The 143,863-nt window shown below is 41.0% G+C and overlaps 11 protein-coding genes and 1 long non-coding RNA gene across 12 annotated transcripts; 10 read left to right on the top strand and 2 right to left on the bottom strand.

Moving 5' to 3' along the window:
* The first annotated feature begins 4,875 nt into the window (after positions 1-4,875).
* LOC115412478 (trace amine-associated receptor 13c-like) lies at positions 4,876-6,300 on the top strand. The gene is made up of 2 exons (XM_030125004.1): positions 4,876-5,048; positions 5,484-6,300. The coding sequence occupies exons 1-2, from the start codon at positions 4,876-4,878 to the stop codon at positions 6,298-6,300; spliced, it is 990 nt and encodes a 329-aa protein (XP_029980864.1).
* A 5,663-nt stretch (positions 6,301-11,963) lies between these two features.
* Positions 11,964-13,553, top strand: LOC115412013 (trace amine-associated receptor 13c-like). Its single transcript, XM_030124313.1, has 5 exons — positions 11,964-12,092; positions 12,210-12,319; positions 12,737-12,986; positions 13,098-13,394; positions 13,500-13,553. The coding sequence occupies exons 1-5, from the start codon at positions 11,964-11,966 to the stop codon at positions 13,551-13,553; spliced, it is 840 nt and encodes a 279-aa protein (XP_029980173.1).
* A 7,065-nt stretch (positions 13,554-20,618) lies between these two features.
* Positions 20,619-22,047, top strand: LOC115412927 (trace amine-associated receptor 13c-like). The gene is made up of 2 exons (XM_030125604.1): positions 20,619-20,791; positions 21,231-22,047. The coding sequence occupies exons 1-2, from the start codon at positions 20,619-20,621 to the stop codon at positions 22,045-22,047; spliced, it is 990 nt and encodes a 329-aa protein (XP_029981464.1).
* Positions 22,048-24,372: 2,325 nt separating this feature from the next.
* LOC115412012 (trace amine-associated receptor 13c-like) lies at positions 24,373-26,105 on the top strand. Its single transcript, XM_030124312.1, has 2 exons — positions 24,373-24,545; positions 25,295-26,105. The coding sequence occupies exons 1-2, from the start codon at positions 24,373-24,375 to the stop codon at positions 26,103-26,105; spliced, it is 984 nt and encodes a 327-aa protein (XP_029980172.1).
* A 13,108-nt stretch (positions 26,106-39,213) lies between these two features.
* LOC115412011 (trace amine-associated receptor 1-like) lies at positions 39,214-41,729 on the top strand. Its single transcript, XM_030124311.1, has 5 exons — positions 39,214-39,307; positions 39,774-39,868; positions 39,983-40,092; positions 40,916-41,159; positions 41,400-41,729. The coding sequence occupies exons 1-5, from the start codon at positions 39,214-39,216 to the stop codon at positions 41,727-41,729; spliced, it is 873 nt and encodes a 290-aa protein (XP_029980171.1).
* A 1,820-nt stretch (positions 41,730-43,549) lies between these two features.
* LOC115413087 (uncharacterized) lies at positions 43,550-58,686 on the bottom strand. The gene is made up of 3 exons (XR_003934426.1): positions 58,558-58,686; positions 55,900-55,902; positions 43,550-43,562 (listed from the first exon to the last, which is right to left on the bottom strand). It is a non-coding gene; the product is annotated as an uncharacterized LOC115413087 (long non-coding RNA).
* Positions 58,687-59,369: 683 nt separating this feature from the next.
* On the top strand, positions 59,370-61,212 carry LOC115412010 (trace amine-associated receptor 13c-like; the record flags this gene model as incomplete). Its single annotated transcript, XM_030124310.1, has 2 exons — positions 59,370-59,548; positions 60,399-61,212. Coding segments are annotated over 2 exons (993 nt in total), but the record flags the coding sequence as incomplete, so codon positions are not given.
* Positions 61,213-78,728: 17,516 nt separating this feature from the next.
* Positions 78,729-80,071, bottom strand: LOC115412009 (tigger transposable element-derived protein 1-like). Its single transcript, XM_030124309.1, has one exon. It carries the CDS (start codon positions 80,037-80,039, stop codon positions 78,729-78,731), a length of 1,311 nt encoding a protein of 436 aa, XP_029980169.1. The 5' UTR covers positions 80,040-80,071.
* A 14,024-nt stretch (positions 80,072-94,095) lies between these two features.
* On the top strand, positions 94,096-99,546 carry LOC115412008 (trace amine-associated receptor 13c-like). Its single transcript, XM_030124308.1, has 5 exons — positions 94,096-94,266; positions 95,526-95,585; positions 97,367-97,411; positions 97,501-97,679; positions 98,733-99,546. Exons 1-5 carry the CDS (start codon positions 94,096-94,098, stop codon positions 99,544-99,546), a joined length of 1,269 nt encoding a protein of 422 aa, XP_029980168.1.
* A 7,298-nt stretch (positions 99,547-106,844) lies between these two features.
* On the top strand, positions 106,845-108,651 carry LOC115412007 (trace amine-associated receptor 1-like). The gene is made up of 3 exons (XM_030124307.1): positions 106,845-107,017; positions 107,838-108,118; positions 108,269-108,651. Exons 1-3 carry the CDS (start codon positions 106,845-106,847, stop codon positions 108,649-108,651), a joined length of 837 nt encoding a protein of 278 aa, XP_029980167.1.
* A 15,788-nt stretch (positions 108,652-124,439) lies between these two features.
* Positions 124,440-126,268, top strand: LOC115412006 (trace amine-associated receptor 1-like). Its single transcript, XM_030124306.1, has 3 exons — positions 124,440-124,627; positions 125,455-125,735; positions 125,886-126,268. Exons 1-3 carry the CDS (start codon positions 124,440-124,442, stop codon positions 126,266-126,268), a joined length of 852 nt encoding a protein of 283 aa, XP_029980166.1.
* Positions 126,269-134,331: 8,063 nt separating this feature from the next.
* Positions 134,332-138,482, top strand: LOC115412005 (trace amine-associated receptor 1-like). The gene is made up of 4 exons (XM_030124305.1): positions 134,332-134,382; positions 136,729-136,823; positions 137,669-137,912; positions 138,153-138,482. Exons 1-4 carry the CDS (start codon positions 134,332-134,334, stop codon positions 138,480-138,482), a joined length of 720 nt encoding a protein of 239 aa, XP_029980165.1.
* Positions 138,483-143,863: the final 5,381 nt, after the last annotated feature.

Below are 143,863 nucleotides of genomic sequence, written 5' to 3'. Positions count from 1 at the left end.
GGGTCCGTGCGGGAGCCCGCTATCTTTGAATCTCTGGAGCTCTGTCCATACAGGTGCCTTCAGCCAGGTTTTCAGAGGCCAAACATTACAAACTGGGCACACACGCCTGGAGTGCTGCTGCTTCTCCAGAAAATGAACGTACCATGAGTTTTCTAAGTGCGGTAATCAAACACGATTATTATAATAATTAGAATTTAAATGGTAATACTAACCGTCGGAAATTTTACAGCAGTTTATCATTATACCGGTAATCGTTACACCCCTAGTTTGGATACATACATGTGTCTCTCCTTGTGTCTCCAAAAGCTTTCCTCTCACTTTGCATCTACAGAAACTTCACTTCTCCCCTCGTAGAAGATGCTGTAGGTAGAGAAATAAAGATTAATTTAAAAAAAGGAAATTGAGAAACCGATATTAGAAGTGTTCCTCAGTGAAACTATACCAAGCAATTAATTATGTACAAATTTTAGCATACTAAAATATAACATACATGGATGTAAATGAGTGGACTGTCAAATTACATAGTGACTCACCAGTGTCCAAACTAAGACTGTTTAAAATATATGAGGATTGCTTTTAATGGTTGGGTAAAAGACAAGTATTAAAATTTTGACTTTTTAAAGGGGTCATGTTCTGCTTTTTTTTTTTTTTTTTTAATAGAATTATGCATTTTCAAACATTTCCCTGTGGTCTGCATAAACTGTAAATGCTATGCTTGGGTCTGAATAGGCCCTTTCCCACAGCAGGAACTTTTGCAGGAACTCTCTGTATTACCCTGAACTTTCAAAGTTCCTGGTGCATTTCCACCGAAAATTACCCCGGTAACTGACCTGGCCCCAAATTTACCCCGAAGAAGTTCCTGGCACAGAGGTAGTACTTTCCAGATTACCAGGAACTTTAAGGGGCGGGGCTGTGTGCTGCAGAAGGCTGAGTGGTGGACTAGACTGGCAGCATTTCCGCATTCTGTTCACCGCCAATATTTAACTCATTTAATTTCCACAAGCTTTGTATTTTGATAATTTGGAAAATGGACCAAAAGAGAAGCTACAACAAGTGGACAGACGACGAGGAAATTCAGACGAACTTCGAATTGCTGACACGAAACAAGCGAGTAAAATCTGTCGGAGCCAAATATAAGACACAAGCCTAAAGAAATACGAGGAAAGAAGAAGAAATTTATGTAGGATTAAAAGAAACTAAAGGAACACAACGGTCGCAGTGGATCCGACTGTCGAACAAACCAATGGTCTGTATATGACAGAAATATTCACTTTTTAGTTCATTCCATGCTGTAACAGTAGTCAGCAGCACATCAGCTGTTTAGACAACAGTGAAGTCCAGTTAACCTAATGCTAACACTAATTAGTCAACAGTCTGACACTAAACCTAAAGAACTGGATGTATTTCTGTTGTTGCTGTGAGCTGAACACTGATTTATTCTGTATGTTTTGTGGTTTCCACCTGAAATGGAGTGGATGGACTCATCTTTTTTTCTGAACCTGCAGCTCATTTGTGTCCTCGTCCATCGTCTACTGCTGTTTACAACAGCCCAGGTAAGAGATTGGACATGTCACATCACACTGGTAGGAATCTGTCATTATGTGTTCTGTTATTCATTTTAGCATTTTTATTACTTTTCCTGTAGGAAAGCAAAAAAGGGACCGGAACCATGGAGTTCCAGACCGGCTGTCCTGGACCAGCTGGACCAGACCCTGGTCCAAAAGCCTGAACCTTTCACATGTGTTTATTGCCCTTTGAATCTCAAGGCAACTTTTGTTTTGTTTCAATTTTTAATTAAAAAAAAAAAAAACCTAACCTAATACTGTCTGTTCATTTACAAGGCATCAAAATATGAGTATAAGTACTTTTATCAGTAATATGCAGTTGAATTAAATGCAGGTATTTGAGTAAATCTGTCTGACTTTAGGGTTGAACCTGGACTATATCTGTAAAACAATAGAAATGAAACAGAACCATCCATCACACTGAAAGTTAGATGTGATTTAGTTTAAGGAATGAGAAGCTGAAAATACATGTTCTACCATTTTTAAATACAAATTAAGGATATAAATGATGGTTAACTTAATTTAAAATGTATTCCAGACAGATTAAGTGATTCAACAACCAGTAAAATGTTAAACCCAAACTGTCCACTTAAGTACTGTGTCATTTCATTGAACTAGAGGTTAGTTTGTGAATGGACATGAACTGGACAACAGCTTCTGTTACTGCTCCCTCATACATCATCAACCTGATTTGAATAAATTACCCTGAACTTTCGAGTGCGGTGGAAATGCAGTTACCAGGAACCTTTTTTTACCCCAAAAAGTTCCTGGTAATAAAGTTCCTGGGCCTTTTGGTGGGAAAGGGCCTAATGCTTCATTAATTCAACTCCACAGGTCCATCTTCAACCCTATTTCTGAGTAATGACAAAAGAAAGGTCGTTTTGAGCGCTGGCCCTTTAAATGCAAATAAGCCACTTCACATGCCCCCCCCCCCCCCCTACCAGTTGTCGACCGTGCTGCTCTGTCCCATATCTCCATAGGTGGAAAAATGTTCATTGAAAGTCTTGACCTTATGTGTGCAAATGTCGTGATGTTGTAACAGTTTGCTTATTTTCTAAAGCGCCTCCGCTACAACGCGTTTAAGGACACGGGTGGATTTAACCGTCAGCAGGAGAAAATAAGATAAAGACAAAAAATGCGTTCAGCTCTGTACTGGCCTTTTAATTTCCACAGATGAAACCCCAACCCATACACACTCACACACACCACACTCGTGCGCATCCACAGTTAACCCGAAATACCACAAAATACACCACAAAGCAATCATATACAGTTTTTTTTCCAACCCACCACATTTAACAAAACTCAAATTACTATAATGCATTCAACCTAAGACAGTTAACCCCCCCAACACCTTTCCCCCTTAGTTCCTAAAAGTCCACGCACACAAACAGTAGCAGTGAAGCAGTAGCAGCGTCGCTGCAGGCTCCACTCACGGCTCCGTGCAACACCACCACTCATTCAGCCTGTGAAGGTTCCAGCTGCTCCTTGAAAGTCAATAATCCATGTGGAAAGGGGGAAAAAAGTTTAACCCAAAAAAAGGTTAAATCCACAGATTCAGTTCCACAGGGTCACCGGCTTTGGCACACTTCCAACCCGGCGTGTGACGTCCCACTCCTCCGAGTGCCCGTGCGTGTGTCATATCCACGCCTTTTTATATTGTGAATGTGCATAATTCATGATTAAATATTTTACTGAATACAACAAATATTAAACCATCCATGTGACCAAGTTGTTCACATCAAGGTTTAACCAATAAGTTATTTTGCCCCTGCTGGAGTCTTAAACATGACACATATTCGAATGATGTCAAATATGGGAAATGGCCTGTGGGTCTTTACAACTCACACCCCTCTACTTCCGCACCCTCAGCCTCTCAGCCCTCCCCCTTAGTCTCTCTCTCTCTAACTCCGCCCATCATCAGTCACAACCACCTGAACCAAAACAGTGCAACTAAACAGCAGAACACAATGAACATAAATAACCCATATTGGTTAATTAGGACAGATTATCACAATATAAAGATAGCTTTGCAGCACCTGGAGGGTTCAAATTCAAACTTTTTGAACTATTAGGGTGCAAATACACAAATAATGCACCAAAGACTAATAGAAGTGGGTTTGGCAAAAGATGACCCCTTTAATACTGACCTGAAGTTACTGACCAGACTTCAGGTCAATAACTGCCTGAAGTTTGGAACTCATGGACATCCCCTAACGCTGAGTTTCCTCCTGGACATACTTTGTCAGTCCTTTATTACAGATGCCTCCAGTTGCTACTAGTTTGTGGGTCTTTCTGTCCTCAGTTTAGTCTTCGATAACTGAAAAGCTGCTCTGTTGGGTTGAGATCAGGTGACTGAGCTGGCCACTGAAGAACATCCAATTACATTAACTCATCCACAAACTTAGGTCAAACACTGTAATTATCTAAAAATAGGTAAAAATTAATAGGGATTTTGAAGTCAGATACAATGAAATTGTTCTGCAGGAGGACCCCTAAACCACAACCCTTGAAACAGACACAGGGAAATCCCTACTGTGGCCCTGTGCGTGAAACCTTGTATTTGTGTGGGTCTGGACTCTGAGTTCAACCTGTAACTAATGCTGCGTTTCCACTACGTGGTACCCGCTCAGTTCGACTCGGACTTTTTGTGTTTCCATATTAAAAAGGACCTGGAATCTGGTACCCGGTACTACTTTTTTGGTATCACCTCTGCCGAGGTTCCAGGACAGGGGACCAGATACTAAAATGTGACATGTGCACACTGCAGACCACTGATTGGTCAGAAAGTCGTCTCTGTGACCCGCCATTTTACAAAAATCGGATGTGGAAGTTTACAGTAAATATACCGGTAGGTTAATCCACATGATGACAGCCCGCAAACTACATCATAGTTGGTCAAGATTCAGTCCTTGGTGGCCGATGTAAAAATTCAGCATGAGCTTGACGAGACAACACGCAACAAGCGAGTTTATCAGCAACTGTCTGAGCAGACGACACGGAAGTAATGTGCTGCATGGCTATGACGTCCAGGTACTGTAAAGTCTGTAGTGTCCTGTAATGGAAATGGTCTACAGGAATAGGACCTGGTACCTGAGTTGAGTCGAGCCGGTTCCACATAGTGGAAATGCGGCATAATCGTACCCTCCCCAGATGCAGACCCAGGGGAGGACCAGAGAGGAAGGAGAGAGGAGGAACAACACTGTCCATTAGAGGTGGAGAGAAAAGAGGGATGACCAAGGACACAGATAAACAGGCAATAAGCTCTAAGAGCTGATACTTCTCTTTGCATTGTGTCTCTGTTTCACTGATGGAAACACATGAAGAAGCAGAGTTCTGTTTTCCAGAACTCCTCAATACCTCCTGCCTGAAGCCAGTGGTTTCTCAGACTAATGCTGTGGTCTATCACATCCTGCTGTTCACCTTCTCTCCGCTCACTGTGGCTCTCAACCTGATGGTCATCATCTCAGTCGCCCATTTCAGGCAGATATTTTTTTGTCAATGAAGGTTTTTTTTTTTTTTTTAATGTTAATCTGTTCATATAAACACTGACCTACATGCAGTGGTGGAAATAGACCTTCATTCAAGCAAAAACAGTAGTACACTGAAAACACTCTGATTTAACTAAAACTTCCACATTTAAAATCTCCAACTTTACTGCAGCTTTAATGTACGTGATGTGTTTATTGCTTATGTTTTATTTTTGTTTTATTTTGTTTTTAGCTCTGAGATGTAATGGAGTGAAAATATGAAGCTGAATAAAATTAAAACACTCCATTACCGTAGTGCAGATAAATTAAATTTCATTGAAATACAGGACTTGAGAAAACATATTTAGTTCCCGTCCATCACTGGCTACATGTAGTAGATTTTACATTTCCCATGTTTTAATATTTAATCATTTTTCTCTTCCTTCAGACAGCTCCACACACCCACCAACCTCCTCCTCCTCTCTCTGGCTGTGTCTGATCTCTTTGTAGGCCTCGTGATGATGCCGGCAGAAATCCTCCTGAACATGACCTGTTGGTTTCTTGGTGACTCCATGTGTTCTTTGTATACATTTCTGGCTTGGTTGTCTGTTTCTGCATCAGTAGGAGACATGGTGCTCATCTCAGTCGACCGCTATGTTGCTATCTGTGACCCTCTGCATTACACTCATAAGGTCACTGTGAAAAGAGTTAAAGTTTGCATTTGTCTCTGTTGGTTTTGTTCTGGTTGTTTTTGTTTTGGTATTTTAAATGATAACCTGACTCATCCAGGCAAGTATCATATTTGTCAGGGAGAGTGTGTCATTTCCATAAGTCATGTTGCAGATGTTGTTGATCTAGTTTCAACATTTATTCTTCCAATTTGTGCCATTATTGCTCTGTACATGAGTGTGTTTGTGGTGGCTGTGTCTCAGGCTCGTGTCATGCGTTCTCACATCACATCCATCACAGCCCAGCGTTCAGGGAAGGCAGTCGCCAACAAATCTGAGCTGAAAGCAGCCCGGAGTCTTGGTGTTCTTGTTGTTGTCTTCTTAATTTGTTTCTGCCCTTATTATTGTGTTTTTCTTTCAGCAAATGCCTCAGTTATTGCTTCAACTGCCTTTTATCTGAACTTTCTTATGTATATCAACTCCTGTTTAAACCCTTTGATCTATTCCTTATTCTATCCGTGGTTCCGAAAATCTGTAAAACAAATTTTCACCATGCAGATACTGCAGCCTGACTCCCGAAATATCAACATTCTGTAGGACTAATTGAAATGTGATGTTCTCATTATAACAAAATTATTGAACTTTTTTTTTTTTTTAATCTTGTTATATTGTTCACAACTACAGATTTAAAAATGTTTCTCCCTCAAGAAAGTCAAGTTATATAAAAACACGTAAAATCACAGTAAATCATGTTATGTTTTTTTTTTTGTGTGTGTAACTTTGTTGCTTTCTTTTCTGACTCATAACCTGTTCCATAGATACTTATTTGTATTGTGGAGTTCACTGATATTGATGACCAGTACACTGGTCAGTGCTTTAGGTCATCTTAGTTTTATAAATTAGGCAGGTAGACAGGTAACTGTACTGTAAGGTAATGAGGACCACTTTCATCAAAAGAATCTCTAATGTGTAGTGCTCTGTGCATTTTACAAGGTATCACTGACAACCTCTGATTTCCTCATAAGTGGTGTGATGATTGACCATGTGGAGGAGGAAACACACCAGGAGGCTGGAATAATCTTCACCACAGTATGATTTATTTACAATGTTTGCCCAGGTGACATCGCCGATTTAGCTGTGTTAATGAAAAAAAAAAACTAAAAAAAAACTAAAAACAGAAAAAAACTCAACTAATTGATGAAAAACAGCGTGACAAAACATAAGGAAAATCAGTCTTAAACCACAGAAAATAAAGCTCAGCCCATGGCTAAGGGCAGCCAGCTTCAGTGACCTGCTTCAGTCAAGCAGAGTCACACTTCTCCTCGAAGAGCTTCTACTCCAGGCTTTTTATACCCGTTGCCCCTCCCACATGAACAAACCAATCCCCAATGTTCAGTTTACCTTTCAATTAACATTTACCAGAATATTACTGATATCTTGACCTATACCTCATTTCACTACTTTTATTTAATACTTCCCCAAAAAGTCTCTAACAGTTTAAACCTGGTTTAGAGCATTTTTAAGGTTAACTACTGGCCAACTCACAAAACTCCCCTCTGATGGCTGCCACCCTAGGTAAGTTCCTGATGCCCTCTACTATAAAAGGTTTGGGAACCTCTCACTTCCTGTTTGTCTGTCAGGCCTGGGATCTGGTGATGGGATGGAGAGAGCATGGAGTGAGCACCAAACAGTTCGGTAACAAAAGGAACAAAAGAACCAGACTTAAGCTATGCAAAATGTGTTTTGATCTGTGGGCCCATTATGTAGCTATTTCTAAGGATGCAAAAATAATAAATATGAAATGAAAATATGATTAATAGAAACAAACAAAACTAGACCAGCTAAGCTAGCAGGCCCAAACCCATGCTCCCCCTGTCCCTCCAACCCAGAACCAGGCCCTAAGCCTGAGAACAAAGGACACAGGTTCAACCCACTCACAGGGCATGGGCTGCCACCATGACAAGTGGTCTGTTGGTGAACTTTGCTAAGGGTCCCCATTTGATTAACTGTAGTTTGCCAGTCTCTCTGCTCCAACTTTAATCCTCCTTCCAAACAGCCTTTTCTCCGGTCAGTTCCTTAAGATTCCTCTCAAAAAGTAGTCAGTGCTCAGATGTGAATCCCAAGGACTTTAGAAGTTCAGACCTTCTCAACACACTGACACTGTTGATGTAGAAAGATGTAGAGTCAGCTATTTGTTTTAGACCCTTCCATTTTAATGTGTGTTGCTGATTGACAGATGGTGCACCACCTTCACTCTTGGCCTGTGTGAAGCCTCTCCTCAGGTTTGCTTTAGCTGTAACTGTATGGAGCCTTGTCACCTGACCTGAAGGCAGGTACATGTCTTTAACTTTGCTTGTTGTCATCATGGGATCCAGTTTGGATTAGTGATGTAACGATATGAAAATTTCATATCACGGTTATTGTGAAAAAAATTATCGCAGTTTTAATAATTATCACGGTATTGTTGAAATGTGCTCAAAATGTTCAAAAAGTACTTATACACACACTGAAATAATATAACCAAGCTGTATTTTGAAAAAATAATAATAGTAAAGTAACCCACACAATGTACTTTCTGTTGCAGAAACATTCAAATAATAACAACAAACATACAAATCAGCATTAAAGCTGGCACCTTATGGACACAAGAGATATCTGCACCAGGGGTGGAACTAATAGGATTTGATCAATATCAATGCCATTATCAGTTCTGTTTATCAATCCAGTTCCTTATCAGTTCTCCTATTGATTCCTGAGTGGGTTTTGAGTGTGAAAAAAAGTAGCTGGACAGGTCAGAGTGGAGTTTGACCATTTTCCAGATCAAATCATTCACAATGTCACACATATACACCATTGTACACACAAACTGAAAGTGAAACACAATCATATTTTCCTGAACGGTTTAATGAACAAATGTAAATATTCTGAAAGAATGAGGATTTTAGAACATGTTAGGCTGATCTGATCCAGACTGGTCTGTGGTTCACTCCTGGTGAGAGACAGACCGACCACAGCAGTGTCATATGGTCCAGTTCCTCTGGAGGTCAGTGACTGGATTTACTGTTGAAGTTCCTTCAGTTCATAAAACCTCCTCTCCTTTGGTTTTTACACACATCACGTGTCTTTGTGCAGTTGAAGGTCACTCAGTTGGGCCCATTTGAACTGACATGAGTTTGTCCTGAGAATCTATATTGAGACAGTTTCTCTGTTGGGTGAGGATGTGAATCACTGGGGGCCAGGGAGAGATTAACACTAGCACGGATCGGATCTGTGCGCTCGCGAGTCCGTCCGAGTGCATGTTAGGACCGACCCAAACTCTGATGGACCGAGTCCGTGCGGGAGCCTGCTATCTTCGAATCTCTGGAGCTCTGTCCATACAGGTGCCTTCAGCCATGTTTTCAGAGGCCAAACATTACAAACTGCGCACACACGCCTGGAGTACCGCTGCTTCTCCAGAAAATGAACATACCATGAGTTTTCTAAGTGCGGTAATCAAACACGATTATCATAATAATTAGAATTTAAATGGTAATACTAACTATCGGAAATTTTACAGCGGTTTATCATTATACCGGTAATCGTTACACCCCTAGTTTGGATACATACATGTGTCTCTCCTTGTGTCTCCAAAAGCTTTCCTCTCACTTTGCATCTACAGAAACTTCACTTCTCCCCTCGTAGAAGATGCTGTAGGTAGAGAAATAAAGATTAATTTAAAAAAAGGAAATTGAGAAACCGATATTAGAAGTGTTCCTCAGTGAAACTATACCAAGCAATTAATTATGTACAAATTTTAGCATACTAAAATATAACATACATGGATGTAAATGAGTGGACTGTCAAATTACATAGTGACTCACCAGTGTCCAAACTAAGGGTGTTTAAAATATGTGAGGATTGTTTTTAAAGGTTGGGTGAAAGACTAGTATTAAAATTTTGACTTTTTAAAGGGGTCATGTTCTGCTTTTTTAACAATAGAATTATACATTTTCAAACATTTTCCTGTGGTCTACATAAACTGTAAATGCTATGCTTGGGTCTGAATGCTTCATTAATTCAACTCCACAAGTCCATCTTCAACCCTATTTCTGAGTAATGACAAAAGAAAGGTCGTTTTGAGCGCTGGCCCTTTAAATGCAAAGGAGCCACTTCACATACACCCCCCCACACCAGTTGTCGACCGTGCTGCTCTGTCCCATATCTCCATAGGTGGAAAAATGTTCATTGAAAGTCTTGACCTTATGTGTGCAAATGTCGTGACGTTCTAACAGTTTGCTTATTTTCTAAAGCGCCTCCGCTACAACGCATTTAAGGACAAGGGTGGGTTAACCGTCAGCAGGAGAAAATAAGATAAAGACAAAAAATGCGTTCAGCTCTGTACTGGCCTTTTAATTTCCACAGATGAAACCCCAACCCATACACACTCACACACACCACACTCGTACTCATCCACAGTTAACCCGAAGTACCACAAACTACACCACAAAGCAATCATATACAGTTTTTTTTCCAACCCACCACATTTAACAAAACTCAAATTACTATAATGCATTCAACCTAAGACAGTTAACCCCCCCCACCCCACACACACACCTTTCCCCTTTAGTTCCTAAAAGTCCACGCACACAAACAGTATCAGCGAAGCAGTAGCAGCGTCGTCGCAGGCTCCACTCACGGCTCCGCGCAACACCACCACTCATCCAGCCCGTGAAGGTTCCAGCTGCTCCTTGAAAGTCAATAATCCATGTGGAAAGGGGGAAAAAAGTTTAACCCAAAAAAAGGTTAAATCCACAGATTCAGTTCCACAGGGTCACCGGCTTTGGCACACTTCCAACCTGGTGTGTGACGTCCCACTCCTCCGAGTGCCCGTGCGTGTGTCATATCCACGCCTTTTTATATTGTGAATGTGCATAATTCATGATTAAATATTTTACTAAATACAACAAATATTAAACCATCCATGTGACCAAGTTGTTCACATCAATGTTTAACCAATAAGTTATTTTGCCCCTGCTGGAGGTCTTAAACATGACACATATTCGAATGATGTCAAATATGGGAAATGGCCTGTGGGTCTTTACAACGTAACTAGTTACAGAGGGAACAAATTACGAAGTAATTAAAACAGGAAATTCACTTGATTTTTGCCAAAATGAATATAAAGATAGCTTTGCAGCACCTGGAGGGTTCAAATTCAAACTTTTTGAACTATTAGGGTGCAAATACACAAATAATGCACCAAAGACTAATAGAAATGGGTTTGGCAAAAGATGACCCCTTTAATACTGACCTGAAGTTACTGACCAGACTTCAGGTCAATAACTGCCTGAAGTTTGGAACTCATGGACATCCCCTAACGCTGAGTTTCCTCCTGGACATAGTTTGTCAGTCCTTTACTACAGATGCCTCCAGTTGCTACTAGTTTGTGGGTCTTTCTGTCTTCAGTTTAGTCTTCGATAACTGAAAAGCTGCTCTGTTGGGTTGAGATCAGGTGACTGAGCTGGCCACTGAAGAACATCACATTACATTAACTCTTCCACAAACTTAGGTCAAACACTGTAATTATCTAAAAATAGGTAAAAATTAATAGGGATTTTGAAGTCAGATACAATGAAATTGTTCTGCAGGAGGACCCCTAAACCACAACCCTTGAAACAGACACAGGGAAATCCCTACTGTGGCCCTGTGCGTGAAACCTTGTATTTGTGTGGGTCTGGACTCTGAGTTCAACCTGTAACTAATGCTGTGTTTCCACTACGTGGTACCCACTCAGCTCGACTCGGCCTTTTTGCGTTTCCATATTAAAAAGGACCTGGAATCTGGTACCCGGTACTAGTTTTTTCGTATCACCTCTGCCGAGGTTCCAGGACAGGGGACCAGATACTAAAATGTGACATGTGCCCACTGCAGACCACTGATTGGTCAGAAAGTCGTCTCTGTGACCCGCCATTTTAAAAAAATCGGATGTGGAAGTTTACAGTAAATATACCGGTAGGTTAATCCACATGATGACAGCCCGCAAACTACACCATAGTTGGTCGAGATTCAGTCCTTGGTGGCCGATGTAAAAATTCAGCATGAGCTTGACGAGACAACACGCAACAAGCGAGTTTATCAGCAACTGTCTGAGCAGACGACACGGAAGTAATGTGCTGCATGGCTATGACGTCCAGGTACTGTAAAGTCTGTAGTGTCCTGTAATGGAAATGGTCTATAGGAATGGTACCTGAGTTGAGTCGAGCCGGTTCCACGTAGTGGAAATGCGGCATAAGCGTACCCTCCCCAGATGCAGACCCAGGGGAGGACCAGAGAGGAAGGAGAGAGGAGGAACAACACTGTCCATTAGAGGTGGAGAGAAAAGAGGGATGACCAAGGACACAGATAAACAGGCAATAAGCTCTAAGAGCTGATACTTCTCTTTGCATTGTGTCTCTGTTTCACTGATGGAAACACATGAAGAAGCAGAGTTCTGTTTTCCAGAACTCCTCAATACCTCCTGCCTGAAGCCAGTGGTTTCTCAGACTAATGCTGTGGTCTATCACATCCTGCTGTTCACCTTCTCTCCACTCATTGTGGCTCTCAACCTGATGGTCATCATCTCAGTCGCCCATTTCAGGCAGATATTTTTTGTCAACAAAGGTTTTTTTTTATCTTAATTAGTTAATATAAATGCTGAACTACATGCAGTGGTGGAAAAAGCTTCATTCAGGCAAAAACAGTAGTACACTGAAAACACTCTGATTTAACTTAAACTTCTACATTTAAAATCTCAAACTTTACTGCAGCTTTAATGTACGCGGTGTGTTTATTGCTTAAGTTTTATTTTTGTTTTTTTTTGTTGTTTGCTCTGAGATGTAATGGAGTTAAAATATGAAGTTGAATAAAATTAAAACACTCCGTTACCGTAGTGCAGATAAATCAAATTTCATTGAAATACAGGACTTGAGAAAACATATTTAGTTCCCGTCCACCACATGTAGTAGATTTTACATTTCCCATGTTTTAATATTTAATCATTTTTCTCTTCCTTCAGACAGCTCCACACACCCACCAACCTCCTCCTCCTCTCTCTGGCTGTGTCTGACCTCTTTGTAGGCCTCGTGATGATACCGGGAGAAATCCTCCGAAACATGACCTGTTGGTTTCTTGGTGACTCCATGTGTTCTTTCTATTCATTTTTTGCTTGGTTGTCTGTTTCTGCATCAGTAGGAGACATGGTGCTCATCTCAGTCGACCGCTATGTTGCTATCTGTGACCCTCTGCATTACACTAATAAGGTCACTGTGAAAAGAGTTAAAGTTTGCATTTGTCTCTGTTGGTTTTGTTCTGGTTGTTTTTGTTTTGGTATTTTAAATGATAACCTGACTCATCCGGGCAAGTATCATATTTGTCAGGGAGAGTGTGTGATTTCCTTAACTGTTGTTGCAGAAGTTGTTGATCTAGTTTCAACATTTATTCTTCCAATTTGTGCCATTATTGCTCTGTACATGAGTGTGTTTGTGGTGGCTGTGTCTCAGGCTCGTGCCATGCGTTCTCACATCACATCCATCACAGCCCAGCGTTCAGGGAAGGCAGTCGCCAACAAATCTGAGCTGAAAGCAGCCCGGAGTCTTGGTGTTCTTGTTGTTGTCTTCTTAATATGTTTCTGCCCTTATTATTGTGTTTATCTTGCAGCAGATACCTCAGTTACTGTTACAGTTTACTTTTATCTGAACTTTCTTATGTTTTTCAACTCCTGTTTAAACCCTTTGATCTATTCCTTATTCTACCCGTGGTTCCGAAAATCTGTAAAACAGATTTTCACCATGCAGATACTGCAGCCTGACTCCCGAAATATCAACATTCTGTAGGACTAATTGAAATGTGATGTTCTCATTATAACAAAATTATTGAACTTTTTTTTTTTTTTTAATCTTGTCATATTGTTCACAACTACAGATTTAAAAATGTTTCTCCCTCAAGAAAGTCAAGTTATATAAAAACACGTAAAATCACAGTAAATCATGTTATGTTTTTTTTTTGTGTGTGTAACTTTGTTCTTTACTTTTCTGACTCATAACCTTTTCCATAGATATTTATTTGTATTGTGGAGTTCACTGATATTGATGACCAGGACACTGGTCAGTGCCTTAGGTCATCTGAGTTTTATAAATTAGGCAGGTAGACAGGTAACTGTACTGTAAGGTAATGAGGACCACTTTCATCAAAAGAATCTGTAATGCATAGTAAACTGTGCGTTTCACAAGGTATCAGTGATAACTGCTGATTTCCTCATAAGTGGTCTGTTGGTGAACTTTGCTAAGGGTCCCCATTTGATTAACTGTAGTTTGTCAGTCTCTCTGCTCCAGCTTTAATCCTCCTTCCAAACAGCCTTTTCTCCGATCAGTCCATTAAAATTACTCTCTAAAATTGAGTCAGTGCTCAGATGTGAATCCCAAGGAATTTAGAAGTTCGGACCTTCTCAACACACTGACACTGTTGATGTAGAAAGATGTAGAGTCAGCTATTTGTTTTAGACCCTTCCATTTTAATGAGTGTTGCTGATTGACAGATGGTGCTCCACCTTCACTCTTGGCCTGGGTGAAGCCTCTCCTCAGGTTTGCTTTAGCTGTAACTGTATGGAACCTTGTCACCTGACCTGAAGGCAGGTACATGTCTTTAACTTTGCTTATTGTCATCATGGGTTCCAGTTTGGATACATACATGTGTCTCTCATTGTGTCTCCAAAAGCTTTCCTCTCACTTTGCATCAACAGAAACTTCACTTCTCCCCTCATAGAAGATGCTGTAGGTAGAGAAAAAAAGATTAATTAAGAAAATAATTTTTAAAAAGATATTGAGAAACTGATATTAGAATTCTTCCTCAGTGAAACTATCCCAAGCAATTAATTATGTACAAGTCCTAGAAAACTAAAATATAATATGCATAGATGTAAATGAGTGGACTGCCAAATTACATAGTGACTCACTAGTGTCCAAACTAAGATAGTTTAAAATGGTTAGGTGAAAGACAAGTATTAAAATCTTGACTTTTTAAAGGGGTCATATTTTGCTTTTTTTTTTTTTTTTCTTTAAATAGAATCACGCATTTTAGAACATTTCCCTGTGGTCTACAAACTATAAATGCTAGGCTAATAAACTCACCAAATAGTACTAAATCACATGAGCTAGGCCACGCCCATTTCCGCCTTGACTTTTTTCCCCACAAAACCGCGAAAACTCGAAAACCTTCTTTTTCGAAGTCCAACTTAGGAGTTTGTCTGATCTGCGTGAATTTTGGCACATACACTCTTCTCATGGATCTGATCTAAAGTTATTACAAGAATTTTGTTCAGTCGAAAAATGCGCAAATTATAAATGAACAAATTTCTGTAGCTCGCTAAAAAAATGCTAAGTGTTACATATCTTGGTCAAAGTAAAATATATCAACACCAAATCTTAGATCCTTGGTTCTCATCTGATTGTGAGGGTATGAGCCGAATTTGGTGAATGCTGGCCACTAGGGGGCGCTGCAAATATAGAAAATTTTTATCTCTTAAACGGCTGCACCAATTTCTACGAAATTTTGTGGGTATGATGGAGGGCCCTTCCTGAGGCCATATCTTCAAGGTGGGTGTGGCTGAACAATGTGGGCGTGGCTTATTACAAGTTAAACAACAAACACTTCCTACAGCTGAACTGTTCTTCTGAGGGCTGTGAAATTTCTATGGGCCCTATAGAATAGGACACAGATCTACCAGAGCAAAAATTGTGGATGTACTCCACTAGGTGGTGCTAGAACAGACAAATACACATTTTTGCCTCTAACTTCCACATTTTAACCCTTTCATGCATAGTGGTCAGGACAGTGGACAGCTATTCTACAGCTGTTCTCTTGTATATTCATGGATTTTGTTGTTCTTTTCTTTTTTTTTCTTTTTTTTTTTTTTTTACACATATCTTTGTTAAAGTTTTAAGACACTACATATCTTTTCTGACATGAATTGGTAACATTATGTAGATCTCTCCTGATCATAAACCCCCAGAATTACAAGCCCTCCCCAGAGTTTTCACACAATTTATCAGTAAATACATGTTTCTGTGTGTCAAAAATGAAACGTGTGGTGTCCAGCTAAGTGGACATTTTTGCAACTTCATGAAAAATAGGTTAATATGATTTTTTTTTTTTTTCATTATTATTTTTTAATTTTTGTTTTTTTTTTTTTGTTTTAATTTTTTTTCAATTATTTTTACTTTATTTATTTGTATTTTTTTTTTTTTTCAGAAGAAAATTTTCAATTGCATTGTTTTTTTTCATGCCTAAAGAGGAATAAAAACACTCAGGAAAAAATTTTGATAAAGGTTCTCATAATTCGTGCATGAAAGGGTTAAATGACACATTCATAAACTTTACAACTTTATATTCCTTGGATTGAGATGAGTAATTTGACATAGGCCTCGCCCACTTCCGCTGCATATTTTACTTTGTAAGTCGCTACAAATTGAAAACATACTTTTTCGAACTCCTACTAGGGTTTAAGCCCCATTGGTTTCAAATTTTGCACAGACAATCTCCAGAGGCTTCTGATCTAAAGTTATCACAATCAGTTTGCTGCTGTAAAAAATGTGCCAGTTATAAATGAACACATTTTTTTGCTAGCTAAAAATCACATATTGTTGCATTTCTTTGTCAAAGTAAATACTATCAACACCAAACTCAATACACTTGTTTTAGAGGTCAACCAGAGGCTCTGTACCAAATTTGGTACAAATCAGACAACAGGGGGCGCTATAAAATGAGAAATATGAAGTCACAAAAAAGTTCATCCGATTCACACGAAATTTGGTGGGTATGATGTGGGTTCAGTCCTGAGACCAGCTGTAAAGTTTGGTAATGATTGGTCAATGTGGACATAATTTATTACAACAAATCCCAGTTCCACACATTCCTCCTTCCACTCTACTGGTGCATTTGTCCCATTCCAGTGAATACAGCAGCTCAGACGGTGGAATACTAACTACAACTGTAAACCCTTATGAACTGGGCCCAGCCTCCACCAGCTCAGCCCCAGACCGTCGTCCTTCAGAGTCGACTTCTGTGGGCTCCGTGGGGCCTGGGGTCCGAGTGGGCGGGGAGGCTTGGCCCCCGTTCATAAGTGCTTGCAGTTCTAGTTCTTTTTTTTTTTTTAGGCCCGAGCCCAGACATACATGTCGGCGAGGGCCTATTAAAATCGTATGGTTCCGTTTTTATTATTATTATTTTACTTTTGCCGCTTTGAACGCAAATTTGACCCCCTGAATATTAACGAAAAGTCAATTTTATTTGACCAAAAATTCAAGCCTGGTGAAAAATTATTTTATTTGAAGTCGCCAAGAAAAAATAGCGCAAAATGACTCGGTAGCGCCCCCTCAAAAATCAAAATACATTACGCGGATGGGAGCCCTCCCCAAATTTTTTTCATCGTACAACCATGAAACTTGGTCCAGACATAGCCCATGGTAGGACAAGTAAAAAATTACATTATGGCCCCGCCCTAAACCCAACAGGAAGGCGGCCATATTGGGTGGAAGTGTGGACCTGTAACATCCCACCCCTCATACTTTCATCATCTCCTCCTAGGGTTTACATCCAGTTTGGACCAAACTGGGTGAAAATCACCTACACACACGTTTGATCAAAAGTTACCATTTACATTTTTGATCAAATGTTGGGCGTGGCTGTAATGACCTCACAACTAAGCGGCCATTTTTAGAAGTATAAAAGTGTGTATATCTCGCACAGACAGTGTCAGATTGAGTTGGACCCATGAAATATTTTTGCGGAATGACAACCTGAACATGATGATATGTCACTCGTATGTTTGGATCGTAAAATGGCTCTCTCACACCCCCTACAGTTTTTGAATGGGAGTGAAAAAATTTTTTTGACATAGGCAAAAAAAAATTGACACACACATCTGTCATGTCAAACTGAACCAAAAAGTCAATGAGGTCACACCCCTATTTACAATTGTGTTGCCATGATGACACCAAAACTGTACCATTCAAATGAATGGGGTTTTGCCACAAGGACACTATTGCTGCAAAACTCTTTGTGTTCCACTAATGGTACACAGACTGAAAATTACACTGTGGAAAAGTAGAATTTTCCAGCAAGAAGAATTTTAGAAATATTGAAAAATGACTTGGCCACGCCCCCTCAAAATATGAAAATACATGACACGAATGGGAATCCACCCAAAAAAAATTTCAACATAGAAATATGAAAATTGGTCCACACATAGCCCATGGTAGGACAAGTAAAAAATTACATTATGGCCCCGCCCTAAACCCAACAGGAAGTCGGACATATTGGATGGAATTTTGGGCCTCTAAAATCCCACCCCTCATACTTTCATCATCTCCTCCTAGGGTTTACATCCAATTTGGACCAAACTGGGTGAAGATCACCTACACACGTGTGATCAAAAGTTATCACCTACATTGTTGATCAAATGTTGGGCGTGGCTGTGATGAGCTTGAGATTGAGCAGTTGTTGTCAGAAGTATAAAACTGTGCTTATCTCACAGAATGCAGGATCTAGCCCATGATATCGTGTCCTCTCGCTGTTGGTGGCCTCAGCGGTTGCGTGGGGAGGTGGTCGCATGGGAGGGCGAGGGCCTTAACACCGCTTGCTGTTTTAATTTTTAATTATTTTTCTTTCGCCAATTTGAGCGCAAATGTGACCCCCTGAACGTTAATGAAAAGTCAATTTTATTTGACCAAAAATTCAAGCCCAGTGAAAAATTATTTTATTTGAAGTCGCCAAGAAAAAATATTGCAAAATGACTCGGTAGCGCCCTCTCAAAAATCAAAATACATTATGCGGATGGGAGCCCTCCCTAAATTTTTTTCATCGTACAAACATGAAACTTGGTACAGACATAGCCCATGGTAGGACAAGTAAAAAATTACATTATGGCCCCGCCCTAAACCCAACAGGAAGTCAGCCATATTGGGTGGAAGTGTGGACATATAAAATCCCACCCCTCATACTTTCATCATCTCCTCCTAGGGTTTACATCCAATTTAGACCAAACTGGGTGAAAACCACCTACACACACGTGTGATCAAAAGTTACCATTTACATTTTTGATCAAATGTTGGGGGTGCCTGTGATGACCTCACAACATAGCAGCCATTTTTAGAAGTATAAAAGTGTGTATATCTCACACACAGAGTGTCAGATTGAGTTGGACCCAATGTAACATTTGTGTGGAATGACAACCAGAATGCAATGATATGTAACTAGTATAGCTGGATCGTAAATGGCTCTGTGACGCCCCTTACAGTTTTTGAATGGGAGTGAAAAAAATGTTTTGACATAGGCAAAAAAAAATTGACACACACATCCCTCATGCCAAACTCAACCAAAAAGCCAATGAGGACACACCCCTATTTACAATTGTGTTGCCATGACGACATCAAAACAGTGCCATTCAAATTAATGAGGTTTTGGCGCAACGACGCTATTGCTGGAAAAACTCTTTGAGTTCCACTAATGGTACACAGACTGAAAATTACAGTGTGAAAAAGTAGAATTTTCCAGCAAGAACAATTTTCAGAATTTTGAAAAATGACTTGGCCACACCCCCTCAAAATATGAAAATACATTGCGCGGATGGGAACCCTCCCAAAAAAAATTTCAACATAGAAAGATGAAACTTGGTACAGACATAGCCCATGGTAGGACAAGTAAAAAATTACATTATGGCCCCACCCTAAACCCAACAGGAAGTCGGCCATATTGGATGAGAGTGTGGACCTGTAAAATCCCACCCCTCATACTTTCATCATCTCCTCCTAGGGTTTACATCCAATTTGGAACAAATTGGGTGAAAACCACACACACGTGGGATCAAAAGTTACCACGTACATTTTTGATCAAATGTTGGGCGTGGCTGTGACGAGCTTGTGATGAAGTGTTAATTTTCAGAGGTATAAAACTCTGCTTATCTCGCAGAACGTCAGATTGAGCCCACGATACAGTGTCCTCTCGCTGTCGGTGGCCTTGGCGGTTGCGCAGGAGGGCGAGGGCCTTAACACCGCTTGCGGTTTTAATATTCTTTTTGTTATTGTGGTCTGGGACCCGTAACAGAGGCAACAAATTACAAAGGAATTAAAACAGGAAATTCACTTAATTTTTGCCAAAATGAATGTAAAGATAGCTTTGCAGCACCTGGAGAGTTCAAATTAAAATTTTTTAAACTCTTAGGGTCCCCAAATACACAAATAAATGTACCAAAGACTAATAAAAGTGGGTTTAGCAAAATATGACTCCTTTAACACTCACCTGAAGTTATTGACCAGACTTCAGGTCAATAACTGCCTGAAGTTTGGAACTCATGGATATCCCCTAATGCTGAGTTTCCACCTGGAGATACTTTATCGGGCCTTTACAACAAATGCCTCCAGTTGCTACTAGTTTGTGAGTCTTTCTGTCCTCAGTTTAGTCTTCGATAACTGAAAAGCTGCTCTGTTGGGTTGAGATCAGGTGACTGAGCTGGCCACTGAAGAACATCCAATTACATTAACTCTTCCAAAAACTTAGGTCAAACATTGTAATGAAAAGGAGGTCAAAATTAATTGGGATTTTGAAGTCATATAAAATTAAATTGTCCTGCAGGAGGACCCCTAAACCACAGCCCTTGAAACAAACACAGGGAAATCCCTACTGTGGCCTGTGAGTGAAACCTTGTATTTGCGTGGGCCTGGGCTCTGAGTTCAACCTGTAACTAAGCGTACCCTCCCCAGATGCAGACCCAGGGGAGGACCAGAGAGGAGGGACAACACTGTCCATCAGAGGTGGAGAAAAAGGAGGGATGACCAAGAACACAGATAAAGTTAATGAGTTGTAAGAGTTGATACTTCTCTTTGCATTGTGTCTCTGTTTCACTGATGGAAACACATGAAGAAGCAGAGCTCTGTTTTCCAGAACTCCTCAATACCTCCTGCCTGAAGCCAGTGGTTTCTCAGACTGAAGTCCTGGTCTATCACATCCTGCTGTTCACCTTGTCTCCAATCACTGTGGCTCTCAACCTGATGGTCATCATTTCAGTCTCCCATTTCAGGCAGATATTTTTTGTCAACAAAGGTTTTTTTGTTTTGTTTTGTTTTTTAATGTTAATCAGTTAATATAAACGCTGAACTACATGCAGTGGTGGAAAAAAAAAAATCTTCATTCAGGCAAAAACAATAGTACACTGAAAACACTGATATAACTTAAATTTCTACATTTAAAACCTCAAACTTCACTGCAGCTTTAATGTATGTGGTGTGTTTATTGCAAATATGTTTCATTTTTGTTTTTTGTTTTTTAGCTCTGAGATGTAATGGAGTTGAAATATGAAGCTGAATAAAATTAAAACACTCAGTGCAGATAAATCAAATTTTATTGAAATACAGGACTTGAGAAAACATATTTAGTTACCATCCATCACTGGCTACATGTAGTAGGTTTCACATTTTCCATGTTTTAATGTTTGTTTCATGATTTTTCTCTTCCTTCAGACAGCTCCACACACCCACCAACCTCCTCCTCCTCTCTCTGGCTGTGTCTGACCTCTTTGTAGGCCTCGTGATGATGCCGGCAGAAATCCTCCTAAAAATGACCTGTTGGTTTCTTGGTGACTCCATGTGTTCTTTGTATACATTTTTTGCTTGGTGGTCTGTTTCTGCATCAGTAGGAGACATGGTGCTCATCTCAGTCGACCGCTATGTTGCTATCTGTGACCCTCTGCATTACACTCATAAGGTCACAATGAAAAGAGTTAAAGTTTGCATTTTTCTGTGTTGGTTTTGTTCTGGTTGTTTTTGTTTTGGTATTTTAAATGATAACCTGACTCATCCAGGCAAGTATCATATTTGTCAGGGGGAGTGTATGATTTCCATAAGTCATGTCGCTGATGCTATTGACATTGTTGCAACATTTATTCTTCCAATTTCTGCCATTATTGCTCTGTACATGAGTGTGTTTGTGGTGGCTGTGTCTCAGGCTCGTGCCATGCGTTCTCACATCACATCCATCACAGCCCAGCGTTCAGGGAAGGCAGTCGCCAACAAATCTGAGCTGAAAGCAGCCCGGAGTCTTGGTGTTCTTGTTATTGTCTTCTTAATATGTTTCTGCCCTTATTATTGTCTTTTTCTTGCAGCAGATGCCTCAGTTACTGCTTCAGCTGCCTTTTATGTGAACATTCTTATGTATATAAACCCCTGTTTAAACCCTTTGATCTATTCCTTATTCTATCCGTGGTTCAGAAAATCTGTAAAACAAATTGTCACCATGCAGATACTGCAGCCTGACTCCCGAAATATCAGCATTCTGTAGGACTAATTGAAATGTGATGTTCTCATTATGACACAATTATTAAACTTTTTTTTTTTTTTTTAATCTTGTCAAATTGTTCACAACTACAGATTTAAAATATGTTTCTCCCTCAAGAAAGTCAAGTTTATTTATTTACTTCTTTCTTTATTTATTTATTTATACACACACACAAAAAAGTCACAATAAATCATGTTTGTTTGTTTTTTTGGTCTGTGATAACCTGTTCCATAGATATTGAACTGTATTGTGGAGTTCACTGATACTGATGACCAGTACACTGGTCAGTGCCTTAGGTCATCTGAGTTTTATAAGTTAGGCAGGTAGACAGGTAACTGTACTGTAAGCCAATCAAGACCACTTTCATCAAAAGAATCTGTAATGCATAGTAAATTGTGCATTTCACAAGGTATCAGTGATAACCTCTGATTTCCTCATAAGTGGTCTGTTGGTGAACTTTGCTAAGGGTCCCCATTTGATTAACTGTAGTTTGTCAGTCTCTCTGCTCCAGCTTTAATCCTCCTTCCAAACAGCCTTTTCTCTGGTCAGTCCATTAAAATTACTCTCAAAAATTGAGTCAGTGCTCAGATGTGAATCCCAAGGAATTTAGAACTTCAGACCTTCTCAACACACTGACACTGTTGATGTAGAACGATGTAGAGTCAGCTATTTGTTTTAGACCCTTCCATTTTAATGTGTGTTGTTGATTGACAGATGGTGCTCCACCTTCACTCTTGACCTGTGTGAAGCCTCTCCTCAGGTTTGCTCTAGCTGTAACTGTATGGAACCTTGTCACCTGACCTGAAGGCAGGTACATGTCTTTAACTTTGCTTGTTGTCATCATGGGGTCCAGTTTGGATACATACATGTGTCTCTCCTTGTGTCTCCAAAAGCTTTCCTCTCACTTTGCGTCAACAGAAACTTCACTTCTCCCCTCGTAGAAGTTGCCGTAGGTAGAGAAATAAAGATTAATTTAAAAAAATATATTGAGAAACTGATATTAGAATTGTTCTTTAATGAAACTATACCAAGAGATTAATTATATACAAATCTTAGAATACTAAAATATAACACACATAGATGTAAATGAGTGGACTGTCAAATTATACAGAGGCTGACTAGTGTCCACATTACAATTGTTTAAAATATATGAGGATTGTTTTTAATGGTTGGGTGATAGACAAGCATTAAAAACTTGACTTGTTAAAGGGGTTAAGTTGTGCTTTTTTAAATAGAATAATGTATTTTAAAACATTTCCCTGTGGTCTACATAAACTATAAATGCTATGCTTGGGTCTGAATTCTTCATTAATTCAACTCCACAGGTCCATCTTCAGCCCTATTTCTGAGTAATGACACCAGAAAGGTCTTTTTAAGTGCTGGCCCTTTAGATGCAAATGAGCCACTTTACATCCCACCCCCACCAGCTGTCAACTGTTCTACTCTGTCTCATTTCTCTATAGGCAGAAAAATGTTTATCGGAAGTGTTGACCTTATATGTGCAAATGTCATGACGTCACTAGTTATAGAGGCAACACGTGAAGGAATTAAAACAGGAAATCCACTTGATTTTTGCCAAAATAAATATAAAGATAGCTTTGCATTACCTGGAGGGTTCAAATTCAAACTTTTTTACTATTAGGGTCCCCAAATACACAAATAAATGTACCAAAGACAAATAAAAGTGGGTTTAGCAAAATGTGACCCCCTTAACACTCACCTGAAGTTATTGACCAGACTTAAGGTCAATAACTGCCTAATGTTTGGAACTCATGGCTATCCCCCAACACTTTTTCCTCCTGGTGATGCTTTGTCAGCCCTTTACTACAGATGCATCCAGTTGCTGCTGGTTTGTGGGTCTTTCTCCTCTCAGTTTACTCTTTGGTAACTGAAAAGCTGATCTGCTGGGCTGAGATCAGGTGACTGAGCCAGCCACTTAAGAACATCCCATTACAATAACTCTTCCACAAACAGGTCAAGCACTGTAATTGTGTAAAAATAGGTCAGAATTAATAGGGATTTTGAAGTCAAATACAATTAAATTGTCCTGCAGGAGGACCCCTAAACCACAACCTTTGAAACAAACACAGGGAAATCTCTACTGTGGCCCTGTGAGTAAAACCTTGTATTTGCGTGGGCCTGGGCTCTGAGTTCAACCTGTAACTAAGCGTACCCTCCCCAGATGCAGACCCAGGGGAGGACCAGAGAGGAGGAACAACACTGTCCATCAGAGGTGGAGAGAAAGGAGGGATGACTAATGACACAGATGAACAGTTAATAAGCTCCAAGAGCTGATACTTCTCTTTGCATTGTGTCTCTGTTTCACTGATGGAAACACATGAAGAAGCAGAGCTCTGTTTTCCAGAACTCTTCAATGCCTCCTGCCTGAAGCCAATGGTTTCTCAGACTGATGCCGCGGTCTATCACATCCTGCTGTTCACCTTCTCTCCGCTCACTTCGGCTCTCAACCTGATGGTCATCATCTCAGTCGCCCATTTCAGGCAGATATTTTTTGTCAACAAAGCTTTATTTTATGTTAGTTAATATAAACACTGAACTACATGCAGTGGTGAAAAAAGAGAATCTATATATATGCAAGAACAAAAGTAGTACACTGAAAACACTCTAAAGTTTATACATTTAAAACCTTATCGTTTACTGTACCTTTAATGTACATGTTGTGTTTATTGATGCAGATGTTTGAGGCTGAGCTCATAGTAACAGGTTTAATCAACAGCAGTGTGTCATATTAAATCATATGTAGATGATCAGGTTTGTGGTATTGATGTCCTGTGAAAACCACTTGTGTCTAAAAAGACAAATTTTCTGTTTCAGAAACAGGCCTGTTTTCAGCTCTGTGATAATGTACTGTAATCATCTGTTTATCCAAAGGGTTTTTAAGTAATCCAAGAAAACAACAGCATCAGTTCAATTTAAAAATCAAAATACCTTTATTGTCACTGCATACTTATTTTTGAGTATCAGTATCATAGACATTGATGTTTGAAATGTTCACGTCTGTTGAGATTTGGACATAAAATGGTTTTCACTGGACACAAAGATGAAAAAGTGTAATCTAAAAAGGAGCTAAAGCTCTCTGTCAGAGTAAAAAGCATCCCTTTAATCCAACTTTGTTGAAAAACAGGACTTGAAAATAAGTATTTAGTTACCATCCACCACTGGCTATATGTAGTAGATTTTACATTTCCCATGTCTTAATATTTGTTTAATGGTTTTTCTCTTCCCTCAGACAGCTCCACACACCCACCAACCTCCTCCTCCTCTCTCTGGCTGTGTCTGACCTCCTTGTAGGCCTGGTGCTGATGCCAGCAGAAATCCTCCTAAAAATGACCTGTTGGTTTCTTGGTGACTCCATGTGTTCTTTGTATACGTTTTTAGCTTGGTGGTCTGTTTCTGCATCAGTAGGAGACATGGTGCTCATCTCAGTCGACCGCTATGTTGCTATCTGTGACCCTCTGCATTACACGAATAAGGTCACTGTGAAAAGAGTTAAAGTTTGCATTTGTCTCTGTTGGTTTTGTTCTGGTTGTTTTTGTTTTGGTATTTTAAATGATGGCCTGACTCATTTGGGCAAGTATCGTATTTGTCAGGGAGAGTGTGTGATTTTTATTAACTTTGTCGCTGGTGCTATTGACCTTGTTGCAACTTTTATTCTTCCAATTTCTGCCATTATTGCTTTGTACATGAGTGTGTTTGTGGTGGCTGTGTCTCAGGCTCGTGCCATGCGTTCTCACATCACATCCATCACAGCCCAGCGTTCGGGGAAGGCAGTCGCCAACAAATCTGAGCTGAAAGCAGCCGGGAGTCTCGGTGTTCTTGTTGTTGTCTTCTTATCATGTTTCTGCCCTTTTTATATTTTGTCCCTAACAGACAACTCACTTATAGCTTCATTACCATATATGACTTTTGTTATGTATTTAAATTCATGTTTAAATCCTCTGATTTATTCCTTATTCTATCCTTGGTTCAGAAAAGCTGTTAGACTAATATTCACTTTGCAGATACTGCAGTCTGACTCTTGTGATTCCACCATGGTCTAGGAGTCAATGAAATGATGAGTCCTCACTGTGACAGAATGATTGAAGTTTAAAATGTGTTTTTTCCTTATGAGATTCAAATTATTTATGAAGAAAAAGATAGAAAAAAATATTTATGGGGATTTTCTTTTTGTAAGTTTTTCACTCTCAACCTCTTCTATATCAGTTTACGTTTATTGTGCAGTGCATTGATTATAAAAATCAGTATGCTGGTCAGGGGTATAAGGTCATTTATTAGGCAGGTAGGTAGATTGGAAGCTCTACTGTAGGTCAATAAGGATCATTTTCAGCAAAAAAAACAAAAACTGCTGCCCCCGCGACCTGGCCCCGGATAAGCCGAAGAAAATGGATGGATGGATGCCCACAACCTTAAAAGTTTTATTTCACCATACAGAGTGACATAAAGAGAGAAGGGATTTATTTCACTCATAACACACTTCACCACTGATAAACAACAACAGAGAAATACCTATTCACCCCTCGGTCTGGAAAAAGAACAACTTCATATTTATGAATGCTGGGATATCCCAGAGCAATTTTTACAGCGCACTGTCTCCATGACAACCAGTAGTGCACACAAAATCCTCATTTAATTAGGGCGGTCTCCAAGACTTTATGCCTGTTGTCATTTGCGCAGGCAATCTTAGTTGATCACCCGTGACACGCAAATCAATAGCATACACATTTTTTAGTGCGAGTAAGCACATTTGCACCCATTATTTGTGATCTTAGTAAATCAGGCCCTTTGACTCCTAAAGAAGTGTCTTCTGACCAGTTTTCTTGTCTTTGACATTCTTCAAATCCTAATTACCAAGCACACATGCACGGATGTTCATACGTGCGCACGCATGCAAACAGACACATGTACAAATGTAAATGACACCACTTATATTAAAATCTGCTTAGCTGACATGACCCAGGCAGAACAAATGCAAACATACTGACAACTTATGCTAAGCGATCCAACTGTCCAAGTAGCAGGTTCATTTTACAAGTAGATGGAGTGACAGCGGGGACGACCAATCACATGTTCATTAGCAAAACTGCAGAGCCAATCAGAGAGTGACATTTAGGTTAGAGGCAGGACTTGTAGCAGAGATCGACTGTTAACTCTTTGTGTGCCATAATCATTGACTAAACACTACGGACAGTGGTTGTATTGATAATGACTGTACAGTAGCGGCTGGATATTGGTAGGGGCGTGTCCCTAGCGTCCCTATGCAATTCTACGTCCCTGGTCATAGCTGTTTTCGTTCAGGTTCCACATTCAACCCAATTGTGATCTCAAGTAAAATAATAGCATAATAACCTATAAATAATGACTCCAAATTTAAATCAAAATTTCACTGTAAAAAGTCCTTATCGGATTGATAATTAACTCTTTCCCCGCCAGAGCATTTTCCAGTGAGTTGGTAGCCAGCGCCAGCCGTTTTGGTCATTTTCACTAATCTTTGGAGGCTGACTGAAAATGTTGTGTTAGGAGTATGTGAACACTGAATACATCAAAAGAAAGAACAGAACTTCAACTTTTAAACACAAAAAACGATTTTATTCTATCTTTATTCGTTCGTGAGATATAAACATTTGAATATTGGTCATTTTCAGGAAAAAACTGCATTTTGAGCAAAAAGCTGAGAAAATTGCATTTTTTTCAAAGATGTTGATTTTCAAGATAAAACTGATTTCCTATTTACATTTTTGACTCTTTCTTATTTACCAACAGTAACACTGTCTTCAAAATCACAAAATAAAATAATAATAACAGCAATAATAGTAACAAACAGATCTAAGATATCCCATCATTCCACAAAATGTTAGGGGAATCCACACCAAACTTTAGACCAAACATCTTCTAAAGCACCAGGTTCCTTATAAACTTTACACATTTACATACACCAATTATGAGTTTTCCACATATTCGTTTAGCTTTTTGATATAAACACTTCAATATTCCTCATTTTCAAGAAAAAAAGAAACAAATGCTCTAAATCCTGTAGATTTCTGGCCTTTGCTTGGCTGCACCAGGTCCTCCTGTTGGACCACCTGCTGTGTTTGATCTGTAAATAATTATATGGACATCTAGTTATTTATCTCTGTATGAATATATGAATTTACTTATTTCATACACAAGCCAAATCAAACAGTGTCTTACCTGTGTTCCTGCTGACATACAGCTGAATCTGTTGTGTGTCCTCAGTCTGAATCTGAACTCACTCTAACAGATGAACACTAGCTGTCCTTTGTCTTGTCCCATGTCTGTGTGTCTGTCTTCTCCTTGAATGTCCTCTATAAATGTCTCTTTTCTCTTCCTCCTGTCTGTCATTTTCTCTGTGTCATTCCGTGCCCCCCGCACCTCCGTCTCGGACCCGAGCCGATCCGTGTTCTGTGTCCATCTCCCTCACCTTCTATTTCTCCGTTCCTGTCTCTAAATGGTTCTTCTGTAGCTCCATCATATATTGAATTGTCAGACTCTGTCTCCATAATCATCTTTAAGGCTTTTGAAACTGTGCGCGGTTGCAGCAGAGTTTGCATTTCCTCATTCAGTGACTGGCGCTGGATGCGTTGCCATGGGATACGGTGACTCCAGTGCAAAAACATTAAACCCGGTCCTTCATTTTTCCGAAAAAGCTGCTTAATTGTTTGTTTTGGACAAAGGAAAGTAATTCACATGATCCGCAACACCTCCAACTACAGTATAACAGTGAAAACACGGATTGACGGAAAATCTCGTCATTGGCGGGGAAGCGTTGGGAAGGAATTGACGGAATATCTCGTCAATGGCGGGGAAAGAGTTAATTGGTATGAGCAAAACTAATCCCCCCCAAAAAAAAAATTGGATCGGAAGTAAAAAAATCCAGTTCAGGACATCACTAGCACAGAGGTTTCCACGTTCAGAGATTTCCACATCCACCGATCCACGTCTGGCAATCCACATCAAGTGTGTTCCCAAGGCCAGCATGTTCCCAAGGCTGGTGCGTCCTCCTAGGCTAGCATGTCCTTCCAGGCTGACATGGTCCCCATTGCCGGCGTCCCTCCACTGCCTGCGTCTCTCCAGTGCTGGTGTTTCAAAGGCCGGTGTCTCCTGTGTTCCAGCCCCAGTGTTTCGAGATGCCCCATTTCCAGATGCCCATGGGAGCACTGGACCTTGTCACCCCAACTCCCACCCACCCGGGGGGGGGGGGGGGTTAATTGTGTCATGGTCCGCTCCTGCATAGCCGCTGACCCCTACCTCAGACTCATTAGCAGACTCACCTGCTGTGTGCTGCACAGCTGCAGCACCTGCCCATCAGGAGCTCATATAAGGGGCTCCCCTGCAACTGTGCAGCATCAGATCATTTCATCTTATTTCACCTCATACCTCATGACTGTATCACCACCTGTTGAACTCTGGCGTTCATCTACCCTCAGGTTCTCAGTTGGTTCCTCAGTTTTGTTTTTCTGTTAAATAAACACTTTCTCCTTTCAACACCGTGCATGAGGTCATTCATTCTCTCCCACCTGAAAGGGTGTCCTGTGGGAGGTGCTATGGTTGTATGGGGTCTATGGCTCACTGCTACGGGCTATTAGATGCTTCCACGACCAGAGCCAGAACTTGGATTACTTCGCTGGTAGTACGTGTTCCCAGTGCGGATGGGACTCCACTAGGGCTGCCCGTTGTCACCAATTCTGTACATTATCTTTATGGACAGAATGTTTTGGCACAGCCAGGGGCAGAGGGGATACAGTTTTGGGGCCTCAGGGTCATATCTCTGCTTTTTGCAGATGATGGGGTCTTGCTGGTTTCATCAAAGTGTGACCTCCACCTTGCACTGGGACGGTTTGCAGCCAAGTGTGAAGCAGCCAGGATGAGGATTAGCACCTCCAAGTTTGAGGCCATGATCCTTAGCCGGAAAAGGCAGGATTATCTCCTCTGAGTTGGGGAAGACTTGCTACCCAATGTGAAGGAGTTTAAGTATCTTGAGGTCTTTTTCTAGAGTGAGGGAGCAATGGAATGTGAGACTGACTGGTGGATCAGGGTAATGCAAATGCTGTAACAGTCTGTTGTGGTGAGGGAGCTGAGCCTAAAGACAAACCTCTTGATTTGCCGTCGATCTATGTTCCGATCCTCACTTATGGTCATGAGCTGTGGGTAGTGGGGATGGCAAGATTATCCGATAAGCATCGATGCGCTGACACGTGCGTGCACGATCCGAGTGCACCAGTAGAGAAGCTGCGAGTGAATGAAAAGTTTGGAATGATATCGCGATGCATTGGTTATTGAATGTTTGTATCGATAAAATTCGATCCATTCAATAGAATATATTTTTACTTGCATTTAAAAGTGTTACTATTTATTTGGGTAAAGTTTTTCTTTCCTTCAGACCTACGTTAACGTGTGCCGCGGATTTGCAGATGTGCACACTGCACACTAACAGTCTGAGCTCCGTGGATGGACTGTGGCACAAGCGCCGCGGATGAATACTGTAATGTCTGTGTGTGAATCTGACAGACATAGAGGGAGGTGACCACATGAGTACGGTGGCCCAGAGGTGCAACAGGCCAAAAAATTATCCACTAGACGAAAAAAATTATCTACTACAAGAAAAAAAAAAGAGAACAGCCTAAAAAAATTATCCATGAGATGAAAAAAAATTATCTACTACAAGAAAAAAAAGAGAACAGCCCAAAAAAATTATCCAGTATAAGAAAAAAAAAAGAGAACAGCCTAAAAAAAATTATCCACTAGATGAAAAAAATTATCTACTACAAGAAAAAAAAGAGAACAGCCCAAAAAAAAAATTATCCACTATAAGAAAAAAAAAGAGAACAGCCTAAAAAAATTATCCACTAGATGAAAAAAATTATCTACTACAAGAAAAAAAACGAGAACAGCCTAAAAAAATTATCCACTAGATAAAAAAATTATCTACTTCAAGAAAAAAAAGAGAACAGCCTAAAAAAATTATCCACTATAAGAAAAAAAAGAGAACAGCCTAAAAAAAATGATCCACTACATGAAAAAAATTATCTACTACAAGGAAAAAAAAAAGAGAACAGCCTAAAAAAAATTATCCACTAGATGAAAAAAATTATCTACTACAAGAAAAAAAAGAGAACAGCCCAAAAAAAAAATTATCCACTATAAGAAAAAAAAGAGAACAGCCTAAAAAAATTATCCACTAGATGAAAAAAATTATCTACTACAAGAAAAAAAAACGAGAACAGCCTAAAAAAATTATCCACTAGATAAAAAAATTATCTACTTCAAGAAAAAAAAGAGAACAGCCTAAAAAAATTATCCACTATAAGAAAAAAAAGAGAACAGCCTAAAAAAAATTATCCACTACATGAAAAAAATTATCTACTACAAGGAAAAAAAAAAGAGAACAGCCTAAAAAAATTATCCACTAGATGAAAAAAATTATCTACTTCAAGAAAAAAAAGAGAACAGCCCCCAAAAAATTATCCACTGTAAGAAAAAAAAAGAGAACAGCCTAAAATAAATGATCCACTAGATGAAAAAAAATATCCCCTATAAGAAAGAAAAGAGACCAGCCAAAAAAATTATCCACTAAAAGAAAAAAAAAGAGAACAGGCAAAAAAAATTATCTACTAGCCCAAAAAATTATTCACTATAAGAAAAAAACAAAAGAACAGGTGAAAAAAATTATCTAGTATGAGAAAAAAAAGAGAGCAGCCCAAAAAAATATCCACTATAAGAAAAAAAAAAAACATCATTCACCTTTTCAATTACGGGGGCGCTGTTTACCCGAAAGGTGCCTTGCTTTAAAATTAAGGCCACCACAAAAAATAAAAGGATAGGCTGAAAAATTTTAAGGCTTTCGGCTAATGTGGCTAATGCTAAGGAAGTACCCCACCGGAAGTGGAGGTCGTGCACTAAAAAATAAAGTTATTTTAAAATATAGATATTTACATTAATATAGTTTGCAAAGCAGTTAAATGATTAAATACGGTTCCAGTGTCTGCTCAAGGTTAGGCATGGGCGTTAAATGGTTAAGGTTAGGGTTAGGGTATGGTTGGGGTTAGTTTTCAGTGGTAAATGGCCCTTGTGTGCACTGTGTGAAGGTTCGTTGCTAAGCTAATGCTAATGCGAAAAGTTGACGGCAACTTTGTGTTATTTTATTTTGAGAGGAGGAGAAGAGGAGCTTCCTGTGGAGCTCCACTATCATGGCATCGCCCATTTGTTTGCAGGTAGACCTCTCCTCCTCAACTCAAACGGAGTGTCTTTACTAACACTAGATCAAGAAGGACATTTTGTGGAGATAAAGATGTGTGCCGTGGTACCGCAGTGCCTCGGCACCTGGCAACGAACTGAGCTGTGGTACCGAGCCATGGTACGCGGTGCCGTGCTGGGGTACCTGGCACCGAGCCGTGGTACCGCGGTACGTCGCGGCACCAGCCGAGGTGCCACGGCACCTCGCGGCATCAACCGTGGTGCTGCACCAGCCGAGGTGCCACGGTACCTTGCGGGATCAGCCGAGGTGCCACGGCACCAGGTGTCGGTGCCGCAATATGCACTTGCTGTCTCTCAACAAATGGGCGATGCCATGACAGTGGAGCTCCACAGGAAGCTCCTCTTCTCCTCCTCTCAAAATAAAATAATTTTAGAACTTCTTGTAGCGAATATTCATCAAAAATGATATTGAATGTCAGGCAGTTGAACAATTCAACACCGTAATCACACAATTGTTTACTCGCACTGGTAGTTCACAAAGTTGCCGTCAACTTTTCGCGTTAGCATTAGCTTAGCAACGAACCTTCACACAGTGCACACAAGGGCTATTTACCACTGAAAACTAACCCCAACCATACCCTAACCCTAACCTTAACCATTTAACGCCCATGCCTAACCTTGAGCAGACACTGGAACCGTATTTAATCATTTAACTGCTTTGCAAACTATATTAATGTAAATATCTATATTTTAAAATAACTTTATTTTTTAGCGCACGACCTCCACTTCCGGTGGGGTACTTCCTTAGCATTAGCCACATTAGCCGAAAGCCTTAAAATTTTTCAGCCTATCCTTTTATTTTTTGTGGTGGCCTTAATTTTAAAGCAAGGCACTTTTCGGGTAAACAGCGCCCCCGTAATTGAAAAGGTGGATGATGTTTTTTTTTTTCTTATAGTGGATATTTTTTTGGGCTGCTCTCTTTTTTTTTCTCATAGTAGATAATTTTTTTCACCTGTTCTTTTTTTTTTTTCTTATAGTGAATAATTTTTTGGGCTAGTAGATAATTTTTTTTTTGCCTGTTCTCTTTTTTTTTTCTTTTAGTGGATAATTTTTTTGGCTGGTCTCTTTTCTTTCTTATAGGGGATATTTTTTTTTCATCTAGTGGATAATTTTTTTTGGGCTGTTCTCTTTTTTTTTTTCTTATAGTGGATAATTTTTTTAGGCTGTTCTCTTTTTTTCTTGCAGTAGATAATTTTTTTGTCTAGTGGATAATTTTTTTAGGCTGTTCTCTCTTTTTTTTTTCCTTATAGTGGATAATTTTTTTGGGCTGTTTTTCTCTTTTTTTTCTTGTAGTAGATAATTTTTTTCATCTCGTGGATAATTTTTTTAGGCTGTTCTCTTTTTTTTTTTTCTTGTAGTAGATAATTTTTTTCATCTTGTGGATAATTTTTTTAGGCTGTTCTCTTTTTTTTCTTGTAGTAGATAATTTTTTTCATTTAGTGGATAATTTTTTTAGGCTGTTCTCTTTTTTTTTTCTTGTAGTAGATAATTTTTTTCATCTAGTGGATAATTTTTTGGCCTGTTGCACCTCTGGGCCACCGTACATGAGGTTTCTGAACGTGTACTTCTTACTATATCAGCTGTGTTGAATACTGCTGTACATACCAGAGATACTTCCTTAAACAGTGTCATACAGATCCAACAGCCCATCCCAGAATACCTTGCACAGGTGTCTCTTAAAGTGACAGAACCTTTTTCTGTTTTACCTTCATTACAAATACATTACATTACAAACTGATTTGGTGAGGGAGCAAGAAGTTGAGTATTTGAAACATGCAGAGAAACGACTTTGGAAACAAAGTGCTGACTTTTTCATCTGACTGAATGTGTGGCACGTGTTCTGAAACTGAACTAAAGCCACTTTGTAAAAAGTCATGGTCTTATTTGATAAATAAATAATCATGCTCATTGAATTGCACTGCATTTTTTTTTTTTACCAGAATGAATGTGTTCAATCAGAATGTGCTTAATTACTCTGTATCGTGATTTGGGTGTGAATCGTATCGCATCTTGAGATGCCATACACGTATCTTTAATATATTGGATTGGAGATGCTGTATCGAGATGTATATCGTATCGGCCTTACAACTAAGATTCCCAACTCTAGTGGGTAGTGATCCAAGGACAAGATCAAGGATTGAACCAACCAATGGAAATGGGTTTCCTCTGCAGGGTGGCTGGATTTTCCCCAGTAAGAAGAACCCAGGTAAGGTGAGGAGTTTGACCATCCAGAAGGAGCTCAGAGTAGAGCCGCTGCCCCTCCACATCAAAAGAAGCCAGTTGAGGTGGTTCAGGCATCTGGTCAGGATACCTCTGTGGCGCCTCCCTGGTGAGGTGTTCTGGGCATATAAAACGGGAAGGAGACCTGGAGGCAGACCCAGGACACACTGAAGGGATTACAATGGGGGGAAAACGTATTAAACACATCAACAGTTTGTCCTGACAAAATGTTGATGTGTTTACTGGAAGTAAATGTATTTTCGATGAGCGTATTAAAGTGAAATTTTCACCAGACTTTGGTATTAACTCAAAAAATCCAGGCAAAATAATCTAATCATTAAAGTCGATATATCAATAAAGTTATGTGCAATAAAGTGGAATGAAACAGGAAAATGTCATATCAGCTCCCAGACGTTAATCTGGTTTTGTCTGTCTTGTCTGTCATTTCCTGTTTCATTTTGTTAAGTCCTCCTCATGTGTCATGTCTGGTGTCTTTGCTTCCTGTTCCTAATTTTCCCCACCTGCGTGATTACCTTTCCCCGTCCTGATTTGTTACACCTGTGTCTCGTTTTCTTCCCTCCCTCTTGTGTATTTAAGCCCTGTGTTTTCCTTTGTCCAGTGCCAGTTCATATTCTCCTCGTGTGATACTTACCAGCGTTTTTGGATCCTGTTTGCCTGTTTTTAACCGGGATTGCCTTTTCTGACTCCTGCCTTTTTGCCCAACCCTAGTCTGTGCCTCTGCCTCCAATGATTCTACGTGTGTTCGACCTTTTGCCTGATTTACTGGTACGTGAGCCTGCCTGTTCCTTATGTCCTGTTGCCTTTCCGTTTGCCTCTCTGTGTATGACCTGGTTCGAATACTGACTGTCCTCTGCTTTCCCCTAGTCAGGTTACCGACGCGTGTTACCGGCCCGGGCTGTGCGGTCCAATCTCCGGTCCTGTCTCCGGATCCTGTGAAGAGTCTGGGACTCTGTGTTTTCAAGGATCTGCTTATTAATATTATCAGTGACTTGTCAGTTGATATTGTGTTGAATAAACACTGAACTTTTGCATCTGTCTCCAGGTCTTGCAACTGGGTTCAGTTTCTGTACTCTGACCATTACAGAAAAAAGAATTGAACACACTAAGAAAAAGCAGTACAACACAGCAAGGAAAAGTAAGGAACCAGATGAAAATTGTAAGTAATTAGGAGGCAATTCTACCTTCAATCTGTGCTAATTAATGTCAGTTGGGTTAAAATATATTGATGAGCTTTCAAAGTGTTTTTACCGTTGGCCCTCACCACAGGGTATTGTGATCAGTTTGTCATCTGTCTGTCTGTCCATCCGTATGTGCAACAACTTTGGACTGAAGGCCTAGGGTTTTCAACTGCAGGCACATTATGGTTTTTGTTACCAAGGTGCTGGGTTAAAGGAAAGAGCTCCCTCAAGTACTTCACAACCAGATTGTTGCAAAAAATGAAAATGAAATTGGATACAGACATATTTCACAACTTCTAAATCTTCCAATATGCACCACTAGGGGCATGAACCAGTAAGTGGAAGCAGCATCACTTCACCATCAACCAGCCACGCACAGGAGCTCCTCACAAGATCTCTGATCAGGGAGTCAGAAGGATAATTAGAATAATAGCAATTGATCCAAGGACCACCAGGAAAGAGCTCCAGAAAGACTTGGAGGCAGCAGGTACAACTGTGACTGAGAAGACAATTGGCAATGCACTGCACTACCATAGCCTCTGGGCACGGTCAGACCGCAAGAAAAAAACACGCTTAGTTTGTCAAACAATATTTGGAGAAGTCAGTGAACTACTGGGAGCACGTGCTCTGGTCAGATGAGACCAAAATTGAACTTTTTGGCTGTCACACAACACAAAATGTTTGGAGGACAAATGGCACTGCACATCGCCCAAATAACACTATACCAACATTGAAGTTTGGAGGTGGAAGTACCATGTTCTGGGGCTGTTTCTCCTCTCATTGTACTGGCAGACTTCCTTCATATCATTGAAGAAACAATGAATGGAGCCATATACAGAGAGATTCTTGAAATAATAATAATGGATTAGATTTATATAGTGCTTTTCTATGAACGCATACTCAAAGCGCACACAGTGGATCCATTATTCATTCACTCTTACATCCTCCCTCTGGTGGTGATAAACTACATATGTAGCCATAGTTGCCCTGGGGCAGACTGACGATAGCGTGGCTGCCAGTCTGCGCCTCTGACCACCACCGAACATTCACACACATTCATACACCAGTGTGAGTAGCAGCACTGGAGGCAAGGGGGGTGAAGTGTCTTGCCCAAGAACACAACAGCACATGGACAGAGCGGGATTCGAACCGCCAACCCTTCGGTTATTGGACGACCCGCTCTACCATCTGAGCCATGGCCTGTTGTCATCCTTTAGGAGGCTGAGAATGAGATGAGGGTGGATATTCCAGCAGGATAACAATCTAAAGCATACGACAAAGGAAACCTACAACTGGTTTCAGAGAAAGCAAATCAACTTCCTGGAATGGCCCAGTTAATCACCTGACTTAAACCCAACTGAACATTTGTGAAAGCATCTGAAAATCCACATTCACAAGAGGGCCCCTTGCAATTTTCCAGATTTAAAGAGAATCTGTGTACATGAAGGGGAGAAAATCACACCTAAATACTCCAGGAGATTAGTTACTTCTTACAAAAAGTGCCCTGAAGCTGTCATTACAAACAAAGGTTTCTCCACTAAGTATTGAATTTATTAGTTAGTGTGTTCAATCATTATTTCCTGTTTCATTCCACTTTATTACACATAACTTTATTTACATATGGACATATGTAATGTTTAGATTCTTTGTCTGGGTTTCTTGAGTTACTACCAAACTCTGGTGGAACTACTTTTACCGGGCAAAATGTTGATGTGTTCAATAATTCCCCCCATTGTATATCTCTTGGCTGGTTTTGGAATGCTTTGGAATCCTCCAGGAGAAGCAGTAGGAGGTAGCTGGGGAGAGGGAAGTCTGAGCTTCTCTGCTTGAGCTGATGACCTCATGACCTTGACCTGGATAAGGAGAAGATGGATGGATGGATGGATGGATGGATGGATGGAATAAACACATCAGGTGAATCAAATATAGGTTTCTTGGAAATGTCAAAAAATGTGAATAAAACCAGAACTGGTGAGAGGTTATTCACATGTGGAGATGCAGAGGTAACCTCCAGACAAATTGTTCATGTTCGAAGGTCTGTAGAACACTAGCTGGGAGTTGGATATCCTACCTATATTGACTCATCTCTCAAGGTGATATACCTCCACATTATGTTCTTCATAGCACAAAAAGACAGACCTGAACTTCACACATATACATGTAGCCACACAGAAATGTATTTTGACATCATCACAGTAGATTTGAAATGAAATATGAACTGAAGAGTGGACTTGCATCTTAATTCAAGAAATTTTTTAACAATATTAGTATTAACTCTTTAGGATTTACAATGTTAAACTTTGTCCCTCCATACAGAGACTCAGAATTAATTGGACAAAGTAAGATTGTTATAAATATGAGAATTGTTTTTAATACTTTGGTGAAAGTCAAGTATTAAAAACTTGCAGCTTTGCAGGACCTGGGGGGTTCAAATTCAAACTTTTTGAACTAGTAGGGTCCAAATACACAAATAAATATACCAAAGACTAATAAAAGTGGGTTTAGCAAAATATGACCCCTTTAATATTGACCTGAAGTTATTGACCAGACTTCAGGTCAATAACTGCCTGAAGTTTGGAAGTCCTGGATATCCCCTAACGCTGAGTTTCCTCCTGGAGATACTTTGTTGGGCCTTTCCTACAGATGCCTCTAGTTCAGGGGTCACCAACCCTGGTCCTCGAGGGCTACTATCCTGCATGTTTTAGATGTATCCCTCTTCCAACACACCTGATTCAAATGATAAGCCTATTATCAAGCTCTGCAGAAGCCTGATAACAACCGTCAGGTGTGCTGGAAGAGGGAAACATTTAAAACATGCAGGATAGTAGCCCTCGAGGACCAGGATTGGTGACCCCTGCTCTAGTTGCTGCTGATTTGTGGGTCTTTCTGCCCTCAGTTTCGTCTTCAGTAACTGAGAGGCTGCTCTGTTGGGTTGAGATCAGGTGACTGAGCTGGCCACTGAAGAACATCCCATTTCAGTAACTCTTCCACAAACAGGTCAAACACTGTATCTGTCTAAAAATAGGTCAAAATTAATAGGGATTTTGAAGTCAAATAAAATGAAATTGTCCTGCAGGAGGACCCCTAAACCACAGCCCTTGAAACAAATGTCACAGGTGGAAATGTTTCACTTTATTTGCATGGTATGATTTTTATGTGTTTTTCTTGATTTATTTGCACGCTTTAAATTATGATTTTGACAGTGTTCCAGTTCTGTTGCTGTGGTGTTTTTTGCTCGGACTTTGTTTTGTGTTATATTCTACCATTCCCCCATCAAGTGAAACTGAAACATTGATGAGAGACACCTGTGACCAACTGTAATGACTTGGGATTGGTGGACAGGGCACACACTGCCAATTTTGAACTGATATGAAAAAGGTGTGAGTAGAGAGGACACAGAAAAAAAGAAGCAACGGAGGACACACAGGAACAGAACAGGACAGGGAAGAGACAAGGAATGGCGGAGCAAGTGGAGTGTGTTTTGGACGGGGCGGTGTTCAGAAGTGAAACCAGTCCGTGGAGGAGCGGTGTGACTGAGGACAGCAAGAGACGTAAACAAACAATAAGTAAAGGAAAGTGAGCTGAGTCAAAAGTACAGAGTGTGTGAGCTGACTAGTGTTGGACGCCCCGAGTCTGAGAGCAGGGTATGCTTTGTGTGTCCTGCAGCATGTGTTGACGGAGGATCGAGCAGCAGGGCCAAGACGGAGCAGCCAATGGCCACAGGGCCTCGTCCCCTTTCATTTTAAAAGACTGGACTTTTTTATATCTAAATTTTTTAAATTCAATACTGTTTTTAATGTTTTTTAAAGCATTGTTTTTCCCAGTAAAACCATTTTATGACTTGTATATCTGCCCTGTGGCTTTTCTCAACAATATCATTTGCTCATATATTTGAATCTCACACTACAGTGTGACATAAACATAGGGGAATCCCTACTGTGGCCCTGTGAGTAAAACCTTGTATTTGCATGGACCTGGGCTCTGAGTTCAACCCGTAACTAAGCGTACCCTCCCCAGAGGCAGACCCAGGGGAGGACCAGAGAGGAGGGACAACACTGTCCATTAGAGGTGGAGAGAAAGGAGGGATGACCAAGAACACAGATAAACGATTAGTAACCTCTGAGAGCTGATACTTCCTTCTGCATTGCGTCTCGGTTTCACTGATGGAAACACATAAAGAAGCAGAGCTCTGTTATCCAGAACTCCTCAATACCTCTTGTGTGAAGCCAGTGGTTTCTCAGACTGAAGTCCTGCTCTATCACATCCTGCTGTTCATCTTCTCTCCGCTCACTGTGGCTCTCAACCTGATGGTCATCATCTCAGTCTCCCATTTCAGGCAGATATATATATATTTTTTTGTCAACAAAGTTTATTTATGTTAATCAGCTAATATATACACTGAACTACATGCAGTGGTGGAAAAAGAAAATCTTTAAGCAAAAAAAAAAAAAAAAAAAAAAGTACACTGAAAACACTCTAATTTGACTAAAGTTCATACATTCACAGACCTTATCGTTTACTGCAGCTGTAATGTTCATGTTGTGTTTATTGATGCAGATGTTTGAGGCTGAGCTCATAGTAACAGGTTTAATCAACAGCGGTGTGTCATATTAAATCATATGTAGATGATCAGGTTTGTGGTATTGATGTCCTGTGAAAACCACTTGTGTCTAAAAAGACAAATTTTCTGTTTCAGAAACAGGCCTGTTTTCAGCTTCGTGATAATGTACTGTAATCTTCTTTTTATCCGAAGGGTTTTTAAGTAATCCAAGAAAACAACAGCATCACTTCACTCTAAAAATCTAAATACCTTCATTGTCATTGCATGCATGTTTTTGAGTATCAGTATCGTGGACACTGATGATTGAAGTGTTCAAGTTTGTGGAGATTTGGACATAAAATGGTTTACACTGGACACAAGTGTAGTCTAAAAAGGAGCTAAAGCTCTCTGAAGAATGTCAGAGTAAAAAGTATCCTTTTTACCTCTGAGATGTAGTGGAGTTGAAAAATGAAGTTCAATAACAGTATAAATGCATCCAATTTTAATGAAACACAGGACTTGAGAAAACATTTAGTTACCGTCCACCACTGGCTACATGTAGTAGATTTTACATTTCCCATGTTTTAATATTTGTTTCATGATTTTTCTCTTCCCTCAGACAGCTCCACACACCCACCAACCTCCTCCTCCTCTCTCTGGCTGTGTCTGACCTCCTTGCAGGCCTTGTGATGATGCCGGGAGAAATCCAAGTAAAACTGTCCTGTTGGTTTCTTGGTGACTACATGTGTTCTTTGTATACATTTTTAGCTTGGTTGTCTGTTTCTGTGTCAGTAGGAGACATGGTGCTCATCTCAGTCGACCGCTATGTTGCTATCTGTGACCCTCTGCATTACACTAATAAGGTCACTGTGAAAAGAGCTAAAGTTTGTGTTTGTCTCTGTTGGTTTTGTTCTGGTTGTTATTGTTTTGGTATTTTGAATGATAACCTGATTGATCCAGGCAAGTATCATCTTTGTCAGGGAGAATGTGTGATTTTTCCTAACTCCGTCGCCAGGGCTATTGACCTCTTTGCAACATTTATTCTTCCAATTTCTGCCATTATTGCTCTGTACATGAGTGTGTTTGTGGTGGCTGTGTCTCAGGCTCGTGCCATGCGTTCTCACATCACATCCATCACAGCCCAGCATTCAGGGAAGGCAGTCGCCAACAAATCTGAGCTGAAAGCAGCCCGGAGTCTTGGTGTTCTTGTTGGCACCTTCTTAATATGTTTCTGCCCTTATTATATTGTGACTCTAACAGACAACAGAAGTGTTCCTTCATTACCCTTTTATCTGACTTTTATTTTGTATTTAAATTCATGTTTAAATCCTCTGATTTATTCCTTATTCTATCCTTGGTTCAGAAAAGCTGTTAGACTAATATTCACTTTGCAGATACTGCAGTCTGACTCTTGTGATTCCACCATGGTCTAGGAGTCAATGAAATGATAAGTCCTCAGTGTGATAGAATGATTGAAGTTTAAAATGTTGTTGTTTTTTTTCCTTATGAGATTCTAATTATTTAAGAAGAAAATACTTTAAAAAATAAAATATATACAGGGTGGGGAAGGAAAATTTACAAAATTTTAGGCAGGGATTGAAAGACAGTGTATGACCAATTAGTTTATTGAAAGTCATGAGAATTTATTTGCCACAAGAAAATTTACATAATAGAAAATGTTTTTATTCTGTGTCCTCCTTCTTTCTCAATAACTGCCTTCACACGCTTCCTGAAACTTGCGCAAGTGTTCCTCAAATATTTGGGTGACATCTTTTCCCATTCTTCTTTAATAGTATCTTCCAGACTGTCTCGTAATAGTTTTGCTCATAGTCATTCTCTTCTTTCCATTATAAACAGTCTTTATGGACACTCCAACTATTTTTGAAATCTCCTTTGGTGTGACGAGTGCATTCAGCAAATCACACACTCTTTGACGTTTGCTTTCCTGATTACTCATATGGGCAAAAGTTTCTGAAAAGGTATGGATAATAGTGTTAGGTATGATTATGACATCAATATATGTTTGGTTTCAAAACAGTTGACGTAGTGCCTGCTGAGAAAAAAACAACTAAATGTTCATTGTAAATTTTGCTTCCCCACTGTGTGTATGTATATATATATATATATATATATATATATATATATATATATATATATATATGTATATGTATATATATAATTTTTTTTATTTATTTTTTTAAGGTTTATGGAGATTTTTTTTCTGCGAGTTTTTCACTCTCACCCTCTTCTATATCAGTTTAAGTTTATTGTGCAGTGCATTGATAAAGGTAAAATAAAAATGAAAAAATGCTGGTCAGGGGTATGAGGTCATTTATTAGGCAGGTAGGTAGATTGGAAGCTCTACTTTAGGCTACTAAGGGCCATTTTCAGCAAAAACAGTAATCCGCTAACTATGTATAGTGTCAGTTCAGAGTCTCTTAGTACTGTGTTTTCCAACAAACCTCATTCAAGGCCCATATTAGATTTCTTTTTCTTCCTACTCTTTGTTTTCCAGCTGCAATCCGCTTTTGCAACCCACCTCAACCAAATATACATCTGACTATGTCATGTCTTTATTTAACCAGGAAGTCCCATTGAGATTAGAAATCTCTTTTGCAAGGGAGACCTGGCCAAGGTAGCACTCAAGCAAAGTCCAAACAACATAAAACACATACATGATACACAATTAACAATAAAACACAATAACAACTCTTCACTGTTATAATGGGAAAATTTTTCAAAGTTGCACCAAATCCAGAATCAGATCCAGAACAAATTAATTTCAATACCTTGTGTTGACATCATCATACAGAAGCTGTATACCAAGTTTGAAGTCAATCTGAACTGTAGTTTTGGAGAAAAAGACAATTGAAATTTTTTCCCCATAAGAGCCCATATTAAATTTTCCGTCAGTTCCCGGATCCGGAGGAAGATCCTGATCAGCATGTGGCCATTATGTTTTGGTCATCTCCCCATCAGGGCTGGACTGTAGAAATTTACACTTGATATAATTTATGTTTACTGAGTTATTGCATCAATCCACGTCCTATCTCTTATAATGGGGACATTTTTCAAAGTCGCACCAAATCCAGAATCAGATCCAAATAATTTCACTAACTTTTGTTGACATCATAAAGTAGCTGTATACCAAGTTTGAAGTCAATCGGAATTGTAGTTTCGGAGAAGAAGACTATTGAAATTTTTGTAATGGACGACAAACGACAACGACGGACGCCACATGATGACAATAGCTTACGGCCTGTCAGCTGGTAAGCTAAAAAACAGTGACATTCCTCCATCACTGCATTCTCCATGACACTTTTAAAATCATTAATAGAAATTAATGCATTTGTTTTTTTTTTTTATTTTAGTTTTGCTTTATCACTGATACGTGCTCTGTTATGTTATGTTCACTCTGTACTGTGGTCCTATACCTATGTATTACCTGTATAGTAGAATAGACAAGTATCATTTGGCCTGAAGTCCTTGTGTAAAACACAAATTTGGAGGAGTCTAAATAGAGGCATTATGGGCTGAACAGGGCGAAACTTCATTAACTGTAACCAGGGCTGGCTCTAGTCATTTAGGAATGTTTCTTTCCTTTTTTTTGTTTTTAAGACAGAACATGAGAAATTATCACATTACCAGTAGTATTACTTCGTTATTTACAGTTATTATTGCAATTTTCTTTTCTTTTTTGGGCTATCAGCAGCGCCTCCTACAGCAGTTGGCCCCCTAGGTAACTGCCTATTAAGTCACATGACTTTTTTTGTTGTTGCCGCCTGTGACGTAGGCTGGCAATTTAGCGGTCGGAGACAAGTGAAAGGAGGAAGGAGTCGAGGCAGAGGCAGGAGATGGCGTGGTCCACAATTTTTAAAATATTTTCAATAATCCTTTTTCCCAAACAAAGTGCAAGTGCATATGGAGGTCAGAGCAGCAGTGTCTTCTCCAGCAGCAGAAGCCCACCTGATGGAAATGGGCGCCTTTTATAGTGTTCAGCCAACTGGATAAAACCACTACAACTCCACAGGGGATTTACAAATCTACATATATTGTTAAAACTAACCTAAAACCTCCATAACTAAAACCCACAACCATAACCTATATAAAACCCAAGCTATATACCTAAAAACTCTAAACCCAAACACCTAAGATAAATAAAAACCCATAAACCAATAAAATACAACTGGCTCCCCCACACATTTCCCTCCCTTGGTCCAGGCTGGAACCTTCTTAAGGTTGGTTGTTCATGCAGGGACTCTTTTCAGTGACAGACATGGACACAAGGATAGGGTAAGTACAAACACACTAACACCATTCACTAAACACTTGAAAATTCACTAACACAGACACTAAACAAAGTTAAACTTAAATATTGCACATTTATATTGCACTACCTCTGTTTGTGACCTAATTTATGTCTCCCTTTTTCTCCAGGGCCAAGAAGTCATCAATTAAAATACTAGCGCCACTGGATGTAAAAACTGAAAAGGAAAGACAATAAAATCATTTAACTCCTTTTAAAACCAGTCATGTGCAATTACGTTTGTATGTGCAAATACGTTTGTTTAAAGTGCTGCGCTATCAAAAACTACGTGTGCAAATTAAAGTGCTCAAGTGAAACAAGGTGCCTGTATTTATACTGAACAGTAACAAACAGCTGTTTGTCACACCGCCATCTTTACAGCCACCGAGGGGAATGGCTTGTCAGATGCAAGTCTTTTATCTCTCTGCTGATGAACAGCAGCAGTGTGAGCTTGGCATGACCATTTATGTGTCTGTCACACTTGGTTGGATATCACTCCAATCAGTTTACCCTGGGACGCTTTAGATTGGCAAAGTTAGGTGTCAATCAAAAGGTAACAAGTTGGTCTGTCAGTCTCAGCAGAAAAAGTAAATTATGGAGGATTTCTTCGAGGAAAATTGAAAAAAAAATCACCAACAATGATCTCAGGTTGGACAAATATCCATGCATGCATATCCAAGCATCTGAAAATCCACATTCACAAGAGGGTCCCTTGCAATCTTCAATATTTAAAGACAATCTGTGTAGATGAATGGGAGAAAGTCACACCTAAATACTCCAGGCGATTAGTTACTTCTTACAAAAAGTGCCCTGAAGCTGTCATTACAAACAAAGGGTTCTCCACTAAGTATTGAATTAATTAGTTATAGTGTGTTAAATCATTTTCTCCTGTTTCATTCCACTTTATTACAGATAACTTTATTTACATATGGACTTAAATGTTTGAATTCTTTGTCTGGGTTTTTTGAGTTACTACCAAACTCTCATGGAAATAGATTTACTGGGGAAAATGTTGATGTGAGCAGAAGTAGGCATGTAAAAACCAGAGGGGGGGTTGATCCCCCCACACACCCCCAAGAAATCGCACCCTGCATGTACAGTCACACAGATATGTATTTTGACATCACCACAGTAGATTTCAAATGAAGTATGAACTGAAGAGTGGACTTGCATCTTAATTCAAGAAATTTTAACAATATTAGCATTATGTGAGTTAACTAGAACATCCCATTACATTCACTCTTCCACAAACTTAGGTCAAACATTGTAATTATCTGAAAATAGCTCAAAATTAACCGGGATTTTGAAGTGAAATAAAATGAAATTGTCCTGCAGGAGGACCCCTAAACCACAACCATTGAAACAAACACAGGGAAATCCCTACTGTGGCCCTGTGAGTAAAACCTCTTATTTGCGTGGACCTGGGCTCTGAGTTCAACCTGTAAATAAGCGTACCCTCCCCAGATGCAGACCCAGGGGAGGACCAGAGAGGAGGGAGAGAGGAGGAACAACACTGTCCATCAGAGGTGGAGAGAAAGGAGGGATGACCAAGAACACAGATAAACAGTTAATAAGCTCCAAGAGCTGATACTTCTCTTTTCATTGTGTCTCTGTTTCACTGATGGAAACACATGAAGAAGCAGAGCTCTGTTTTCCAGAACTCCTCAATACCTCCTGCCTGAAGCCAGTGGTTTCTCAGACTGATGCAGTGGTCTATCACATCCTGCTGTTTACCTTCTCTCCGCTCACTGTGGCTCTCAACTTGATGGTCATCATCTCAGTTGCCCATTTCAGGCAGATATTTTTTTGTCAACAAAGCTTTATTTTATGTTAATTAGTTAATATATACACTGAACTACATACAGTGGTGGAAAAAGAAAATCTTTATTTAAGCAAAAACAAAAGTAGTACACCTAAAACACTCTTTTTTGACTAAAGTTTATTTACCTAATCGTTTACTGCAGCTGTAATGTACATGTTGTGTTTACTGATGCAGATGTTTGAGGCTGAGCTCATAGTAACAGGTTTAATCAACAGCAGTGTGTCATATTAAATCATATGTAGATGATCAGGTTTGTAGTATTGATGTCCTGTGAAAACCACTAGTGTCTGAAAAGTCAAAATTTCATAGTTTCAGAAAAACAGGCCTGTTTTTAGCTTTGTGATAATGTACTGTAATCTTCTTTTTATCCAAAGGGTTTTTAAGTAATCCAAGAAAACAACACGGTCAATTGGTTCTAAAAATCTAAATACATTCATTGTCATTGCATACATGTTTTTGAGTATCAGTATCATGGACATTCACGTTTGAAATGTTCAAGTCTGTGGAGATTTGGACATAAAATGGTTTTCACAGGACACAAAGATGATGAAAAAGTGTAATCTAAAAAGGAGCTAAAGCTCTCTGAAGAATGTAAATGAGTAAAAAGTATGTATGATGTAGTGGAGTTTAAAAATGAAATTGAATAACTGTGCAAGTGCATCCAATTTTATTGAAAAAGAGGACTTGAGAAAACATATTTAGTTCCCCTCCACCACTGGCTACATGTAGTAGATTTTACATTTCCCATGTTTTAATATTTGTTTCATGATTTTTCTCTTCCTTCAGACAGCTCCACACACCCACCAACCTCCTCCTCCTCTCTCTGGCTGTGTCTGACCTCCTTGTAGGCCTCGTGATGATACCGGGAGAAATCCTCAGAAAAATGTCCTGTTGGTTTCTTGTTGACTCCGTGTGTTCTTTGTATATATTTTTAGCTTGGTTGTCTGTTTCTGCATCAGTAGGAGACATGGTGCTCATCTCAGTCGACCGCTATGTTGCTATCTGTGACCCTCTGCATTACACTAATAAGGTCACTGTGAAAAGAGTTAAAGTTTGCATTTGTCTCTGTTGGTTTTGTTCTGGTTGTTATTGTTTTGGTATTTTAAATGATAACCTGACTCATCCAGGCAAGCATCGTATGTGTCAGGGAGAGTGTGAGAGTTATGTTTACTTTTTCACCAGTGCAGTTGACCTTGTTGCAACATTTATTCTTCCAGTTTCTGCCATTATTGCTCTGTACATGAGTGTGTTTGTGGTGGCTGTGTCTCAGGCTCGTGCCATGCGTTCTCACATCACATCCATCACAGCCCAGCGTTCAGGGAAGGCAGTCGCCAACAAATCTGAGCTGAAAGCAGCCCGGAGTCTTGGTGTTCTTGTTGTTGTCTTCTTAATATGTTTCTGCCCTTTTTATATTGTGACTCTAACAGACACCTCATTTATTCCTTCATTAGTCTTTTACATGACTTTTGTTATGTATTTAAATTCATGTGTAAATCCCCTGATTTATGCCTTATTCTATCCTTGGTTCAGAAAAGCTGTTAGACTAATATTCACTTTGCAGATACTGCAGTCTGACTCTTGTGATTCCACCATGGTCTAGGAGTCAATGAAATGATGAGTCCTCACTGTGATAGAATGATTGAAGTTTAAAATGTGTCTTTTTGTCCTTATGAAATTCTAATTATTTATGAAGAAAAAAAAAATGTTCACTGGGATTGTTTTCTGTAAGTTTTTCACTCTCAACCTCTTCTATATCAGTTTATGTTTATTGCGCAGTCCATTGATAATAAAGGTCAGTATGCCGGTCAGGGGTAAGGTCATTTATTAGGCAGATAGGTAGATTGGAAGGTCTACTGTACATCAATAACAACCATTTTCAGCAAAAAAAAAACAAACAAAAAAAACCTGTAACTGTATAGTGTCAGTTCAGTTTTCCAACAAACCTCATTCAAGGCCCATATGAAATTTCTCTTGCTTCCTACTCTTTCTTTTCCAGCTGCAATCTGCTTTTGCAACCCACCTCAACCAAATATACATCTGACTATGTCATGTCTTTATCACTGATACCTGCTCTGTTATGTTATGTTATGTTCACTCTGTACTGTGGTCTTATACCTATGCACTACCTGTATAGTAGAATAGACAAATATCATTTGGCCTGAAGTCCTTGTGTAAAACACAGATGAGGAGGAGTCTGAATGGAGGCATTGTGGGCTGAACAGGGTGAAACTTCATGACCTGTAACCAGGACCGGCTCTAGCCATTTTGGTGCCCTAGGCGAGATACGAATTTTGCTCCCCACACACACACACACACACACACACACACACACACGAGTGCATTAACAGGAAAGCCAGTTTGTCAACACATCAACATCTGTGGCAAAAGTTGACTTTACTTTAGCGAAGTCGAGAAGTTATGTGTTATTCTCTTTCTCCCACCCCTCATCCGACAGTGTGTGAGCCTTAATTTAGCGCATGTTGATACTCTCATCTTTATACAACAGCAGGTTGAAAAAAAAAACAAAACAAAACACCTACACATCACTAGCGTATGCATAATCAGGAGAATCTGAATATCGGACTACAACATCTAATAGTTAAGTTAAGAGTATAAAAGAAGCTAGTTATGGGATTGGTACTACTTATGCAGACTAACATCAAAATTGGTTAAATGAGCAAAACTGGAACTCAAGTTAAGTAAGTAGCATCTTTAATACACCTGGGAAGTTGCGGGTGCACATCGTACTATTTTCAGAAGGAGTTGTGTACTGTTTGTTTTTGCGCTATGTTTTTTTTTTTTTTTTGGCACAGTTGTTGTGAATTACAGGAGGGACAGAGCTGAAGGTGTAGGCTTTAAAGTATCATGAATAGGTTAAACCTTGTTTTTTACAGTGTGCATGGTTTAAACCATCCCATTAAGAGGAAGAAAATACTGAATCAGTTGAAGAAATTACAATGTGCAATTGCACCTATACAAGAAACTCACCTGAGTGAGAATGAACATAAAAACTGAAAAAGGAAATTGGTAAACCAAGTATTATATGCGTCTTATGGCAAGAAAAGGGGGGTGTCCATACTAATCAATAGTGAGTGGACTAATATCTGATCAAAAGTGATTAAAGATGATATGGGAAGTGGGTACATTTGGAGATATGACTGTTTCACTATTAAACATCTACGCCCCAAATGAGGAGAATGAAGCTTTCTTTAAAAACATAGCTATTATAATTACTAAAGACAGAAGAGGGATGATTATCCTGTGGTGGTGGTGGGGGGGTTTGATACCATACAGAATGGAAAATTGGTCAGGTTGCCACCAGAACAGGGACCGACTACAAAAAAATCCAGGGTATTAAATAATGTTATTAAAGAATTAGGCCTTATTGATCCGTGGAGATATAACAACCCTAAAGGAAGGGATTTTACTTTCTACTCTAACCCTCATGGTAGTTATTTGAGAATATACTTTTTTTTTGTGTGTGTTGAAACAGATACACAAAGTCAGTAGTTGCAATATAGAGATCATAACTATAAGTGACAATGCCCCTGTCACATTATCTCTTTGTGCTGGGTAAGGAATCCTTCTTTAAGTACAGGAGATATAATGTGTCAATCCTTTCAGATGAGATGGTGGGCCAAGAACTAAAGCAAAACTTAAAGGAAACACATATAAACCAGTTCAGCAGCAGTAAACCAGATGCCTTAGCAGATATCACACGGCATAATCATCTACAGTAGCATTATTAGCCAAATTTGCTTCGTTTCAATTCAGCTAGCTGTTGCTAGTAACATCACATTCACATTCACCATAGATGGATGGCAGCTACTGACTGTTTGCCACTTCTCTGCTGCCGCTTCGCTTCTCTGCCTCTCGGTAAATCTCTGCTTAAAGCCACCATTCGATGTTCTCCATTAAGTAAAAACTTACCGCCTTTACCGACTGCACTGCATGTCAGCTTGTTGCCTGCTGACGACGTCTCTAATAGTGAATGCGGGACAAAACCTGCATGTCATAGCTGCCTCTGAACACCGAGGCAGTCTTTAGCAATGGCTACTTCCAAAGCCCTGGAGTCTGGGACTAGTTGCTCCTGGGACTGCTACATGGTGCGACTTTTTAGCGTCAGCCACCCTGCCACTGGACGTCTTTCACCGCACCATCTTTAAACGTTGACTATCACACCAGCAGCCACCAACTTCCAGCCTGGTAGCCGATAGCTGGCAGCTAACAGCTAGCACCGGTGCCCTGCCTCATAGCGACCATGCTGCTCTACTCTGCCTGGCAGCTCCAGCGCCTCATGCGAGGTGCTGTTCCAAAAGACCTCTCCTCCATCGTCCAGAACGGACTCCTGCGTCAACCTCGCTACATCCACCGAGGGTCCCGGCGTCGGTTTGTCGTGTGGACACACAGCAGCACCGGCACTGTCATCCCATTGCTCTGGTCGGCTGCTCGTCCCGTCACACAACTGACGCGTCCTTGGCTACGTCATCAGAGCACCGCCTCCATGGACACTAATAGAGGTGAGCTCTCCCACAGCCAGCGAGTCAGAAATCCCGCAGTGGATTACAGCGTTCTTCGGACACTAATTACACCTCAGCCTGTGCACCCTATCACCCTACAACAGCTCAACATACAATCACTGAACAATAAAGCTGGATTTATACACCAACACTGTGCATCTCTGATGTGCCCATCAATCGGAGGAATGACCTTTTTCACATTATTAACAGTTTCCCAGTGTCACCTCTAAGTGTCGCCAAAGGTTCCAAAGCACTAGAATCAGGCGTACGCCAGCTATGGACTTGGCATGGAGGACCGCACATTTCCACGGTCGTTTCACTCTTTATACATCTGAACCTGAGCATGGAAAAGGGCGTACTCCAGGTTTTTGTGCATACGAGCGCTTTATACATGAGGCCCCTAGTCATCACAAACAACACTGCAATAACTGACCCCCATGTTCATCACATTGGAGCAGGACCGGACTGAGACTCATTTTCAGCCCTGGAGTTTCATACCTCAGACCGGCCCACTTTAGATCACGACCGATTATTATTAAAATCATGTAATTATAACCTTACATGTTATCTTCATCTGTCTCATTTCTGACTAGTGGTTCAGGGTTCTGCTGCTGAGCTGCTCCCTCTGTCATCAGTCCCTGAGTCGACTCTGCTCTCCACTTCCATGAGTTTCCCTAGACTCGCCTGCACCTGTATCACAATAAAAAAAAATATCTACAGACATTTTGACTTACTTAACCAATTAAGATATTTACATTGGCAAAATATGCAGGCTTATTTAATATTACTTTATGCTGTTGCCTTTCAATTGTGGGCTTTGTGTACTTACTAGCTGACTTTTAATGATAAAAAATAAAATAGGTCCAGACTATCGTTTGGGTATAGAAAGTGGTTTTACTGGAACTAATGCTTACTTGTTCCAAGGTTATAATGGTTTTGAATTTTTAATTATAGTTTAGTTTTAATAAGTTTTGACTTTTATCTCTAATTCAGTTAGTTTTAATTAGTTTTTAGAGTAGGTTTGTTAGTTTTTATTAGTAAACTTTTTTTTCTGAATGCTTAGTTTTAGTTGAGTTTAGTTTAGTTTTAATATTAGTTTTAGTTATTTCATATATTTTATCTTCCTCACCATCCTATTCAAAGAAATTAGTGAGGTGTGAATCAGCAGGTTACTCTGGACACTTTATTTAGGGGTCAGGTTGGGGCGGCTCATTGACTGAGTAGAGACACAAACACATGTACAGTACTATGTATAAATTCACTATAGCAGGTTGGGGAGGGTGCGATCCATACACAACGTCACTTACGTGAAAACAGTGCGAAGATGTGCAAATCGTGAGAGGAGATGCACAAAGCAGCCAGCAGTAAACCAGATAGAAACATATATAAACCAGCTAACCAGCAGTAAACTGCACAGAAACATATATAAACCAGCTAACCAGCTAACCTCACATTCACCCATTCACACACACACTCATACACCAGTGGGCAACTGCTGTCATGCAAGGCGCTGCCTGGCCCTACTGGGAGCAATTTAGGGTTCAGTGTCTTGCCCAAGGACACTTTGACATGTGGACAGTCGGAGCCAGGATTTGAACCGCCGACCCTTTGGTCATTGGACGACCCACTCTACCAACTGAGCCACAGCCGCCCATAGTAGTAGTAAACCGCACAGAAACATATATAAACCAGCTAACCAGCAGTAAACTGCATACAAACATATATAAACCAGCTAACCAGCAGTTAAACCAAATAGAAACATATATAAATCAGCTAACCAGCAGTAAACCACACAGAAACATATATAAACCATATAGAAATGTATATTAACCACTTATAAACATATATAACCCAGTTCAGCAGCAGGAAACCACACACCTTAGCAGATATCTCATATCTTAATCATCTACAGTTCCATTATTAGCCAACTTTGCTTCATTTTAATTCAGCTAGCTGTTGCTAGTAACATTAAACATTTTTTTAGCATTATAACAGGTTCTATACCTCTGTAAATGGATTACTTTTCATCCTACTCTGTTCTCCTCTTCTAAACTGTGCAGTTAAGGCCTTGGAAGGCCTTTTCATGATGATAAACTCTCCAGTCTTTACCTGGATGCTTACACCTTTCTGACTCTGTCATTTAGCTCTGCTCTGTTGCTGTCACTCAGGCACACATGGTGCGCAAAAAAAACCCCCAAAAAACGACCCCACGCATCACTAAAGTAAGTCCCATGCAGGACTCTTCTGCTTTGTCCCAGCTTTAGTTTGTATGTTCCAGGTAGAGTGGGGACCAGAAGACGACTGGAAACCACAAGTAACCAGACATGACAGACTGTGAATTGCCGTTTGGTGCCGCTAGCTAAAATTGCTGGAGCGAAATAAATCAATTTGATAGCAATCCGACATTGACAAAGATGAAAACGAAGGGAATTTTATCCATAATTTTTATACGCTTTAGTTAGTTTTGTAAGCTCACAATACAGTTTCGGTTAGTTATTGTTTTTTTCTTTTAATTAGAGTTTTTATTTATTTCAGTTAACGAAAATGTTTTTCCAATTTTAGTTTTCGTCATTTCATTCGTTTTCGTTAACGATTATAACCTTGGCTTGTTCACACAATCTGTTCCAACAGCTCACCTTTTCCTTCCATCCTGACAGGAACAATCCCCTCATCACTACTGGCTCCTGGCTCTGCTTCTGACACTAAAGCACATTTTAAAAATGGTCATAATTCTCAGCACAAATCTTCTATTTTGCAAAGCCTTCGTGTCAGTTTCATTCATGCAGTGCTGAATCATCTAGTATCTCAGAGCACCTTTCATATTGAACAGGCCTACACCATACTCTTCATTGTAGTCTATTTATTCTAATAATATTCACTCTATGAGCAGTCCTACCTGCCCGCTCTGGACTTGTGGGCTCATGGCTGGTGTCTGCTGCTGGATCTGCTTTCTGACTCTGAGGAGCTACAAGACAAAGTCCGGGCCTGCATCGGAGTATCAGACCACCATGCCATCACCATCAAAACAGCCCTACAAACCCCCATACCTAAGTCACAGTTTCACATCACTTTCAGAAACATAAAGAACATCAACGCTGTCTCTCTCAGCCAGCACCTCCAGCACCTCTCCCCGCCTCCACATTCATCAGTCATCAGCCTCACAGACTTTTATAACAACAGCCTCACCTGCTTTCTGGACCATCATGCCCCTCCAAAAACCCGGACTGTCTGCTTTAGGCGCCCTGCCCCCTGGTACACAGATGAACTCGGGCAGATGAAAAGGTCGGGGTGCGTCCTGAAACGGGCTTTTATCCACTCTAGCCTGACGGTGGACAGATTGGCCTACCGGGAACACCAAAAAACATACGCTAAAGCATTCTCTACAGCCAGATCAGACCACTATTCTAAACTCATTAAAAATAATCCTGGAAATTCCAAACAACTTTTTTCAACCATCAAACATTTGTTAAATCCACAGACTCACACACACAACAACAATACAGAAGAACACTGCAATAGATTTATGGACTACTTCACATCAAAAATAGAAAACATTCGCTCATCTCTTCCATACACAAACAGCATCCTTAAACATTAGCTCTACTGCAACCACAACACAGCACCTCCCTTACTTTTCCCCCACCACGCAACAGGAGGTCGAGAAAATCATCATGAAATCAAAACCAACCACATGCACACTTGACCCCATCCCAACCTCTCTGTTAAAAGCTCACAGTCAGTTTATCAGTCCGTTAATATCCAAAATCATAAACCTGTCCCTCCAAACTGGTCACGTCCCACCGTCTCTAAAAACAGCTCTTATCAGGCCCCTTCTCAAAATACCACCTTAGATCCCTCAGTCCTGTCAAACTACAGGCCCATCTCCAACCTTCCATTCATATCCAAAATATTAGAAAGAGTAGTCTCTGCCCAACTCCACAATCACCTCAAAACTCACCAACTGTATGAAAAATTCCAATCTGGTTTTCGTCCCTCCCACAGCACAGAAACAGCCCTCATCAGAGTCACCAGTGACCTCCTGATGACTTCTGACTCTGGTTCCTCATCCCTCCTCGTCCTTCTCGACCTCTCTGCTGCATTTGATACGGTAGACCACCACATTCTCCTCCACCGTCTTCAGCACTTCATTGGACTCTCGGACACTGCCCTCCACTGGTTTCACTCCTACCTCACGGGAAGGACAGAGTGCGTGGCTCTGGCAGATGCTAAATCCCGCCTCCATACTATCAGCTGCGGAGTCCCCCAGGGCTCAGTACTCGGTCCAACCCTTTTCACCATATATATGCTCCCCCTTGGTCATATCATCAACAGACACAATATAACATTCCATAGCTACGCTGACGATACACAAATATATATCAAGGTCACCCCCTCCTCTAACTCCACCCCCGCTGCCAGTGTAACACACCTGACCACCTGCCTGGAGGAGATAAAGACCTGGATGAGCCAAAACTTCCTGCAGCTAAATAGTACTAAAACTGAACTCATTCAGATCGGCACCACTCATCAGCTCCACTCCTCCCCCATCTCTTCCATAACATTCTCCGGCCACAACATCCCCCTCTGTCACACCGTCACTAATCTGGGAGTCGTATTCGACCCCCAGCTTACGTTTAACAAACACATTTAGCCATATCTGCAAAAATTCCTTTTTCCACCTCCACAACATCGCCAAACTCCGCCCCTCCCTCTCCCTCCCTGCTGCAGAGAAGCTTGTCCACGCCTTTGTCTCCTCCAGGTTGGACTACTGTAATGCACTTTTCATCAGGATCCCTGGCAGGAGCCTCTAGAGGCTCCAGCACATCCAGAACAGCGCTGCCAGGATCCTGATGAGGGTGCGTAAACACGAGCACATCACTCCTGCCCTTCACTCACTACACTGGCTCCCTGTTCACCTCCGCATCGAATATAAGATCCTCCTTCACACCTGTCACTGTCTCCACGGTGAAGCCCCCACTTACCTCACCGAACTCCTCACCCCCCACACCACCTCCAGAACCCGATCAGGCCAGTTGCACCGTCTGTGCCCCCCCAGGACAAAACTTAAAACTATGGGTGACAGGGCTTTTGCTGCTGCTGCTCCCCATCTATGGAATGCCCTGCCTGATCACCTCCAGGCCCCACAGACTGAGGACACTTTTAAAAAAGGTCTGAAGACCTTTTTATTCAGGAAAGCATTTCCTTGATCTGTTAACATCTGTGCATGCTTCTCCTGTTTTGTCTTCATTTTTAACTGTTTTTATTTTTAAACTGTTTTATCTGGCTTACTTATTTTCTATTTTTATTCTCTTTTATTTATTGCCTGTAGCACTGAGATTTTTAGATAAAAATGTAAAGTGCATTACAAATGAAATTTATAATTATTATCAAACATTTTTCAACATTATAAAAGATTTTATGTCTGTATAATTGGAATTCTTTTCTCCACTTTGAAATTGTGCAGCTGAGAGCTTGGATGGCCTTTTCATAGTGATAAATTCTGCAACCTGGAGCTGGATGATGTACATGACACCTGACGGCTGTCATTCAGATCTGCTCTGTCTCTATCTCTCTCTCGTGCAAACACACACACACACACACACCTACACACACACACACACCTACACACACACACACACACACACGTCACATGACTGAGCAGTGAGCACCGGGTCAGGGAGAGCTCACCTGAGAAATTACAGGATGGGGTTGTGGTTTTGTTTTTGTGTTTCTCATTTCTTTATTTTTAAGACAGAACATGAGAAATTATCATGTTACCAGTACTATTATTTCTTTATTTATTATTATTAATATTTTTTATTTATTTATAGCCAACCAGTGGCGCACCCTCTAACAGTTGTCGTCTTATGTAACTGCCTATGTGGTCTATGCCAGGAGCTGGCCCTGACTGGACCAGCTCTGTACCCACTACAGCAGGGGTGGGCTATTAATTTTCTTATGGGGCCACATGACAAACATTCACAGTTGTTAAGGGCCGGACCAATACACCTGCAGCTCTGCTCAGTATATATCTCTATAAAAACATTAAATGAAACAATACAGTGATACAATGAAAATGTGGAGCTCAGAATACAGCTACTCCACATGAAAAACAATAAATGCATCCAGTTTTGTTTGTATATCTCAGTTTTTTTTTTTCCCTTTACCTCTGATTTCAGTGAAGAAACACATAGAAGTCCATGTCTTGTTAAAAGCTCTGCTTTCTGAATCAATCTTTCATTTTTTGGTGTTAGCTGACATCTTTATAGGCTGAAAGTGAACAACAGACCAATCAGTGCATAAGCCTTATGCTAAGTATGGAAAGTACGTGTGAAAAAACATAAATTTAGCAAATCCCTCAAAATGAAAGCAGTACTCATGGGGGCCAGTCAGGGTCAGCTATAGGGCTGCATGTTGCCCACAGGCCATACAATGAACAGATCTGCACTACAGGGTCCTAGAGGGTTCATGGGAGTTTCCCCATTTGATCCACATGTGGTTTAAACCACATGTGGATCAAATTTGTAGATTTGGAGAAGGCATTTGACCATGCCCCTTGGGGTGTGTCATGGTCCTGCATGGCTACTGACCCCTCTCTCACACTCATCCTCAATTAGACTCACCTGCTGTGTGCTGCACAGTTGCAACACCTGACCATCAGGAGCTCTTTCTGCCCTCAGTTTAGTCTTCTATAACTGAAAAGCTGCTCTGTTAGGTTCAGATCACGGGCCTCAAATAAAAAGACTTGAGTGGATTTCATACTGAAACCTGGTGTATGCCCAAATCCAGAAAAGTCTGTACGCACAAAAAAGTCCCGATGAACAAAACTGTGAATGCACCCAAATCCAAGCACATTTCCTTTGTGTATCCCAATCATTGTGGAATTGACCGCATATGTTGGAGTACCAGACTCCTACCTCTCCACGCCCACATTTAAATATGCAAGTCAATATAAACAGGGTCTGCAGGTGGGATTCCCTTTGGGATTCCCCGCTCTGCATGATCAGGTGACATCAAGGTGAACGTGAAGCAGAAGATGAAACAGGCGGAACATGAAACAGGCGGAAGGAAAGAAGAACTCAGATGAACTCAGCCCGTTTGAGCAGAGAGTCGCCGCTATTATGAGTGATGCTGCCCTCACAGGGGTCACTCAGATCACCCCAAAGGTAAAAATAGATTTTGTATTTTTGTAACTCACAGGAAATCATAGACTTTAACTTATGTTTAATCAGTGAATTTATTATTTCCCAAAAGACAATGAGACAGAAGGCAGTGAGACGCAGTCACAGCCTCATGTCACAGACCGTGGGATTTCTCCAGTCCAACAGCCAGCTGCTGATGCCCGTCCTCGGCTGTGTCCTCACCTGTGCTCACCCGAGTCACAGAGGACAACGTGAGGTCCATCGGCGGCATCAATGAGCACCTGGACCGACTTATAAATGTTCCCACAGACATTAATATTACATTAAATGCATTTATCAATAAGTGAATTCTGTGTCCTTGTCCCTTTATGTGTAAAAATCACATCCTGTTCAGAAGGCAGGATTGGAATTGATGGGACCAGGGTTTGATTCTTATGGGGGGATGTGTTGCCCTGGCAGAAAATTGCGTACGTTAATTGTTCATCTGTGTATCTCTGATGTCCACATCACTTAGAGGAATGACCTTTTCACATTATTAACAGTTTTCCAATATCACCTCTAAGTGTCATCAATGGTTAAAAGCACTAGAAACATGCATACGCCAGCTATTATGTCTGTGTGGACTAAATTACGCCTCTTAAAGGCACAGGAACATTACTTAATGCAACTTAACTTCATGAACCAGAGTATAAACTATAACTCTATATGTATGTAACCATATCTCAGACATCACACCAGCCATGGATTTGGTGTGGAGCACCGCACATTTCCACAGTCATTTCACTCTTTGTACATCTGAATGTGAGCATGGAAAAGGGTGTACGCCACATTTTTGTGCGTACACAACCTTTGTACATGAGGCCCCAGGTGACTGAGCTGGCCAATGAAGAACAGCCCATTACATTCACTCTTCCACCAACTTAGGTCAAACACTGTAATTATATGAAAATAGCTCAAAATTAACTGGGATTTTGAAGTCAAATATAATGAAATTATCCTGCAGGAGGACCCCTAAACCACAACCCTTGAAACAGACATAGGGAAATCCCCACTATGGCTTTGTGAGTAAAAATTTGCATTTGTGTGGGCCTGGGCTCTGAGTTCAACCTGTAACTAAGCATACCCTCCCCAGATGCAGACCCAGGGGAGGACCAGAGAGGAGGGAGAGAGGAGGAACAACACTGTCCATCAGAGGTGGAGAAAAAGGAGGGATGACCAAGAACACAGATAAACAGTTAATGAGCTCCAAGAGCTGATACTTCTCTTTTCATTGTGTCTCTGTTTCACTGATGGAAACACATGAAGAAGCAGAGCTCTGTTTTCCAGAACTCCTCAATACCTCCTGCCTGAAGCCAGTGGTTTCTCAGACTGAAGCCCTGGTCTATCACATCCTGCTGTTTACCTTCTCTCCACTCACTGTGGTTCTCAACCTGATGGTCATCATCTCAGTCGCCCATTTCAGGCAGATATTTTTTTGTCAACAAAGCTTTATTTATGTTAATTAGTTAATATATACACTGAACTACATGCAGTGGTGGAAAAAGAAAATCTTTATTCAAGCAAAAACCAAAGTAGTACACCTAAAACACTCTAATTTGACTAGAGTTTATGCATTCACAAACCTTATCGTTTACTGCAGGTTTAAAGTTCATGTTGTGTTTACTGATGCAGATGTTTGAGGCTGAGCTCATAGTAACAGGTTTAATCAACAGCAGTGTGTCATATTAAATCATATGTAGATGATCAGGTTTGTGGTATTGATGTCCTGTGAAAACCACTTGTGTCTGAAGTCAGTTTTTCATAGTTTCAGAAAAACAGGCCTGTTTTCAGCTTTGTGATAATGTACTGTAGTTTTCTGTTTATCCAAAAGGTTTTTAAGTAATCCAGGAAAACAACAGGGTCAAGTCCTTCTAAAAATCTAAATACCTTCATTGTCATTGCATACATGTTTATGAGTATCAGTATCATGGACATTTACATTTGAAATGTTCAAGTCTGTGGAGTTTTGGACATAAAATGTTTTCACTGGACACAAAGAAGATGAAAAAGTGTAATCTAAAAAGGAACTAAAGCTCTCTGAAGAATGTAAATGAGTAGGAAGTAACCCTTTTACCTCTGAGATGTAGCAAAGGGGAAATATGAAGTTGAATAAAATTTAATGCTCTAGTACAATAGTGCAAGTGCATCCAATTTTACTGAAATAAAGGACTTGGAAAATAATTATTTAGTTCCCATCCACCACTGGCTACATGTAGTAGATTTTACATTTCCCATGTTTTAATATTTGTTTCATGATTTTTCTCTTCCTTCAGACAGCTCCACACACCCACCAACCTCCTCCTCCTCTCTCTGGCTGTGTCTGACCTCCTTGTAGGCCTCGTGCTGATGCCGGTAGAAATCCTCCGAAAAATAACCTGTTGGTTTCTTGTTGACTCCATGTGTTCTTTGTATTTATTTTTAGCTTGGTTCTCTGTTTCTACATCAGTAGGAGACATGGTGCTCATCTCAGTCGACCGCTATGTTGCTATCTGTGACCCTCTGCATTACACTAATAAGGTCACTGTGAAAAGAGTTAAAGTTTGCATTTGTCTCTGTTGGTTTTGTTCTGGTTGTTATTGTTTTGTTATTTTAAATGATAACCTGACTCATCCGGGAAAGCATCGTACTTGTCAGGGAGAGTGTGTGAGTCATATGTACTTTTTCTCCGGTATTATTGACCTTGTTGCAACATTTATTCTTCCAGTTTCTGCCATTTTTGCTCTGTACATGAGTGTGTTTGTGGTGGCTGTGTCTCAGGCTCGTGCCATGCGTTCTCACATCACATCCATCACAGCCCAGCGTTCAGGGAAGGCCGTCGCCAACAAATCTGAGCTGAAAGCAGCCCGGAGTCTTGGTGTTCTTGTTGTTGTCTTCTTAATATGTTTCTGCCCTTTTTATATTGTGTCCCTAACAGGCAACTCATTTATTCCTTTATTAGCCTTTTGCATGACTTTTGTTATGTATTTAAATTCATGTGTAAATCCTCTGATTTATTCCTTATTCTATCCTTGGTTCAGAAAAGCTGTTAGACTAATATTCACTTTGCAGATACTGCAGTCTGACTCTTGTGATTACACCATGGTCTAGGAGTCAATGAAATGAGAAGTCCTCACTGTGATAGAACAGTTTAAGTTTAAAATGTTTTTTCCTTATGAGATACTAATTACTTATAAAGAAAAACAAACACAAAGGATTTTTATGGAGATTTTTTCTATAAATTTTTCACTCTTAACCTCTTCTATATCAGTTTATGCTTATTGTGCAGTGCATTGATAATAAAGGTCAGTATGCTGGTCAAGGGTATAAGGTCATTTATTAGGCAGGTAGGTAGATTGGAAACTCTACAGTAGGTTAATAAGGACCATTTTTGGAAAAAAAAAAAACAAAAAACAACTGTAACTATGTATAGTGTCACTTCAGAGTCTCCTAGTACTCTGTTTTTTGACAAACTTCATTCAAGGCCCATGTTAAATTTCTTTTGCTTCCTATTCTTTGTTTTCCAGCTGCAATCTGCTTTTGCAACCCACCTCAAGTAAATATACATCTGACTATGTCATGTCTTTATCACTGATTCCTGCTCTTTTATGTTGTTCTGTTCACTCTGTACTGTGGTCCTATACCTGTGTTTTACCTGTACAGTAGAATAGACAAATATCATTTGACCTGAAGTCCTTGTGTAAAACACAGATGTGGAGGAGTCTGAATGGAGGCATTATGGGCTGAAGAGGGCGAAACTTCATTACCTGTAACCAGGGCCAGCTCTAGTCATTTAGGAGCCCTAGGCGAGATATGAGTTTGCCCTACCCCCCAACCACACACACACACACACACGTACGTCATGTGACTGAGCAGTGAGCACTGAGTCAGGGAGAACTCACCTGAGAAATTGTGGGGGTGGGGGGTGTTATGGTTTTGTTTATTATGTTCCTCATTTCTTTATTTTTAAGACAGAACATCAGGAATTATCAAGTTACCAGTACTTTCTTTGTTTACTATTATTATTATAATTTTTTTTTTTTTTATTATTATTATTTATTTATATTTTTTGGCCTACCAGCAGCACCCCCTCCAGCGGTTGGTGCCCTAGGCAAGCGTCTGTAAGGCCTATGACAGGTGCTGGCCCTGACTGGACCAGTTCTGTACCCACTACAGGGTCCTAGAGGGTTCATGGGAGTTTCCCCATTTCATCCACATGTGGTTTGTAGATTTGGAGAAGGCATTTGACCATGTCTGTTGGGGTGTGTCATGGTCCGCTCCTGTGTGGCTGCTGACCCCTAACTCAGATTCATCAGTAATTAGACTAACCTGCTTCGTGCTGCACAGCTGCAACACCTGACCATCAGGGGCTCATATAAGGGGTTCCTCTTCAACTGTGCAGCACCAGGTCATTTCATCCCATTTCACCTCATACCTCATGACTGTATCACCACCCAGTGGACTCTGGCGTTCATCTACCCTCAGGTTCTCATTTGGTTACTCAGTTTTGTTTTTCTGTTAAATAAACACTGTTTCTCCTTTCACCATCATGCACATGAGTCCATTCATTCTCTCTCACCACACAAAGTGTCCTGTGGGAGGTGTGGGAGGTCTACGGCCCACTGATACAGGCTATTAGATGCTTGCATGACCAGAGTCACAGTTTGATTTTCATCGCTGGTAGTAAGTGTTCCCAGTGCAGGTTGGACTATGCTAGGGCTGCCCTTTGTCACCAATTCTGTTCATGATCTTTATGAACAGAATGTCTAGACACAGCTAGGGGGCAGAAGGGGTCCAGTTTGGGGGCCTCAGGGTTGTATCTCTGCTTTTTGCAGATGATGGGGTCTTACTGGCTTCATCAAAATATGACCTCCACCTTGCACTGAGACAGTGTGTAGCCAAATGTGAAGCAGCCAGGATGAGGATTAGCACCTCCAAGTCTGAGGCCATGGTCCTTAGTCAGAAAAGGAAGGATTATTTTCTCCGAGTTGGGGAAAAGTTGCTGCCTAATGTGAAGGGGTTTAAGTATCTTCAGGTCTTTTTTTTAAGAGTAATGATGTATTTGTCATATCAGTCCCCGGACTTTTACTTGTTTTGTCCGTCTTGTGTGTTGTTTCCTGTTTTATTTTGTTAAGTTTCCCTCATGTGTCATGTCTGGTGTCTTTACTTCCCTTCCCTGATTGTGTCCACCTGTGCTGATTACCTGACTCGTCCCTGATTTTCTCCACCTGTGTCCAATTGTCTTCCCGCCCTCTTGTGTATTTAATCCCTGTGTTTTCCCCTGTTCGTTGCCAGTTCGTTTTCCTCCTTTTGGTGTGATTACTTACCAGCGTTTTTGGACCCTTCCTGTCTGTCTTCCTGTTGTGACCCGTTTTGCCCTTCGACCACCGACTCTGCCTGTTCCTCGTCTGCCTGCTCGTCTGATCTCGACCTGGTTTGTCCTCCACACCTGAGAATTCGCCTGACCCCTGTCTGTTCATCCGCCATTGTGCTCTATCCTGGTTTCGACCCCTGCCTGGACTATCGGTACATGAGCCTGCCTATCCCTATGTACGTTTGCTTGTCTGATTGTCCACCCGTGTATGACCTGGTCTGTTCCCTGACTCTCCTTTGCTCTTTCCTAGTCGGGCTCCCCTCGTGTGCTCCCGACCTGGGCTGTAAGGTGGTTCACTTGGAATCAGAAGCCGAGACAATTCCCCAACACAGTCCCACTGAAGAATTATCCATTACTTTCCTGTGTGAACCATTTACTCTGACTGTATTCAATAAATCCCCTTTAATTGTATTCCTGTCTGAGGGTCTTGCATCTGGGTTCAGTTCACGTACCGTCAGCCTTAACAGTATTCACACCTACCACGTTTGGTCCGTTTAAAACAGACCAGAGTTCGTTTCCCCAGAAAGTACGGACTTTTTTTTAGGTGTGAATACAAACATGCGAACTCTGATTTGAACGAAACAAACCTAGAAGAGGTGGTCTCGGTCCGCTTCCAAATGGACTCTGGGCCGGTTCACTTCTGGTGCGAATATAACCGCCCTCGAACCGAACCAAACCAAGGAATCTTGAGCCTTTTTGTGCTTGACGAGCCACCGTAGCCGCTGGAAGTAGCCGAGGTTTACGGGTGGTCAGAGCTAATAGCAGCAGCCATGAGCTGTGGACAGATGTGGAGCAATGAGGAAATTGAATGTGCCATTGACACTTGGTCAGATGCCCGTATTATGAAACTGGCTCCATCTGAGGTTTTCTTGAGTGTTAACATTATTTTTGTAAATTTGTGTCTTTAAAAATACTCTGAAAATGATAACTGTATGTAGGAGCACCACGTCTATTTTCATCAACACCAGCCGTCTCCGATTCACACCGCCCCTGACTTTTCTGTCCAATGCCAGTGCAGTTCATCACATGCGTGCTTCTGTTCACGCATTTTGGTCCACTAGCAAAAAGTGCAATGTGAATGCGAACCGACCCAAATGAAAAAAATAAAGTCCGCATTTGATCCGAATCAAATAAGCGGACCAAAGGACTTTTCAGGTGTGAATACACCCTAAGAGAAGGATGGAATGTGAGATCAACAGGTGGATCGGGGTAATGCAGATGCTGTAACAGTCTGTTGTGGTGAATGAGCCCAGCCAAAAGCCAAAGCTCTTGATTGACTGTCGATCTATGTTCTTCCCCTCACTTATGGTCATGAGTTGTGGGTAGTGACCCAAAGACAAGATCAAGGATTCAATCAATGGAAATGGGTTTCCTCCACAGGGTGGCTGGGTGTCCCCTTATAGGGAGAACCCAGATAGGGTGAGGAGTTTGGCCATCCAGAAGGGGCTCAAGGTGGAGCCGCTGCCCCTTCACATCGAGAGAAGCCAGTTGGGGTGGTTCAGGTGTCTGGTCAGGATACCTCCTGGATACCTCCCTGGTGAGGTGTTCTGGGCATATCCAATGGGGAGGAGATCTTGAGGCAGACCCAGGACACACTGGAGGGATTACAATGGAAGAAAAATTATTAGACTCAGAAAGATTTTAGTCCAATTAGGTTCATACTGTCTACTAGAACTTATAAAGATTTTCTTTTCTTATTTGTCAGACAGATGGACAAAGAGTTCATTCTTTCACCTTGACATATTTCATCTACAACCTGTAGCCTTCCTCAGAAAGGTCACTGGTTGATCCTGTGACATGTCATTGTCAGGATAAAACAGCTGACAATGACACGTCACAGGGACAAGTGACTCATCTGAGAAAGGCTACAGGTTGTAGCCGAAACATGTCAAGGTAAAAAAATTAATTATTTTTCCATCTTTCTGACAAATAAGAAAAGGAAATCTGTGTAACTGTAACTGGTAGTGTTGGACTCTGCGTTGTGTTCTTTTTAATGACGAGACCCACACATACGTCTTTGGAGGCAGTCTCCGTTTATTTTTCTTCGGCTGACAAAAGTGACAAAACACAAAAACCTCCGGTCAGCGACCCCTGGAAAACATACTTCTGCACAAACCAAATGATAAAAAAAATGTGTTTAAGGACGTTATAAGCACCTCATACAGCCTGAACTAGCCAGTTCGTGTAAAAAAATTTAATTAACAGGCTAAACCAAAAAAACTTCTCAGACTGTACGGCTGCTTACCTCTCCTATGGAAATCCCGAACAAAAGGGAAGAGGCAAAGGCGCAACAACTCTAGTTATAGTGCACAGTGTCACACTGTAAATCGCTCGCTGGGGAACAGACCCAAGCCAAAAGTTCCACACACTGGCCCGGAGGTCCACAATGTCTGGTACCAAAAATGAAAATAAAATGAGCAGATTTTCTGTAATTATAACAATACACAAAATCATATATATACCCACATTGCTGCGAAATAATTGACTCTGTTACATAACATCGACATTTTATTCAGTAAATGTATTTCCAATGGGCATATTCAAGTGAAATTTTCACCAGACTTTGGCATTAATTAAAAAATTCCAGGCAAAAAATCTAAACATTAAAGTCCACATGTCAATAAAGTTATGTGCAATAAAGTGGAATGAAACAGGAAAAAAGTATTGACCACTCTAAGAAACAGCCATATAACACAGCAAGGAAAGAAGAAGAACCAGATGAAAACTGTAGGTAATTAGGAGGCAACTCTACCTCCAATCTGTGCTAATTAATGTCAGTTGGGTTAAAATATACTGATGAACTTTTAAAGGGTTTTTACCCTTGGCCCTCACCACAGGGTATTGTGATCAGTTTGTCATCTGTCTGTCTGTCTGTCTGTCCACCCATATGTGCAAAAACTTTGGCGTGAAGGTCGAGGGTTTTCACATGCAGGCACATTATGGCTTTTGTTATCAAGGTGCCAGGTAAAAGGAAAGAGCTCTCTCAAGTACTTCACAACCAGATTGTTGCAAAATATGAAAATGGAATTGGCTACAGACAAATTTCGCAACTTCTAAAATAGACCACTGGGGGCATGAACCAGTAAGTGGAAGCAACATCACTACACCATCAACTGGCCACACATAGGAGCTCCTCACAAGATCTCTGATCAGGGAGTCAGAAGGATAATTAGAAGAGTAACCACAGAGCCAAGGACCACTAGGAAAGAGCTCCAGAAAGACTTGGAGGCAGCAGGTACAACTGTGACAGAAAAGACCATAGGCAATGCACTGCACCACCATGGCCTCTGGGCACGCTCAAACCGCAAGACTCCATTAGTGGAAAAAAAAGACACACTGAAGCTGGTTTAGAGTTTGCCAAACAACATTTGGAGAAGCCAGTGAACTACTGGGAGCATGTGCTCTGGTCAGATGAGACCAAAATTGAACTTTCTGGCTGTCACACAACACAATGTTTGGAGGACAAATGGCACTGCACATCGCCCAAATAACACTATACCAACACTGAAGTTTGGAGGTGGAAGTACCATGGTGTGGGGCTGTTTCTCCTCTTATGATACTGGCAGACTTCATATCATGGAAGGAACAATAAATGGAGCCATATACAGAGAGATTCTTGAGATAAACCTGTTGTCATCCTCTAGGAGGCTGAGAATGAGACTAGGGTGGATATTCCAGCAGGATAATCTAAAGCATACGACAAAGGAAACCTACAATTGGTTTCAGAGAAAGAAAATCAACTTCTTGGAATGGCTCACTTAATCACCTGACTTAAACTCAACTGAACATCTGTGAAGCATCTGAAAATCCACATTCACATGAGGGCCCCTTGCAAGCTTCAATATTTAAAAACAATCTGTGTAGATGAATAGGAGAAAGTCACACCTAAATACTCCAGGCAATTAGTTACTTCTTACAAAAAGTGCCCTGAAGCTGTCATTCCAAAAAAAAGGCTTCTCCACTAAGTATTGAATTAATTAGTTAGTGTGTTCAATCATTTTTTCCTGTTTCATTCCACTTTATTACACATAACTTTATTTACACATGGGCTTAAATGTTTAGATTCTTTGTCTGGATTTCTTGAGTTACTACCAAACTCTGGTGGAAATAGATTTACCCCATCCACCCACCCCATTGTATATCTCTTGTCCGGATTTTGGAATGCCTTGGAATCCTCCAGGAGGAGCTAGAGGAGGTGGCTGGGGAGAGGGAAGTCTGAGCTTCTCTGCTTAAACTGATGACCACATGACCTTGACCTGGATAAGAAGAAAATGAATGGATAGATGGATGGATGGATGGATGGATGGATGGATGGATGGATGGAATAAACACATCAGGAGAATCATATATAGGTTTCAAGGACATGTCAAAGAATGTGAATAAAACCAGAAGTGGTGAGAGGTTATTCACATGTGGAGATGCAGAGGTAACCTCCAGACACATTGTTCATGGTTAAAGGCCTGTAGAACAGTAACTGTGAGTTGGATAACCATTTTCTCAAGGTGATATACCTCCACTCTATGTTCTATATAGCACAAAAAGACAGACAGGAACTTCACATATATACATGTACAGAGGATGAGATTTGTCAAAACAACAGAAGGGGAGATGTTTTTTTGTTAGAGTTGGGGGGGGGCATTATATACATGGGGGTGTGGTCCGTAATTAACGTAACTAAAGATGGCATGAACCAAAAGTGAAACTTTACATACTTTCAATGTCCAACTCCAAGGTTCTATTCCTCCATTGTACAGCAGATCTTACACAAAATTTTCACAACTTCTAACCTGTTTCCACTGGACCCCCTCCACTGCTCTATGGCCCCCCCAAAAATGCTGGGCTCCATGAATTTGTCATGTTTACCCCATCATCACCACCTTTATTGCACCCTAGTGCATGGGGATGTTTGCGAATTCTGAGACTGCCGACAGACCGTTGGGTTCAGGTGAACGTTAGTGCCAGTAATGTAGGATATAGGTGTAAGAAAACCAAGTCACAACCTGCCTGTTATTTCAATTGGTTGGTTGTCGCCCCCTCCCCCCCGAGGATGAAATTCAGTGAGCAGATGTAGGCATGTAAAACAATCGCACCCTGCATGTGCAGTCACACAGATATGTATTTTGACATCATTACAATAGATTTCAAATGAAGTATGAACTGAAGAGTGGACTTGCATCTCAATTCAAGAAATTTTATCAATATTAGCATTAACTAGAAGTTAACTAGAACATCCCATTACATTCACTCTTCCACAAACTTAGGTCAAACACTGTAATTATTTGAAATAGCTCAAAATCAATAGGGATTTTGAAGTCATACAATGAAACTGTCCTGCAGGAGGACCCCTAAACCACAACCCTTGAAACAGACATAGGGAAATCCCCACTGTGGACCTGTGAGTAAAACCTTGTATTTGCGTGGACCTGGGCTCTGAGTTCAACTTGTAACTAAGCGTACCCTCCCCAGATGCAGACCCAGGGGAGGACCAGAGAGGAGGGAGAGAGGAGGAACAACACTGTCCATCAGAGGTGGAGAGAAAGGAGGGATGACCAAGGACACCGATAAACAGTCAATAAGCTCTAAGAGCTGATACTTCTCTTTTCATTGTGTCTCTGTTTCACTGATGGAAACACATGAAGAAGCAGAGCTCTGTTTTCCAGAACTCCTCAATGCCTCCTGCCTGAAGCCAGTGGTTTCTCAGACTGATGCTGTGGTCTATCACATCCTGCTGTTTACCTTCTCTCCGCTCACTGTGGCTCTCAACCTGATGGTCATCATCTCAGTCGCCCATTTCAGGCAGATATTTTTTGTCAACAAAGCTTTATTTATGTTAATTAGTTAATATATACACTGAACTACATGCAGTGGTGGAAAAAGAAAATCTTTATTCAAGCAAAAACCAAAGTAGTACACTGAAAACACTCTAATTTGACTAAAGTTTTTACATTCACAAACCTTATCGTTTACTGCAGGTTTAATGTTCATGTTGTGTTTATTGATTCAAATGTTTGAGGCTGAGCTCATAGTACCAGGTTTAATCAACAGCAGTGTGTCATATTAAATCATATGTAGATGATCAGGTGTGTAGTATTGATCTCCTGTGAAAACCACTTGTGTCTACAAAATCAGATTTTCAGTTTTAGAAAAACAGGCCTGTTTTCAGCTTTGTGATAATGTACTGTAATCTTCTGTTTATCCAAAGGGTTTTTAAGTAATCCAAGAAACAGCAGCCTCAAGTCATTCTAAAATTTAAATACCTTCATTTTCATTGCACACATGTTTTTGAGTATCAGTATAAAGGACATAAATGATTGAAGTGTTCAAGTCTGTGGAGATATGGACATAAAATGGTTTTCACTGGATACAAAGATGAGAAAGTGTAATCTAAAAAGGAGCTAAAGATCTCTGAAGAATGTAAACGAGTAAAAAGTATCCTTTTTACCTCTGAGATGGAGTGGAGTTGAAAAATTAAGTTGAATAATAGTGCAAGTGCATCCAGTTTCACTGAAAAACAGGACTTGAGTAAACATATTTAGTTACCGTCCACCACTGGCTACATGTAGTAGATTTTACATTTCCCATGTTTTAATATTTGTTTCATGATTTTTCTCTTCCTTCAGACAGCTCCACACACCCACCAACCTCCTCCTCCTCTCTCTGGCTGTGTCTGACCTCCTTGTAGGCCTGGTGCTGATGCCAGCAGAAATCCTCCTAAACATGACCTGTTGGTTTCTTGGTGACTCCATGTGTTCTTTGTATACATTTTTTGCTTGGTGGTCTGTTTCTGCATCAGTAGGAGACATGGTGCTCATCTCAGTCGACCGCTATGTTGCTATCTGTGACCCTCTGCATTACACTAATAAGGTCACTGTGAAAAGAGTTAAAGTTTGCATTTGTCTCTGTTGGTTTTGTTCTGGCTGTTATTGTTTTGGTATTTTAAATGATGGCCTGACTCATTTGGGCAAGTATCATATTTGTCAGGGAGAGTGTGTGATTTTTCCTAACTCTGTCGGCAGTGCTGTTGACATTGTTGCAACATTTATTCTTCCAATTTCTGCCATTATTGCTCTGTACATGAGTGTGTTTGTGGTGGCTGTGTCTCAGGCTCGTGCCATGCGTTCTCACATCACATCCATCACAGCCCAGCGTTCAGGGAAGGCAGTCGCCAACAAATCTGAGCTGAAAGCAGCCCGGAGTCTTGGTGTTCTTGTTATTGTGTTCTTTCTAAGTTTCTGTCCTTATTATATTTTGTCTCTAACAGACACCTCATTTATTCCTTCATTATACTTTTATATGGCTTTTGTTATGTATTTAAATTCATGTTTAAATCCTCTGATTTATTCCTTATTCTATCCTTGGTTCAGAAAAGCTGTTAGACTAATATTCACTTTGCAGATACTGCAGTCTGACTCTTCTGATTCCATCATGGTCTAGGAGTCAATGAAATGAGAAGTCCTCAGTGTGATAGAACATTTTAAGTTTAAAATGTTTTTTTTTTTTTTCCTTATGAGATTGTAATTATTTATGAAGAAAAACAACAATAAAAAAAAAAAAATGAGGATTTTTTTTTGTCAATTTTTCTCTCTCAACCTCTTCTATATCAGTTTAAGTTTATCACGCAGTGCATTGATAATAAAAGTCAGTATGCTGGTCAGGGGTATAAGGTCCTTTATTAGGCAGGTAGGTAGATTAGAAGCTCTACTGTAGGTCAATAACAACAATTTTCAGTAAAAAACAACAACCTGTAACTATATATAGTGTCAGTTCAGACAGGCACTCTCTTAGTACTCTGTTTTTCAACAAACCTCATTCAAGGCCCATGTTAAATTTCTTTTGCTTCCTATTCTTTGTTTTCCAGCTGCAATCTGCTTTTGCAACCCACCTCAAGCAAATATACATCTGACTATGTCATGTCTTTATCACTGATACCTGCTCTGTTAGGGTTAGGGTTATGTTCACTCTGTACTGTGGTCTTATACCTGTGTATTACCTGTATAGTGGAATAGACAAATATCATTTGACCTGAAGTCCTTGTGTAAAACACAGATGTGGAGGAGTCTGAATGGAGGTATTATGGGCTGAACAGGGCGAAACTTCATTACCTGTAACCAGGGCCAGCTCTAGTCATTTAGGAGCCCTAGGCAAGATGGATTTGGCACACACACACCCCCCACCACCACGCACACACACTAGGGCATTAACAGAAAAGCCGGTTTGTCGACACATCGACATCTGTTGCACAAGTCGAATTTATTTTGGAGGAGTGGACTAGTTATGTGTTTTTCTCTTACTCCCTTCCATCACCCGACAGCGCGCGAGCCTTCATTCAGCACATGTCAATACTCATCTTCCTACATGAAAACATGGAGCACAAGGTAGTGATGTATGGATCAGCGGACCCGGGTCAGGTTGGTGCGGGTCCAAGAAATGTCCCTTTATTTGCAGCGCAGGTCAAATAATTCCACAAAAGCGGATTTAAAAAAAAAAAAAAAAAAAAAAAAAACACCCACACATGGCTTAGACTGAAGGAAGAAGACGACTCAGAGTAGGACTACTAAACTGACTGTGATCTAGAAAAACTATCGTCGAAGTAATATTCTGTGAACCATGCAAGTACAACCAATATTGAACAATAATTTGGACAGCCAGTGTGTTTGGATTATTCTTGTCATTTATTTCATGTAGACAATGCACTCTTTTCTCTAGCATGATGTGTGTCTTCTGCTGCTGTCTGAACCTTTTCCCGCTTTATGTTATTCACTTAAATTTAAAAGAGAATTCAAGGTGTCAGCCTATGTTTTGTTTGGTTAAATATCTGAGAAGGACTGTTGATGCTTGTGTCTTGCCAGTTTTTTATTCTGCTCTTTACTGTACATTGTTAATGTTCCAGTGAATGTTAGTACAAGTTGCTCGTTGTTGAACAGCTGTGTGTCTGTGTTGTTCCACCACTGTAAGTGTGATGACATCATCATATGACTAGTCGACTCAACTTCAACTTTATTGACAAATCAGTCAACCTGAAAACATCTGAAGTCACTAACGCCCTAACACACGCACACACGTCATGTGACTGAACAGTTAGCACTGGGTCAGGGAGAGCTCACCTGAGAAATTACAGGGTGGGGTTGTAGTTTTTTTGTTTCTCATTTCTTTACTTTTAAGACAGAACAAGAGAAATGATCATGATACCAATGCTATTATTTCTTTCTTTACTATTATATTTATTTATTTATTTCCAACCAGCGGCGCACCCTCCAGCAGTTGTTGTCTTATGTAACTGCCTATATGGTCTATGCCAGGAGCCGGCCCTGACTGGACCAGCTCTGTACCCACTACAGCAGGGGTGGGCAATTAATGTTCTTATGGGGCCACATGACAAACTTTGACAGTTGTTAAAGTTATACCTACTGATGTGGCATTTCTCACAGCACTTAGTAAAAGTTTGAACGTGAACAACCCGCCTTCCCCTAAAGTCCCACCCGCTCATCCCAAGTCATCAGAAATCGATGCATGGTCAGAGCCCTGTAGCGGCACTATTTGACACAAGGGGGTACCCCTTCCACGTTGGATTTCGACATGGAGGGCGGCCTGATAGAACTGCATGTAAATCCCTCAGTGTTGTTGCGCTCTGACGCTTTCCTCCTCTTACCTGATGTGCGTGGTGGAAGCGGAGGTGGAGGTCCGGTTCACTTTGACGTGTCCGCGGATCCCTCCCTCAGTAATCAGATAGATCATCCACCTGCCACGGCTCCTGTTTCATCAGTAGACCCTGAATTTAAAGGTCTGGTCTGTGCAGCGCTGGGTCAGTGTCTTCTGCTGATGAAGTGCCCAGGCAATTAGCGCGCGCATTGTGAACGTGCAGCCTCTGTGAATTTTCCGTGGACATTTGAAGTTTCATAGTCCGTACATTTATCATCCTACATAATCCTACATTGTGTGACACCAAGTACATGTACCTGTATGAGTCCTGCGGTCATAAAAGCTGAGCTTTGTGCAGATCTGTCTGTTTAGTCCAGTACACCAGACTTTCGGACTTTTATCTTCATCCTTCATTCATCAGACTCCTGTTTGTTCCCCTTAGTTGTTGTTTCTGTTAGTAAATCCGTTTTTTCCTTCCAGATGTGGATTTCAGTCCTATCCAAACACATCCCTAGACAGTAGATGGTGGTCAGTGACAGGAGAAGCAGCGCGAGTGAAGCGTCAGATTCAGAGGTACACATATCAGATGCGGAGATGGCAGTAATGAATGATTGACAGGAGGCTCAGTCAGGTTTGGCCAATTATTTCATTTGAACCAAATAAAATGACTGGTCAGAATTTTATCAGAAATATGAGTAATATATGAGAATCAAACATTTTTAAGTTTCAAAACCTGGTGGATTTCTTAGTTTGACACACGCTTATTAGGAGCATTTTAAGATGACAAAAGAAAAGTGTACAAATGCCACATCATACAGTTATAGCTTTAAGGGCCGGACCAATACACCTGCAGCTCTGCTCAATATACAGGTGCGTCTCAAAAAATTTGAATATTTTGAAAACGTTCAATATTTTTTTCACTCATTTCAGAAAGTGAAATCCATATATTATATCGACTCATTAGACATAGAGTGAAATATTTCAAACCTTATTTCTTGAAATTTTGGTGATTGTGGCTTACAGATAATGAAAACCCAAAATCCAGTGTTTCAGAAAATTAGACTATTGCATAAAATCAATAAAACAAAAGGATTGTTTAAAGAGAAATGTCAGGTTTCTGAAAACTATGTTCATTTGTATGTACTTAATACTTGGTTGGGCCTACTTTTACATGAATTACTGCATCAATTTGGCATGGCATGGAGGTGATCAGCCTGTGGCACTGCTCAGGTGGAATGGAAGCCCAGGTTGGTTTGATAGTGTCCTTCAGGTCATCTGCAGTGGTGGATCTGGTGTCTCTCATCTTCCTCTTTACAATACTCCACAGATTCTCTATGAGGTTCAGGTCAGGGGAGTTTGCTGGTCCATCAAGCATAGTAGCACCATGGTCATTAAACCAGCCTTTTTTTTTTTTTTTTTTTTAAACCTTTGACAGTGTGGGCAGGTGCCAATTCCTGCTAGAAAATGAAATCAGCATCTCCATAAAGTTTGTCAGCAGAAGGAAGCTTGAAGTGATATAAAATGTCTTGGCAGATGGTGTCATGCGTTGACGGTTATGTTGATGTTTTAGGAGTTTTTGGTCTCTTCCTGTTTTATTTTGGTGATGGTGGTTGCTTTCCTGTTTTTTTAGGTAGAAAACATGTGGTTTAAGATTCAAGATTCTAGATCAGGGGTCAGCAACCCTGGTCCTAGAGAGCCACTATCCTGCATGTTTTAGCTGTATCCTTCTTCCAACACACCTGCTTCAAATGATCAGCCTATCATCAAGCTCTGCAGAAGCCTCATAATGACCGTCAGGTGTGCTGGAAGAGAGAAACATCTAAAACATGCAAGATAGTGGCTCTCTAGGACCAGGGTTGCTGACCCCTGTACTTATCACATGAAGCTCTTCACAAGATCACAGACAAGACGCACTGACAAGAGACAAAGGGAGCTGGGAGAATATATAAGGGAGGCAGGGATCAAAAACAGGTGTGGATAATAACGAGGGGAGCACCAGGTGCAAACAATGAAGGGAAAGGGAAGACAGAGACAAGACTGACAGCGTGCAGACAAAAAACAGGAAAGCAACCACCATCACCAAAATAAAACAGGAAGAGACCAAAAACTTCAAAAAATCAACATAACCGTCGACGCATGACAGATGGCTGTGTTGACTGCGGACTTCAGAAAACATAGTGGATTGTAATGGAATTTTATCTTATCTGATTCCATTCTTAGTTCCTGTATCCTTTCCTGAATACCCTTCCCCACTGCATGCTAACTTTCCCGAATATCCCCCACTGCATGCTAATTTTCCCATATCCTTACCCAAATCCCCCTACTGTGTGTGTAAATTTTTTTGCAAGGTAACAAAAGGTGACTGATAGTTAAAACTTGGGGCTCATAATTCAATCAAAAGGCCCTTTGACGAGACTGGAGGTGTCACTTGGAAATGCGATTCACCCTATAAAAGGTGGATCTTGTTAGAAACTCTTTCTTTTCTTCACAATCACCACTCCTGTGCAGAACTGACCTTTTTTTGCAAAGAAATAAAATCTTGTCGGCCGGCATAAGTCTCTATTTCATTATTCACCAGCAGCAGAGCAAAATTTCCGTAACAGGACCAATACCAGCAGATGCCATGGCAGCCCAAATCATCACTGACTGGGAAAACGCCACACTGGACTTCAATCAACGTGGATTCTGTGCCTCTCCACTCTTCCTCCAGACTCTGGGACCTAGATTTCCAAATTACATGCAAAATTTACTTTCATCTGAAACGAGGACTTTGGACTTTCCAGTCAGTGCTGATTTGGTCTGCCATGGCATCTGCTGGTGTTGGTCCACTGTGTTTTCTGAAGTCCACAGTCAACGCAGCCATCTACCAGGGCATTTTCAAGCACTTCATGCTTCCTTCTACTGATAAGCTTTATGGAGATGGTGATTTCATTTTCCAGCAGGACTTGCCACCTGCCCACACTGCCAACTTACTTTTATAAACTATCCACATAAAAAAAGAGGTGAATAACCTGAAAAAAACAAAAAAATTCTTCAGAAAAATAAGTACAGTTTTAACAATATTATGCCTCAACTTATCATTTCTACATATGCATTATGGATCGGATCTACAAAGACACTAAACACTTAGTAACAGGTAGAAAATTGTTAAAATTGTGCTTAATTTTCTCTAGACATTTCAGGTTGTTCATGTTTGTTCAGGTTATTCACATCTTATTGTTACAGGATAGCTTGTAAATGTAAATATTTTCATAATGTAATGGTATTTTTTGCACTAAAACAAAGACAAAAATTTGAAATTGTCATCATTTACAGGCAAAATGTAATATTGTTTTGTTAAATATCAAACTGAGAAAAAAAATATATAGTCATTATTTTTTGTAGGTTATTCTGCTATTATTTTACTGTAGATCATATTGGTCTGTATGTGGAACCTGAATTAAAATGAGTTCCACAGCCTTGACTGTGGAATTTTGGCACTTTGCAAATTCATCCCAGGGGCCGCATTGGAACCTTTGGCATTTGGCTCCCGGGCGGCATGTTTGAGACCCCTGCCATAGAGAATCTATGGAGTATTGTCAAGAGGAAGATGAGAGACACCAGATCCAAAAATGCAGATGACCTGAAGGACACTATCAAACCAACCTGGGCTTCCATTCCACCTGAGCAGTACCACAGGCTGATCACCTCCATGCCACGACACATTGATGCAGTAATTCATGTAAAAGTAGGCCCAACCAAGTATTGAGTACATACAAATGAACATAGTTTTCAGAGGCCTGACATTTCTCTTTAAAATATCCTTTTGTTTTATTGATTTTATGCAATATTCAAATTTTCTGAGACACTGGATTTTAGGTTTTCATTATCTGTACGACATAAACATCAAAATTTCAAGAAATGAGGCTTGAAATATTTCACTCTATGACTAATGAGTCTATATATCTGGTTTCACTTTCTGAAATGAGTGACAAAAAATACTGAACTTTTTTATGATATTCAAATTTTTTGAGATGTACCTGTATATCTCTATAAAAACAGTAAATGAAACACTACATCAATACAATGAAAAAAATGTGGAGCTCATGTTGCTCCCCTGGGTAGCGGTCCAGGAGGAGGCAACGTATAAGTGTTAAGACAGCACACCTGTTATAGAAGTCTGTGATAGAAGATAGACAGAGCACATGTTTCATGCTGTTACTTCACACGAAGGATATTTATTGTTCTTTACTAATCATTCAAATGACCCACATTGACTGACTAATGTTACTGTCAGTGTCCATAGTTTCTGTCTTACTGCCTAATGACATTACTGTCAAGCAAAATACAATCGTGTTCCTTTAACACAATATTTCAATGTAACATGAACTGAATACATTTACCTTTTAAACAAATGACTTCTATCATCATATAAATTACTGTTTTTAAATCTCTTTTAAATGTATATAGGTACTAACTTGTTCAAATATTCATATTTTTAACGATAAACCATGAATTAATATCTAAACCAGTCATTTTAGGTACTATTATAAATGTACAGTAGGTAGCATTGTTCTTAACAATGGCATTAACATGACTACCCTATATCCAATACAGTTTCACAATAGCATTACTGGTATGTGGTAATAAACCCGAAATATGCACATTTGGTGATAAATAAAACCCAGTAAATGTCATACTGCATAAAAAACGTTTCATAAATGTCTTTAGGAAAAGTCATGAAATGGTTCCTGACATCCGGGTGTACTCGACCCCTGCTGCACTCCTCATACTCTTGACCGTTAGCATTAGCAGGTTAGCTTATTCAACACAATCTTAAATTGAACACAAATACCTTTACAAAACCCGTTTCTGGCCTCACACTTCTTACAATATAATTATAAATATATCTTAGGACTCTTACAGTTTATATTGTACTTTTGAATCATTCGTGTTTACCAACCTGTGATAGAAAATAGAGTACATGTTTTGTGCAGTTACTTCTCACGGAGGATATTCATTGTTCTTCCTCTAGTGCATAAGCCTACTCTCTACTACTGTGCTACATGTACCATCTATTGGTCAGCGTAAGGAATTGCACTCGACTCAAATGAGTTATAATGGAACCACATGCATTACATATGAATTGCAGAAAAATAAATTAAAGAATAAAATAAAAATTGTAGGGGTGCCTGTTTTTTTTTCCCAAAGTGTCTTTTTAGCACCTTTTGCATACATATAAATATTTCCAAGCCTCTACACTCAGAATACAGCTACTCCACATGAAAAACAATAAATGCATCCAGCTTTGTTTGCATATCTCAGTTCTTTTTTTTTTTTTTCTTTACCTCTGAATTCAGTGAAGAAACACAGAAGTCCATGTCTTGTTAAAAACTCTGCTTTCTGAATCAATCTTTCATTTTTTGGTGTTAGCTGACATCTTTATAGGCTGAATGTGAACAACAGATCAATCAATGCATAAGCCTTATGCTATGTGCAGAAAGTATGTGCAAAAAAATGTAAATTTAGCAAATCTTTCAAAATGAAAGCAGTTTTATTGGTTGCATCTACAATGATATATACTTGCACTGACTTTTAATTTGGCAATGACTTCTTGGGGGCCATTCAGGGTCAGCTATAGGGCCGCATGTGGTGCTGCAAAGTGTTCTGTGATGTCGTCCGTCTCCAACTCCAGATCCAACCGCCGACTGATTTGGACAACTGTATTGATCACAGACTCACGAGTCTCCTCAAACCCGTGGAAGTCGTTCACAAATTGGGGACACGACTTCTTCCACACGCCGTTCATGTTGGTCTGCTTCACCTCATTCCACGCATCGGCGATGCTCTTAATGGCATCACGGATGTTATACCCCCTCCAGAAGTCCTTAAGGTTGAAGTTCTCTTGATTCTCCGTCCTATCCAACTCCTGAGCCATAGTCCTTCTAAGGTAGTATGCCTTGAAGGACGTGATGACGCCTTGATCCATGGGCTGCAGCAGGGATGTCATGTTGGGTGGGAGGTAAACCACCTTAACATTGGGGTGGAAATCACCTAAAGTAGGAGGATGGCCAGGAGCATTGTCGAGCAACAGCAAGACCTTGAAGGGGATGCCCTTGGCCGCACAGTACCGCTCCACTGCGGGGACAAAATGGTTGGTGAACCAATCCTCAAAAATAGCAAGCGTCACCCATGCCTTCCTATTCGACTTCCAGATGACTGGTCGGATACTCTTCCAGATCCCCTTGAGTGCCCTGGGGTTTTCAGCAAGACAGACGAGCAAAGGTTTCAGCTTGAAGTCCCCAGCAGTGTTACCCCCAAGCAGCAAAGTAAGCCTCTCCTTCCCCACCTTATAGCCCGGGGCCGTCTTCTCCTCCCTAGAGATGTAGGTCCGATTAGGCAGCTGCTTCCAGAATAATCCGGTTTCATCCATGTTGAAAACTTGCTCCATAAGATACCCGCCCTCCCGGATGATCTTGGCTAGATCATCCGGAAAAGCTTTCATAGCCGTTTCATCTGCGGATGCAGCCTCACCTTGGACCTTGAGATTATGAAGATTGACACGGGCCTTGAATCTCATAAACCAGCCCTTGCTGGCGGTAAATTCCTCCTTCTCAGCATCCTTGCCTTTCTGCTCTTTCAAAGTTTGGAAAATACGCCATGCCTTTTCCTGAATGAGCATTAGGCTGATAGAAAGCCTACGTTGATTCTGATCCTCGATCCATATCGTAAGTAATTTTTCCATCTCGATTAGGATGGAAGAATGCTGCTTCGTGATCACTGTAGCCTTCATAGGGGCTGAACCCTTCACGTGGTCTAAAATACGGGCTTTGTCCTTAATATTGGTCGCCACGGTCGACCAACTGAAGCCTAAGGCTTTACCGATGTTCATCGGCGTCTCGCCTTTCTCCGACCTTTTGATGATATCCAGCTTCGTTTCCATCATAATGGCTTTCCTCTTGGCTGGACCAGCATGGCTAGAAGATCCTGCTTTCATTTTTGGGGCCATGATGTGAAAAAGGAGGGTGAAAAAGGCGAGGATACTGAGAAAATTACGGAGCGCAAACACAGACACTCTACACTAGGGGCTGGAGACAAACTGGCGGACGAGACTCAGGCGTCGTAAAGTCAAAACAGCGTAGGTCGAGTACCGCATAACCCGAGGACCTCCTGTATTTAGGTTTTCCACAGTTAAGAAATAACCATGTAGAGGAAGTGTTAACCAATGCCAAACCATTTAACATTACATGATAATAATAAAGTTTATATTGTAATATTTATAGCTGTATCATTTAATATTGACCAGGTTGATGGGAATATTTGTGGTTATTTTAAATAGGATTCACTCAACATGTTTGAGGCGAACACGGATATTATGATAATCAATCCAGCAGTTTCTGAAACAAAACCAGAAATGTCAGTGTTGGCACTGATGAAAGAGTCAGGGGATTTTACATGTTTTATGACTCTTGTACACCAAAAGGGCTAGATTTAGGTATTGGATGAGAAGAAGACTTGGATGTGTTTTCTTTTTATGCAATTTTATATCAGTTTAGCAGAATTTAATTACTTCAGCACATTATAACCCATTAAGACCCAGTGGTACTTTTATGGCAGCTTCTAAATGATTTTTTTCTCTCTTTTTAACACTTTTTATATGATTTATCACCATTTATTATAATAAAAACCTCTGTGTTTGCATTTTTCAGTGTAAATCACTTACTTTACCCTATATTTAATTTACTGATCATGGAGATGTTCATTAAAGCTCAGAGTTAACTTAAAGGTATTATGTAAAAACAGGGAAAATTGAAGAAAAAGTGACTTTTTCAGTAAGTGAGGACTATTACCATGTGTTACAATTTTGCGGCTAAAACTCAACAGTTTATGGAAATAAAACATTACCAAATATGTGTGACTGCTTCAGCAAGGACTGAGACTCAGGTGGGCACCCAGCTGTTAGAGCGGGCTAGTCTGTGAGCTCATTCCATGACGTGACGATGATATTGAATTACTTACTCACTTACGATCAGTTTTTGGCCCCAAAACTATAGTTGTTGAAGAATAGGACCAGGACCAAAAACGACAAGTGAATGTTTTGGGCAGATAGCGGGGTGGACTCTCACGTACCTTGAATCGCGACACTTCCCTCCTCCTCGTTGATTCTCCAGACCGCATGACATGTGCGCGCGCGTGTGTGTTGCAACTAAAAAGCAAGGTTGCACAGGAAGAAGGGGCGTGGCCTGACAGAGATGAAAGGGCACCATGACCAGGTCCAGTGAAAGCCAAATTAAACCACTCTTAACATTTGTCATTGATCAAAATGTTACTCACGAAAATTTTAGTCATGCAGTTTTTTGCGCAAAAAAAAAAAAAAAAAAGAGTAAAAAGGGCACTTGTAGGCAGAGGATCAAAGCGGCAGAGGCTCAAGCCTGCTTTGCATGTGCCAGATGGACAGCAAGTAATTCCATATCATATTTACACAGTACTAAATCACATTTAGAAGGCATAGGCTTTTAGATATAGTCCAAAAATAGACTACAGTTCAACATGGTCTTTTATCCCTTAATAGGCCAAAAATGATGAGACACAATATAATAGGCAGCTGTGGTCAACTGAGCCTTCTCCTCAGTTTACTTTCACTAATTTTGGAGAAAAGGTGATCATTGTTCATCCTTAAACATTAATATTATACATCATAGGTTTAAGATGTTAGACTTTCATCTGGTCTAGTGGCTGATATGGTGGTGGGATTGTATGTCAGTGGAACTTGTACATAGATCATGGTTGGATTATCACACATTCTTGTTATATACTGTATGCTTGTATGAAAAATCTTTGGCTTTTCTGAGAAATTTAAAAGTTGGATTAAATTCAAAAGCCTAATAATTCTGTGTCAAGAATGGATGTCAGCTTCTTAGGGGCTGAGCCCCCCCAAAGGTCAGATCCTAGAAACGCCCCTGCCTTGGGGTGTGTCACGGTCCGCTCCTGCATGGCTGCTGACCCCTCCCTCAGACTCATCAGCAATTAGACTCACCTGCTGCGTGCTGCACAGCTGCAACACCTGACCATCAGGAACTCTTTCTGCCTTTAGTTTAGGCTTCTATAACTGAGAAGCTGCTCTGTTGGGTTGAGAACAGGCGACTGAGCTGGCTGGTAAATGAGTAAAATGCATCCTTTTTACCTCTGAGATGTAGTGGAGTTGAAAAATGAAGCTGAATAACACCCCATTTTATTGAAATATAGGACTTGAGAAAACATATTTAGTTACCGTCCACCACTGGGTACATGTAGTAGACTTTACATTTCCCATGTTTTAATATTTGTTTAATGATTTTTCTCTTCCTTCAGACAGCTCCACACACCCACCAACCTCCTCCTCCTCTCTCTGGCTGTGTCTGACCTCATTGTAGGCCTGGTGCTGATGCCAGCAGAAATCCACCTAAAAATCTCCTGTTGGTTTCTTGGTGACTCCATGTGTTCTTTGTATATATTTTTTGCTTGGTTGTCTGTTTCTGCATCAGTAGGAGACATGGTGCTCATCTCAGTCGACCGCTATGTTGCTATCTGCGACCCTCTGCATTACACTAATAAGGTCACTGTGAAAAGAGTTAAAGTTTGCATTTGTCTCTGTTGGTTTTGTTCTGGTTGTTATTGTTTTGGTATTTTAAATGATAACCTGACTCATCCGGGCAAGTATATTTGTCAGGGAGAGTGTGTGAGTTTTTATAAGTTTGTTACTAGTGCTATTGACCTTGTTGCAACATTTATTCTTCCAATTTCTGCCATTATTGCTCTGTACATGAGTGTGTTTGTGGTGGCTGTGTCTCAGGCTCGTGCCATGCGTTCTCACATCACATCCATCACAGCCCAGCGTTCAGGGAAGGCAGTCGCCAACAAATCTGAGCTGAAAGCAGCCCGGAGTCTTGGTGTTCTTGTTGTTGTCTTCTTAATATGTTTCTGCCCTCATTATATTGTGTCTCTAACAGACACCTCATTTATTCCTTCATTATACTTTTATATGACTTTTGTTATGTATTTAAATTCATGAGTAAATCCTCTGATTTATTCCTTATTCTATCCTTGGTTCAGAAAAGCTGTTAGACTAATATTCACTTTGCAGATACTGCAGTCTGACTCTTGTGATTCTACCATGGTCTAGGAGTCAATGAAATGATGAGTCCTCACTGTGATAGAACAACTGAAGTTTAAAATGTTTTTCCTTATGAGATACTAATTATTTATAAAGAAAAACAGACACAAAATATGTTTATGGAAATTTTTTCTTACATTTTTCACTTTCAACCTCTTCTGTATCAGTTTAAATTTATTGTGCAGTGCATTGATAACAAAGGTCAGTATGCTGGTCAAGGGTATAAGGTCATTTATTAGGCAGGTAGGTAGATTGGAAACTCTACAGTAGGTTAATAAGGACCATTTTCAGCAAAAAAAAAAACAAAAACAAAGGAACAAACAAACCCTGTAACTATGTATAGAGTCAGTTAAGAGTCTCTTAGTACTCAAGGCCCATATTAAATTTCTTTTGCTTCCTGTTCTTTGTTTTCCAGCTGCAATCTACTTTTGCAATCCACCTCAACCAAATATACATCTATGTCATGTCTTTATCACTGATACCTGCTCTGTTCTGTTCTGTTCTGTTCACTCTGTACTGTGGTCCTATACCTATGTATTACCTGTATAGTAGAATAGACAAATATCATTTGGCCTGAAGTCCTTGTGCAAAACACAGATGTGGAGGAGTCTGAATGGAGGTATTATGGGCTGAACAGGGCGAAACTTCATTACCTGTAACCAGTAGTCAGTCTAGTCTAGTTTAGGTGCCCTAGGCAAGATATGAATTTGCCCTAACCCCCAACCACACACACACACACACACACACACACACACACACACACACACACACACACACACACACACATCATGTGACTGAGCTGTGAGCACTGAGTCAGGGAGAACTCACCTGAGAAATTGTGGGGGTGGGGGGTGTTATGGTTTTGTTTATTATGTTTCTCATTTCTTTATTTTTAAGACAGAACATCAGGAATTATCAAGTTACCAGTACTATTATTACCTCCGCCAAGGAGGTTATGTTTTTGCCAGGGTTTGTTTGTCTGTCTGTCTGTTTGTTTGTCTGTCCGTTAGTGTGCAACATAACTCAAAAAGTTATGGACAGATTTGGATGACATTTTCAGGGTTTGTTGGAAATGGGATAAGGAAGAAATGATTAAATTTTGGTGGGGATCGGGGGTGGGGGGGCCCACGGGGGGGGCCACTGATCAGCCTTGGCGGAGGTCTGCGCTCTCCGAGTGCTTCTAGTTTCTTTATACATTATGATTATTATTATTATTATTATTATTATTATTATTATTATTATTATTTTATTTTATTTTTTAAATTTATTTATTCATTTATATTTTTTGGCCTACCAGCAGCACCCCCTCCAGCGGTTGGTGCCCTAGGCAAGCGTCTGTATGGCCTATGACAGGTGCTGGCCCTGACTGGACCAGTTCTGTACCCACTACAGGGTCCTAGAGGGTTCATGGGAGTTTCCCCATTTCATCCACATGTGGTTTGTAGATTTGGAGAAGGCATTTGACCACGTCCCTTGGGGTGTGTCATGGTCCGCTCCTGCGTGGCTGCTGACCCCTCCCTTAGACTCATCAGTAATTAGACTCACCTGCTTCGTGCTGCACAGCTGCAACACCTGACCATCAGGAGCTTTTATAAGGGGTTCCTCTTCGACTGTGCAGCACCAGGTCATTTCATCCCATTTCACCTCATACCTCATGACTGTATCACCACCCAGTGGACTCTGGCGTTCATCTACCCTCAGGTTCCCATTGGGTTACTCAGTTTTGTTTTTCTGTTAAATAAACACTGTTTCTCCTTTCACCATCATGCACATGAGTCCATTCATTCTCTCTCACCACACAAAGTGTCCTGTGGGAGGTGTATGAGGTCTACGGCCCACTGATACAGGCTATTAGATGCTTGCACGGTCAGAGTCAGTGTTTGATTTTCATCTCTGGTAGTAAGTGTTCCCAGTGCAGGTTGGACTATGCTAGGGCTGCCCTTTGTCACCAATTCTGTTCATGATCGTTATGAACAGAATGTCTAGACACAGCTAGGGGGCAGAAGGGGTCCAGTTTGGGGGACTCAGGGTTGTATCTCTGCTTTTTGCAGATGATGGGGTCTTACTGGCTTCATCAAAATATGACCTCCACCTTGCACTGAGACAGTTTGCAGCCAAATGTGAAGCAGCCAGGATGAGGATTAGCACCTCCAAGTCTGAGGCCACGGTCCTTAGTCAGAAAAGGAAGGATTATTTTCTCCGAGTTGGGGAAGAGTTGCAGGCCAATATGGAGGACTTTAAGTTTCTTGAGGTCTTTTTCAAGAGGGAGAGAAGGGTGGAATGTGAGATCGACAGGTGGATCGGGGTAATGTGGGTGCTGTAACGGTCTGTTGTGGTGAAGGAGCTCAGCCAAAAGGCAAAGCTCTTGATTTATTGTCAGTCTATGTTCTTCCCCTCACTTACGGTCATGAGCCAAGGACAAGATCAGTGATTCAATCAATCGAAATGGGTTTCCTCCACAGGATGGCTGGGTTTCCCCTTATAGGGAGAACCCAGATAGGGTGAGAGGTTGGCCATCCAGAAGGGGCTCAAGGTGGAGCCGCTTCCCCTCCACATTGAGAGAAACCAGTTGAGGTGGCTCAGGTGTCTGGTCAGGATACCTCCAGGATGCCACCCTGGTGAGGAGTTCTGGGCATATCCAGTGGGGAGGAGATCCTGAGGCAGACCCAGGACACACTGGATGTATTCAAGGTATTAAACACAAAAACATTTTATGCAGTAAATGTATTTCCAATGACCATATTCGGGTGAAATTTTCACCAGACTTTGGTATTCACTCAAAAAATCAACGGAAAAAATCGAAACATTAAAATCCTTATGCCAGTGAAGTTGTGTACAATAAAGTGGAATGAAACAGAAAAAAAAGTATTGAACACTCTACGAAAAAGCAGTACAACACAGCAAGGAAAGGCAAGGAACCAGACAGAAAACATAAGTAATTAGAAGGCAACTCTACCTCCAATCTGTGCAAATTAATGTCAGTTGGGTTAAAATATATTGATGAGCTTTAAAGGGTTTTCACCCTTGGCTCTCACCACAAGGTACTGTCATCAGTTCATCATCCATCTGTCTTTCATTCCATCTGTATGTGCAAAAACTTTGGCATGGACTGAAGGTCGAGGGTTTTCAAATGCAGGTAAATTATGGTTTTTTTTACCAAGGTGTCAGGTAAAATGAAAGCGCTCTCTCAAGTATTTCACAACCAAATTGTTGCAAAACATGAAAATGGAATTGGCTATAGACACATTTCACTACTTCTGAATCTTCCAGTGAGCACCATTGGGGGCATGAATCAGTAAGTGGAAGCAACATCACTCCACCATCAACCAGCCACACACAGGAGCTCCTCACAAGATCTCTGATCAGGGAGTCAGAAGGATAATTAGAAGAGTAACCACAGAGCCAAGGACCACTAGGAAAGAGCTCCAGAAAGACTTGGAGGCAGCAGGTACAACTGTGACAGAGAAGACCATAGGCAATGCACTGCACCACCATAGCCTCTGGACACACTCAAACCGCAAGACTCCACAGGTGAATAAAAGACACACTAAAGCTTGTTTAAAGTAAACATTTGGACAAGCCAATGAACTACTGGGAGCATGTGCTCTGGTCAGATGAGACCGATATTAAACTTTTTGGCTGTCACACAACACAAAATGTTGGAAAGAGAAATGGCACTGCACATTGCCCAAATAAGACTATACCAACATTGACGTTTGAAGATGGAAGTTCATGGTGTGGGGTTGTTTCTCCTCTTTTGGTACTGACAGACTACATATCATTGAAGGAACAATAAAGGGAGCCATGTACAGAGAGATTCTTGAGATGAACCTGTTCCATCCACTAGGCAGCTGAGAATGAGACGAGGGTGGATATTCCAGCAGGATAACAGTCTAAAACATAAGACAAAGGAAACCCGCAACTGGTTTCAGAGAAAGAAAGTCAACTTCCTGGAATGACCCAGTTCATTACCTGACTTAAACCCAACTGAACATTTGTGAAAGCATCTGAAAATCCACATTCACTAGAGGGCCCCTTGCAATTTTCGAGATTTAAAAACAATCTGTGTAGATGAATGGGACAGTCACACCTAAATACTCCAGGTGATTAGTTACTTCTTACAAAAAGTGCCATGAAGCTGTCATTACAAACAAAGGCTTCGCCACTAAGTACTGAATTAATTAGTTAATGTGTTCGATAATTTTTCATGTTTCATTCCACTTTATTACACATAACTTTATTTAAATATGCGTGGCAGTAAGATATCAGAATCAGCTTTATTGGCCAAGTATGTGAACACATACAAGGAATTTGGCTTCGGTTTTTACAATGCTCACGACATACAGTTCCGACATGAACCCAGACAACATGTGGACCTGGACACAATATAGACAGTCCACTAGAGACAGAGACAACAATAGATTGAGATTTACAGTGGATTTACAATGTAATATGTAAAGAGTGCAAATTGGAGTTTTTAATACAGTGAGTGGATGTGTGGATCAGGTCTATTAAAATGATATGTTAATTTATGTATTATTTACAGTGGGTTTTATTTTGTAATATGTACAGTAAGTGCAAATTGAAGTATGTATACGGTGAGTGGATATGTACAGGATACAGTCTGTTGTGCAAATACAGTTTCTTTCATAGTGCAAATTAGTCAGTTTTATAAAGAGTGCAAAATATAAGTTTGTGAGTTGGTGGATTGGAGTCAGGGGGGTATTGGCACTGGATGGGTTATGGAGTGTGAAGTGTTCATCAGAGTGACGGCCTGGGGGTAAAAACTGTTCTTGTGTCTGATTGTTTTGGTGTACAGTGCTCTGTATCACCTGCTGGAAGGAAGAAGTTCAAACAGGTTGTAACCAGGGTGTGAGGGATCTGCAGCGATGTTTCCTTCCCGTTTCCTGATTCTGGATATGTTTAAGTCCTGAATGGTGGGCAGATCAGCACCAGTGATCTCCTCTGCAGTCCTGATTGTCCATTCCAGTCTGTTTGGTTTGTTTGTTTGGTGGCTGATCCAAACCAGATGGTGATGGACGTGCACAGAACAGACTGGATTATTGCAGTATAGAACTGGATCAGCAGCTCCTGGGCCAGGTTGAACTTCCTGAGTTGATGCGGGAAGTACATCCTCTGCTGGACTTTCTTGGTAATAGTGACTATGTCCTAGTGACTAGTCCTCTTCAGATCCTGGGAGATGGTGGATCCCAGGAACCTGAATGTTTCCACAGTAGTCATCATGTTGTTGTGGATTGTGATGGGGGGCCAGTTTAGGGGGGCTACTCCTGAAGTCCACTGTCATCTCCACCGTTTAGAGCATGTTCAGCTCCAGGTTGTTCTGACCACACCAGAGGACCAGCTGTTCCACCTCTTGTCTGTAAGCAGACTCATCACCGTCCTGGATGAGGCCGATGATCGTTGTGTCATCTGCAAACTTCAGGAGTTTGACAGATGGATCTGCTGAGGTACAGTCATTGGTGTAGAGCAGGGATTAAAGCAAAAATTTTTCATCTGACTGAAAATTTTCTTCTGGTCAAAATCATTGGCCACTATTAAAAATGATGCAATACAATACTGCTATAGCGTACAAGTTTATATAGTCAAATTTGGCAATACTGTAAAACACACTGAATGGGAGAGTGTACAGGTGTAGAAGATTAGTAACATGGATAGAAAAAATGTCATGAGTGGTAGTGGTGGGGGGTCTGGGGGTCCTCCCCCAGAAAATTTTTAAACCTTCAGGTCAATTTTGGTGCTCTCTGGTTAATTTTAAAGGATATGAAAACCTTTGAAGCAAGCAAAAATAACTAGAAGAAAACCTTACTGCAAAAAATGAGTGAAAAACTTTTTATTTAACAATTTAGGAACTCCTAAAACATAACTCCAACTCCAACAGCACATGAATTTTGGGGAAAATGTCTGTGTAAATGTAACCCTAAACAACTAATCTTCAACTTCTCAGACTGATGGCAGATCAGGACTTTTTTACCATTGGAACCATACAGAATTTTCTTGTGGCAAATTACGCACATGCACGCACCAGGCAGCTTCATTTTTTTGCACCATGATCTAACTGGAGTTCCATCGTCTCCCTTCACATCAAGCCATGCCCACCTCCATCTACAGGGTGTCCCATAAGTCTCCATACATAGGAAAAATAAACGTTTCTTGACATAAACCATTTTTATTTATATAATGTGCTCTATATGACTGCCATTTTGTCGGAAAAAAAATTTCAATGCGTGTCCTCCACTGCTGAAGAACTATAAAGAAGAAATATAAAGAAATACATGTTAGAACCATATATGTATGGAATGTATTATGTCTCCTATGTATGGAGACTTATGGGACACCCTGTATTTTTCACGCATCTCTCAATAGTTACCACTTCAGCACCTTCCTCTACAAATGTGTCCATGATGTCGTATATGCTAGCCAAAATAATCTGTACGTCGTCAAACCTGCGTCCACAACCCCTCCGCCAATATCATGTTCTCTTTTGATTGGAAGAAATTACGTCAACTGAAACAGAAATTATATTCCGTTACAGATACTTTCTGAGGATATTTAAAATACAGTGGCTTTGCAAATACCAAGGGTGTTACTCATTCATTCAGTTTTATCTTCCTACTGTACCACACAGATAGAAATAAGATGCTAAACGGGTCAAAAGAAAGCACTTATGCAGTCGGGCGCGTAACCGCGTAAGGCCGCGGCGTGCACAGCCGCACGCACGGGAAGGGAACATACACACAAACACAAACACACACACTAGTTATATACCGGCAAGAGGAGATAAACTATGAACCCAAACATGAAGGTACATGTAGATCAGTTGTGTCTTCTTCCCTTTTCACTGTGGTTCTTTCATAATGAAAGCTACTTGTTAGCACTAAACTAAAGTTAGCGTCCGGAGGCTGAACTTCGGTAAAGCTGAACTTGTCCATGTGTTTCTGAGGCACAGAATGAGCAGCGTTTCCTTCCAAAGATAAATAGTCATCAACCTCTCCTCCCGACATAAAAATAAAGAAGTCATCTTATTATCATCACTGTTAAACCTGTCAGCCCCCTTTGCGTGGCGTGCCTGTGTTAAACACCTGCAGATTCAGGACAGCAGGCCCAGGACCCGGTGCCGACTGGACTCCGCAAAACACGTGGGGAAGTTACTTCAATGTGACTTTTTTCCCCACTCAGTTTTTCCATTTGATGGAAATCTGTCGTGGTGACAGAGAACTTTAATTCCTGGTGTAGAAGGAGAAGAGAAGTGGGGAGAGCACACATCCCTGGGGGGCACCTGTGCTTGTTGTCTGGGTGCTAGGTGTGAAGTTTCCTAACCTCATCTGCTGTCTCCTATCTATTAGGAAGTTTGTAATCCACTGGCAGGTGGAGGCTGGGATGGTGAGTTTGGTGAGTTTGTGGTAGAGGATGTCTGGGCTGATGGTATTGAATGTTGAGTTGAAGTCCTTGAACAGGATCCTTGCATATGTCCCAGGGAAGTCAAGGTGTTGTAGTATGTAGTGCAGACCCATGTTGACTGCATCATCCACTGACCTTTTTGCCTGGTAGGCAAACTGCAGGGGCTCCAGCAGGGGTCCTGTGATGTCCTTCAGGTGGTTCAGCATCAGCCTCTCAAAGGACTTCATGACCACAGATGTCAGGGTCACGGGCCTGTAGTCGTTTAGTCCTGAGATAACTGTTTTCTTGGGGACTGGGATTATTGTGGAGCATTTGAAGCAGGAGGGGACTTCAGACAGCTCCAGTGATCTGTTAAAGAGCCGGGTATAGATGTGGGCCAGCTGATCAGCACAGACCTTCAGACAAGAGGGTGACACCCCGTCTGGGCCTGGAGCTTTGCTGGTCTTTTGTCTCCTGAAGAGCTGACTAACATTCTCTTCACAGATCCCAAGTGTTGGTGGGGGGTTGATAGGGGAAGGTGAGGGTTGATTGATGATGGTGCGGGGGATTGGTGTGAAAGCTGGCTTCTCCTTCCAGTTCACAGCTCGCTGTAATGTGGGGGGGGGGGGTCTCCTGTAGCCAGTGATGTCCTGTAGACCTCTCCACTCTCACGCTGGCTTGTTTGCTGTGAACCTGTTTTTCAGCTTCCCAGAGTAGAACCTCTTTGCCACTTTGATCTCCTTTGTCAGCGTGTTCCTGGTCTTGTTGGACAGGACTCTGTACCCACTTCTTTAAGCCTCCTCCTTGGCCTGACAAAGCGACCTGAGTTTTGCAGTGAACCAGGGTTTACTGTTCTTGTATGTGCAGAAGGTTTTGGTTGGCACACACACGTCCTCACAAAAACTAGTGTAGGATGTCACACTGTCAGTGAGTTTGTTAAGGTCTGCAGCAGTAGCTTCAAAAACACTCCGATCAGTGCAGTCTGACTGTCCTTCGAAGAGAGCAGACATGTTTTCTGAGCTGTCCCCCCTTTCTGCCTCCCCCACTCTGCTTTGGCCTTGCAGTGTCTCGTCTGACTTACTTTAACTTTTGGATCCCCTGCTTGCTGAGCTCTCGAATAGTAAATATGGAATTGATCAACTGGTCACTCAGCGCAATTGACATGATTTTTTCACCCAGGAAGAATGGTCCTGGGGAACCTGCCTGCCCTGACGGAACTTTTGCAGCCGGATACACCCGGGATGCTTGGGACAAGTGGAGGGTGGTCTGTCTCTCTGCTCTGTCAGTGGAGGATATCGAAGACATCTACCTATTTGGATTTATGATAGCGGGGCACCTTCTGATTGGCCTTGGAATGTCCCTGATCTATTGCAAAATTGCTATCGGTCGAAATTGAGAAGCACTTTGGAGCGGTGAGTGACAATGTGAAGGAATTACAACGCGTGGTGACGCAGTTGGGGGACAGTGTGTGAGACCTGGCTGGACAGGCTGCGGACTCATATAAGAAGTTGGATTACATCGTGGGCCAGACTGCAGAAGGGCTGAGAGACAATGTAGAGGGGCTCCATCAATCTGTGGGACTGAAGGAGAAAGTGAACGAACTGTGTAGAGACCTCACTGCTCGGAAGTGAGGAGTAATGCTGAGGCCAGGTGTAACAAAATGTAAGTTATACTAAATTAAAGCAGAAATCAAGTTTCCCCCATGGCCAAGTTGTTTTCCCCTGGGAGCAGAGGAAGCGCCGGTTTCTTCTCTAATCTAATCCCCCTGCAGTCAAAACATCTTCTATGGTCAAGACAACAGTAGGAGTGGTCTGATAATAAGACTGGAAACAACTGAAGGACAGATTGACCCACTGTTGTCTCTTATCTTTGCACACATTTCTCCTTTGCCCCAACCTCAAAATCTTGTTTGCTGTCAACCCTGTTTTTCACGCTATCCCCCAAATTCCTTTCAAATCCATGAAAAAATTCCAGCATGTGTCCAAGTGTACTGCGTGAAAACTGAATGATGTCTTATATTTGTGCTTTGCATTATCTTGTGTTCTTCACTGCAAATTCTGAAGAAAAAGGTTCAGTGGTGGCGCACCATTTGTCTCTAATCATCGATCGAAATCTTTGATGTACTGTGTGCTGTATGTACACTGTGCTGTCAAATGACAATAAAGAAATGTGTAAAAGAAGGCCTGTAACTCCAGCTTTGACTCAGTGGTCCATCTCTTCACAGTCTTCACTACAGGCTTAGCAGATTTGAATTGCTGCCTGTAGGTTGGGAGAAGATGAACTATGCAGTGATCAGAGAGCCCCAAGGCTGTGTGGCAGCATAGGGGGATGCAGTGAAGGAAAAGGGCCAAATGAGAATATAAACTAATATTTAATAATTAGCGACTGGAACTAATCAAATTAACCAAATGGTACAAATTAATATAACAAAAGGAACCGACAACACCACCCCAGGAATTGCACCTGGAGAATAAAAGGAAATATAAGGCATGCAGGTAAGTTGGCTCCAAAAACAGGGCATGAGACGTGATTGAAAAATGTATAAATTAGTTTATTTTGCCATTAGAGATTCTCTTTTCTTTTAAAAAGACCAATCTATGCACATATTACAAAAGAAAAGCTAAATAAGGCTGGAGACAGGTAAGTGAGCGACAGCTAGTGCCAAAGCAAACAAACCAAAAGAAATCACCCAACACGCGTGGACAAAAACCCTCAGTGACATTAACCGCTCCCAGGACACAGCAGACGAAGAAGGGGACACCAGCCACCAACACCACCACCAGTCTCTAGCAACTAAAAGGAAGAAAAAGATAAACAAGTCAGTAAACAAGTCACAAAGTAATACAACAAATCAAGTACCAACTAATTACATAAGGAATTCAAAATAAACAAATTGAAACTAAATAACGGATCCAAATGACAATGATTAATAATTGCACGGAGACGTCATTGACACAATTAAAACAGGACACACAGCACAGTAAAAGGCCTCAGTGCGCTGCTCTGGAGTGCAGCGCGTGCACAGAAATCAGATGGCGGCAGCAGGCCCGACGCACACGCCGGCAGAGCGCAGCCAAGTGACCGCCAGCTAGCCGCAAGCAGCAGCTAACAGCAAGTCAGTGTGGGGGGAAGACGCACCGGTCAGCCCAAGCAGCAGGAACACCACGGAAAAAGACACTCATGGGGGACAAAACAGCAGTAGCCACGTGACCCACTCCTAATCATAGAGAACGATATTAGTGTTAAGCGTACAAGAGGATGTGTCGGTCGCTAGCTATGCTAACACATACCTGATTCAGTTCCATACATACAAGACACAAAGAGAGGAAGGGGCGGAGGGAGAGAGAGCGCGCCGGCCACCAGCCTTCGATTTCCACCTGCAGCCACAGCAGTATTAGCCGCCAGACAGCACCAACTATAATGCAGAGAGAGCGGACACCTACCAAGCCAGATGCAGATCGCCCAAATATGCCGAAACAGCACCGAACAAAACAATACAGATGCTGTGAGCACAGTCAAACAATATGAGCAGTACGGAGAAGCAGCAGGTAGCCATACCTGCAAGACCAACACGTCGAGCCCGGATGTGATGCACCAGCGGAATGCGGAAAAGGAAGAACCGGTGAGAAGATCACCCCTTATATATCAGCGCCCCCCTCCTCTCATTGATGTGATTAGCAGGGTTGGTCACACATAGTCTATCCTGCCACAGCTGCATAGGGGACAGAGCGATATGCATCCTTTAAAACGGTGTAACAGTGGTCCAGGGTGTTTTTGTCCCTGGTGAGACATGCTGGTTGCTTTGAGTTTGGACCATCTTGCTTATTGGCTAATCGCTGTGGGTCTGGTCTATATAAATGGGGGATTTGCCATCTTGACGCCCTCTTGCTCTCTTTGACGTTGATGGTGACACGCTTCCCGTTTGCTTTGGCTTCCGCATTGTCTGGTTGAACCTGTGCTGCGCTCCTTCAAGTATGGTTGCAGCTGCCAATTCGCTTATAGTTCAGCTTATATTTTGCATTGTTCACCTAGCAGCCATTGTCGCTTCCTCTAGGTCTCTTTTGCTGGGTTCCCACACTCATTTGACATGAACGCTTGCATGCTACAATAATGGTAGGTCTCTGTGTATGTGTGTTAGCGTTAGCTTATCATTTCAGGGTTTGGTAACATCGGGTGTTTCCTTTTTAGATGCCGAGTGGAAAGAATCATCACTCCTTCTGCTGTTGGTAATTGGGACTAAGCCAGAAATACTGCTGCTTTGCGTACCATAAAACTGCTTTGCTCTGCTCAAACTGCTGTGGTGCTTAAATCACGCTTGCTTGCTAAAGTTAATACCACTGATACTGGCTTTGCCATGTTAACTATTGGGATGCCAAGCTACACGCACGCTAACAGCCGGCTAGCCACCATCATCGCTGCTTCTGCCATCCACAATTAGGCAGTTGTGTTGGCCACTGGGGGGGATGACTCAAGTTACTTTTTGAGGTTGTTACCATTTTATTTTATTTATTGATTGTGTGGCTAGGGGTTTATTGTTATGAGCTGGTCTTTTGTTTGTGGTTAATTTGTTATTGCTGTTGTTTGTCACATGGTGTTTTGCTTTGTGTTTACACACTGTAACATCTTCTGTTTTATCCATGTGATGTTTTTGTTTTTTGTTAACCTTGATTATTTGAATTAAGTTACATATAGGTATTTGGAGTTTTGATTTATTATCATTTAGTATAGTTATTCTGTGTATTTAGTTTTGATTTCTTTTGTTCATAATTCGTAGCGTCTAGTGTATTTTCTTTTTTGTATTCTTTGATTTTCATTTGTTAAAGTGCTCTTGATTTCTTTGGGAGTATTTCTTAATTTCCTTTCTTTTTGTCCTTTCAATAGTTGTGGGCCCACTCTGGCAGTGGGATGTGTGTGGTCGGCGGAGGTGTCCCCTTCTCTTCGGTTTGCTGTGCTGTCACTACCTGGTTTGATTGTTCACTTGAAGCGTGGTTGTGTGTGTGATTATGTCTTGTACGGGTAATTGGGGTGACTCCTCGGTGATCCTTCGCCATCCTCCCTTCTCCACTTCCACTGGTAAGGCCCCAGCCCTGAACAAACTTATTTTTTTTAATTGTTTTTTTTTTCCCTTGCACACATTTTAAGATGTATTGTATTTTAAAGATTTCTATTTGTATTAAAAACATTATCTTGTTTTCTTATCTGGAACCACGTCCCGACCCCCTCCTTTGTATAATAGAACCTGTCTGCCCGCTGTGCAATATCTGTTAATAGAGGGTATAGAAATTCTCTGGGTGAAATCCCCAGGGTAGCGTTGTCGGATTGGAGTTTATTTTAAAAATTCATTAATTTGCAGTTTTGTCCTAATGACACCTCTGGTCTAACTATATGACTGCCGCCACATATGGACATATTTAATGTTTAGATTCTTTGTCTGGATTTGTTGAGTTAATACCAAACTCTGGTGGAAATACATTTACTGGGAAAAATGTTGATGTGTTCAATACTTCCCATGCATTGTATCTCTTGGCTGGTTTTGGAACGCCTTGGAATCCTCCAGGATGAGCAAGAGGAAGTGGCTGGGGAGAGGGAAGTCTGAGCTTTTGTGCTTAAGCTGATGTCCTCAAGTCCTTGACCTGGATAAAGAGAAGATGGATGGATGGATGGATGGATGGATGGATGGATGGAATAACCACATCAGGAGAATCATATATAGGTTTCAAGGAAATAACAAAAAATGTGAATAAAAGCAGAAGTGGTAAGAGGTTATTCACATGTGGAGTTGCAGAGGTAACCTCAAGACAAATTGTTCATGTTCAAAGGCCTGTACAAAAATAACTTTGAGTTGGAAAACCTACCTATATTGACTCCATTCTCTCAAAGTGATATACCTCCACTCTGTTATCCATAGCACAAAAAGACAGACATGAACTTTTTCTTTTTTTCCTTTTTGTTCTCTTGCTCTTTAACGTGCCACTCTTCACCCTCCTAATTGTTTTTTTCTGATTCTGACGAACTTCACACATATACTGTACATATGCAGTCACATAGATATGTAATTTGACATCATCACAGTAGATTTGAAATGGAGCATGAACTGAAGCGTGGACTTGCATCTTAATTTAATAAATTTTTATCAATATTAGCATTAGCTCTTTTGGATTTACAATGTTAAATGTTGTCCCTCCATGCTCCAGCTAAGACTGTTATAAATATGAGTATTGGTTTTAATACTTCAGTGAAAGTCAAGTGTTAAAAAGTTGACTCAAGTTACTGACCAGACTTCAGGTCAATAACTGCCTGAAGTTTGGAACTCTTGGATATCCCCTAACGCTGAGTTTCCTCCTCAAGATACTTTGTCAGGCCTTTACTACAGATGCCACCAGTTGCTGCTGATTTGTGGGTCTTTCTGCCCTCAGTTTAGTCTTCAAGCTGCTCTGTTGGGTTGAGATCAGGTGACTGAGCTGGCCACTGAAGAACATCCCATTACTTGAACTCTTCCACAAACAGGTCAAACACTGTAATTATCTCAAAATAGGTCAAAATAAAAAGGGATTTTGAAGTCAAATAACATGGAATTTGTCCTGCAGGAGGACCCCTAAACCACAGCCCTTGAAACAAACATAGGGAAATCCCTACTGTGGCCCTGTGAGTTAAACCTTATATTTGCATGGGCCTGGGCTCTGAGTTCAACCTGTGACTAAGCGTACCCTCCCCTGATGCAGACCCAGGAGAGGATCAGAGAGGAGGGACAACACTGTCCATCAGAGGTGAAGAGAAAGGAGGGATGACCAAAAACACAGATAAACAGTTAATGAGCTCTAAGAGCTGATACTTCTCTTTGCATTGTGTCTCTGTTTCACTGATGGAAACACATGAAGAAGCAGAGCTCTGTTTTCCAGAACTCCTCAATGCCTCCTGCCTGAAGCCAGTGGTTTCTCAGACCAATGCTTTGGTCTATCAAATCCTGCTGTTCATCTTCTCTCCACTCACTGTCGCTCTCAACCTGGTGGTCATCATCTCAGTCGCCCATTTCAGGCAGATATTTTTTTGTCAACAAAGCTTTTTTATGTTAATCAGCTAATATAAACACTGTACTACATGAAGTGGTGGGAAAAAAAAAAATTAAGCAAAAACAAAAGTAGTACACTTCAAAACACTCTAACTAAAACTAATACATTCACAAACCTTATTGTTTACTGCAGCTTTAATGTACATGTTGTGTTTATTGATGCAAATGTTTGAGGCTGAGGTCATAGTAACAGGTTTAATCATCAGCAGTGTGTCTTATTAAATCATATGTAGATGATCATGTTTGTGGCACTGATGTCCTGTGAAAACCACTTGTGTCTGAAAAGTCAAAATTTCATGGTTTCAGAAAAACAGGCCTGTTTTCAGCTTTGTGATCATGTACTGTAATCATCTGTTTATCCAAAGGGTTTTCAAAGCTGCGTATGACTTTTGTCACAAATTTTTCATTAAATCTATAAAACTTGAGTCATAACCTAATTATCACAAATCCATAAGTCTTTCCCCGATACTGCACCTGAATCTCTTCCCTCACAATGAACAATTTCGAAGTGTACTCTACCATAAACAATCCATGTATTTACAAACAGAGCCGGTAGGTCACTCATGCATTTTTGGAAAATTGTCGTAACATGCTTTGTGGGAAGTGGAGCTCCACGCAGCTGCAGTAGCAAGAGGCAATGAAGCCATTTCCGTGTTTGTTACTGCTGCGGCTATAATGTGGCTGTGTTTGAAGTTGTCAAGTCTGGAGTTTTGGACATAAAAACGCTTTCACTGGACACAAAGAAGCTGAAAACGTGTAATCAAAAAAGGAGCTAAAGCTCTCTGAAGAATGTAAAGGAGTACGAAGTATCCCTTTAACCTCAGAGATGTAGCAGAGTGGAAATATGAAGTTGAAAATAATGAAAATGCTCAAGCACAATAGCATAAGTGCATCCAATTTTATTGAAATACAGGACTTAAATAAAAGTATTTAGTTACCGTCCACCACTGGCTACATGTAGTAGATTTTACATTTCCCATGTTTTAATATTTGTTTCATGATTTTTTGTCTTCCTTCAGACAGCTCCACACACCCACCAACCTCCTCCTCCTCTCTCTGGCTGTGTCTGACCTCCTTGTAGGCCTGGTGCTGATGCCGGTAGAAGTCCTCCGAAAAATGACCTGTTGGTTTCTTGGCGACTCCATGTGTTCTTTGTATATATTTTTTGCTTGGTTGTCTGTTTCTGCATCAGTAGGAGACATGGTGCTCATCTCAGTCGACCGCTATGTTGCTATCTGTGACCCTCTGCATTACACTAATAAGGTCACTATGAAAAGAGTTAAAGTTTGCATTTGTCTCTGTTGGTTTTGCTCTTGTTGTTATTGTTTTGTTATTTTAAATGATGACCTGACTCAGTCAGGCAAGTATCCCATTTGTCAGGGACAGTGTGTGATTATTTATGACTTTGTCGCCAGTGCTATTGACCTTGTTGCAACATTTATTCTTCCAATTTCTGCCATTATTGCTCTGTACATGAGTGTGTTTGTGGTGGCTGTGTCTCAGGCTCGTGCCATGCGTTCTCACATCACATCCATCACAGCCCAGCGTTCAGGGAAGGCAGTCGCCAACAAATCTGAGCTGAAAGCAGCCCGGAGTCTTGGTATTCTTGTTGTTGTCTTCTTAATATGTTTCTGCCCTTATTATATTGTGTCCCTAACAGGCAATTCATTTATTCCTTCATTACCCTTTTATATGACTTATGTTATGTATTTAAATTCATGTGTAAATCCTCTGATTTATTCCTTATTCTATCCTTGGTTCAGAAAAGCTGTTAGACTAATATTCACTTTGCAGATACTGCAGTCTGACTCTTGTGATTCCACCATGGTCTAGGAGTCAATGAACTGAGTCCTCACTGTGATAGAATAAAGTCAATTTTTATTTATAAAGCACAAATTTATACATAAATAAAAAAAAATAATAGACTGTCTGGCCCAGATAAAATATCTGTGCACATAAAATCAACAACCTACGTGGTGTGAAAAGCCAAAGAAAAGAAGTGGGTTTTAAAAAGAGTTTTTAAATTAGACATGACGAGGCCTGTGTAATGTGCAGCAGCAGTTCATTCTACAGAAAACACTCGGTCCCCTCTGACCTTCAGCCTAATTTTGGGATCTTTGAAGCGCAGCTGGTTTGCTGACCTGAGAGCTTGACTAGGTGTGTAGGGGTGCAGAAGCTCAGAGAGGCACGATGGGGCAAGACCATTTAGAGATTTAAACCATTTTCAGCAATTCTTCCCAAATTCCCAATATTCTTCCCATGGTTCAGAAAAGCTGTTAGACTAATATTCACTTTGCAGATACTGCAGTCTGACTCTTGTGATTCCACCATGGTCTAGGAGTCAATGAAATGATGAGTCCTCACTGTGATAGAATGATTGAAGTTTAAAATGTGTTTTTTCCTTATGAGATTCTGATTATTTATGAAGAAAAACAAACAAACAAAAAAATATACATTAATAAATAAATTAATAGACTATCTGCTCTAGATAAAATATCCATGCACATAAAATCAACTAGCAATGTGGTGTTAAAAGCCAAAGAAAAGAAGGGGGATTTCAGAAGAGTTTTAAAATTAGACACTGACGAGGCCTGTCTAATGTTCAGGAGCAGTTCATTCTACAATTTTGGACCTGCAACAGTAAACGCCCTATCCCCTCTGAGCTTCAACCTAATTTTGGGAACTCTGAAGAGCAGCTGGTCCACTGACCTGAGAGCTTGACTAGGTGTATAGGGGTGCAGAAGCTCAGAGAGGTACGATAGAGCAAGACCATTTAGAGATTTAAACCATTTTCACCAAAAAACAAACAAACCCTGTAACTATGTCTATGTCAGTTCAGATTCTCTTCGTACTCTGTTTCTCGACAAACCTCATTCAAGGCCCATGTTAAATTTCTTTTGCTTCCTATTCTTTGTTTTTCAGCTGCAATCTGCTTTTGCAACCCACCCCAACCAAATATACATCTGACTATGTCATGTCTTTATCACTGATACCTGCTCTGTTATGTTGTTATGTTACGTTCACTCTGTACTGTGGTCCTATACCTATGTATTACCTGTATAGTAGAATAGACAAATATCATTTGGCCTGAAGTCCTTGTGCAAAACACAGATGTGGAGGAGCCTAAATGGAGGCATTATGGGCTGATTAGGGCGAAACTTCATTACCTGTAACCAGGGCCAGCTCTAGCCATTTTGGCACCCTAGGCAAGATATGGATTTGATGCCCCCTCGACCCCCCACCACACACACACACACACACACACACACACACACACACACACCACTAAAGACGAAAAGAGGGATTCTTGGACAACAACCATCTTCCATACCTTTGCAATTTAATTCTTTCTCAGACAAACAGTACAGTACAGGTTCTGTGCATTGTTACATAATATGCAGAGCTTGCCTACCCTATCAGCGAACTAAAGACTGCTTAGGGACCCGCACCCACCAAGGGGGCCCAAACTTATGTATCATGTCAATTGATTTGTTGATGATCTGGCAATGCCAAACAGTGGAAACAGTGATTGTAATGAAACCCTGGCAACCCAGGATGAAGCGATTAATCAGTTTGTCAGAGCAAGTCCACCATGTCCAAACGACTATACCAGTCGGGCACTGATGAATGTAAGAAGAAAAGACTTTAAGAAGAAAAGAAGCAATTCTCTTAAGATGAAATACATTTTGCCATGAACACATAATGTCAAAAAATGCTTCATGGTAACTTGGTAGAGTGTTATCATGCCATACCATACTGTCTTTTTAGTGTTCGGCTGCAATCTAATGCAGTGCCGCCATGACGCCCTGAGTCATTGTCAATAATGCTTACAATTGTTAATATGCAATAAACACTATGCTACGCCAAATGCATTTTTGTCAGTCCAGTAAATACATTATGTTAGAACAGGAGTGTTAGCAGTTGGAGCGGGAATAGCGGTGGGGGTGGGGTAGCGGTCTGTGATTGTCAGAGCTGGGGGTGGGGGTAGTGAAACTGAAGAGGCTTTACTATTCCTCTAACTCTCCAGGCCCTACTCCACTGCTGTATGGGCCCCTGGGAATTCTGGGCCCCATAAATTTGTCATGCGCCCCCCCCCTTAACGGCACCCCAGAGTAAGTCAAATAGTGGGATTTTAACCTTTTACCCTTTTTAAGATGAGTTGTCTCTGCTTAAGCTGATGACCTCACAACCTTGACCTGAATAAGTAGAAATCGTGATAAAAAATTTTAAACATTTTAATCGCTGCCCAGCACTTATATATATATATATATATATATATATATATATATATATATATATATGTTAGGGATGTCCGATATTGGCTTTTTTGCCAAAAACTGATATGCCGAAATTGTCCAACGCTTAATTTCCAATTCCGATATCTACCGATATCGCTGCTGATATATGTGGGATATTAAACTAATTTTAGGTAACATCACATACAGTACAGGCCAAAAGTTTGGACACACCTTCTCATTCTTCGCATTTTCTTTATTTTCATGACTATTTTCATTGTAGATTCTCACTGAAGGCATCAAAACTATGAATGAACACATGTGGAATTATGTACTTAACAAAAAAGTGTGAAATAACTGAAAACATCTCTTATATTCTAGTTTCTTCAAAGTAGCCACCCTTAGCTCTGATGACTGCCTTGCACACCCTTGGCATTCTCTTGATGAGCATCAAGAGGTAGTCACCTGAAATGGTTTTCACTTCATAGCTGTGCCTTGTCAGGGTTACTTAGTGGAATTTCTTGCCTTATTGATGGGGTTGGGACCATCAGTTGTGTTGTGCAGAAGTCAGGTTGATGCACAGCTGACAGCCCTATTGGACAACTGTTCGAATGCATATTATGGCAAGAACCAATCAGCTAAGTAAAGACAAACGAGTGGCCATCATTACTTTAAGAAATGAAGGTCAGTCAGTCTAGAAAATTTCAAAAACTTTGAATGTGTCCCCAAGTGCAGTCGCAAAAACCATCAAGCGCTCCAACGAAACTGGCTCACATGAGGACCACCCCAGGAAAGGAAGACCAAGAGTCACCTCTGATGCTGAAGATAAGTTCATCTGAGTCACCAGCCTCAGAAATCGCAAATTAACAGCAGCTCAGATTAGAGACCAGATGAATACCACACAGAGCTCTCGCAGCAGACACATCTCTACAACAACTGTTAAGAGGAGACTGTGTGAATCAGGCCTTCATGGTCAAACAGCTGCTAGGAAACCACTGCTCAGGAGAGGCAACAAACACAAGAGATTTATTTGGGCCAAGAAACCCAAGGAATGGACATTAGACCAGTGGAAATCTGTGCTTTGGTCTGATGAGTCCAAATTTGAGATCTTTGGATCCAACCGCCATGTCTTTGTGAGACGCAGAAAAGGTGAACGGATGGATGCTACATGCCTGGTTCCCACCGTGAAGCATGGAGGGGGAGGTGTGATGGTGTGGGGGTGCTTTGCTGGTGACGCTGTTGGGGATTTATTCAAGATTGAAGGCAACCTGAATCAGCATGGCTACCACAGCATCCTGAAGTGACATGCCATTCCATCCGGTTTGCGTTTAGTTGGACCATCATTTATGTTTCAACAGGACAATGACCCCAAACACACCTCCAGGCTGTGTGAGGGATATTTGACCAAGAAGGAGAGTGATGGAGTGCTGCGCCAGATGACCTGGCCTCCACAGTCACCGGACCTGAACCCAATCGAGATGGTTTGGGGTGAGCTGGACCGCAGAGTGAAGGCAAAAGGGTCAACAAGTGCTAAGCATCTCTGGGAACTTCTTCAAGACTGTTAGGAAACCATTTCAGGTGACTACCTCTTGATGCTCATCAAGAGAATGCCAAGAGTGTGCAAAACAGTCATCAGAGCTAAGGGTGGCTACTTTGAAGAAACTAGAATATAAGAGATGTTTTCAGTTATTTCACACTTTTTTGTTAAGTACATAATTCCACATGTGTTCATTCATAGTTTTGATGCCTTCAGTGAGAATCTACAATGTAAATAGTCATGAAAATAAAGAAAATGCAAAGAATGAGAAGGTGTGTCCAAACTTTTGGCCTGTACTGTATCTCCTGTCATGGAATTAACACATCATGCCTAATTTTATTGTGATGCCCCATTTGATGCATTCTCAAATGCAACAAGGCTTTTAAAATGTAAACACTGTCTGTGCAAAGAATACATACTTCAACTTAACTCTTTCCCCACCAGCGCATTTTCCAGTGAGTTGGTAGCCAGTGCCAGCCTTTTTGGTCATTTTCACTAATCTTTGGAGGCTGACTGAAAATGTTGTGTTAGGAGTATGTGAACACTGAATACATCAAACGAAAGAACAGAACTTCAGCTTTTAAACACAAGAAACAATTTTATTCTATCTTCATTCATTCGTGAGATATGAACATTTGAATATTGGTCATTTTCAGGAAAAAACTGAATTTTGAGCAAAAAACTGAGAAAACTGCATTTTTTCCCATTTGTTTCTCTCCCTCACCTTCTATTTCTCCGTTACTGTCTCTAAATGGTTCTTCTGTTGCTCCATCATATATTGAATTGTCAGACTCTGTCTCCATAATCATCTTTAAGGCTTTTGAAACCGCGCGGTTCCTGCAGAGTCCTCATTCAGTGACTGCCGCTGGATGTGTTGCCTTGGGATACGGAGACTCCAGTGCAAAAACGTTAAACCCGGTCCGTCATTTTTCCGAAAAAGCTGCTTAATTGTTTGTTTTGGACTAAGGAAAGTAATTCACACGATCTGCAACAGCTTCAACTACAGTATAACAGTGAAAACACAGACTGACGGAAAATCTCGTCATTGGCGAAGAAAGAGTTAAGTTGTGTAAAAAATGCCATATTTATGTATTTTCTCTCCCTCCCTCCATGAGTCTATTACAGTGTGGCAACTCTACTGTACAATTTTGAAAACTGCACATTTCTTTCAGCTACAAACAATGCTTCATCTATGTGTCGGTAAATGCCGGTGAGATCAGGGCATTATTTTATCGGTTTTAATGATAGGCAAAAAAACCGATACCGATATTCACCGATATTCCATTTTTATGCCAATATTGGGCCGATAATATTGGACATCCCTAATATATATATTAGGGATAATATATATATATATATATATATATATATATATGTATGTATATGTGTGTGTGTGTGCGTGTGTGTGTGTATATGCCTGATCGTAGTCTGCAATTTAAAATGAGATTATCAGCACCAAAATAGGTTATTTCCAAATGCTATTTCCAGCTTACCTGGTCAGGTCAGAAAAGACTGGACTGATTTACGGCAGACTGAAGTCACTATGACAACACCGCACCGACCAGCAGAGGTTATCAGTGAGAAGTAAGATGAATGAGTGAGGAGTGAGATCTGTCCTTTTTCCTAAAGAAAAGGATTTCTTGGATTTGTTTTGTTGTGATGGTGGACACTGGAACTGGAGCTGGACTGGCAGAAAGAAAAAAGAAAAAGAACTGAACGGGAGAGTGATAGAGCACAGACTAAAACACTGGTAAACCTCTGCATTGAACCTATGGAGACAACTAAGGGAGTTAAAAGGAATGAAAAACAGACCTGGAGTTGCCCCTCTTCCTTCTACACAGGTTTAGAATGTTTCTGTTCTTTATACATATGCATTGGAACATTGTATTTTACTGTAGTGGCTGTTGGTAGCTCTTCTGTGTTAGCCACACGGCTAGCTCTTTGGCATCAGTAATCTATTTTATTTGGAGCATTGTTTCAGTCCCAAACTAAGGGCTTTGGAAGGTAAGACTGAAATGATTCTGTATGGAGTTGAATGTTCATGCCGGGGCCTGGATACTAAACTGTCCTTCAGGAACAAGACAATTCTAAAAGTAGAATACTGTGAATGCAGAAGGCTGAAGCAGCTAGCACTGAACTGCTAATGCAGAATGATGAAGATGCTGAATGACTGAAGTCATTTAAGAAAATGCTTGAATACCTTGTGGAAAAGCCAGAGCAAATATGTATCATTGGGACACATCTCAAACACCGGTCTGTGAGTAACACTCTGGAACACTCTGGAGTAAAAGAGACATAGAAATGGGACTCCAACTTCCAAAATTAGGTTTCACTTTCACGCCAGTTACTAATCTAAGCTACATGAACTTCATGAAGTTTGCTTGTTGTCTCATTTCAAACGTCACTTTGCACCCTGCAAGCTGCTGTCTTTAAAAAAGAATTACAGAGTTGTGAAGAGGATCTTCATTCATTAGCTTCAAATCAAATGGATTCCTTAGCCAGACTTATGCTTTTAGGACAGTAGTTGCTAGTGCTCATGGGAAACGGCGTCTTTATCCCTTAAAAACATCACCAATTCTGGAGGAAGGTGTCGCTGCAATCCACTTTAAACAAATTCTCTGTACAGGACCTTTAATGAAACATATTTTTTTGTACCGTTGAACTGCCATCTCTGCCTCAATTGTCAAACAGACCTGAGTGCTTTTCTTTTTTTAGGTTAGTCCCCATAAAGACGTCGGGAAGTAAAACAATGTAAGAAAACAACAGTGGCTCTTCACGTCTCAAGTCAGAGGTTTAATGACTAACAATAATTATAATGCAGCTTTCATACATTGTTGGTACATGAAAAACACATTTTTACCTGTATTAGGGGAGTAAAATGATGTAAGAAAACAACAGCGGCTTTTCATGTCTCAAGTCAGTGGTTTGATGACTGAGAGAAGAACCAGAGCTCCCCCTGTTGTCCATTTGACCGGATGCGCTTCACCAACACCAACAGTCCTTTCACAGTAAAGTGACATAGCGCAATAAAACAGAAAACAGCACTGAAAATGTCCATCTTATCATGGAAACATTCTTATTGTCTTACATTTACTTTTACTATGAGTTCTAATATTATTTCAGTTACAAAAAATGATAATGTAAAAAATGTATTCATTAGCTTGCCCTATTCTAAACCATTACATAAGCATACCCTCCCCAGATGCAGACCCAGGGGAGGACCAGAGAGGAGGGAGAGAGGAGGAACAACATTGTCCATCAGAGGTGGAGAGAAAGGAGGGATGACCAAGAACACAGATAAACAGTTAATAAGATCCGAGACCTGATATCTCTCTTTGCATTGTGTCTCTGTTTCACTGATGGAAACACATGAAGAAGCAGAGCTCTGTTTTCCAGAACTCCTCAATGCCTCCTGCCTGAAGCCAAATGTTTCTCAGACTGATGCTGTGATCTATCACATCCTGCTGTTTACTTTCCCTCCGCTCACTGTGGCTCTCAACCTAGTGGTCATCATCTCAGTCGCCCATTTCAGGCAGATATTTTTTGTCAACAAGGCTTTTTTTATGTTAATCAGCTAATTTAAACACATAACTAGATGCAGTGGTGGAAAAGCAAATGTTTTTTTAAGCAAAAACAAAAGTAGTACACTGAAAACACTCTAATTTAACTAAACCTGATGCATTCACAAACCTTATTGTTTACTTCAGCTTTAATGTACATGTGTTTATTGATGCAGATGTTTGAGGCTGAGCTCATAGTAACAGGTTTAATCAACAACAGTGTGTCATATTAAATCATATGTAGATGATCAGGTTTGTGGTATTGATGTTCTGTGAAAACTACTTGTGTCTGAAAAGTCAAAATTTCATAGTTTCAGAAAAACAGGCCTGTTTTCAGTTTTGTGATCATGTACTGTAATCATCTGTTTATTCAAAAGGTTTTTAAGTAATCCAAGAAAACAACAGGGTCAATTCGTTCTAAAAATCTAAATACCTTCATTGTCAGTGCATACATGTTTTTGAGTGTCAGTATCATAGACATTCATTGAAGTTTCAAGTGTGTGAAGATTTGGACATAAACTGGTTTTCACTGGACACAAACAGGATGACAAAGTGTAATCTAAAAAGGAGCTAAAGCTCTCTGAAGAATGTCAGAGTAAAAAGTATCCTTTTTACCTCTGAGATGTAGTGGAGTTGAAAAATGAAGCTGAATAACAGCATAAGTGCATCCAATTTTAATGAAATACAGGACTTGAAAAAAGTATTTAGTTACCGTCCACCACTGGCTACATGTAGTAGATTTTACATTTCCCATGTTTTAATATTTGTTTCATGATTTTTCTCTTCCTTCAGACAGCTCCACACACCCACCAACCTCCTCCTCCTCTCTCTGGCTGTGTCTGACCTCCTTGTAGGCCTGGTGCTGATGCCGGCAGGAATCCACCTACAGCTGTCCTGTTGGTTTCTTGGTGACTCCATGTGTTCTTTGTATATATTTTTTGCTTGTTTGTGTGTTTCTGCATCAGTATTAGACATGGTGCTCATCTCAGTCGACCGCTATGTTGCTATCTGTGACCCTCTTCATTACACTAATAAGGTCACTATGAAAAGAGTTAAAGTTTGGGTTTGTCTCTGTTGGTTTTGTTCTGGTTGTTATTGTTTTGTTATTTTAAATGATAACCTGAGTCATTTGGGCAAGTACCGTACTTGTCAGGGAGAGTGTGTGAGTTTTATTTACTTTGTCGCCAGGGCTTTTGACCTTGTTGCAACATTTATTCTCCCAGTTTCTGCCATTATTGCTCTGTACATGAGTGTGTTTGTGGTGGCTGTGTCTCAGGCTCGTGCCATGCGTTCTCACATCACATCCATCACAGCCCAGCGTTCAGGGAAGGCAGTCGCCAACAAATCTGAGCTGAAAGCAGCCCGGAGTCTTGGTGTTCTTGTTGTTGTCTTCTTAATATGTTTCTGCCCTTATTATATTGTGTCTCTAACAGACAACTCATTTATTCCTTCATTACCCTCTTATATGACTTTTGTTATGTATTTAAATTCATGTGTAAATCCTCTGATTTATTCCTTATTCTACCCATGGTTCAGAAAAGCTGTTAGACTAATATTTACTTTGCAGATACTGCAGTCTGACTCTTGTGATTCCACCATGGTCTAGGAGTCAATGAAATGAGTCCTCACTGTGATAGAATAAAGTCCATTTTTATTTATGAAGCACAAATATTTATAAAGCACAAATTTATATGTGGCGGCATAGGGGTGGAAGCAATAAAGGATAAAGGGACCAAATGAGAACATAAACTAATATTTAATAATTAGCGACTGGAACTAATCCAATTAGCCAAATGGTACAAATTAATATAACAAAAGGAACCGACAACGCCACCCCAGGAATTGCACCTGGAGAATAAAAGGAAATGTAAGTCACGCAGGTAAGTTGGCTCCAAAAACAGGGCATGAGACGTGATTGAAAAATATATAAATTAGTTTATTTTGCCAGTAGAAATTCTCTTTTCTTTTAAAAAGACTAATCCATGCACATATTACAAAAGAAAGGCTAAATGAGGCTGGAGACAGGTAGGTGAGCGACAGCTAGTGCCAAAGCAAACAAACCAAAAGAAATCACCCAATACGCGTGGACAAAAACCCTCAGTGACATTAACCGCTCCCAGGACACAGCAGACGAAGAAGGGCACACCAGCCACCAACACCACCACGAGTCTCCAGCAACTAAAAGGAAGAAAAAGATAAACAAGTCAATAAACAAGTCACAATGTAATAAAACCAATCAAATACAAACTAATTACATATAGAATTCAAAATAGACAAATTGTAACTAAATAACAGATCCAAATAACAATCATTAATAAGAAAAGAAATCAAATACAAACTAATTACACAAAGAATTCAAAATAAACAAATTAAAACTAAATAACAGACCCAAATGACAATAATTAATATGAAAACAAATCAAATACAAACGAATTACATAAGGAATTCAAAATAAATTGAAACTAAACAATGGATCCAGATAATGATTAATAATTGCACGGAGTCGTCATTGACATAATTAAAACAGGACACGCAGCACAGTAAAAGGCCTCGGTGCGCTGCTCTGGGTGCAGCGCGTGCACAGAAATCACACGGCGGCAGCAGGCCCAACGCACACGCCGGCAGACCGCAGCCAAGCGACCGCCAGCTAGCCGAAACAGCAGCTAACAATAAGTCAGTGTGGGGGAGACGCATCGGTCGGCCCACGCAGCAGGAACACCACGGAGAGCAACACTCATGGAGGGACAAAACAGCAGTAGCCACGCGACTCACTCCTGATTCAGTTCCATACGGATGAGACACAGAGAGGAAGGGTCGGAGGGAGAGAGAGAGAACGCCGGCCCCCAGCCTTCGATTACCACCAAGCCAGATGCAGATCGCCCCAAATATGCTGAAACGGCAATGAAGCAGCGGTCCTGCAAGACCAACACGTCGAGCCCGGATGTGACGCACCAACGGAATGCGGAAAAAGGAAGAACCGGTGAGAAAATCGCCCCTTATATATCAGCGCCCCCCTCCTCTCAGTGATGTTATTAGCAGGGCTGGTCACAATAATCTATCCTGCTACATATACATAAATAAAAAAAAATAATAGACTGTCTGGCCCAGATAAAATATCCGTGCACATAAAATCAACAACCTACGTGGTGTGAAAAGCTAAAGAAAAGAAGTGGGTTTTAAGAAGAGTTTTAAAATTAGACAGTGACGAGGCCTGTGTAATGTGCAGCAGTTCATTCAACAGAAAATGCTCTCCCCTCTGAGCTTCAGCCTAATTTTGGGAACTCTGAAGAGCAGCTGGTCCGCTGACCTGAGAGCTTGACTAGGTGTATAGGGGTGCAGAAGCTCAGAGAGGTACGATGGGGCAAGACCATTTAGAGATTTAAACCATTTTCAGCAAAAAACAAACAAACCCTGTAACTATGTATGGTGTCAGTTCAGAGTCTCTTACTCTTCTGTTTTTTGACAAACCTCATAAGGACCATTTTCAGCAAAAAAAAACAAACAAACAAAAAAAGAAACAAAGAAACAAACAAACCCTGTAACTATGTATAGAGTCAGTTCAGAGTCTCTTAGTACTCAAGGCCCATGTTAAATTTCTTTTGCTTCCTATTCTTTGTTTTCCAGCTGCAATCTGCTTTTGCAACCCACCTCAACCAAATATACATCTGACTATGTCATGTCTTTATCACTGATACCTGCTCTTTTATGTTGTTATGTTATGTTCACTCTGTACTGTGGTCCTATACCTATGTATTACCTGTATAGAAGAACAAAGTATAATTTGGCCTGTAACCAGGTCTGCCTCTAGCCATTTGCTCCCCACACACACACACACACACACACACACACACACACACACACACACACACACACACATCACGTGACCAGTGTGCAGTGAGCGGTGGGTCAGGATGAGCTCACCTGAGAAATTACAGGGTGGGGTTGTAGGTTTTTTTTAGTTTTTTATGTTTCTCATTTCTTTATTTTTAAGACAGAACATCAGAAATGATCACATTACCAGTACTATTATTTCTTTATTTTTCTTTCTTTCTTTATTTTTTGCCTACCAGCGGCACCCACTTCAGCGGTTCTCGACCTAGGCAACTATCTATGTGGTCTATGCCAGGACCTGGTCCTGACTGGATCAGCTCTGTACCCACTACAGGGTCCTAGAGGGTTCATGGGAGTTTCCCCATTTCATTCACATGTGGTTTGTAGATTTGGAGAAGGGATTTGACCATGTCCCTTGAGGTGTGTCACGGTTTGCTCCTGCGTAGCTGCTGACCCCTCTCAGACTCATCAACAATTAGACTCACCTGCTGTGTGCTGCCCAGCTGCAACACCTGACCATCAGGAGTTTTTAGAAGGGGCTTCTCTGTGACTGTGCAGTGCCAAGTCATTTTGTCTGGCAACAAATTAATTAATAAATACTGCCCTAAAATAACACCTGCTCGAGCCACCACAACTGTAATTATCTAAAAATAGCTCAAAATTAATAGGGATTTTGATTTTGAAGTCAAATAAAATTAAATTGAGGCGACATGGTGGTGCAATGGTTAGCACTCGTGCCTCACAGCAAGAAGGTCCTGGGTTCGACTCCAACGCCAGTCAACAGGGGGTGGGACTTTTCTGTGTGGAGTTTGCATGTTCTGCGCGGGTTCTCTCCGGGTACTCCAGCTTCCTCCCACCATCTAAAGACATGCACTAATAGGTTAATTGGTTAATCTAAATTACCCATAGGTGTGAGAGTGATTTTTTTTGTCTCTAAATGTTCAGCCCTGCAATGAACTGGCGACTTGTCCAGGGCATACCCCGCCTTCACCCCCATGTAGCTGGGATAGGCTCCAAGCGACCCCCGTGACCCTAGTGAGGATAAAGCGGGTTCAGATAACGAATGAATGAATGAATAAAATAAAATTGTCCTGCAGGAGGACCCCTAAACTACAACCCTTGAAACAAACATAGGGAAATCCCTACTGTGGCCCTGTGAGTTAAACCTCGTATTTGCATGGGCCTGGGCTGTGAGTTCAACCTGTAACTAAGTGTTGTAACCACTGCCCCTGTATTAGAGGAGTAAAACAATGTAAGAAAACAACAGTGGCTCTTCATGTCTCAAGTCAGTGATTTAATGACTAACAATAATTATAATACAGCTTTCATACATTGTTGGTACATGAAAAACACATGTTTACCTGTATTAGGGGAGTAAAACGATGTGTCATAACCCGGCTCTAGGCCATGACAAAAAGATGGGAGAAATGCACAGTGCTAACTTAATGCAAAAATATTTATTAAAGCATAATGCAAGATAACCAAAATATACAATAAATATGAGGTTGTAAGTCAGTAATATCAGTGGTGTGCATGTAGATGTGTGGATAGTATAAGTGTAAGGTTGTGTGGCTGAAAGAAACAAAAGGTATATCGAACAAAAGGTGCTGGTAGGCAGGAGAGAGAGGAGACCGCACGCCACGCCAGATCTGGCACTTTTATGGTCCTTAGGAACACCGGGCCCAGGTGTTCCCAATCACTGTGATGTCTCAGCTGATCATCTCAGGAGAGAACACAGAATGACGTCACAGCCAAGCACATACTCAGACACCTAAGCAGGGGCCGTCCCCCCCCCATAAAGTTGGTGTCCCCAAGGGAACACCGGCACTCTAACACAACTTAATAAACATAAATTTAAAAAAAAAAAAAAAAAAAAAAAAACCTCAAAGAAAACACTTTGGAAAATGATCACTAAACTCATCTGAAAAATACACAAATACACACAAAAAAACTAAAGTTATTCAAAATAAAAATAAACACCAAACACATAACCTTCATCCTGCTCTTGTCCTCCAACCCCCCATCCTCAGCAAGTCCGGTACCTGGGAAGTACATTTAAGAGCAACCACCACACCCCCAATGCCCGCATACACACATCTTTCCCGGTCCCAACACGACCTGCGGCGGGCAAGAGACCGGCTAGCACAGCGCCCCCCCCGACCACAACCCCCATGTGCACACATCATTCATCAGAGGGCGGCACCCCCCCAGCAATGCAGCCAGGTGAGCCCCAAGCCAATGTTCCAACCCCCCTCCCCCGGGGCCCCCCGCCCCAGACGGCATCCAGGAAACAGGGGTGTGGGAAGACCCCCTCCCCCTCGCCTCCCCACCTATCAGTGTTTTGAAGTGTGAGGTGTGTATGCAAGTGGTTAAAATTGAGAAGCATAACTGCGCACTACTGAGGGCGATGCCACACAGGCAGCCTCACCCACCAGCATGGCACAGCCCACCAGGCGCCACGCAGCCCGCCCCCCAAAAGTGAATGTGTGGTGTTAGTGTTTCTGTGTGTTGTGTTGTGGGTGGGTGTAATTAAAATTGAGGAGTTAACCACCCCAGGGTACCACAGAGGGAGGCCATTTTAGCGACCCCCCCGCCGTACCCCCTCGGGATGTGCACCCTCCCCAAGACCCTACGTGCTTTGTGTGAGGGGGGTGGGGAGGCGCGGGGTTGGGGGATGGTATGACTGGGCGGAAGTTTCCTCCCAGAAGACGAGCCAGCCGACATTCAGCACCCCCGTTCCCCAGTACCCATCCCCAGAGGTCACTCACAAACTCAATCATCCTATGCAGTCGAGGGGCACGGACCCGGGACCAGCCTCCCCAAAGCCCCACAAACAGGTGTGGGGACCCACCACACTCCACACCTCCCCAGTCTTACACGCACTAGGGATGCAGCGATCACCGGCACAGTGCCACCCCGCAGCACGCGACCAGCACCCCTGCCCCAGGTCCCAATCGCCACCATGGCCGCACCCCGCCACCGCACCCCAAGAGAACCCCCGATGCCCCTCACCCCCCGCAGGGGCCGCAACCCCCCAGGCACACCTGCAGTCCCCCTTCCTCACTGCCACCACACCACAGCCCTCCCTCATTCACCAAACATACATGTGCATCCACACCCACACACCTGCTCCATCAGCTCCCCCACACACCCGCACACACAGACTTGCACACACAATCCCTCGTTCATACTCTAATGCACACACGAGCACTCGTTCACACACACCAACACACACCGATACACCCAAATATATACACAAATGCGTGCACACACACACGCACACACATTCTCTCTCTCTCACACACACACACACACCCCCTGGACTCCCAGGCACTAGCCAGACACCGGGGCATGCATCCGCCCACCCCCGCAGCGGCAAGTCCAGGCCAGCCCAGACACCCCGGTGCATGCCGGGCCCCCCCCAGGAGGGGCAGCACCCGGACCCCAGGGCCCAGGAACTGCACCCTGCCCACCCACGACCAGCCCAGCCACCCGACCCGGGGGACGCCGGCCACTGACCCAGGCCCAACACGGAGACCCCCACCCCACCACCACAGGGCAACCCTGGCAGTGGGTCCACCCCCGCCCCAATGGGGACAAACACCAAGCCGCCCCCAGAGCAGGGCGGTCCAGACCCCCACTCCAGGGGACCACTAGTGACCCATAGCCCCATGGCAACTCCCGCCGGCCTCCTTATCACTCAGAGTGATGTGATAGAACTAACCACAGGGGTCCAGAGAGAATGAGGCTGGTTCAACTGATTGTTTGAAGAGGCAGATATTGTCTCATTACTGATGTGATCTAATAGAAGGTTCCTCAGATTGGCTTTTGTTTTCCAATTCACAAGAATAGTTTTCTTTGCGATGCATAAAGCAGTGAGGACCATGTGTGAGGTGTTAGTATCCATGTTGGTGTGGCCCAGGTCACTTAGTAAACACAGTGTGGGGTGGGCTGGAATATTGCATCTGAGCCATGTTGACAGGTCCTCACAAACCTGAAGCCAAAACCTCTGGACAGGTGCACATTGCCACAAAGTGTGTATGTAGTTATCAACAGAGTTATCTGTGCACTGTGAGCAGATGTTTGACTGTGTGAGACCCATCTTGAACATCCTTTGTCCTGTATAATGAATTCTGTGAAGAATTTTGAACTGAATTAGTTGTAAATTCGAATTTTTAGAGACTGAGTCTGATAATACTATACCTGCACACTCGTGTGGCTTGTTAGGCCTGCCTGCTGTTCCATGATCGCGTTTTCCTCCAGAATTTTGTCATGCAAGTCAAGCAGCGTCTCACCCTCGTCGCTTCTTCTGACCTTTTTCTCTTGTGGTTCTTTTATGTCCGGTGTCTCCGTACCTCTGTCGCTGTGCATAATTCTGTCCACTTCCTTCTGGAGCATAATCACCACCGCTTGCTTGGTTACTGTGTCAAAATAACGATCTTTGTACCTCGGATCAAGGATCGTTGCCAAGCAGTAAAGTGGCTCAGAGAAAGCGCTTCCAAATCGCTCGTTCACAGCTTCCAGTGGAGTGTTCTTTGCTGTTCCAATCCCATGGTCTGTGTCAGCGGCCTTGCCCAGCAAACGTTTCAGTGCCACAACAGAAGGAATCACGTCCACAGTGGTAGCCAAATGTGAGCTTATCTCTCTTGTTAATTGTTCAAATGGAGTGAGAAGCACGGTCATGTTTTCAATGAGGCCCCACTGATGTGTGTGTGAAACAGGTAGGCAGCTCATGACCGGCTCCATACACACCAAGTGCGCGCTTCTGCTCCAACAAACTTTTCAACATATAAAATGTGCTATTCCATCTGGTTGTGACATCTTGTTGTAACGTCTTGGTTTTCATGCCTAACTCTTGCTGTATGTCTCTCAGCTGAGAGGTGGCAAGTTGAGAATGGCGAAAATGTCCGACTATTTTCCTCCCAGTAGTCACACAGTCAGAGAGGCTTCGCTGGCTTAACACGCCATCATGCACTGCTAGCTGCAGTGTATGAGCCATGCAGCCCAGGCTTTTAACACCGCACTCGTCCATTGCCTTCTGCATATTTCATTCATTATCGCGAAGCACGACATGCACATTGTCTTTGTGTATTTTCCATTGAGCAAACATACAGTCAAATGCACTAGCAATGGCAGCTGCAGTATGCGATCCTGTAAACTCTTGTGCATGCAAAACAGCTCTCGTCATTTCAAAGTTGTCATCTATCCACTGAGCTGTCAGGCTCAACATACTCATGTGACTTACGTCCGAACTCCATATATCCGTAGTGAAGCTAATGTCAGTCATGTTATCCAGCAACTTGAAAATATGCGTGGCCACCACTTCGTGCAAAGCAGGGAGGGAAACGTCGGAAAAATAGTGCCGACTTGGCAGGCTGTAGCGGGGTTCAATATGCTCGATCAGCTGGCAAAAACCCCGATCTTCCACTATGAAAAATGGCTGGTCGTCGAGAGCAATCATTTTCATCACCTTATTCGTTATTGATCTGGCTTTTGCACTGTCTTTGGCAAATTTCCTGGTTTGGTCGAACGATTGCTGTATTGGGCTCCCAACTGCGGCTTCTACAGTTTTTGTCTTTGCCTGCTGGCTAAAGTTAGCAGTGTTAGCTTCCTGCCACTGTTTGTGAACTTCTGGATGGCGGTTTTTTAAATGACTGATCAAATTGGTAGCGTTGAATGATTTGACGTGACATCCACCTCGCATTACCTCGCCCTTGCAAGTATTGCATACTGCTTTTCGAGTATCTTCTTTCGACACTGTGAAGAACGTCCACACCGCTGACATTGCTTCTCTCCGCTTCAGTTTAATGCCCCACAAATCTGAGCGGCGCTACTGTCACATGCCCAAACAAATTCCGCTTGGCCAGCCCCCACTCCCCCTCCCCCTCCCCACACGCACGCACGCACGCGCGCGCACACACACACAAGCTGCAACTAGATGTAAATAAACATCGGGTGTTATCATCGGCCCACTTTTACTCATCGGCCCGATACCGATATGTTAAAAAATGACTAACATTGGCCGATATTGATACAGATATATCATGCATCCCTAGTCTATGAGGTTAATTAATCTGCGCATGTTAGTTGAACAGTGTCTACCTTTAATAAAACCTGTTTGATCTGGATGGATTATTAAAGGAGTTATTTTCTGTATTCTTCTGGCCAGAGCTTTACTGATTATTTTTAGATCTACATTGATTAGTGAGATTGGGCAGTAACTGGATGGGAATGTGGGGTCTTTTCCTGGTTTTAATAACACAGTAATGTTAACTATGGTCATATTTGTGGGTATTTCGTTTTTCTCCTGTATTTCTAATATTTTGTAGAAAGTAGGTGCCAGAATAGTCCAGAATTCTTTGTAGAATTCTGCTGGAAAACCATCTGGACCTGGGGCTTTATTATTGGGCATATGTTGAAGAGCTTCTTGAAGTTCACCAACAGACAGAGGTGAGTCCAGAGATGTCCTCTGTTCCTGTTGTAATTGTGGTAGATTGATGTTGCTGAAAAACTGATCAATATTATCATCTGATGGGTCTATTTGTGATGTGTATAATGCTGTATAGAAATCCCTGAAAGTGTTATTTATTTTGTCGGGGTCATGGTTAATATTTCCTGCTGGATCTTTAACAGAGTAAATAGTTGTTTTCTCTTTATTTGTTTTTAGTTGATTCGCCAAAAATTTCCCAGATTTGTTACTATGTTCAAAGTTCTCCAAGCGAAGCCTTTGCACCAAGAATTGCGTTTTCTTATTTATTATTTCATTCAGTTCCAGTTTAGCTTTCCTTATATTGTTTAGCGTGTGCTCATCTGGTGAGGCAGAGTAGGCCTCCTCTAATGATTTAATTTTACCTTCTAGCTCCAATATTTTTGAGGTCTCTTTCTTTTTCTTATGAGAGGAGAAGGAGATTATTTTCCCACGCATTACTGCCTTTCCCGCCTCCCTGAGAACACACGCTGATGTTCCCGGTAACTCGTTGTTTTCCATGTATATGGACCATTCTCTTTTAAAGTAGCTGATAAACTCAGGATCTTTAAGTAATGATGTATTAAATCTCCAGTTACGAGTTGGTGGCTTGATGTTCTTATTAACCAGAGTGAGTGACAATGGTGCAAGGTCGCTGACGGTGATAGGGTGAATTTTGGTTTCAGATATATCACTCATCAGCGAGCTGCTAGTAAGGAAGTAATCTAATCTAGAATAAGAATGGTGGACTGAGGAGAAGAAGGTGTATTCCCTGACAAGGGGATGGTGAGAGCGCCAAGCATCGCAAAGACCAAAATCCATCATGTATTGTTTAACAACTTCTGAGAATTGGTCATGTCTGATATTTCCAGTGGGACTCAGCCTGTCAACTCCTGGGTCCAGAACTGTGTTGAAGTCCCCTCCGATAATGAATGTGCAATCTGAGTGATCATAGAGTGATGTGAAAAAGGAGTGAAAAAAGGAGGGGTCATCAACATTTGGTCCATATAAGTTTGCAATACATAACTTAACATTTTGAATTGATAATTTAACTATAATAAATCTGCCCTCTGGATCTGTGATTATGTTGTCAATGTCAAAGTTTAGTCTTCTGTTGATGAGGGTAGCCACACCTCTCTGCTTCAAATTGAAACATGCTGAGTATACATGTGGAAATTGTGCTGTATAAAGTGTGTCTATAGATGTATGTGATAAGTGAGTTTCCTGTGGTAAGACAATATCTGCCTTTAAATCCTGCAGTTGATTGAAAATCTTGGTTCTCTTCACCCTGGTACCAGCTCCATGCACATTCCAGGAGACAAACTTCAGTGTACCTATGATCTGATACGCGTTAGTTATATTTGATGCATGCAGATGTGCTGAAATCCCACATGCAATGAGTGTGTGTGTTGTGTGGATTGTGGAGACGTGCTGTTGTGCATCCATGTATTTTCTAACATCCATCTACCTCTGTTCTGGTTAATACATGCATATAACATGAGGTTGTCCTTACACATGAAAATGTGAGGGAAAGAGAAAGTGAAAGGAAAGGGGAGTGAGAGTGAGAGAGATACATAAAATAAAAAGAGAAAAAAACACATCGTCGTCATGCGCGTGAGACATGGAGACAGGCAGTGCATTAGTGACATGTCATTGATTTACACTGGCATTAATGCTAGTTTATTACCTTATTGTCCTTAAGTCCGTGAGTATATGTGGGTAAACTTGTACTTCACCTTATTAGTAGAGCCAAGGGGTGGTGTTCTGGTCCTGGTATAACTGACCGTTGACAAATAGTTTATCCACAGCGATAACCGCTTTGCAGCCTTCCGTCATGAATTTATGGCGGATAGGAAACAAAACGCAGCGTCGGTCCAAGATCTCCTTTGGAAACTGATCGTTGACGCTGAAATATTTTCCTCTCAGCTCTCGGCCCTGGGACTTCACCTGCTCTTTCTGCTTGTAATTTACGAACTTTGCAATGATTGGTCGGGGCCGGCGAGCGCCGGGTCGTTTCCCGCCTATGCGGTGAACGCGGTGAAAGGAGATGTTCTTCACGGCTTCCTCCGGTAGCTTCAGGTGGACTTTCATGAAGCTTTTCACAGTGGCCTTGGGGTCTTCTTCCTCCTCTTCTGGTATTCCTGTGAACACAAGGTTATCCCTCATACTGCGCACCTGAAGGTCAAGGACAGTCTCCCTGGTTTTTTTGTTCTCCTCAGACAGCCGGGTCATTCCCTCCGTGAGGGATTTCACCATCTCCCTGAGCGAAGCATTCTCTTCCGCCAAGGACTGCACCTGTTGCTGGCTGAATTCCAGTGACTCCTGCAGTGTTTGGAATTCCTTATGCATGAGTTCCAGTAGGCACAAACGGGCATCCAGGCTGGACAGCTTGCTGTTGATGGAAATCAGGATGTCCGCCGAATCTTTTTCAGGTGTTGAAGTCGCTTCTGGTGAGTCCTCCTTCCGAGATGTTTTCGCCGCCGCTTTGGGGGTCGTGGTGTTGGTTTTTCCCATCACGATGTCATCGTAGCACCGGTCGATATACTCTGTCAGGCTGGCCAGGTCTTCCTCGCTGTGCTCCAGAGTGATGAGTTAGATACTCTATTTCTCTACTTTCTCTACCTTTAAGTGTGAATTAGCAAAAGAATTGGAAAAAGAAAACAGTTAAATAGCTCACTACATTAAATATTTGTAAGCGCGCCTTTTTTAATCTGCTGCCTCGCCGTCTCTCAGATTCTACATCACAACCATGTCCTCTACCTCAAAACCATGTCCTCTACCTTATACAACTTTCAAATACAAACTATGCAATCAAAAATTAATTAGAGCAAAAAATATTACTTAGCACACAATTATGTTTTCACTCGCAAATTTTGATGTGTCTGCCTCATGGCACTACAACTTCCCATGTGGACTAAGGACTAAACTGAGCATGTGCAGAGTGAATTAGGTGAGTCCTAAGTTGTTCCTGATTGGAGCAATTGCAAGAGTTATAACTGACCCGTGTTACAACTGTCCCCAGTCTTCCCTACACTATTAACACCCAGGCCTGCTGGCAGAATGAAACTGTGAGGTAGACAGGAAGTGCACGGACATGGGTGTGTGTGTGAGGGGGGTGAATACTTCATAGGACGGGGGGGGTGGGGGGGGTCTGTGATTCTGTGATTTTTAGAGCCCGGGGGGGTTTAAGGTCCATCCTTGTCAGAGCGCGCGGTAGTGGTCTGTGATTTTCACCGGGGGGAGCAGTCCATCCCTGTCAGAGCATGTGGGGTGTGTGTGTATATATATATATATATATATATATACATATATATATATATATATATATATATATATATATATATATATATATATGTATATGCCTGATCATAGTCCACAATTTAAAATGAGATTATCAGCACCAAAATAGGTTATTACCTCCGCTAGGAGGTATTGTGATCACTTTGCTTTGTGTGCGTGCATGCGTGTTTGTTTGTTTTTAGCAAGATAACTCAAAAAGTTATGGATGGATTTTCAGGAAATTTTCAGGAAATTTTGATACTGGCACAAGGAAGAAATGATTAAATTTTGGTGGTGATTAGGGGTGGGGGGGCAGATCTGTCTTGGCGGAGGTCTGCGCTCTCCAAGTGCTTTCCTTGTTTCCAAATGCTATTTCCAGCTTCCCTGGTTAGGTCAGACAAGACTGGACTGATTTACGGCAGACTTATGTCACTATGACAACACCACACCGACCAGCAGAGGTTATCAGTGAGAAGTAAGATGATCGAGTGAGGAGTGAGATCTGTCCTTTTTCCTAAAGAAAAGGATTTCTTGGATTTATTTTGTTGTGATGGTGGACACTGGAACTGGAGCTGGACTGGCAGAAAGAAAAAAGAAAAAGAACTGAACGGGAGAGTGATAGAGCACAGACTAAAACACTGGTAAACCTCTGCATTGAACCTATGGAGACAACTAAGGGAGTTAAAAGGAATGAAAAACAGACCTGGAGTTGCCCCTCTTCCTTCTACACAGGTTTAGAATGTTTCTGTTCTTTATACATATGCATTGGAACATTGTATTTTACTGTAGTGGCTGTTGGTAGCTCTTCTGTGTTAGCCACACGGCTAGCTCTTTGGCATCAGTAATCTGTTTTATTTGGAGCATTGTTTCAGTCCCAAACTAAGGGCTTTGGAAGGTAAGACTGAAATGATTCTGTATGGAGTTGAATGTTCATGCCGGGGCCTGGATACTAAACTGTCCTTCAGGAACAAGACAATTCTAAAAGTAGAATACTGTGAATGCAGAAGGCTGAAGCAGCTAGCACTGAACTGCTAATGCAGAATGATGAAGATGCTGAATGACTGAAGTCATTTAAGAAAATGCTTGAATACCTTGTGGAAAAGCCAGAGCAAATATGTATCATTGGGACACATCTCAAACACCGGTCTGTGAGTAACACTCTGGAACACTCTGGAGTAAAAAAGACATTGAAACAGGAGTCCAACTTCCAAAATTAGGTTTCACTTTCACACCAGTTACTAATCTAAGCTACATGAACTTCACGAAGTTTGCTTGTTGTTTCATTTCAAACGTCACTTTGCACCCTGCAAGCTGCTGTCTTTAAAAAAGAATTACAGAGTTGTGAAGAGGATCCGCTCTTCATTCATTAGCTTCAAATCAAATCCATTCCTTGGCCAGACTTATGCCTTTAGGACAGTAGTTGCTAGTGCTCATGGGAAACGGAGTCTTTATCCCTTAAAAACACCACCGATTCTGGAAGAAGGTGTCGCTGCTATCCACTTTAAACAAATTCTCTGCACAGGACCTTTAATAAAACATATTTTTTTGTACCATTAAACTGCCATCTCTGCCTCAATTGTCAAACAGACCTGAGTGCTTTTCTTTTTTTAGGTTAGTTCCAATAAAGACGTCGGGAAGTAAAACAATGTAAGAAAACAACAGTGGCTCTTCACGTCCCAAGTCAGTGGTTTAATGACTAACAATAATTATAATGCAGCTTTCATACATTGTTGGTACATGAAAAACACATTTTTACCTGTATTAGGGGAGTAAAATGATGTAAGAAAACAACAGCGGCTTTTCATGTCTCAAGTCAGTGGTTTAATAACTGAGAGAAGAACCAGAGCTCCCCCTGTTGTCCATTTGACCGGATGCGCTTCACCAACACCAACAGTCCTTTCACAGTAAAGTGACATAGCGCAATAAAACAGAAAACAGCACTGAAAATGTCCATCTTATCATGGAAACACTCTTATTGTCTTACATTTATTTAAGTAAGTAAGTAAGTAAATTTTATTTTTAGAGCTCTTTTTTCAGACAGAGTCACAAAGTGCTTTATCAGTCAAATCAGAACAAATCAAGTTTACAGAGACCCAACAGAATCCTTCAGGAGCAAACACTTGTGACTGGTGACAGTGGCGAGGAAAAACTTCCCTTTAACAGTAGAAACCTCGAGCAGACCCAGACTCCTGAAGGATGGCCATCTGCCTTGACCAGTTGGGGTTAAAGAGAGAGAGTAAAGGAGGAGAAAAGAGAGAGCGACAGCGATATAGAGAGACTGGGGGGGGGGGGGGGGGGGGACACATGGAGTACTTTATGATGAATACATAGAGTGTAATCAGTTTGTGGTGGTCCTGGGTCAGGTGGGAAACTAAAAAGCCTTTTTGAACAGGAGGGTTTTGAGGTGTTTTTTAAAGCTCTCTACAGAGTCCATGGACCGTAGGTGTAGAGGCAGGTCATTCCATAGACATGGTGCCACAGCTTTAAAAGACCTGTCACCGCGTGTGCTAAAACAGGTGCATGGAACCATCAGCAGGTGCTGTCCTGAAGACCTCAAGCTATGAGTCGAGCTGTAGGGCTGGATCAGGGAAGCAATGTATGCAGGGGCCTGGCCATGTAGGGCCCGGAAAGTTAGCACAAGAATTTTGAAATGAAAACGATATAAAACAGGGAGCCAGTGGAGAGATTTAAGAATGGGAGTGATGTGGGCTCTCCTGTTTGTGCGGGTCAGGAGCCTTGCAGCAGAGTTCTGGACAAACTGTAGACGGGCCAGCTCCTTCTTGTTTAAGCATGTGAACGATCATCTCAAACTCATTGATGGACACCATAGATCTGAGTTTGGAGATGTTGCGGAGGTGGAAGTTTTTCACTAGGTGTTTGGAGTAGAATTCTAAAGACATGTCCTGGTCAAAGATGACACCAAGATTCCTCAGTTTGGTCTTTACCGAAGAACTCAGGTCTCCAAGGTGTTGTTTAATCCCTGGGATTGCACTGTCCGGGGCAATAATGAGGGTCTCTGTTTTGCTGGAGTTCAGCTGGAGGCTGTTATCATTTAGCCACTGCTTCAGCTCTGACAAGCAGTTTATTAAGGAACTCAGTTTGTGGGGCTCAGAGGATTTTTAAGGAGCAGTATATCAGGATGTCATCCGCGAATAGATGATAGGAGACATCACAATACTTTCGGATAATGTGGCCAAGCAGGAGGACATAGAGCAAGAATAAGATTCGTCCCAGGACAGAGCCTTGGGGCACACCACACAGTAGATCCACTGAGTCAGATTGGAAGTTGTTGATTGACACAGTGAAGCTTCTGCCGGTCAGGTAAGAGGAGAACCAGTCTAGCACAGGACCTGACATCCCTGCCAGGTCCCTCAGTCTCTCAATCATTATGGTATGGTCCACTGTGTCAAAGGCCGAGGAGAGATCTAGCAGGACCAAGACCGTGGATTTCCCGGAGTCGGCCACCATCAGGATGTCACTAGACACTTTTAATAGTGCGGTTTCTGTTGAGTGGCGTTGTCTAAACCCAGACTGAAAAGTGTCATAGATCTGGTGTGTCTCCAGAAAAGCTTTTACTATGAATTCTAATATTATTTCAATCACAAACAATGATAATGTAAAAAATATATTCATTAGCTTGTGCTATTCTAAATCATTACATAAGCGTACCCTCCCCAGATGCAGACCCAGGGGAGGACCAGAGAGGAGGGAGAGTGGAGGAACAACACCGTCCATCAGAGGTGGAGAGAAAGGAGAGATGACCAAGAACACAGATAAACAGTTATCAAGCTCCGAGACCTGATATCTCTCTTTGCATTATGTCTGTTTCACTGATGGAAACACATGAAGAAGCAGAGCTCTGTTTTCCAGAACTCCTCAATGCCTCCTGCCTGAAGCCAGTGCTTTCTCAGACCAATGCTTTGGTCTATCAGATCCTGCTGTTCATCTTCTCTCCACTCACTGTGGCTCTCAACCTGGTGGTCATCATCTCAGTCACCCATTTCAGGCAGATATTTTTTTTTTCAACAAAGCTTTTTTTTTTGTTAATCAGCTAATGTAAACACTGAACTAGATGCAGTGGTGGAGAAGCAAATGTTTTTTTTTTAAGCAAAAACAATAGTACATTGAAAACACTCTAATTTAACTAAACCTGATGCATTCACAAACCTTATCGTTTACTTCAGCTTTAATGTTCATGTTGTGTTTATTGATGCAGATGTTTGAGGCTGAGCTCATAGTAACAGGTTTAATCAACAGCAGTGTGTCATATTAAATCATAAGTAGATGATCAGGTTTGTGATATTGATGTCCTGTGAAAACTACTTGTGTCTGAAAAGTCAAAATTTCATAGTTTCAGAAAAACCGGCCTGTTTTCAGTTTTGTGATCATGTACTGTAATCATCTGTTTATTCAAAAGGTTTTTAAGTAATCCAAGAAAACAACAGGGTCAATGCGTTCTAAAAATCTAAATACCTTCATTGTCAGTGCATACATGTTTTTGAGTGTCAGTATCATAGACATTCATTGAAGTTTCAAGTGTGTGAAGATTTGGACATAAACTGGTTTTCACTGGACACAAACAGGATGACAAAGTGTAATCTAAAAAGGAGCTAAAGCTCTCTGAAGAATGTCAGAGTAAAAAGTATCCTTTTTACCTCTGAGATGTAGTGGAGTTGAAAAATGAAGCTGAATAACAGCATAAGTGCATCCAATTTTAATGAAATACAGGACTTGAAAAAAGTATTTAGTTACCGTCCACCACTGGCTACATGTAGTAGATTTTACATTTCCCATGTTTTAATATTTGTTTCATGATTTTTTGTCTTCCTTCAGACAGCTCCACACACCCACCAACCTCCTCCTCCTCTCTCTGGCTGTGTCTGACCTCCTTGTAGGCCTGGTGCTGATGCCGGCAGGAATCCACCTACAGCTGTCCTGTTGGTTTCTTGGTGACTCCATGTGTTCTTTGTATATATTTTTTGCTTGTTTGTGTGTTTCTGCATCAGTATTAGACATGGTGCTCATCTCAGTCGACCGCTATGTTGCTATCTGTGACCCTCTTCATTACACTAATAAGGTCACTATGAAAAGAGTTAAAGTTTGGGTTTGTCTCTGTTGGTTTTGTTCTGGTTGTTATTGTTTTGTTATTTTAAATGATAACCTGAGTCATTTGGGCAAGTACCGTACTTGTCAGGGAGAGTGTGTGAGTTTTATTTACTTTGTCGCCAGGGCTTTTGACCTTGTTGCAACATTTATTCTCCCAGTTTCTGCCATTATTGCTCTGTACATGAGTGTGTTTGTGGTGGCTGTGTCTCAGGCTCATGCCATGCGTTCTCACATCACATCCATCACAGCCCAGCGTTCAGGGAAGGCCGTCGCCAACAAATCTGAGCTGAAAGCAGCCCGGAGTCTTGGTGTTCTTGTTGTTGTCTTCTTAATATGTTTCTGCCCTTATTATATTGTGACTCTAACAGACAACTCATTTATTCCTTTATTACCCTCTTATATGCATTTTATTATGTATTTAAATTCATGTGTAAATCCTCTGATTTATTCCTTATTCTACCCATGGTTCAGAAAAGCTGTTAGACTAATATTCACTTTGCAGATACTGCAGTCTGACTCTTGTGATTCCACCATGGTCTAGGAGTCAATGAAATGATGAGTCCTCACTGTGATAGAATAAAGTCCATTTTTATTTATAAAGCACAAATTTATACATAAATAAATAAATTAATAGACTATCCACCCCAGATAAAATATCCGTGCACATAAAATCAACAACCTACGTGGTGTGAAAAGCCAAAGAAAAGAAGTGGGTTTTAAGAAGAGTTTTAAAATGAGACAGTGACGAGGCCTGTGTAATGTGCAGCAGCAGTTCATTCTACAGAAAAACCTCTGTCCCCTCTGAGCTTCAGCCTAATTTTGGGAACTCTGAAGAGCAGCTGGTCCGCTGACCTGAGAGCTTGACTAGGTGTATAGGGGTGCAGAAGCTCAGAGAGGTACGATGGGGCAAGACCATTTAGAGATTTAAACCATTTTCAGCAAAAAACAAACCCTGTAACTATGTATGGTGTCAGTTCAGAGTCTCTTAGTACTCTGTTTTTCGACAAACCTCATTCAAGGCCCATGTTAAATTTCTTTTGCTTCCTATTCTTTTTTTCCAGCTGCAATCTGCTTTTGCAACCCACCTCAACCAAATATATATCTGACTATGTCATGTCTTTATCACTGATACCTGCTCTGTTATGTTGCTCTGTTATATTCACTCTGTACTGTGGTCCTATACCTATGTATTACCTGTATAGAAGAACAAAGTATAATTTGGCCTGTAACCAGGTCCTGCTCTAGCCATTTGCCCCCCCCCCCCCCCCCACACACACACACACTGAAAAAAATGTTTTGTTGAACAAACGTAGTTTTATTTCGTCAAGTTTTTGCACAAAATAATTTTATCTGAAGCTAGATATAATATTTACGTTGACTCAACTAATCATTTTTAAGTAAATTCAAATAAATAATATTAGTTATTTTATCTCAATAACTTTGAGTACATTTCACTTAAATTTCCTTAGTAAGTTCAATTAAACCAATTTTGAATGTACTTAAATAAATTATGTATACTTTTTAAATTTTTTTGTGCCGTCTCAAACCAATTAAATTGTTTAAAACAAAACTATTTATTTCAGTTGATTCTAATTAAATGTTTTAGCTATAATTAGTTCAACTTTTAAAACATTTTAATACAGAGCATCATACACTACACAGAACCACAAAATCTGTTTAGACATCCAACTTTAATAAGAGCTCAATTCTTAACATCTCATATCAGAGCGGACAAATGACCTAAGAATCATTTTATAAGATGAACACCTGTAAATACTAAGTGCAGACATAACAAACACTTTAACAGATACATGAATATGTTTGTTAAAAAAAAATCTGTAAATGACCATTAAGCAAGAAGACAACCTGATACATTGTAAGGGGTCTCCTGATCAGATGTGAGGCAACTTTTGCTCTCAACATGTACAACATGGCTTATAAGACAAAAACCTGTAAAATGCAAGGTGCATAAAAGTTGTTTTAACTTTAACCCTTATCTTTAAAAAGCATCTACTAAAGAGGTAAAACACAAGAAAGCAGAAACCCACTGTTCAGACTCTGTCAACCATAATCGTAACCATAACCATAACCATGAGGATGGAACGAACAATATAAACACATTTGTGTAGGCAGCAGACTTGCTCTATCCCTGTGACATGCAAAGTCATGGTTACCCTATCCTTCCCACAAAATACACTTATACCTTCAATTCCTGGTAAGAACATTACCAGGAGAAAAAAAAAAATCACAATCACAAATAACTGAATAAACAAGAAAAGCACTTGGAGAGCGCAGACCTCCGCCAAGACAGATCTGTCCCCCACCCCAATCACCACCAAAATTTAATCATTTCTTCTTTGTGCCAGTATCAACATTTCCTGAAAAATTTCATGAAAATCCATCCATTACTTTTTGAGTTATCTTGCTAACAAACAAACACACACGCACACAAAGCAAAGTGATCACAATACCTCCTGGTGGAGGTAACAAATAACCACATCATGTCATTGCAAGTGTGGCTGAAGAATTCCTACCATCCAACACTGATTTTGTTGTTTAGGCCAAGGACCCTGGAAGAGCTTTTCCTCATCCATCTGCATGAGTTCTTTTTGAATAAATTCGTAGTAGTGTCTCAGTTCTTTGGGGTAGGCCAGGTTCAGTTCATAGATCACTCCATGCATCACTGCACAGGCCTTGGCTTCAGATCCAAGATAAATGTCCAGGAAGAGAACTCCTTCAACAAAAATTCCAACGTCATCAGAATGTCCAGGATCTCCATTTTCCTTGCTGATGACATAAATACCCATGGTGCACCTCTGCATGTCTGTCTGGATGTCATTTCCTTTGATGTCCTGCATTTTAAGTAAATAAGAGAAAAGGGAAACATGTGAATACTTTGTCCACACAAGCAACATTTTTGCATCAAGTTGTTTAATGGGTATTATGTGATTCAAGGTGTGCTTCAACTCCATGCTAGGATCTATAATATACTTCAAGCGACAGGAACAAAATATTTTACCATACTGACTTTAACAGGTAAAGCTGCACTAGAAGCTACACTACATGTCAAGTAATCTATTATCATGCACTGTAACAATAACTGATTCTTTTACACACACTAGACACCTCTGTCAGATATGAAAGAACCAGTGGCAAACCGCAGCTACGGCAACAACTTTAGAAACTTTGTACAGGTAAAGAATGCAAGTTATATTCAAAAATGTAAAGCAAATACACTAACTTACCATATACTCATGGATCAGATGTCCGTCATCCTCACCAAAGTAGAGGCAAAGTGCCTTGAGGACTGCTGCCCTTCTCCAATGAACATCACGCATACCCTGTGTGAAGAGGTTCCACTGATATAAACATTTCCAAACACTTGAATAATTATAAAAATATTTGGAATTTTCATTTTCAACCTTTGGTTATACTGTAAATAACCTTATTTCTTTGATTACAAAATAGTAAAGTGTGATTATGTAATATGTGACATGTATGGTAGTTTATGTTCACTCCCCACCTGAGAAAACAGGGATGATTTTGCTGCTATAACATTTCATCATCCTTTATGTGGAAAAGTGTTTTACAGTAATAATCCAGGCTGTTACTGAAACCAAAATAGGTTCAAACACTTAGAGAATATATCAAAGCACACATACTACTAATTTTAAACAACATTAAATGAATATAGTTACCTCTTGTCAGATGTGCAGATGTTTGGCTGGTCTCTGGCCTGTGACACCTCCCTTCTTCAGCTGAGGCTGAAGACTGTCCAACTGTGCCATGAAGGTCATCTCCAGCGGATGTGTTATAATTCGCCGAAACTCAGCATTTATCTGTTACACGTAAAAGAAAGTGGCAGAAGACAAAGAGTACTGTGTTTAGCGATTTATGTAATGATGATCCAAGACCCCACCATCTGCTGAGGTTGTTTCATAGCATAAGAATTTGTGTACCATGTTTTAGTCAACTGCCTCAAATCCATTCAGAGAAATACATTTCTTTAAATCATAATGCACAGTGAAAAAGCACAACGAAAAAAGGCACAGAGGAGGGAGCAAGCCTGTATTTACCTCATCAACATAGAAAAGTGCAGGCCACCTCACTTTAAACTCTCCAGCACACAGACTTCCATGCACCACTTCTTTTCTTCTGTATGAGAAAGTATTAGGCATCATCTCCTATCAAGAAGAGCAGACAAAATCACACATTACTTCACCTCAGGGAAACCAACTTGGATTATACAGACAGAATGATAACGCACATGTAGTTCAACCTACTCTATGTGTATAGACAATCATGACTACACCTTATGGCAACCTGATGATGATTTAATTAACTTTTTTAAATTCACAGCATTCTTAGCTTGTCCCATCCTTTCTGACCACAGAGTGACCTTAAGAAAGATACCACACACTTATACACACCTATACTTTATTATCTATCCTCGGCACAATTGGCAGATCTATTATGAGATTAATGTTCAATTTAAACTGACTGATTGATGTATCACTTCCAAGTTTAACATGGCTGTGAGGAATCTTTTTCTTAAGTGTACTTACCCAGACAATATAAAGGTCCCAACCTTGGGTTGAAAACCCAATGAGTTAAACCTTGCCAGATAAGAACACAAATATACAAAATCGTGAGTAAAAAGTCTGCATTGCAACTGTGCCTCAGTAATACATGCATAACAAAAGACAGATTAGAGTTAAGTAAGGAAAAAGGTGCTATGTTATTTTCGGTATTTATTCACTACTAGATTACTCTCTATACTATACTACTGCGAAATGACTATAGTTCACCTTACAGCATTCATTTATCACACATTTCATTTTAAAAAATGAACATTTTTAACATATTTATTAACATTTTAAATCACAAATTAAAAGAAATGCATTGATAGTAAATACATTTTCATATAATTCCCATGTTCTAAACAAAGTCTTAAGCTGTTTATGTTTTGTTCTTTAGTTGTAATGTCATGTCTCTTGCTGTATGTCTCATGTCTGTAACGGCCACATCTAGTGAGTCAAACCTGTGCATACTAAAAATAACCTGTTCATAGCATAAGACTGACTTTTCTCAGCATCCAAAGCATGCACTGAATCATTAACATCAATTCTCTATAAACTCTACGGGAGCTAGTCAGACACCTTTGAAACGAGTCGGCTCTTTCAGTGTTTATCCAACTATAATACATAAACATACACACAGTAAATAAGTGAGCCGCAGAACCAAACCAGACATAGTACTAAGCTAAGACCAACTTGGAGGTGATAACGCCGCACAGGCGTGTGCGGTGGACAGCAGCAGCACCACCGCTTCTGCCGCCCAGAAAAACAAAGGCCCTCCGATTTTAGCAAGCCAGGCACTTATTGCACCCGAAACACAATGAAAAAATTCATAGATTGTTGGAGCAGGAGTCCAGTTGTCTGAAACAGTCTGGCTGAGTCCTAGCTAACTCACCTCACCATCTCTGATAGCGGCTAAATAGCGTCTTAGAGCCGAATTAAACGTGAAGTGTTGAAGTAAAGTAAAATGTACAAACACTGTGGTTAAAGTAAAACTAAGACACATTGATGAATATTAAAGACTTACCCAAAGTAGGTGGCAGGTGTCCGGAGTGAGGAGGCTAACCGACTTGTATGTGGCAAGATCCTGAAAAGGCGGTATGTCTGTGCGCATGCGGCAAATTCAAAGCTCCCAAACAGGAGTCCCCTTGCTGGTGCGTTCATGAGTATTGGAGAAGTCATACTTTCACCGTATGACATTTCTCTTTCTATCTCTCTCCCTTAAGTAGCTGAGGTACTTCTCCAGGAGTGTTTTTAAATACTCTAAAGACATCCAAGCAAACATCAACTTACTATGGCCCGCCGTGTTTTCCAAAGTTGCTCAATGAAACGCATTTACCTCAGAAGTTGGAATTTCCGACCCGAATCTATCCAAGTTCCGAGTGCTAAAAGAACGCAGCATTATGGGCACATTGAGATGAACTAATTTTTTTTGAGTTAGATTTAATTGAATGAAATACATTTGCCATAATTTTGACTTTTTATGTTGGAATTATTTATATTTTATTAGTGGAGTCAAATAACACAAATATTTTATTAAATATGCTTGATATTTATATGTAACATTTACTAAGGGTCAGAATCATTTTTTTCAGTGCATCATGTGCGCAGTGACCGCTGAGTCAGGGAGAGCTCACCTGAGAAATTACAGGTTGGGATTGTAGTTTTTTTGCTTTTTTGTTTTTTTTTTTAGTTTTTTATGTTTCTCATTTTTTTATTTTTAAGACAGAACATCAGAAATGATCACATTACCAGTACTATTATTTCTTTATTTTTCTTTCTTTATTTAGTTTTTGCCTACCAGTGGCACCCACTCCAGCAGTTCTCAACCTAGGCAACTATCTATGTGGTCTATGCCAGGACCTGGTCCTGACTGGATCAGCTCTGTACCCACTACAGGGTCCTAGAGGGTTCATGGGAGTTTCCCCATTTCATTCACATGTGGTTTGTAGATTTGGAGAAGGCATTTGACCATATCCTTCGGGGGGGGGGTGTCACGGTTCGCTCCTGCGTGGCTGCTGACCCCTCTCAGACTCATCAACAATTAGACTCCCCTGCTGCGTGCTGCCCAGCTGCAACACCTGACCATCAGGAGCTTTTATAAGGGGCTTCTCTGTGACTGTGCAGCTCCAAGTCATTTTGTCTGGCAACAAATTAATTAATAAATACTGCCCTAAAATAACACCCGCTCGAGTCACCACAACTGTAATTACCTAAAAATAGCTCAAAATTAATAGGGATTTTGATTTTGAAGTCAAATAAAATGAAATTGGGGCAACATGGTGGTGCAGTGGTTAGCACTTGGGCCTCACAGCAAGAAGGTCCTGGGTTTGATTCCAACACCAGTCAACAGGGAGTGGGACCTTTCTGTGTGGAGTTTGCATTTTTTCCCCGTGTCTGCGTGGGTTCTCTCTGGCTTCCTCCCACCATCTAAAGACATGCACTAATAGGTTAATTGGTTGATCTAAATTGCCCATAGGTGTGAATATGATTTTTTATTTTTTTTTTGTCTCTAAATGTTCAGCCCTGCGATGACCTGGTGACTTGTCAAGGGCATACCCCGCCTTCACTCCTATTTAGCTGGGATACGCTCCAAGCGACCCCCGTGATCCTAGTGAGGATAAAGCGGGTTCAGATAATGAATGAATGAATGAATGAATGAACAAAATAAAATTGTCCTGCAGGAGGACCCCTAAACTACAACCCTTGAAACAAACATAGGGAAATCCTTACTGTGGCCCTGTGAGTTAAACCTCGTATTTGCATGGGCCTGGGCTGTGAGTTCAACCTGTAACTAAGTGTTGTAACCACTGACCCTGTATTAGAGGAGTAAAACAATGTAAGAAACAACAGCGGCTCTTCACGTCTCAAGTCAGTGGTTTAATGACTAACAATAATTATAATACAGCTTTCATACATTGTTGGTACATGAAAAACACATTTTTACCTGTATTAGGGGAGTAAAAGGATGTAAGAAAACAACAGCAGCTCTTCACGTCTCAAGTCAGTGGTTTAATGACTGAGAGAAGAACTGGAGGTCCCCCTATTGTCCATTTGACTGGATGCACTTCACCAACAGTCCTTTCACAGTAAAGTGACATAGCACAATAAAACAGAAAATAGTACTGAAAATGTCCATCTTATCATGGAAGCACTCTTATTGTCTTACATTTACTTTTACTATTAGTTCGACTATTATTTCAGTCACAAACAATGATAATGCAAAAAATGTATTAATTAGCTTGTGCTATTCTTACCCATTACACACATCTCTTGGAAATTAGATGTCGTCCTGGCATCTTAACCAACATAAGAATGCTTAAAACCCAGAAATAAATGCATTTAAGTGCATGAATGATACTGAACATATTAAAGCTTATCAAACAAAATTAACATATTTAAAGCATTACCATTAGTGGTGTTATTGTTTAGCATATGAAGCATCATCATATTCCCACAACTTCTATTATTCACCATAAGACAAATATGTCTCATTGTGGTCCCTGGGTATTGGCTGGCGGTCAGGAATTGTTTTCTTGTTCAGCTCATGGTAATCTATGCACAATCTGAGCCCTCCGCATTTTTTCCGTACACACACTACAGGAGCTGCTTATGGTGAATGACATTTTGCAACCCAACCTTGTATGATGACATCATGTAGATAGTCTCTCGTTTCTCTGTATAACGGCTTGGGCACAGACAGGTAAGTCTTGGCAACTTGCTCAGTGTCTTTTAGAGATATGGATACCTGTAACTCATCAATACATCCAATGCCATTTTCTGATTTGGAAAAGGATGCACATTCTTCTCTTAAAGGTGCTGGAGACTTTCATGACCAATTTTTCATCAAATCTGTAAAACCTCAGTCATAGCCTAAGTATCACAAATCTGTAAGTCTTTCTGTGATTACTCACCTGAATCTCTTGCATTACGGTGAACAATTTTGAAGTGCCATCCACTATAAACAACCCGTGTGTTTACAAACCGACTTAGGAGGTCACTCAGGCATCTTCGGAATTTTCTCGCGATGTGTACTGTGGGGAACGGGGGTTCGCACAGCCACCTGACAGCGGCAAAGGTAGCGCGACCATATGGTATTATATGAATGAAACAAACACGTGAAAATGCGGAAACGGCTGGAGGAATAGGCACAGAAGGAAGGGAGTTCCTGCTGTTTCCGATCGTGTCTGTTCCAGCTGCTGCTGTCAGGTGGCTGCGCGAGCCTTCGCTTCTCACAATGCATGTCGCAACAAAATTCTGAAGATGCCCGAGTTACCTCCCGGGTCGGTTTGTAAACACACAGTTTGTTTATAGTGGATGGCACTTCGAAATTGTTCACCGTAATGCAAGAGATTCAGGTGAGTAATCACAGAAAGACTTACAGATTCGTGATACTTGGGCTATGAGTGAGGTTTTACAAATTTGATGAAAAATTGGTCACGAAAGTCTCCAGCACCTTTAACATTTATTGTATTACTGACCTTTCATTTTCAGGCAGGTGACTTAAGTCTACAGGGGGGTCCCAAGTGCCATTTTGTTCTTCTTCTGCCCCAACTTGGCTTGCTGAGGCTGAGACTGCAGAATTTGACTGGAAAATCGAGGCGGGGTAAACAGCGTGAACAGGTTGCACTGACCCTATTAATGTCCTCCCAGTGAGTACAATGCAGGCCCGGACTGGCTAATTGGGAAATTAGCTTTATTTTCACTTTGCTGTTGAATTAAAATTAACTTGATTTGTAAAGCCTCAATTTCTTTTGCCAGTTTATACTGTTCATCTGTTTTGTTATCTGTGGTGTTCTGGTGCGCAACTTGTACATTAGTCTGGTTAACAGTCTCAACTACTTCACTTTGTTCTGTTTGTACAGTCTGCTCCAGTGGGTCATTAGTAATAGAAAGTTCTCCTGCCTTTCCATATTCATCTATTTTGTCCTTCATAAACAGTAGCTCAGACATGCCCTGATCCTCCTGCTCTTTGAGCTCCTCCCACTGCAAGTGCGAGCTTATCATTATTATTAGTACTATCCAGGGCTTATTTTGTACCATTTCACGTGCAGCAATGCCCACAGATGCACAGAAATCTACAAGATTCTCCTGAGACAGCCTGCACAGTGCTTGGATTACTTCTAGCTGTACTTGTTCAATGTCCGTCGGCTCCATCTTATTTCTTTACACGTGATGACACAGAGTTTCACGCTTTAACAGAGTTAGCGTTAGCTCCGAATATTAGCTTAGCTTTCCTAGTGGTTTTAGCTTCACCTCAGATATTATTATTATTTTATTATTATTATATTATTTATTCATGCAATTTCCTGTCCGTTAACGGCACTTTATTTTTCTCTCGGCCGTCCATCTGGGTTGTTTGGAGGGATGAGCAGCAACTGGGGTTTCTTCTGGAATAAGCTAGCCCTCGTGTTACTCATCCCAGCAGTGCCTTCAAATGTTGTAACCACTGCCCCTGTATTAGGGGAGTAAAACGATGTAAGAAACAACAGCGGCTCTTCACGTCTCAAGTCAGTGGTTTATGACTAACAATAATGATAATACAGCTTTCATACAATGTTGGTACATGAAAAACACATTTTTACCTGTATTAGGGGAGTAAAACGACGTTTTTCACCCTACCCCCAAATCCTACCAAATCCATTGAAAAAGTACCAGCATGTGTCCACGTGTAACGTGTGAAAACTGTATGATGTCTTTTATGATGTATGTGCTTGCATTATCTTCTATGTTCTTCACTGCATATTTCGAAGAAAGGGTTCTAGGTGGCACGACTAGGTTTTGCTGCGGCCTCATGTCCCTAACATCGAACTACAGTTTCATTTGCTTTACAGTACATTGTACTGTGCTGTCAAATGACAAATAAACTCTATTCTATTCTATTCTATTCTATTCTATTCTATTCTATTCTATTCTGTTCTATTCTATTCTATTCTATTCTAAGAAAACAACAGCGGCTCTTAACATCCTAAGTCAGTGGTTTAATGACTGAGAGAAGAACCAGAGCGCCCCCTATTGTCCATTTGACGGGATGTGCTTCACCAACACCAACAGTCCTTTCACAGTCAAGTGACATAGTGTAATAAAACAGAAAAAAGCATTGAAAATGTCCATCTTATCATGGAAACACTCTTATTGTTTAATTAGCTTGTGCTATTCTTAACCATTACATAAGCGTACCCTCCCCAGATGCAGACCCAGGGGAGGACCAGGGAGGAGGGAGAGAGGAGGAACAACACCGTCCATCAGAGGTGGAGAGAAAGGAAGGATGACCAAGAACACAGATAAACAGTTAATAAGCCCTGAGACCTGATATGTCTCTTTGCATTGTGTCTCTGTTTCACTGATGGAAACACATGAAGAAGCAGAGTTCTGTTTTCCAGAACTCCTCAATGCCTCCTGCCTGAAACCAATGGTTTCTCAGACTGAAGTCCTGGTCTATCACATCCTGCTGTTCATTTTCTCTCCACTCACGGTGGCTCTCAACCTGGTGGTCATCATCTCAGTCGCCCATTTCAGGCAGATATTTTTCCTCAACAAAGCTTTTTTTTTTTTTTTTTTTGTTAATCACCAAATATAACCACTGCACTAGATGCAGTGGTGGAAAAGCAATTTTTTTTTTTTTTTTTTAAAGCAAAAACAAAAGTAGTACACTGAAAACACTCTAATTTAACTAAACCTGATGCATTCACAAACCATATTGTTTACTGCAGCTGTAATGTACATGTTGTGTTTATTGATGCAGATTATTGAGGCTGAGCTCATAGTAACAGGTGTAATCAACAACAGTGTGTCATATTAAATCATATGTAGATGATCAGGTTTGTGATACTGATGTCCTGTGAAAACTACTTGTGTCTGAAAAGTCAAAATTCCACAGTTTCAGAAAAACCGGCCTGTTTTCAGTTTTGTGATCATGTACTGTAATCATCTGTTTATCCAAAAGGTTTTTAAGTAATCCAAGAAAACAACAGGGTCAATTTATTCTAAAAATCTGAATACCTTCATTGTCAGTGCATACACATTTTTGAGTGTCAGTATCATAGACATTAACATTTGAAGTTTCAAGTGTGTGAAGATTTGGACATAAAATGGTTTTCACTGGACACAAACAGGATGAGAAAGTGTAATCTAAAAAGGAGCTAAAGCTCTCTGAAGAATGTCAGAGTAAAAAGTATCCTTTTTACCTCTGTTATGTAGTGGAGTTGAAAAATGAAGCTGAATAATAGTTCAAGTGCATCCAATTTTAATTAAATACAGGACTTGAAAAAAGTATTTAGTTCCCCTCCACCACTGGCTACATGTAGTAGATTTTACATTTCCCATGTTTTAATATTTGTGTAATGATTTTTCTCTTCCTTCAGACAGCTCCACACACCCACCAACCTCCTCCTCCTCTCTCTGGCTGTGTCTGACCTCCTTGTAGGCCTGGTGCTGATGCCGGCAGGAATCCACCTACAGCTGTCCTGTTGGTTTCTTGGTGACTCCATGTGTTCTTTGTATACATTTTTTGCTTGGTGGTCTGTTTCTGCATCAGTAGGAGACATGGTGCTCATCTCAGTCGACCGCTATGTTGCTATCTGCGACCCTCTGCATTACACTAATAAGGTCACTGTGAAAAGAGTTAAAGTTTGCATTTGTCTCTGTTGGTTTTCTTCTGGTTGTTATTGTTTTGGTATTTTAAATGATAACCTGACTCATCCGGGCAAATATCATATTTGTCAGGGAGAGTGTATGAGTTATATTTACTTTGTCGCCGGTGCTGTAGACATTTTTGTAACATTTACTTTTCCAGTTTCTGCCATTATTGCTCTGTACATGAGTGTGTTTGTGGTGGCTGTGTCTCAGGCTCGTGCCATGCGTTCTCACATCACATCCATCACAGCCCAGCGTTCAGGGAAGGCCGTCGCCAACAAATCTGAGCTGAAAGCAGCCCGGAGTCTTGGTGTTCTTGTTGTTGTCTTCTTAATATGTTTCTGCCCTTATTATATTTTGACCCTAACCGGCAACTCATTTATTCCTTCATTATCCTCTTATATGACTTTTGTTATGTATTTAAATTCATGTGTAAATCCTCTGATTTATTCCTTATTCTATCCTTGGTTCAGAAAAGCTGTTAGACTAATATTCACTTTGCAGATACTGCAGTCTGACTCTTGTGATTCCACCATGGTCTAGGAGTCAATGAAATGAGTCCTCACTGTGACAGAATGATTGAAGTTTAAAATGTGTTTTTTCCTTATGAGATTGATTATTTATGAAGAAAAACAAACAAAAAAATATGCATAAATAAATAAATTAATAGACTATCTGCTCTAGATAAAATATCCGTGCACATAAAATCAACAAGCAATGTGGTGTTAAAAGCGAAAGAAAAGAAGTGGGATTTAAGAAGAGTTTTAAAATTAGACAGTGACGAGGCCTGTCTAATGTGCAGGAGCAGTTCATTCTACAATTTTGGAGCTGCAAAAGAAAACACCCTGTCCCCTCTGAGCTTCAGCCTAATTTTGGGAACTCTGAAGAGCAGCTGGTCTTCTTACCTGAGTCCCATGTTAAATTTCTTTTGCTTCCTGTTCTTTGTTTTTCAGCTGCAATCTGCTATTGCAACCCACCCCAACCAAATATACATCTGACTATGTCATGTCTTTATCACTGATACCTGCTCTGTTATGTTGTTATGTTATGTTCACTCTTTACTGTGGTCTTATACCTATGTATTAATGTATTACTTGTATAGAAGAACAAAGTATAATTTGGCCTGTAACCAGGTCCGGCTCTAGCCATTTGCCCCCCACACACACACACATACGCACACACACACACACATCACGTGAGCAGTGAGCGCTGGGTCAGGGAGAGCTCACCTGAGAAATTACTGGGTGGGGTTGTAGTTTGTTTTTTATATTTCTCATTTCTTTATTTTTAAGACAGAACATCAGAAATGGTCATGTTACCTGTACTATTATTTCTTTATTTTTTTTTCTTTATTTATTTTTTGCCTGCCAACAGCACCCACTCCAGCGGTTCTCAACCTAGGCAACTATCTATGTGGTCTATGTCAGGACCTGGCCCTCAGGGCCGTGCAGAGAGCTATAAAGCGGCAGGGGCTCAAACTTCCAAAAGGGCACATGAAAATGAATAACCACCAATTACATATGATTTGAAATGTTTAAGAAATCATTACACAAAGTATACATTTTTACATTAGTTTGGCAGGCAGCTACAATAACAATATGTAATAACTTACACAGTCAAATAAAGTGATAAAAATTAGGTTTGAAATTCTTTCTTATTGTAGCCTCCTTGCAGGCCAGGTGAAGATCACTCTGAAAAGGATGGTCTCACTGGTCTTGAATAATCCCCATCCCAAATTTGGCAAATTCTGCAACTGCAGACATTTACAGGAACATGAGAGGGATATATTACCGGATCAATATTTACCAACAGTGCTAAAAAGTACCCACCCACCCCCCCACCCCATGGTTAAAAGATGTTTGTATGAGTGTGTGTGTGTGTGTGTGTGTGTGTGTGTGCGTGTGAGAGAGAGCGTTCTGTAAATACCTGTGAATACAAAATCCAATGAAAAGTGTCATTGAGTTTCCAAAAAAGATATATAATACTAATGCTACATCTTCATCATCATCATCATTATTATTACTAGATTTATTATTATCATTCAGTATTATCATCATTAGTATCATTAGCAGTATTATTATTATTTTCCAGACTCCACATTCCAAGCAAGTCCTTGGAAATACCTTGTTAAAATTATTTGAAAACTGTGGGATGGCAGTTGCTTATTTTCATTCAATAAATTTATATGACTAATTAGACTAGACTCAGACTTCACCTATTCTGTGTATAGTAGGCTACATTAGGCTACTGTAAAAGATGTGGATTTTTCTATAATGTAAAACGTATATCTCTCAGTCTCAAAAGTGAGGACTATTACCATGTGTTACAATTTTGAGGCTAAAACTCAACAGTTTATGGAAATAAAACATAAGCAAATATGTGTGACTACTTCAGTGAGGACTGAGACTCAGGTGGGGACCAAGCTTGTTAGAGTGTGCTAGTCTGTGAGCTACTTCCATGACGTGACGATGATACTGAATTACTTACTGACTTGCGATCGATTTTTGGCCCCAAAACTATAGTTGTTGAAGAACAGGACCAGGACCAAAAGCGACAAGTGAATGATTTGGGCAGATAGCGGGGTGGACTCTCACGTACCTTGAATCGCGGCGCTTCCCTCCTCCTCGTTGATTCTCCAGACCGCATGACATGTGCATGTGTGTGTGTTGCAAGCAAGGTTGCACAGGAGGAAGGGGCGCGGCCTGACAGAGATGAAAGGGCACCATGACCAGGTCAAGTGACAGCCAAATTAAACCACTCATAACATTTATTATCATTGATCAAAATTTCAGTCACAAAAATTTTAGTCATGCAGTTTTTTGTGGGAAAAAAAAGAAGAGTAAAAAGGGCACATGTAGGTGAAGGATCAAAGCGGCAGAGGCTCAAGCCCCCCCGACCTCCTGCTTTGCACGTGCCAGCTGGCCCTGACTGGATCAGCTCAATACCCACTACAGGGTCCTAGAGGGTTCATGGGAGTTTCCCCATTTCATCCACATGTGGTTTGTAGATTTGGAGAAGGCATTTGACCATGTCCCTTGGGGTGTGTCACGATTCGCTCCTGCGTGGCTGCTGACCCCTCTGTCAGACTCATCAACGAGACTCACCTGCTGCGTGCTGCCCAGCTGCAACACCTGACCATCAGGAGCTTTTATAAGGGGCTCCTCTGAGACTGTGCAGCGCCAAGTCATTTTGTCTGGCAACAAATTAATTAGGGGCTCGGGCATCGACACGAGCACCTCGAGCACCTATTGTTCTTCCGCGCGTTTAAGCTTATTTTTCATCTTCCGCCACTTTTTCGCCGATTAATACAGCCTAGTGCGTTGTGAGGACCCCTGCACAATATACATCAAAACATGCAGTTTCATCGGGAATAGTGTGCTGTTATTTTCATAAAGATTAGTGAATTTTTTGCAGTTATTCGCAAAAAACATGCAAAAAAAGTCCCATAGAAATGAATGGGAAGAGGAAAAAATCAGCCAGAAAAGTCCACTTTTTTCTGAGCACTACTACTTCGCCATACTTTGACCTACAGACTTCATTTAATCTTTAAAACGCAGGCATTTTTGTCCTCTCCGCACGAATGTACTTGGTATGAGGATGGGGTTTACGGTTTTCAATAGGTGAGTCTTCAAAAACCCCTGGGTTGAGTGAAAATTGTCCAAATTTCCTAAGTTAGAGTGTGTGATGTCATCACGCTAGAGTGGAAGAGCAGAGAAAATTCAACTGAAAATTCTCTGGATAACTCGCCCTCCCGGCCAAACGATACATCGCAGGCGAATCATATTTTCCAAAAATGTAGCCATGGTTCCTGGGCTTCATATGAACCCATGTTTGAAGACCTAGCTCTTTTTAAAGTGAAATGACAGGCACTAGTTTGGAGGCTCATCCCGTCTTTCCTCCATTAACTCCATTATATCAGATTCCTTCTTGTCTTGGTCAGTTGACTGTTTTTACACTGCTCTAACTCAGTCATCTTTCACAGTACGGGGAAAAAAAAACCTATATCTGTATGTTCCCCAGGTCTCTCTGAAGCTCACGGTCATTTCGGTTTTCACCTATCTTTTACGGTTTTCCTGTAATTAGCAGTTTCTCGGGACCTGTTCTGATCCAGTCTCAGCCTATTCCTGCTGCTCTGTGTGTCAGTTTCATTCTCTGTGTGTGTCAGTGCAGCGCCGTTGCTGTGGCAACTACTACTACAAATACTAAAAATTCTACTACTAATATTAAAAATACTACTACTACTACTACTACTACTACTACTACTAAAATACCACTGCTACTACTACTACTACTACTAAAAATACTACTACTAATACTAAAAATGCTACTAAAGATACTACCACTACTACTAAAATTACAACTACTACTACTAAAAATAATAATACTACTACTAAAAATACTGCTACTACTTCTATTACTACTACTAATGGTGATGTCCGTCAGCTGCCAAACTTTGACACACAGCTTGTCCATATAAAGTGAATGGGAGTTCAGGACACAGAATTCTCCTCCGGCCATGAAGTCTTTGGCAACGTCGAACCGACATGCCCCCCCAACCCCGTCTCACGATTTTGCGTGAGGAAATTGTCTAGTTAATAAATACTGCCCTAAAATAACACCTGCTGGAGCCACCAAAACTGTAATTATCTAAAAATAGCTCAAAATTAATAGGGATTTTGATTTTGAAGTCAAATAAAATGAAATTGTCCTGCAGGAGGACCCCTAAACCACAACCCTTGAAACAAACATAGGGAAATCCCTACTGTGGCCCTGTGAGTTAAACCCTCTATTTGCATAGGCCTGGGCTCTGAGTTCAACCTGTAACTAAGTGTTGTAACCACTGCCCCTGTATTAGGGGAGTAAAACGACGTAAGAAAACAACAGCAGCTCTTTACGTCTCAAGTTAGTGGTTTAATGACTGAGAGAAGAACCGGGGCTCCCCCTATTGTCCATTTGATCAAATGCGCCTCACCAACACAAACAGTCCTTTCACAGTAAAGTGACATAGCGCAGTAAAACAAAAAACAGCACTGAAAATGTCCGTCTTATCATGGAAACACTCTTATTGTCTTACATTTACTTTTACTATTAGTTCTAATGTGGCAGCAAGACATGCAATGCTGATTGGTTTGAGGTTGGATCATCTTGCTCATTGGCCGATCGCTGTGGGCCTACTCTATATAAACGGGGGGTCTGCCATCTTGAAGCCTCAACGTGCCACAACGGGCCCACAGCTACTAAAAAAAAGACAAAAGAAAAGGAAATTAATTAACAAATACTAAAAAAAGGCAACCACACTTTAACAATTGAAAACTAAAGTAGGTACAGAAGAAAACACACTAAACCTAACACATTGTGAACAAAAGAAATCAAAATTCATTATACAATATAACTATACTAAATGGAAATAAATCAAAAACCAAAATACAAATATATCACTTAGTTCAAATAATCAAAATTAACAAAAGGTTAACAAAAAACAAAACTTCACATGGATAAAAAAAAAAAAAAAGATGTTACACAAAGTAAAACACCATGTGACAAACAATAACCATGACAAATTAATTACTAACAAAACAAATCGTAACAATAAGCCCCTTAGCACACGTTCAGTTAAAAAGAGGAAACTTGAACGGTCACAGTGAAGGTGGCTCAAGTGGTTCGCCTCAACGGCTAATACAAACGCCACGTTGTGGATGGCAGACGCAGCGGTAAATGGCGCTACCTGGCCGTTAGCGTTAGCCAGCAAACAAGCGTGATTAAAGTCTTGGAATGAGGCGAACAATTGACCGTTCATAAGCAGCAGTTTTATAGCTCTGCAAAGCAGCAGTATTTCTAGGCAGTCCCATTAACAGCAGGAGTGATTCTGTCCACCTGGCATCTAAAATGGAGAAACGCGATATTACCAAAACCAGAAACAATAT

This window comes from Sphaeramia orbicularis, chromosome 21, assembly GCF_902148855.1.
Source record: "Sphaeramia orbicularis chromosome 21, fSphaOr1.1, whole genome shotgun sequence".
Classification (NCBI taxonomy): Eukaryota; Metazoa; Chordata; class Actinopteri; order Kurtiformes; family Apogonidae; genus Sphaeramia; species Sphaeramia orbicularis.
The sequence above is the reverse complement of the archived record's forward strand: the minus strand, read 5'-3'. Positions and strand labels throughout refer to the sequence as shown.

Bases quoted from the DNA above. Each gene is read 5' to 3' on its own strand.
- LOC115412478 (XM_030125004.1), top strand. From the start codon at position 4,876: ATGGAAACACATGAAGAAGCAGAGTTCTGTTTTCCAGAACTCCTCAAT. The intron at 5,049-5,483 runs GCAGATATTTTT...CTCTTCCTTCAG, and splicing joins ATCTCAGTCGCCCATTTCAG to ACAGCTCCACACACCCACCA.
- LOC115412013 (XM_030124313.1), top strand. From the start codon at position 11,964: ATGCGGCATAAGCGTACCCTCCCCAGATGCAGACCCAGGGGAGGACCA. The intron at 12,987-13,097 runs GTGAAAAGAGTT...CATATTTGTCAG, and splicing joins ATTACACTAATAAGGTCACT to GGAGAGTGTGTGATTTCCTT. The intron at 13,395-13,499 runs GTTACAGTTTAC...TCTGTAAAACAG, and splicing joins CAGCAGATACCTCAGTTACT to ATTTTCACCATGCAGATACT.
- LOC115412927 (XM_030125604.1), top strand. From the start codon at position 20,619: ATGGAAACACATGAAGAAGCAGAGCTCTGTTTTCCAGAACTCCTCAAT. The intron at 20,792-21,230 runs GCAGATATTTTT...CTCTTCCTTCAG, and splicing joins ATTTCAGTCTCCCATTTCAG to ACAGCTCCACACACCCACCA.
- LOC115412012 (XM_030124312.1), top strand. From the start codon at position 24,373: ATGGAAACACATGAAGAAGCAGAGCTCTGTTTTCCAGAACTCTTCAAT. The intron at 24,546-25,294 runs GCAGATATTTTT...CTCTTCCCTCAG, and splicing joins ATCTCAGTCGCCCATTTCAG to ACAGCTCCACACACCCACCA.
- LOC115412011 (XM_030124311.1), top strand. From the start codon at position 39,214: ATGGCGGAGCAAGTGGAGTGTGTTTTGGACGGGGCGGTGTTCAGAAGT. The intron at 39,308-39,773 runs GTAAACAAACAA...TACCCTCCCCAG, and splicing joins GACTGAGGACAGCAAGAGAC to AGGCAGACCCAGGGGAGGAC. The intron at 41,160-41,399 runs GTCACTGTGAAA...GCTGTGTCTCAG, and splicing joins CTCTGCATTACACTAATAAG to GCTCGTGCCATGCGTTCTCA.
- LOC115412009 (XM_030124309.1), bottom strand. From the start codon at position 80,039: ATGATGGAAACGAAGCTGGATATCATCAAAAGGTCGGAGAAAGGCGAG.
- LOC115412008 (XM_030124308.1), top strand. From the start codon at position 94,096: ATGCAGATCGCCCAAATATGCCGAAACAGCACCGAACAAAACAATACA. The intron at 95,586-97,366 runs GTTTGCTGTGCT...CCCCTGATGCAG, and splicing joins GAGGTGTCCCCTTCTCTTCG to ACCCAGGAGAGGATCAGAGA. The intron at 97,412-97,500 runs GTGAAGAGAAAG...TGTGTCTCTGTT, and splicing joins GACAACACTGTCCATCAGAG to TCACTGATGGAAACACATGA.
- LOC115412007 (XM_030124307.1), top strand. From the start codon at position 106,845: ATGGAAACACATGAAGAAGCAGAGCTCTGTTTTCCAGAACTCCTCAAT. The intron at 107,018-107,837 runs GCAGATATTTTT...CTCTTCCTTCAG, and splicing joins ATCTCAGTCGCCCATTTCAG to ACAGCTCCACACACCCACCA. The intron at 108,119-108,268 runs GTTGGTTTTGTT...TTATTCTCCCAG, and splicing joins TAAAGTTTGGGTTTGTCTCT to TTTCTGCCATTATTGCTCTG.
- LOC115412006 (XM_030124306.1), top strand. From the start codon at position 124,440: ATGTCTGTTTCACTGATGGAAACACATGAAGAAGCAGAGCTCTGTTTT. The intron at 124,628-125,454 runs GCAGATATTTTT...GTCTTCCTTCAG, and splicing joins ATCTCAGTCACCCATTTCAG to ACAGCTCCACACACCCACCA. The intron at 125,736-125,885 runs GTTGGTTTTGTT...TTATTCTCCCAG, and splicing joins TAAAGTTTGGGTTTGTCTCT to TTTCTGCCATTATTGCTCTG.
- LOC115412005 (XM_030124305.1), top strand. From the start codon at position 134,332: ATGTGTACTGTGGGGAACGGGGGTTCGCACAGCCACCTGACAGCGGCA. The intron at 136,824-137,668 runs GCAGATATTTTT...CTCTTCCTTCAG, and splicing joins ATCTCAGTCGCCCATTTCAG to ACAGCTCCACACACCCACCA. The intron at 137,913-138,152 runs GTCACTGTGAAA...GCTGTGTCTCAG, and splicing joins CTCTGCATTACACTAATAAG to GCTCGTGCCATGCGTTCTCA.